Below are 144179 nucleotides of genomic sequence, written 5' to 3'. Positions count from 1 at the left end.
TTAGACTACAGGTAGACACGGAGTGCACAAGATTTAGACTACAGGTAGACACGGAGTGCACAAGATTTAGACTACAGGTAGACACGGAGTGCACTACGTGTGAACACGGTGTCCACTACAGGTGGACATGGTGTCCAGGTACATTCAGACTTAGACAGACAAGGTGATGTGTTATAGTTAGGGATCGGGGAAGAATACGTTCTTCAATTTAAAATAATACATAGTTATAATTTTTTAGTGTTTCTTTTTTTAAATTACAACATCTACAATTTAATGTACAGTATATATAACTATATAATACGATATTTTTTCAGTATACATGAATAAAACCTTTTCACTGCAAAAGTAATAAAGATTAATTTGTATTCATTAAGTATATGTCTATTTAATGTTATATCAGTAGTTTCCATTTCATATCTTAAATTTTCTATATTACGTTTTCAAAAGTCAATGTTTTATGGGTAAATTGCATTAAATTTTACATGAAATAGTAAATATAAGTCAAAAACAACTTTGAATTGCGGCAAAAACTAGAACGAATATTCGTACCCGGCCTACTAAGACGACACCATTTTCTGTCTAAAAGTCTTTTGAGCTACAATTTTGCAGCTACGGCAAAAACCAGTCCTATTGTGCTTTTGAGACACTTGTTCTTTTATAATTTAAGCTATTAGTAATACAATCATATACCGGGTAATACATAGCTTTTAAATAAAAAGATTTGGTCCCTATCAATCGGTTTTCTAGCGACACCCTTGTAGATCGTCTTTCATAAAATATACACTTTTATAATATTTTTCTTTGCTATATCAAGTTCTAAAAGTATTGTACGTAAAAATAGCTTAAGTACATATTCTTTATTAAAAACTGAACGTCTTTAAAAGATCATGCAGAATAAATCCACTTCAAACTTTATGACGTAGCTACATGTATAGTCTACCTACAAGTACCCAATTCAGTTTGTTTTGATTCTTAATTACCGGTAAACACAATATGTTTATGATCCCAACCCCGCAAGTTATCTTGACCGTATATTGCGTCATGGTCCAATAATTATAACTTGTCAAACATACAGGTAAGCCACAGTATCCAGCTATACAGGTACCTCAAGGTGACCATCGATAGATGGCCAGAGGGCAGAATCGTTGTCTTCTGTGTTTGCACGGCTTTATGAGAATGGAGGCAGTATCTTTATATAATATGTGATTTTAGAATTGTTTCAATGGAAGTTTGTTAAGACAAACAAATACACTTTACCTTTTAAAAATCATATAGGTTTGTGAGTTTGAAACACAAAAGTACCATTCTTATTAGATACATGTACATGTTTGTTGTAGAGCCTGGGTAAACATGTACACCATTTCCCGGGGGAGGGGGGGGGGGGGGTAGATTGGGTTGAGGTAAAAAAAACTAGCTGGCAAAACATATATTAAGTGATGCTGAATACACCTCAATTATTGTCATGACAGGCAGCCGTGAAGTGGAGCTGACGGGAGCTGTACAATGCGTAAATCAAGCATGTCTGTCACAACCTTGAATTTACCAATAATACATGTATATATTATAATCAAAATTAATTTAGATTAGGTACTTATTCAACATTGTAATATGGTATTTTATATACATAGTCATGATAATCAGGTTTCTGATATATGTAAAAAGCCAGTGTAAAAAAATTAAATTAATGAAAAGATATTGGATGAAATATGATTTTCCAATAATTTTGAAATAAATGTTTTAGTTAATTATACACTTGGTATTTTGATTATTTTTTATTTTAATATATAAAGCTTCATTATCAAATAAATTAAAATGCACTACCAGTTAAAATACATATCCCTATTGACTACCATTGTTGTATAACTGTTCGTATTTGTGTGATGAGTACAATGTATATGTAGAGAGGCTGCCGCCTAAGTACAGCATGCTATAAATGGACCTCCTGGGGTTGGGATAAGGGGTTCATTCCAGTCTAGCCAACTTTTTAAGTGAACATCATTCCAGTCTGGCCAACTTTCCTGTTTTCACACCTTGGTCAGACTTGGTCATACCTGAGTGACCATCAGGTAATTAATTATGTTCAAGTTAAAAGTAGTCACTTACCTATATTTATTTTAATATTTGATTCTACTGTTCACAATTCTATATTTACATAATGTACTTATTTTTATCTTTTTACAACTTATTGGAATGAGGAAACAAACATAATGCATGTATATACATATACAGCAATAATGACGCGTCGCAAGATACTGGTGATACTTAATATTATAATATACCTTTCAGCGTAGCTAAACTACAAGTTTCTTCATCTTAATTGATACAAGATGGAACACTTTTCCTCTTTTTCTATTCGACTCTTTTACGACAGAAAAAAAACCCACTGGATTTCTGGTATCCTGAGATTGAAATTGCTTTGATCAGTTTTGAAAATATACTTAATATGAAATTGTTTCATATCAAATGAAACGTTACCTATTCTTTGTAAATTCAATTAAACTCTGGGTATACCATATGTATTGTGTGCATAAATGAGAAAATAATTGAATGCACAACTTTCAAATGTTGAAATCGTAAAAAGTAATGTCTCAAAAATGGGTATGTATATCAATTACATGTATAATGGACCTTTAATTTGACAATGTTCGCAGGACAACACCCTGATGGACTAAATGATTGAACAGTGATATTCTGATGGAAATGTTTGATATTCATGGGAGAATTGGCGAATGTTACTTTGGTAAATTTTATGGGGTGCTGAAATGAGTTCATCTTCAAACGAATTGACCGAACTGATTCTAATGAGCAGTTCATATTCAATTTGTTTCAAAGGGAACTCAATTCATCACCCCATGAAATCGACCAAAGCAAGATTCAATCCTTATATTTCAATTCAATCGTATTTAATTGACAGATTAGAATATTTCTGTATAATGATTAATGTTTCTATCTATATCTCACTCAGACACACTAAATGTGTGACAAGAGGTCCAATGTATAATACTGTTGGTAACGGTTTTTGTTTAACTTCGTTCTTTAAATAGTTAATATGTGGTACACAAATTTTCTGATAAAAATTATTTTTGATCAACATGATCCATTTGAATAGCATTTGTTCTGTTTCATGAAGTTAATACTACAGTTTATGCATGTACAATTTATTTCATATTACAAACCAACATAAACCAAAAGTGTATCATTCTTAATCAAATATCGACATCTAATGAATATCTACTAGGATATGGTTTTCCCTTTCCCTGGAATTTACCTGTGCTGTCAGTGTTGTGCTAGTAGAACCTGTGTTGTTTTAGTAAAACACACCTATTCCACCCTGGCCAACCTTTTACCCTACCTGTTTCTCACCTAAAATCCCAAAAGTTGGCTAGACTGGAAGACACCGGGATAAGGTACTTCATGTATACAGGTGTTGTTAGTCTGTGATACACTTGACTGAACATATTGAAGGGTGCCCAAAGAAGGCCCCAGGCCCCTGGCCCCACTCTGACCAATGTTAGGTAATTTAGATTATCATATCCGTGTGGTTGATGGAACAGTATGAAGTCCAAGTGACCATGGCAACTGCAGTCCTAGCCTAGGGGTCTACCTTTCGAGCAGGCATATTTGTACAATATACTATGTATACATGTATGGATCACACATTGTAAAGAAGGTCAGAATAGGATATTGTCAAATTATCAGAGTTTCTAGAATTAAAATAATTGTGACAAATTCAGAATCTAATCAACAACTATGAATCTACAGTTTAAATGGGTAGAAGTTGGATTTATTTTGATTGTCTGTTTAATTTATTATCAGGCATGTGACCTACATTTTTCCGATCGGTACTTTGAACAGTGTTGATACTAAATTTTTGCTTTCTATAAGCCAGTGCTTACAGGTTCCTCAATCGGTTGACACAATAAAATGTAATTTCTAATGCCGATTTTTAACGTCTATGGACGAATGCCGATTTTTAACGTCTATGGACGATTTCACATATTTTCAATGCTTTGCAACGCGCCAGGTTCTATGTAGCAAATGTATACGTATTATACATTTGACAGGATTAAAACTATTTCGCGCACCTTGCCGTTTAGAAAACTATATTCAATGCATACATAGTTAAACATCTTATGAAGAATTTAATTTGTTTATGTTTATCATGATGTCCTTGCTTTAATTATGCCCATCAATATATCCTTTTTAATCAAAATATTTTGCCGATCAAAATATCTCTTGGGCGACGATTTGCTAACACTGAAAATCTTACTCCCTGCAAGGTTCATCAATTTATGCGTTCGAAAAAGAATTTCATCTTTAAACTACATATCACTAGCTAAGAAAAATAGTTTTTACTGGGAAAATGCGGACTTGAACTATCCATTGATGAGACATAACCAGTACGTGGTTTACCGTGGTTTACCGTACGCAGTTAATTTGCTTTTATAACTTCTAATAAACGTCCTTATTTATAAATTAAATTGTATGATAATATATATTGATACATTTTACTTTATATGTATCTATTCAAATAAACATTATCAAATAAACATTACAGTACGAATGATTTCCAGTAATTAACGGCAATTTTATGTTGCAATAAATATTATGTTTCTGATCGCAATAAATATTTCTATCTGTCAAAGTCCATATAGACTGCAGAATAAATACATATTTTCTCATATCTCTGTGGCACATCATCTAGTCTGTCTGTGGTCTTGATGTAGTGGACATTTTACCTGGACACGATGTCCACCTGTAGTGGACACCGTGTTCACACGTAGTGCACTCCGTGTCTACCTGTAGTCTAAATCTTGTGCACTCCGTGTCTACCTGTAGTCTAAACCTCGTGCACTCCGTGTCTACCTGTAGTCTAAACCTCGTGCACTCCGTGTCTACCTGTAGTCTAAACCTCGTGCACTCCGTGTCCACTCGTAGTTCACACCGTGTGCACAATGTGTAACCTTTAGTCTACTACCAACTGTAGGTCAAAGAAAGAACATGTACCTGTTGAATGAGCGGGCCCATAAATAAGGATTCAAACGCAACATGAAACTTTACAGAGGCAGGACACGGCAAAGGCGCAGCCGATGGTATTGGAGGATTAATCAAACGAACGGCTGATAAAGCTGTCGCATGTGGACGAGACGCGAGCAACCTAGAAGAGATGAGGCGTGAATTAGATGCTGCTTATACATGCGTGACCCTGCACATCATATCAGCAAATGAAATATCGACGATTGAGGCTAGCGTTCCACCTGCGTCTAAAATACAACCATTTCCTGTGTTATGTATGACACTAAATACATGTAGTTATGAGATAAGGGGGATAACTCCTATAGCTTTTTTTATCAATACATCCTATGAAGGTCATATCATTGATTTAGGTTATAGAACTTTCTAGAATTTAATCATGTATAAACAAATATGTTTGTAAACATGTTGATTTTAAGTAGAGATCTAGAATGATCTATTTCCAGAAAGTTATGTGTGTGTTTACTTGTTTACTGTTTTTGGTTAGATATTTCTAGAAGTAGAAGGTTCTCCAATATTCTTGAATTAGGGTTAAGCTATATATACTCCAGCTGCCCAAGGCTAATCAGAACTGTAATGAGACCTGTAATAAGACATATCAAGAATTGTACAGCGCCATATAAGATTCTATTGGGAGAGCTATTGTGACTTTATCTGTGGATTATTACAACACTTTGTGTGGATTTTTTCATATTGCCTGGAACTTTACAAATCATCGGTGGACATTCAATTTCCTTGTGGATTTGTGATTATTGTTAATTTGAAACCTGGAAGGATCAAGGATTATACCAGGACATTCGCATACAGATAAGTAACACTTTAAATCATCGTACTAGTCTTGTACCACCACCAATTACTTTAGATATTGTAAACCATCTCTGTATAATATTGTATATATAATTAAATTGTGTTTTGAATTTAGCTGCTGGTTTCTCCTTTCTGTTATTCGTTCATGTAACAGAATTGGGGGCTCGTCCGGGATCGATATTCAATTTGTGAAATCTAACTTTGAAAAATTAATTAAGAAATTTTCAAAATTTGTGTTCAAACTTTGAGTTTACATTTGAAACCAACAGCTAGATAAACATGACTACTATGCAGGTAGAACAGTTTGTTAAAGCGCCATCCCTGGATGTTCTTTTGCAAGTTAGTAAGAAGGATTTACTGTTATTGGGTAAACATTTAGGCCTTACTATCAAAACTAATTTGAGGAAAGCTGAAATTAGGAATGTAATTATAAGATATTTTGTTGACAATGGCAAATTTGACTCTAGTGCGTTAGATAGTATAGAGGAAACAGTCAGCTCAGAAATTCAAATTAGACAAATGGAACTTGAACATGAAATGAAACTAAGACAAATGGAAATAGAAAAAGAGTTAAGAGAAAAAGAAATTGAAAGAGAATTAAAAGAAAAAGAGATTGAGAGAGATCAGATGTTAGAGCTAGAGAAGCAGAAAATTCAAGCTGAAACAGAACTTAGAATGAAAGAATTAGAGCTAGCTTCTCAAGACAGTTCAAGTAATCTAACTTTTAGGGGTTTACAAGGAAACAGAGGTTTTGATGTCAGTAGAAACATTAGGTTAGTTCCTCCTTTTCAAGAGAAAGAAGTTGACAAGTATTTTCTGCATTTTGAGAAAATAGCTGACAGTATGAAATGGCCTGAAGATAAGCTTACAATGCTTCTTCAGAGTGTCTTGATTGGTAAAGCTAGAGACATTTATTCTTCTTTATCTGTAGATGAGATTTCAAATTACCAAGTAGTCAAGAAAGCTATTTTGAAAGCTTATGAGTTAGTTCCTGAGGCTTACCGCCAGAAATTTCGAAACTCGAGAAAGAGAGATGAACAAACTCATGTAGAATTTGCCAGAGAAAAGGAACAATTATTTAATAGGTGGTGTGATTCTAAAGAAATTGATGACGATTTCGGTAAATTGAGGCAATTATTGTTGATAGAGGAGTTTAAACGTTGTGTCCACACAAACATAAAAAACTCATTTAGATGAGAGAAAAGTTGAAACACTTAGTGAAGCAGCTACAATGGCTGATGATTACGCTCTCACCCACAAAGGCTCATTTGTTAAAAACAGTTCTCAAGACAAAAACAGTACCACAGGTACTAGTAAATTTGGTCAGCCTAGGAACCCAACCTTTAGTGGCCCTTCCAACGACAAACCTAAATTAGGTGATAAAACTAAGTCTGCTTCTAAAACAGATGATAGGGTAGGTGTGGGGTCTCCTTCTGGTCCTGTTTGTAATTACTGCAAGAAAGTAGGGCATGTTATGTCTGAATGTTATTCTCTCCAGCGTAAGGAGCAAAGGCGTAAACAGTCAGTTCCTTCTGTGTTAGCTATGTCAAAGCCTAGTCAGAAACTTAGTGATATTGTGGAAGATTCTAAAGTGTCTGTTGAGATTAAGAGCTCAGAGTCTGATAGTGTCTTGGAGAAGTACTCTCCCTTCATTTCTGAAGGTTTTGTTTCACTTACTAGTGATATTACCAACTTGAAACCTGTGAAGATTTTGCGAGATACTGGGGCTTCTCATTCTTTGATATTAGATGGCGTAGTGCCTTTGTCTGAGGAGACCTCATCTGGTAGTAGTGTTTTGCTTCAAGGTGTAGAGTTAGGTTTTGTTAATGTGCCTCTCCATTGTGTTTATTTAAAGTCAGATTTGGTTACTGGGCCTGTCACCATTGGTGTTAGACCGGAACTTCCCATAGAGGGCGTGTCGCTCATTTTAGGCAATGACTTGGCTGGAGAGAAAGTTAGGGTAGATCCCTTAGTGTCCAGTATTCCAGATAAAACAGATGATGCTGAGTCTATTCAACAGGAATTTCCTGGTATTTTCCCTTCTTGTGCTGTAACTCGTTCAATGAGTAAGAAGGTTTCTGATGTTGCAGTAGTTGAGGATCATTATAGTCCAGGGTTAGGTGACACTTTCTTGGCTCATGATATAGAGGATGTCGGGAGCAAGTGTGATCTTTTGAGCAATCCTGTAGACTTTGATAGTGATAGAGTTGTTCCTAACAAGGGTACTTCTTTGTCTGACATGATGAGCAAATCATCTTTGTCTAGAGAGGAGCTTATAGTAGAACAGGAAAAAGATCCTGAAATCTCCTTACTGTGTGATCGGGCTTTGAGTGAGGAAGAGGCGGAGAAAGTCCCGGTTTGTTACTTCCGTAGGTCAGGTGTGTTGATGCGCAAGTGGCGCCCCCCTGATGTGTCTCCCGAGGAAGACTGGAAGGTTGTCAATCAAATAGTTGTCCCACCGAGGTATAGGCAAGATATTCTAAGTTTGTCTCATGACGTACCTATGGCAGGGCATCTAGGTGTGACCAAGACTTATAACAGGATCTTAGATCACTTCTTTTGGCCCAAGTTGAAACGGGATGTGGCTGATTTTTGTAGGTCTTGTCATACTTGTCAGGTGGTAGGGAAACCTAATCAGAAAATCCCTGTTGCACCTTTGCACCCCATTCCAGCATTTGAGGAACCATTTAGTAGAGTCATTATAGACTGTGTAGGTCCTCTACCCAAAACTAAGTCTGGGAATGAGTATCTTTTAACTATTATGTGTGCTTCCACACGCTTTCCTGAAGCCATTCCACTCAGGAATATTAAAGCCCCTAACATAGTCAAGGCTTTGGTTAAATTCTTTACATTGGTTGGTCTTCCAAAAGCTGTCCAATCGGACCAAGGCTCGAATTTCATGTCTGGTATTTTTCAACAAGTCATGTACCAGCTCCAGATCAAGCAGTATAAGTCTAGCGCTTATCATCCAGAGTCTCAGGGTGCTTTAGAACGTTTTCATCAGACATTGAAGAATATGATGAGATCTTATTGTTTTGAAAACAAAAGAGATTGGGACGAAGGTATACACATGTTGTTGTTTGGTGTTAGAGAATCTGTACAAGAATCTCTTGGCTTCAGTCCCTTTGAACTTGTGTTTGGACATACTGTACGTGGTCCTTTGAAAATTTTGAAAGACAAAATTTTGGACGAAGATTCTAAAGTTAATCTCTTAGAGTATGTGTCTAACTTTAAGCAAAGGTTGACAAGGGCATGTGAACTGGCAAAAGAAAATTTGGCCGTTACTCAAACCAAAATGAAAACATGGTATGATAAAGATGCCCGTGCAAGAAGTTTTGATCCAGGTGACAAAATTTTGGCTCTATTACCAATACCGGGTCAGCCTTTGCAAGCTAGATATTTTGGACCTTATGTGTTGTTGAGAAAAAGGTCGATGATGTTAACTACATTGTACAAACTCCAGGGAGGCGCAAGAAAACTCAATTATGTCATGTTAATATGCTTAAGAAATATGTAGATAGAGAAGAGAGCAAGACCTCTCAACCTATTGCTACTTTGGCCTCTGTACCATCACAAAGTGAAAGTACAGCTGATATTTGTAAATTAGACATAGATGGTGGTGTACAAGATGTAGGTTTAGACTGTGGTGTTAAGTTACGGAATTCAGATGTGCTCGCGAACTTGGACAAGAAACTATGTCATCTATCGGAAAAAGAACGCAATGAACTTAAAGATTTGATACTTGAGTATAAACATTTGTTTCCGGATACACCAGGCAAAACAGATGCTATCTATCACGACGTGGATGTAGGCGATGCGCCACCTGTCAAGCAACATCCTTACCGTGTCAATCCTTTGAAAGAAGAACACTTAAAGAAAGAAATTCAATACATGTTGGACAATGATATTATTGAACCAAGCAAAAGTGAATGGAGCTCTCCATGTGTTCTGGTGCCAAAGCCAGACAAGACATACCGGTTCTGTACTGACTTCAGAAAAGTAAACTCTGTCAGTAAAAACAGACTCTTATCCAATTCCAAGGATTGACTCGTGTATTGACAAAGTTGGCAAAGCCAAGTACGTAAGCAAGTTTGACCTGTTGAAAGGATATTGGCAGGTGCCATTAACAGAAAGAGCTAAAGAAGTGTCGGCATTTGTAACCTCGCAAGGTTTGTACCAGTACAAAGTTATGCCATTTGGTATGAAGAATGCCCCGGCAACATTTCAACGTCTTCTTAACAGCGTGATATCAGACCTGGAAGGCTGTGATGGATACATTGATGACGTCATCAACTACCACGACACGTGGGAAGACCATCTACGCGGGATTCGTGAATTCTTCGAAAGACTCACTACCATGAAATTGACTGTAAACTTATTGAAATGTGAATTTTGTCATGCAACTGTTGAATTTTTAGGCCATGTTGTAGGACAGGGGCAGGTTAAACCTGTTCAGGCCAAAGTAGAATCAATTATAGATTTTCCAGCTCCTGGAGGCAAGAGAGAGCTGATGAGGTTTCTTGGTATGGCTGGATACTACAGAAAATTTTGTCAAAATTTCTCTGTTATAGCAGCTCCACTTACTGCTTTGTTAAAGAAAAATGTCAAATTTTTCTGGTCAGACGAATGTAAGTCTGCCTTTGAGAAATTGAAAGCCATACTATCAAACTCACCAGTTCTGACTGCTCCAGATTTTAATAAACAGTTTAAACTGTTTGTTGACGCCAGCGATGTAGGTGTTGGTGCTGTTTTGATGCAAGAAGGTACTGAACAAATTGACCATCCAATTTGTTATTTCTCGAAAAAGTTTGACAAACACCAGAGAAATTATTCCACCATTGAGAAAGAATGTTTAGCATTGATTTTGGCCTTAAACCAATTTGATGTGTATCTATGCACTACAGTTGTGCCTGTGTTGGTCTTCACCGACCCCAACCCTTTGACATTCATTGGGAAAATGAAAAACAAAAATCAAAGAATTCTCAGGTGGAGTTTGACTTTGCAAGAGTACAATCTTGACATCAAACATATCAAAGGGAAAGACAATATTCTAGCTGATGCTTTATCAAGGATTTAAATATTACTTGATATGTCAAGAAAGTTTCCTTTTCAAGAAAACTTTCTTTTCTTTAAGGAGGGGTGTGTTATGTATGACACTAAATACATGTAGTTATGAGATAAGGGAGATAACTCCTATAGCTTTTTTTATCAATACATCCTATGAAGGTCATATCATTGATTTAGGTTATAGAACTTTCTAGAATTTAATCATGTATAAACAAATATGTTTGTAAACATGTTGATTTTAAGTAGAGATCTAGAATGATCTATTTCCAGAAAGTTATGTGTGTTTACTTGTTTACTGTTTTTGGTTAGATATTTCTAGAAGTAGAAGGTTCTCCAATATTCTTGAATTAGGGTTAAGCTATATATACTCCAGCTGTCCAAGGCTAATCAGAACTGTAATGAGACCTGTAATAAGACATATCAAGAATTGTACAGCGCCATATAAGATTCTATTGGGAGAGCTATTGTGACTTTATCTGTGGATTATTACAACACTTTGTGTGGATTTTTTCATATTGCCTGGAACTTTACAAATCATCGGTGGACATTCAATTTCCTTGTGGATTTGTGATTATTGTTAATTTGAAACCTGGAAGGATCAAGGATTATACCAGGACATTCGCATACAGATAAGTAACTTTAAATCATCGTACTAGTCTTGTACCACCACCAATTACTTTAGATATTGTAAACCATCTCTGTATAATATTGTATATATAATTAAATTGTGTTTTGAATTTAGCTGCTGGTTTCTCCTTTCTGTTATTCGTTCATGTAACACCTGGTATTATGAAAGTACACCAAGCATTCAGCACTGTATCGGCGAGAATTTTAGTGTCGCGGGAACTATCTTGTTTTTGTGCAAAACCGAATGTTTGTAACTGTTTCAACAACACACACACTGATATAACAATCGAAGAGTGCAATCAACAAGCACTGTGAAGACAACATGTGGATGACGTTGATGGACGTTTCCAGAACGAAACTTCGCTCGATACTGTCGAACGCACACCCCACCTCCATAAGAGTGGACAGATACCAACTAGTTATGGCGACTGTAGCTCACAGGAAGAAGCAAATTTGACATCGCTCGCAACATGTCCTGAACCTATTGATGAAGACACTGCTGATGTCGACATGATTAGGCATTTGATTGTTGTTTCTAATGACGAAAAACCTTATCCCGGCAAAAAGTTAACAGTGATTCACTTGGTATAAAAGTGCTACACAGGATCAGGAATAATCGATTCTTTTGGCCTTTAATTCCCGATATTATCTGGTACTCGTATTCCAACGTTATCACGCTCATTCCAGAGCCCAAGCTTCTAACAAAAAGACACCTTGAAATTAGACATGATATTTGGAATGAGATAATGAACAAATAAATATGAGTAAACTAAACGAACGTTTATATTTTTCCTTATCCTATGCAAACCTTTATTGTTACATAGTATTGAAAAGTTTCCAAATTGATTGTTTACTGTTAGTGTTGAAATATTTCGTATATTCTAGAATAGAAGTATTCTTGTGTCGTCTTCGTTACAAGGTTTTTATGGATACCAAAATTAAAGACGGGTCTTGATCATACAGAACAGACGATGATTCATGTGCTGTATAATATTTGAAAAATCTGTAAGATAATGCCTTTATCATCAAAAGACAATAGTTATTATATCTGAGATGTTGCTGTGTCTTCACCGTTAATGATATAATTATCTTTTCAAACGATCTCGAAAATTTGTAATGAATTTTGTAAATAGTATTTTAACTTTTATTTTTGAAGGTCTATATGCTGCAAGTGTGTTTATTCAGACATGTTTTATTGAACTTTGCTTAACGGAAGTCTTTACCGTTATAACGAGTGTCTTTACCGTTACCGGATATTTTGTTAGCTATCGGATTAATGTATGTTGAACCTAATTCACATGATTATTTTCCCATTGAATAATCACTAGTATCTTTATATGATAGTGACTATCATATTATCGTGGAGCACCAGCTGTTACCAGTTGATAGAAAAATAATGTCTTTACCGTTACGGACTGTTTTGTCTTTACTGTTGCACTGATGTATCTAGGTATGCATGTATTGGAGGAGTTTTCAATTTTAATGAACATATGTATAATAACTATTGTACGAAGTACATTTATGGATTATTCTGAATTATAAATGTGTTCAATTCATGCATACATTAATAATCATCCTCATGCAGAAACTATAGTAGAAATCCTTACAAACAGTGTCTGTACCGTTACAGAATTGTCTCTGCCGTTACACTAGTTATTTAATGATTACTAATAAGCTGATTAAAACATGATAATGCTTTTAACACTTTCTTGCATGTTTTTGGTATAAATATGTTAAATGTTGAAGGCAAAATCATGTTTCATAATGTTTATCCCAATGAAATAAAAATAGTTCTGATGATTCAAAAGTGTATTTGTTTCTCTTAAATATACTTTCCGATACTATTTTTAGACGTAATGGTAAGGACACCGTTACGTAATTTAAGGACAATGACGTCATCATTGTGACGTCATATGACGTTAGGGAGCTAGGACCATCAATGCTACAAGACAGAACAAAGTCATCACTAAATTATAGTTAAGCATTGCGCGCTTCATGTTTAATTTGCATCTGTTCAGTTGGCATATATATTGGCTATGAATGCCAACTGAAAGACGTCCGATGCTTATATTTACATTTGGTTACAGTTTAATGATGAAATCACAAGGAATTTTGCATCTATAATGAAATATTTAGATTTTGCCACAGCGACTTCAGTTACTCTAGTTATAATCGTGATCTATATTATAAGCCAATAAATGCAGTCTAGACGTGGTGTAGTAATATCTACATAAAAGGATGCGAGTTTTGTTTACCGATTCCATGTTAGTCCGCGCGGGAAAATTGACATTGTAGTTTGAATGAACCAGTTTTGGTTATGAAAATTATAAAGAAAATCATTAAAATGTCTGGATAATTGAAAGTAAACTGAATAGATATTAAAAACCATTGAAATTTTGTTATCTTTTCAATTTCTTATAGGGACTATTTTTTTATCACATTTAACTTGGCTGTTGAGGTTAAATGGGCTGAAGCGGGAAATTCAAATGTTCACTTGCATTTAAATTATGTTTTACTTTGAACTAGAAAGTAAAATGAAAACATAACAATTAAAGGATTGTTAGATTGCATTTATTGGAGATATAAATGCAAACTTGATGGCAGATAAATAGAATATATTCTATTTACCTGCCACCCAGATTACATTTATATCTCCAATAAATGCAATCTAACAATCCTTTAATTGTTAAATAATCATTCGTTATAGTCATGAATGGCACGACAATTGTGACGTCAGAATGATAATGACGTCATCATAAGCGCTTGAAATTCATTGTCTATATGACTGCCCACTGCGTTTGGAAAGGTTACATAGTTGGACTGCAGTGAAAATGTAAATATTTAGCAATAAACAGTTATCAAATTGTAGTATACAGTCAATATAATACACTTTGGGTGACAGATAATTAATCATGTCGCCCGTTAATCATGTCGCCCTAACGGGCGACATTCAATTTATCTGTCTATATACTACAATTTGGTAATTGTTTATCGCTTATATTTACATTCAACTATTTTTTTGAAGAAACGTCGCTAATAATGTGTTTAAATTTGGCGCTCGTCACATCGCTGACGTCAGTAGGTACAAACACCGGAACAGCGGTCCTCATGTTATCATAAATAAACTAATCAAAAATACATTTTATACCACATCAAATTTTATTTTAGCAATTGTACGTAAAATCTACAAAATTATATACACTTCCAAAATATTTAGACATTATATCTCTTGATGTGAGTGTGAAGATCGCGCAATGTAGATACCCTTCAATAATAGTGATGCGGTTCCGAATCAGCGCTTGGGGAAGGACGCTGCTGAGGTGATTAAGCTGATGATGGAATTCTATTCCGCGAGAGATAAGAGAACAAAGTTATTATTTAAACCACACATTTTGACGTAGGATAATGGGATTTTTTGTGCCACTAGAAAGGTATTTTAACCTGACTTTTCTATGATAGTTTTATAGGATTGAGTGTGCCTGGTCATCTTTTTAAACTCTGTAGATACAGAAGGCTTAACACAGATCTGTTTTATAAGTCTGCCAGACATCTTTTTTTTTTAATTTTTTATTTTCGAACATTTTACACAGTATATATAAATGGACACTAACACACAAACACTTGCATATGCACTCATTCACAATACTTAAAAACATCAAATTGTACGTTATGAGACATCCATAAAAACATATATTTACCATTAATAGCAAACCATAACGCACATATATGCATGCTCTCACTCTCTCTCTCTCTCTCACACATACACACACACACACTCACATACATACAGACAGACAGACAGACAAGACAGACAGATGGACAGACATACTAAAGAAGAAAGATAAGAAGGAAGAAGAAAGAAGAGGGAGGAGGTACCGTTACACATACACACTATATTATAGTTTAAATATATTATATTGAATAAAAAAATAAATAAATTGTTCTGAAGAATCGTGCTGATCGGCTATATAAACCGGTTAACCCTAACCAAAGATAAAAAGAAAATTAAAGTAAGTTAGCAGTAGTAAAATACTAAGTGAAAGACTAGGGTAAAGGTATATACTTAAAGGTCTAATAAAGGTTTCCATTTCCTCCAGCCTATTTCAAATTGCCTTTTAATATGGTCACTTTGACTAAAAAACATATATTTTTGAACTAAAAAATTATCCTTAATTACATTAATAAGAGCATTGATATTTAAAGAGTTGCTAAGACATCTGGTTTTATAAATGTAATGTTTCATAATTATCAAAATTTCATTGTCAACAGAGCTACAATTTTGTAAAAACTATTCCAAAAAGAAATGAATCTTTATTATACGCAAAAGGAATAAACAATAAATCTAATAAAGTTTCAAAATTTTGAAGCAGAGTTTGCACCTCTTTGCATTCCTTTAGGCAATGTATAATTGTCTCCCTTTCTGTATTACATAAAGTACACATTGGACTAGGATTTATTCCTATCTTATGAAGGAAGGTATTAGTAACTAATATATGATGAACAATTCTGACTTGAAACCATATCAATTTGGAATTTTTTGTTACCTTAAATGGAAGAGTATATATTTTTAACCACATTTCTGTATCAAAGTTAAAGCTCAAATTCCATTTTCTAGTACCTGTTGGAGTTGTAGATGGAGTTATGATAAACCTATAGAAGTCTTTCACACCCTTTTTGCTTTTAAAGAAAATTTCTAATAATTGTGGTATAAAAGGGTATGAAAGTTTCTCTGGTTTTATTTCGAGATTTCTTAAATAGCGCTTTATTGACAATATTAGTCCATGGTATTGTAAAAAATTAGTATCTATTCCAAATTTTTGTATAAATTCGTCAAAAGAAAGAAAAGTAAAATTGTCAGAATTTTTCATCAAATCATTTAAAATTAAAATACCTGACCTAAACCAATTGGGGTAAAAAACAAATTTATTATCAATTTTAATATCATTGTTGTACCAGAGAGGTGTTTTGAGGATACACTCTTGTCTATTTAGCCTCATATCTTCAGAATAATTTAATTTATCCCATGCTTTAAAGACATCTTTCCAAAATTGATTACGACATCTGGATATACACAATTTTACATAATCCTTCCCACAATTATATATATCTTATTTAAATCTAGAGTTGACTTGAGGATCAGATACCATTTGCCTGAAGACGAAAATAATCTTCTAACCCATCCTAACTTTAATGAATGGATGAAAGCATACAAGTCAATCATCTTAAGCCCACCATCTGCATATTTTTGAATCATAACATCTGATTTGATCTTATGGCATTTACCATTCCACAAAAAATCAAGTAATAAAGAATTTATTGTAGCTAAATATTTTTCTGGTGGTTTTGGTAGGGTTATAAATAGATAGTTATTTTGCGAGATCAATAAAGATTTAATAACATTGATTTTCCCAATTGGAGTCAAGCTCCTCCTCTTCCAAACAGTAAGAAGTGACTTGAGTTTTACAATTTTTTTGTCAAAATACATTTTTGGTATCTGATCTAAATCAACTGAAAATTCAACCCCCAAAAATGTAAATCTGGTTTTCCCCCACTATAAATTCAAATCTGGCCTATATGTTACATTACTGTATTTATAGCTCCCTAACCATATAACTTGTGTTTTACTAGTATTAATATTTAAACCTGAAATTTTTGCATAGTTATTCAACTCAGATATAGACTCATTAAGAGACCTCTCTGACCCATCTAGTATCAAACCAGTGTCATCTGCATATTTCACGTTCAAAATTGGTACATTATCTACATCAATGCCTTTAATATAATTATTATTTCTAATTCTTGCAGCTAGAACTTCTGCACATATAATAAAAATGTAGGGAGCTATTGGATCTCCTTGACGACAACCTCTTTCTATACTGATACGTTCCGATAAATTTCCCCCTTGATTAATTGAAGAATATACATTATTGTTAAATAGTTTTAACCACTTTCTTATTTCTGGTCCAAAGTTAAAATAGTTAAAAACTTTATCAATAAATCTCCATGAAACGGAGTCAAATGCCTTTTCGAAATCTACTAACATCAACATAACTGGAATATTTAAATCTTCAACATATTGCATTACATCATACACTGTGCGGATATTTTCACCTATATACCTACCAGATAAAAAGCCAGTCTGATCTTCATTGATAATTTTATCTAAAACTGTTTTGATTCTTTGTGAAATTACCCCTGAAGCAATTTTATATGTAATATTTAAGAGTGTAATTGGCCTCCAGTTTTTTAAGAAGTGGCGTGGCTTATCTCCCTTGGGAATACACACAATAATTCCATGTCTTTGGGTAACTGAACATTGACCTACTAAAAAACCATGATTTAAAGAGCGCACAACAAAACTACCTAAATTCCTCCAAAAAACTTTAAAAAATTCTGAAGTGAAACCATCTGACCCTGGACTCTTATTATTTTTCATACCTCTTAGAACTTTTCCTGCTTCCTCAAACGTTATCTTACCCTCTAAGCTATCTGACTCAGTATTACTTAATTTTGGAATATTACAATTTTCTAAATGTACTTCTAAGTCAACGTTATCAGTCTCCCTAAACTTATAAAGATTTTCATAAAATAATCTTACTTCAGACAGGACTTCCTCTTGTTTAGTTATAATATCTCCGTTATCTTTTTGTATTTTAGGTATGATCTTAGAAGTGAAATTTCTGTTTTCTAAATTTAAAAAATATGATGTTGGTTTCTCCCCCTCCTCAATCCATTTTGCCCTTGATCTAATTAGACTGCCCTTAACTTTTTTAACACGTACAGCTTCCAACTCCTTTCTTAATCTATCTAATTGTTCATGGTCAGGATCAGTTTTCGCCTCTAATAATTCAATTGAAGTCTCAAGATTATCCTCAAGTACACTAGCTTGTTTTTTCCTAAAAGATGAATATGATATATTTTCAATAGAATTAAAATTATACACAGGTAAACAGTACTGCAGCTTGACCTCCTCAATACAAGTTTTAATCATTTCCAGATATTCAGATTCAAATAATAAAGAGTTGTTAAATTTCCAAAGTCCCTTCCCTTTTTTAAATTCATTCAAAGTCAAAGATAATGTTGGAATAGAATGGTCAGATCTATAACCCGGTTCAATTCTGGACCTATTAACACTAGAAAGAAGAGTTTCGGATATTAAAAAGAAGTCCAGTCTTGCTTGTTTTATAGGATTTACTTTTCTCCAGGTAAAGCGCCTAGTATCTGGATGGTGCTCCCTAAAAATGTCAATTAAACTATAATTTTGAATGATTTCCAAGACTTTATTTCTGGCTGCAGGATTATTCACATGTCTATAATTATTATCATAGTCTAAATTTGGTTCTACAACTAAGTTGAAGTCTCCACATATAATAATATTATCATTCCCAAAGCCATTGACCGTGTCTATAACTAAGTCATAAAAGCTTGGTGTGTCCTGGTTTGGTCCATATAAAGAGATAAGTGTTGTTCTGGACCAATCAATAACTATATCAAGAGCAAGAAAATTACCACTCGAGTCCCTTTTTTCTTTATAAACTTTAAATTCAAAGTTATTATTCAAAAGGATTGCCACGCCACGTGCATTAGATTTAAAAGAACTAAAATATGTGTGATACCCCCATTCGTTTTTAATAATTTGTTCCTGTTCAGGAGAAAAATGAGTGTCCTGTAAACAATATATACTATATTGTTTATCTCTTAAATAAGAAAATACGTCTTTCCTTTTGACCCTGTCACCCAACCCCTGACAGTTCGCTGATAGCACCGTGATGTCATTGGTGTTCATGATATCATATGTGTAACCAGATGACTTGGCACCTCCCAACAAAGAGAAAGTAGAACATAAAGAAAGAAAAAAGAGTAAAGGAGAAGAAGAAGGTAAAACATACAAACCATGGTCAGAGAATAGTGACTCACTATCCACTACACACCTGCTCACAACCAAAACACACCGACCGTCCACTACACACCTGCTCACAACCAAAACACACCGGCCGTCGACTACACGTGTGCCAAACCGGAAATAACAGAGTGGAGATAAAACGAAGTAATAGGAAGAAACCCGGAGCTCGGGAATCCGGAAAGAAAAAGTTAGCAACACACCAACACATATTTTAAACACATATTTTACACAAGATTTTGTTTTGTTTGTTTTTGAAATTAATCAATTACATACTTCCACGATATAAAATTTCAATAATAAGTGGTAGACATCAAGGTTTGTCAACGTAAGAAAAGTAAATGTAAAAAAAGAAAAAACCACAAAAAAAATAACACACAAAACACAGAAAGAAGAATGAAAAAAAATAAAAAATAAAAAAAAAAAAAAAAAAAAACCGAGAAAAAAACTAGAAACAGTTATAAGGTTCTTTTTGTTTTACATAAATGAATAGATTTCCCATTCATGCCTAAGCATATACATATTACGTTACACTGTTCATATACTGTATGGTATAAATTTACTATTTAGTGTTCGTTACATGTACTTTAATAATTAACGCAGGACCCAGGCACGCTCACAGTTCAAATAATTTGTTAAAGATATATATACATTTTATTGATATGAACATGTAAACCGTAAACACCGTAAAGCATAACGTGTATACATATATGTGTACAACCACATATCGCTACCGTGTCCCACCAATGAAAGTGGAAGCAGTGACCATAGCATGCCTGTGTGTGCGTGTGTATTAATTAGTGCGCACAGGCGCATATGAAATAAACTATTTTAATCACAACCCACACTTTATATAAAAAGAAAAGTTAAATGAAGTCTTCACCGGCATTTTGCCCTGTATACGTCCTTCCTCTCGACACGTGTAATATTGTGACACAGTACCACAAATATGCAGAGAAAGGAATGTATACAGAGTCAAACCCTGTGGTTGTATACGAATGTTCTTTTCAAAGGAACTCGCATGCATGTGTGTGCGTGTGTATCTGCGCGCGCAGGCGCATATAAAATACACTATTTAATCACAACCCACACTTTATGATAGCACGAAACAATTCTGTTAAGTGATATTTTCACGTTTATTACAGAGTACATTGTTAAAAAAAAAAAAAAAAATATTGTATATTACATTGTACTGTATTGTACACAGATCACCGGCGCTTGGCTCTGTACACATCCTTCCTCCCCATATGTGTAATACTGTGACACAGTACCACACATATGCAAAGAGAAAAAGGTCCACAGAGCCAAGCCCCTGTGGTATTATATGAAAGTTCATTGCATATGAATTATTACGTTCATTACATATAAAAATTCAGTTAAGTGATATTTCCACGTTTACTACAGAGTGCGTTGTACCAAAAATATTGTACATATGTATATGACACTGTACTGTATTGTACACAGTTGTATCACCGGCGCTTGGCTCTGTACACATCTTTCCTCCCCATATGTGTAATACTGTGACACAGTACCACACATATGGAAAGAGAAAAAGGTCTACAGATCTAGAGCCAAACCCCTGTGGTTGTATATGAAAGTTCATTACATATAGCAACTTATATTAATATTATACTAATTTGCAAAAAAACGATTAAGATGTATGCTATAAGGCTACTTTCATACAACACTTGAGTTCATAGAGTCAAAAGTACTTTTACAGCGGGATATATACATAATTCACACCATGTATTATTTCACATAAGAGAAGTACATTTTCGTAGGACTATGCACATTCATGGAATATACAAGAAGCAGTTCAATTATAGAACTATTTGGAATTTCATAGGATGTACGGGTTTCAGATCAACAGTTTTATGCACAATACCCAAACATAAGAGCATATTTCATGGAATATATAAGCCTAGTGTGAATTGAGACTAATTTGTACACCAAACCCCAATGAATTTGCAATGTAAATGCAATATACTTAGAAACAATTGCACAATATATATTGATAAATATTATACTTTCACTGATATGGTGAAGTTTAGTATGACTCACTGAGATGATATAGTATCAATTGGCTATTTAAATTATCATATGCAGTACGGTTTTATGCGTTGCATTACAGGAAAGGAAATGAAATTAATGTGAAGTATGTAAACAAACACATCACAGACAAAAAGAAGATGGGAAAAAGTAATGTTTCAGTTCCTGGTGTACATGCCATACTCACGTATGATGAGCGCATTAGTCTTTATCACTCACGCTAATTAATTAGCGAAATTCGCGTCATTCAGCAGGTACGCGCTTGTTAAGATAGTGTCATCAGAAATTCTTCGCTTTTTTCCCGTTTCTCAGCTTAACAAACAGCTTGCCTTCAATCGACCAGGAGTTCTCAACACAGTCTAGCTCGTACGCGCGCTTCAGAATTTGTTGGTTTTCCTGGGTCAAGTCTTCAAATATATATATCTTCTTACCCTTGAGCTCTTTCCTGGCCTTCATAACTTCGAATTTTTTCATTCTGCGCACAAATTTGCAAATAGTGGAACGAGGTCCAAGTCGATGGGCAATGTCGATATCAGTTACTTTGACATCGACTTTAAGATTATCCCTGAAAAATTTGGCACATTTTTCAACGCAAACCTCAGCCGTCTCAGTGCGATCACTGTTTAGTCCGACAATTCGAATCGAATTTTTCCGCCCTTGTTGTTCCAGTGCATTATCCCGTCGTGCCATATGAACTATTCTCTCTTCAGCTATCTGTACACTTGTCTCTAACTGACCAACTGTTTCTCGTAATCTCTCGTTCTCATTTTCCAGGTCAAAAAATTTTCCTTCAAGTCTCTCAATCATCTCTTTGTTTTCTTGTCTGATTTCATCTCTCAATTTGTCCATATGAAAAATCATATCATCTTTTGTCATGAGAGTTAATAATACCTGGTTAATATGGTCGAGTTTATCATCGGTACTGTCCATTTGACTAACTGACACTCCGCTACCTCTACGATCAGATTTCGTCTTATTACTGGTACTAGTACTCCTACCGGTCGGCATTTTCTAGATTTACTAGTCCGTACAGTGAATAATAGTATCGTGTCAAATAAATGCCAGCAACGAAATCGGGCAACACGTACCTGTACGTAGTATCTCAAGAACAGGTGTGTGCGCGTGGATAGTGTTCACTATGGTGGTCACTGAAGCATGACAAACTTCTCACATCACACAGGAGATATTCTCAAATATCTCGAGAAATAGTCACTTTTTCCAAAATCCAATAAGTTACGAATGTTCCATAATGTCACAAAATTGTGGTTCGTCAAAGTAATTCCAAAAGACTCTGTCTAACTGAGTTTAAAACCACATTTTGTAGAGACAGAAATACTTCACGACCTTCACGGCTTTCACAGTGCCACCGGAAGATCAGTCCAGTCTGCCAAGACATACACAATCACGATAACCACCCACTGAATGTTAATAATAATAGTTAGTTGTGATAAAGTTGGTTTCTCATTAGCACTATTCGATCTTTTTCTGTCGTCCTTCACTTCGCCCGAGTTTCTCCGCCATGTCGTTACGCGGTGATTCAGGTTGGGGAAATCTGCCATATTCGCGGCATGGTGACTTGGTATGAATCTAATGTGGGGCTTATTCCCCTTTTAATCATCGAATTCGATTAACGTAATCGTACTGATACGTGATGTTCAGTTTTGCTTTTCGCATCGGAAGATCTCACATAAGCTATGTATTACAGACGCTCCGGAATATATAGTGCTGAGTACATTGTTTAATGCTGTGTAAATCTAAAACGATGTGATTGTTCTTAAATTACGTTGAACATTCCATTGGTTTAAGCTGAGTTTATCTCGAAATTACACGGCGTAATTCTACTTCAAAAGCTTACCAGGTACCTTGATAAACTTATAAGCCCCATGCTGTATCCAATCAAAGTGATTTTAATTTCCTTCTGTGATCCAAACACAGTAGCAGACGACGTTCTAAGACGCCGGACGACGTTTTTATGACGTTAGAATTTATTTATTTTTGTATTTGGAAAGCGTCCACATATTACTATTAATTACTGCAATATTAAATGTTCTCGTCATAATTTTCATCAAAAACGAAAACCGCACAATGATCCTGACCTCACACTCAATGGAATTAAAATTCCAGTAGTTGAACAAACTAAATTTCTTGGACTAACATTTGATTCGATACTGTCCTTTGTTCCACATATCAAACATCTGAAGGATAAGTGCTCGAAGGCGCTGAACATTCTACGAGTTATTTCCCATTCTGATTGGGGTGCAGACCGTGAAATGCTTCTACGTATCTATCGGGCACTTATTAGATCAAAACTTGACTACGGCTCTATTGTCTATGGATCGGCTCGCAGCTCCTATCTACAGATGCTTGACCCTATACAGAATCAGGGACTGCGTCTCGCACTTGGAGCTTTTCGAACAACACCTGTGAAGAGTCTCAATGTGGAAGCTAATGAGCCATCTCTAGACGATCGACGAAAGAAATTATCCTTACAGTATGCTGCTCAACTGAAATCCAACCCCAAAAATCCCGCATTTAACCTTGTATTCAATCCACAACATCAAGAAATATTTACACAAAATCAAAAGCTCATACCAACATTTGGCATCAGAATTTCAAAATTGTTGCTGGAACTAAATATAAATTTCGACACCATTGACGAGTACACCATATCGGATGTACCACCATGGCTCATTCAAACACCTGATATCAATTTATCTCTACATGAGAGGGCAAAATCCAGTGCATTACCCGAAGAACACAAATCCTCCTTTCGGGAGTGCATTGGGGCTTTCCCTGACCATGTTCAGATCTACACTGACGGATCAAAAGATGGTGATAATGTTGCGGCAGCATGCTGTACATCTAATCACTGCTCCTCTATCCGACTCCCGGATGTTGCCTCCATTTTCTCTGCGGAATCTTGTGCTATCGGTCTGGCTCTTGACCATATCGAAGAACACCGCATTGAAAAGGCAATTATCTGTTCCGACTCTCTTTCGGTTCTTCAGGCTTTGAAATCAAGAAACCCTAGAAACACATTAATCCAAAATCTTTTGATCCGAACATTTCGATTGTCTTCTAAAACTCAAATTACTTATCTCTGGATTCCCAGTCATGTGGGTATAAAGGGGAATGAACAGGCTGATAAAGCAGCTAAGACTGCTCTTCGCCTAGCACAAACAGATTTGAAACTACCATACACCGACATCAAACCTTTAATTCACTCAGCCATCAAACACCATTGGCAACAAAGGTGGTCTACCGAAACAAACAACAAACTGTTTAAAATTCAACCTACACTTAATCCTAAACTGTCCAGTCGGAGAGACCGCAGAGAGGAAGTTGTTCTCTCTCGGCTCCGAACTGGACACACATATTTTACACATTCCTATCTATTGAGAGGGGAGGATCCTCCCACATGCCATGCATGTGATTCTCCTCTCACAGTGGAGCATATCTTAGTGCACTGTATTGATTTTATAAGCACATACGAGATAAGCACTACGATGTCTCCGACATGTACACTTTGTTTCATGCCGTGAGACATAATCGTATTTTTAATTATCTCAGAAAATCGGTATTTTAGATAAAATATGAACGTTTTTCTCATCATATCATCGTATCAACTCAACATTTCATCGTTTCATCAACATTTTACATGAGTTTTCTCGTGTGTTTTAGCCAAAACTATTTTATCCCATGCAAACCTTTTTTTTTATCAAATAAACGTTTTACAATCTGTGTTTTAATCCTTACTTGCCTTTTCTATACCCTGATCTTTTATCCTGATAATAAATGCATGACTTGTAGTTTGGCCCTAAATGACCCTGAGTTGTCGATTAATTGTCTTGAAAAAGTACATGTTAAACAAACAACATCAATCTTGATTTACTCTATTTATTTGATTACATAAGATGCCAACACTTTCCCAACAGAATCTAAAGTTCAATTATTTCAAATAATCAAATACTATTTGTTAGCAAATGTTTATGGTTTGTTACGACAATTTCACACGGTGTCATTTAAATTTCATGAGAGGGGTTTACTTCGGTCAAGTACGTTACCGACATTGCATACGTTATGGGTATATCTATATCGACAGAAATTCTTTAATTTTGTAAAAACATTCGAAATTAGCTTAAACATAGAAATTGTCTCGAAGTCTGTTTTGTCAAAATGTTTTTCATTTTACGATGTTCAAATTCGTTTTTTGGGATGTTCACCCAGTGTACAATGTCTAACGCCCTACCCGCTTGGACCAACATTGTACTCAATCTGTAAATGTACATTAACAATATCATATATTTGTATTTTGAATTGAAAACCTGCAGTATTATGTGACACGGTGAAATTCATGAAAAATCTTTATTTGTCATTATGAAAAATAATTATCACTTACATAGTTAGCGTGATGTAATTACAAAATAAAAAATGTTTATAACGAGTGCACGGTAAGGATGATAGGGGCAGTAGGTAGGGCTGTACTTATATACCATCAGATGACCAAGTGACACGTGGAGCTAATTAATTGAAAATATCTATTTACAGTATCGCGGTGAATGTCGTTATTTAATCATGTACTTGAAATAACATAGAATTACTCGATAAAATAACGACAATCCCACCAGTTTAAAACATAACAATTATACAGGAAAGCATTGTGGCAAAGCTACTAATTTGGTCCTTACTATAAATGTCATTCTTGTTAATCACGGAAGTGTCTTACTTTCACTGACGTCCACTTCTTGTGGATATAGTGTTGCAACTAAAACAGGATTATCAAAAACAAACGTATTATTAGGCCAACATGACATTCTTGCATCTGCGAGTACTAGAGTTATCTCTCTTTGAACTACAACACGAACACTATCATGCTAAGCAAAACGATTGTACTGTTAGATACGAACAAACCGAGAAACCAAAACTGCTGGAAAACCGTAATTATAGTCAGTTTCATAATATTTTTTACCTGTGCTTACCTGTATTCATTTACCTGTAGTTTGTCAAAAGTGGGGAAATCGAGAGATATCAATATATACAGTACAGTACTATATATATATTTTATGCATTTCAATTTCAACATTGAGATAAGAATAATGAACAAAAGTGTCTCCAAGCTTTAGGAGACGTGCAACAGGAAGAGCAAATTGTTTTTCACTAACTGTTTCAATTTCAAGAATTAGTAAAAATCATAAAAACCTTTACGTCTGTCGTTATTAGGAGAACCCAATCAAGACAATTATGCTTGTAATGTTGGCATGTGTACTTATGTAGCTATATAGAGAATATATCACAAGAAACCGTTCAATTTAATAGGATGATACATGTAACAATACACATGTAGATATGCATGTATCTAATTAATTATATCTGATCATATACAGTTCTACTCCATATACAAAATGTGCATTGTATATCAAACTTTACTGATGTCCCGACATTCCAATTCTACAGTAACAAGAAAGTCAAACATACATGTACTGTATATATTTGTATGTTAGACATTGAGAAAATCCAGCTATTTTTCATCTAGGATATTTTGGCAATTTTTTGGAAACATCCAGATGGTCGCTAAAATATCCTCTATGAAATAATTGCTAAGTATGAGATATTAATAAATTAAATATACTCTTTATTCAGAATGTATTATTTGGATTAATTGAGATATCTTTTGTTTTAATACAGTAACCTGCAAAACTTAGTAAATTTGCATAATTTGATAATATATGTAATATATATACCAATGCGCATCACTTTTATCACATTTTAAAAAACCTAAGCATTTCTACAGGATATAGACTTTTGCAGACTGCAAATTGTTTGAGAGAATGCGAATGTTATACTATAACTGAAGAACAATAAAAATTGTTCAAAGTTTTGCTGATTTTGAAATTTCGTTAACTTATAGTTATACAGTAAACCTCTGGATAGTGTGAACACGCAATTTTCCCAGAAATACAGTTATTTATAGCTAGTGATGACTTTTTATACTATATACTTCTTTGAAAAGTTCGCACCTGTCCAATGATGAACGTAAAAGTAATACTTTTGTCGGCAAATCGGCACAATGGGGCCCTAAAAATGACGATATATTGCAGTGTATTTCAGTAAAGTTATCAAAAAGGTGATTTCTAATGAAAAGAGGCTATATATATATATTAAAAAAATGTATGATACACATTACCATAAACTATTTTTCTAGGTAGCATTTATGTGTATATGTAGATGAAGTTTAATGTAGTTGTATGTATGTATATATCATATTTTTTTCAAAAAGATAAAAAGAACTTTTGAAGTTAGTACCAAATATTAATTCTATGTTTGATGTGTTCAATTAACATAAAAATATCAAGAACATAATTAGATTACAAAAAGAGTAACATATTAATAGATGTTTCCATGTAATAAAATGTTCATGCATGTACATGTTATACATATATGATACCCTTATGGAATAAGTACAGTAGCACATGTGAAATTCACAGGTAAAACATAGGTAAATCCTGGTTTACTTCTCTGAAATAGACTATAACCCTTATAGCTAGATTGTTCAACTGTGTTATAAAAAACGAATATATTCCAAAAGATTGGAAAAAAGGTATTATTATAACATTGTACAAAGGTCAAGGTAAAAAGAAAGATGACCCAAATAGTTACAGGGGAATCACATTGCTACCTGTATTTTTCAAATTGTTTGAAATTATTCTATCGGAAAGAATTAAAACAGTTCTTAATTCTAACTTGTTTCCGAATCAACAGCAGTCTGCTTATCATAAGAACTTGTGTAGTTTATGTACGTCATTTAGTTTACAAGAGTGCATTAATCACAATATCGAATATAGTTCAAATGTTCATGTTGCATTTTTAGATAGTAATAAAGCATTTGACACCGTGTGGCATGCTGGATTACTATACAAACTTTATGAATTGGGTCTTAATTCAAAAATGTGGATTTTACTAAAATGTATGTATACAAATGTTGAAAGTTGTGTTTTATATAATGGGTTAAAGTCTCCCATGCTCAAAATGGAACGTGGAATATTACAGGGAGGGGCATTGTCTGCCAAAATGTATTTAGTTTTTATTAATGATTTATTAAATAAAATAGAGAATTCTGGTCTAGGTGCAGTGATTGTAGATTTGAATGTTAATGTTCCCACACAAGCAGATGATGTCTGTTTAGTTAGCACCAGTTTTAAAAGCCTTCAGAAAATGATTTTAATCTGTGAAGATTATAGTAGAAAATGGCGTTTTTCATTTCATTTTCTGCCGTAAAAAGCAAAATTGTAACTTTTACAAATCAAAGGATAAGAACTTGTACTGTGTATAATAATGCTTATCTTTATAATTGTATTATGCCACAGACTGAAGAAATTACACATGTTGGTATATTATTAAATTCCAAACAAAATTATTTTGATAGAACATCGAATGCTTGTAAAAAATTAAGGTCAGGTACAATGTCCATTGTCCGCTCTGGTGCTCATCCATGTGCCCTTAACCCCTTAACTGTAGCAAAAATTATCAAAATTAAGGTTTATTATCCATCTGCTTTATACGGTTGCGAGCTTTGGCAACTCACAAGAACGGAAATTACAATGTTAGAGAGAGCACAACACTTTATTGTTAAATCGATACAGGGACCTCTATTGAAGCGTATATAGATTTAATAAAGAAAATGTGTGTTATTTTCAAGTTCAGTTCGGACCGTTGGTAATTATATATAAATTGCAGGACACAAAACGAAGAATTCAAGTGGTATTTGCTTTTCTCTGGTATTGTATTTTTTTTTTCATATATCAAACATATGTGGCACATTACATAGAAATAAAATGAAAGTTCACTCGTATTGGTAATCCAACGTAGATACTGAATTATTTGTCCGTAGATGGCGATCCACCTATAAAAGTTCCGAATTTGAATAATGTTCACACACACAGTTCACTATCTGGTAATCCAAGAAATATCCGTAGTGACCGCCTTGAAGGTTGGGAATCCAACTGATGTTCATAAATCAGGCATGGGTTATTATAAATAAAATGACCATTGTCCAATAGGTATACCCGGATGTAATCAAGATTAATAGCAAAAAGATATTATCACAATTAAACGACTTGACAATATATCGACAGTTTGATATAAAATATATCTACTTAAGCTTATCAATGACACCATTGCCTCAAGGAAGATTATAAACACTTTGACATGTGAATACTATATGTAATTGGTGGTCACTCCACAAAAATAAGACCACAATGCCTTAGGGTAGATTTTAAAACTGATCAACACATCTATAGGTAAAATATACAATTATATAACAACAAAGAACATCTCAAATTTCTCTATGACAACTTCCTTCTCGCTCAGGAAGACTCTGTCCCAGAGTCTAAATTATTTGTCAAACAAGTTAGTGTTGATAATCTAAATACACCTAGGCTTTTCTCAACTGTATAACGTTCATTCAATAGATTGTCCATCAAATTAACACACATGTAATAAAAGTGGATACTGTTGTTTTCAAGAGACTGTTATTGGTTTTCATTGACTCCTTCAAATCTAGAAGTATACATAATTAGCTTAAGCTTCAGCATGGGTTAGCAAAAACTGCTAAAAACTTAATAGTAACCAAATTGGTTTCCAAAATTTCCTCGTCTTCGATTTGGCCGAAATGGTTGGTTATGATTGGGAGGTGCGTAATTTTGACAATTTTGTCGAGACGTTTGAGAATTTACAAGCAAATTTTCTCTTTCGAAATTCTGAATCGTGCTTTCAAGATTAGCGATTGTTTCCTTATATTTTGTGATGTCTTTTTCAAGACGAGCTATTTGACCAGATTTATCATCGTTTCTTTTTTCAAAAAATGCATTCTCCCGTTTTAAACGCTCATGTTCACTCTGATACAAATTAAACGTTTCTGCAAAGCTGACTCTTAACTCATTAGTATAAGTTTGATTCTCGTTTAGTTCTAATTTCAAGCGTTCATTTTCAGCTTCAAGATTTTCTTTGGTGCTTTTGAGCTCTTTAATTTCCAGCTCGTTTTCATTTGTGCCAATTTTGCTTTTGATCTGTGGTACAATTTGTACTTGAATTTGATTTCTTTTGTTTATTTTTGTGAATTCTGAGTCAGAAAGGTCCGAAAATGGAAATTCACATACTATTGATTTTCGCGAGATGAACTCTGACATGCGTTTTGCGTCCCTGCTTTTATGAAATTTACTTTTTGATTTATGATTTTGGCTTGATTGGTCCGAAATTGGGCACTTTGAAAAACAAGCCCGTGAAAAATGTCCTAATTTGCCACATTTGAAACATTGGGCTGATTTTGCCTGACAAGAGATATTAACGTGCTCTTGAAAACTATGGAATAACCCACTTACCACATCTAAAACACTGATTCCGAGGCGACGATTTTGGACTGTTAGATGACATAGGGGGTCCCTGGTGCCTTGTAGCCGTTGTTTGACAGGCTTCGTCAGTAGAACGTGTCCATCTTCGGTTGTAAGGTAGATTTGGTAGAAACGTTGTTCGTGTCGTTGTGGGGAATGCTCTTTGGTACGACATTTCGTTTCGGTATGTGGTATCCATTGTTGAATGCGGAGCAGATTTGTGGCAACAGTACTTGTCTTGGTGCTCCAAGGTTGGGGTCTCGCTGAGGTTCCCGGGGATCTTGTGCGTAACTTGGCTTACCTGTGGCAAGTTACTCCGAATTCTCTCACCAATTTTAATAAGGAAATTTGTGTGTTATTTTCAAGTTCAGTTCGGACCGTTGGTAATTATATAAATTGCAGGACACAAAACGAATGATTCAAGTGGAATTTGCTTTTCTCTTGTATTGTATTTCTTTTTCATATATCAAACATATGTGGCACATTACATAGAAATAAAATGAAAGTTCACTCGTATTGGTAATCCAACGTAGATACTGAATTATTTGTCCGTAGATGGCGATCCACCTTATAAAAGTTCAGAATTTGAATAATGTTCACACACACAGTTCACTATCTGGTAATCCAAGAAATATCCGTAGTGACCGCCTTGAAGGTTGGGAATCCAACTGATGTTCATAAATCAGGCATGGGTTATTATAATAAAATGACCATTGTCCAATAGGTATACCCGGATGTAATCAAGATTAATAGCAAAAAGATATTATCACAATTAAACGACTTGACAATATATCGACAGTTTGATATAAAATATATCTACTTAAGCTTATCAATGACACCATTGCCTCAAGGAAGATTATAAACACTTTGACATGTGAATACTATATGTAATTGGTGGTCACTCCACAAAAATAAGACCACAATGCCTTAGGGTAGATTTTAAACTGATCAACACATCTATTGGTAAAATATACAATTATATAACAACAAAGAACATCTCAAATTTCTCTATGACATAGACACCAGAAAATTGTTATTTTTCGGAAGATTATGTAGAATGAAACCAACATCTCTTGTTTTTAAAGTTTTTACTACTAGACTCCTTCTTTTTTTCGTCTAGGTAGAACATACCAAAAGGGATTTATTCCTGACATAGTAGAAATATTGAACAAGTACTCATTATATAAAGAGTTAAAAACATTTTTTGAAACCGGAACTTTTAGAAAGAATGTTGTTTGGAAAAAAATAGTTTACAATGCTGTTATAAAATTTGAGGAGCATAATTTTAATGAACATATGAAAATTAATACAGACTTTAGAAGATTTCGTGAATTACATAACGAACTTAAACCTTATATTTTATGGAAGCTAGCGCTTTTGTTCCCTCAATACAGAGAAATAATACATAATATAATGAAAATAGTTATAACTATACGTAGTTTGAATACGATGGAATTATGTCATAAATGTGGGTTTCTGTACACGGACCCTATGACACATTTAGTTCTACAATGTTCATATACCTCTGAGTTGAGAGACCAACTTTGGTGTTGCATAATTAATATCAGTGATATATTGTTTAGTGTATATTTACACTCGCTTACAGATGTACAGATGTTTCATATATTGATTGGAGGGAATGTTTCCTTCACTATTAGTGAAAAAGAACTGAATGATTTCAGAATAAAATCTGTTGTCTATGTGTACAAGATGTGTAAATCATATTATGCTTAATCATGTATTAATTGAAAAAAGAGGAGTTGATATATTTATACACTTTAATGTGAATTACATGCTGTATCCTTAAAATTATAGAATAGATGTGCGAGCCCGTAACGCCTCGCTGGTACTTGTAGGGCTCTGCCCACCCCTACTGTTAGTTGTATGATTTTGTTATAAATTTCATATAACAAAAGAATAATGGGTAATGAATAATAATTAAGATAATAAAAAGCATCGGGTTGCACACTTTGTTATGCCATCCTATATTTAACGTATAAATGAATATTTATAAGATATTTTGTATATACTAGTACTTATACTTGTACTTATATTATTGAACAAATAACTATTTATTAATGTAATGTTTACTTTGTATTACTCTTATATTTAAAAAATGCTTTGCATATTTGTGTTTATTATTCATGCTTTTGTAATCTTCAAATTTGGAGGCAATAAAGAGAATAATAACCCTTGTCATAACATTCTGCTAATTATCAGATTATAATCAAAGTACTGAAAGTACTGAAGGAGGCGTAGCTCAGATTCTAGACAGGGTAATGATATATTGAAATATTAAAGATATATCATAAAAAGAGTAATAGTACATGTTCAGATTATTTTCAAATCAATATGGATTGAAATAACAGATTGAAAATTCTATGCTTTCGCAGAATGACTGTTGTTTATTATAGAATAATGTGGATCAAATATTTGCAAATTGGTTAAATCATGGAAATGTTTAATCTTATAAAGTTGTTAAAAACAAATGCTCCAAAGATCTTGAAAATATTCTATGCGAAATAAATATGAACAATGAATAATGATATATAGAATAAAAAATGATGCAAGACTAATATATATTCCTTTTGAAAGTTTGTGTTGGTTTTTACATGTTTTGAAATTTCAATCATGGTTTGAACTTTCTACCATCTGGGCAAAGTGTATGAAAGTGTGGTAGTTATGCTCCTGCTGAGCTCAGCATATACTGGCAGTAGAACGACTGGCTGACCCATTGTCAGTTTAATGTGACCAGGTGTGTTGGGATGCTTGGGTGTCTTCAGCGGCATGTTTCAGTGATATCATAATACATGTAGCACAATGAAAGGGCAAGAGTTCCACTATACAAGAAGACCCAACAAATACAGCGCAGTCTGTGCATGCTACACACAACATACATTGGAGGCCGTCCATGCCATTAATGAACCCAACAATCAAATATTGCCAAATCCAGTGTCAATCTGTCAATGTTAACAACAGTGTAAGGTGAAGTTGAAATCAATGTCCAATTTCCTCTCAAGGGATATTCCATTAAAACATCTAACCCAACTCAGGATATTATAAACATTGATACCCCTGATTTCAATTTCAGAAGTTAAAGGCCCACTACCTTTCCGGGGCAAAATATAAAGGTTTCTTAAAAATATTAATAACAAAAGAAAATACATATCGATGGCATAAGATGAGGTTACAACATCAAACATATGCAAGATTTCCTGTCTAATGTACGATAACAGTGGAGATTCATTTCGCTGTTTTGCCGTCTGACGCAGTGATAGTCAATTACCGCGCGGCAATTAGAACGACGGCGGGAAACATAAAACGACCCGCGTTATGAAAATTAACATTTTATTTTATTCTAATTAAACAGTTCTGAAGGTGATGATAAGTGTGCTAGTAAACGTATAGTTAATAACTTCTGCAACTCTACAAAATTATTGATATCGTTTTACATTCCTATTTTAAAAATTAAAAGCCGTTTCGGAAAGGTAGTGGCCCTTTAATACTGGATTGGAATATTACATTTTGTTGCAATGAAAGTACTAGTTAAAGGAATTGTGCAGTCAAAAAATATAATTTCAGTTTATGCTGGAAATGGCTTTATTAGCACGTGTAGAAACCTCTCCGTGCCGCGCGCGACCGGAATAACTTGTAAACCGTCGATATCGAGGTCCAAACTTCTGACCGCCCGATTATGCATATTTTCTAGCTCTAAACCGTGTGACATCATAATAGTCCGTGGCTTATAGCTGTACTATAACTGATGTGCTATCACTTACATCGACGGTCACAGGAAAAGCCGATCAACGATTTTTTATGATTACTTTTGAGTGAAGTTACACTGTTGCATATGTGTTTGTATTTGCTATTTACTGAATAAAAATATATTGAGAATGAAAACAAAATTTAGTTACTATGTAGAAAATGTACTTTACATAACCTAGTACCAGCTGTACTCATCGGTAGACAATGTGACAATACAAAATAAATGTAGCAGCAAATAGCCTGAGAATTCCAGAGGTATTCTCACCGCAAACTTTATTCCGCTCTTGATTAATGTCATAGCATAGCGATATGATCATGGTAAAACACCGGTGTATCCGTGTGAATGTTTTCACTACTTATTCACAGGTTATTGACACCGATCGGCAAATCCTTATTTCTGACATACCACATACGATAATCAAAACTATAAATTAGATGTTATAAATCAAATACCAAATATGGAATATGATTAAATAAACTACGTGGAATGATAATTGCCCGTGTATTATTGCCGATGTATTTGTCTGCTCCTGTTTAATTGCTCCTGTATTTATACCAGATAAAAGTATCATTCGTCGGTGGTTAGCACCTTTAACAAGATATTTCTTTAATTTGTATTACATACAAATGTAAATGTAAGCATCTGCATAACCAGGGCGGATTAATATGATATTTCTCCCATACCTGACATGGTTATCCCGCAGTTGCTAGGGAATAATAGCAGGTTGCATGGGTCTGTCAAGTTGATAGAAATATCTCAACCCGAGTGACAGATCTCGGCCCGAAGCTTGCCGAGGGTTGATGGTCAGATTTTTTCACGAGGGTTGAGATATTTCTGTCCACCTGGCTGGCCCATGTAAGATTCTTTTCCTCCCATACCGTAACGAGAAATTGTGAAAATTCAGTCGACATAAACATCGCTGTGCGTACAAAAGGTCTCCCCTTGTATTAATGGCGTCACTGTCAAGCGCGTGTGAGTTGTTTTTTTCAGTACCCTGGTAAAAGTTAAACGGTTGTTAGGGAAAAGATCACTCTGTCTTTTACCGGGGTAGGGAAAAGACAGCTCCAACGCGCTAGACAATGACATGACGTCGAGATAACATTGTCCTCTTGACATACTCAGATTCTATTATTCTCCCATACTTCACAGGGATATCCCGTTGTGGCTTGGGAAAAGATAAATCTATCTTACACAGGGGGGTGTAAGACAGCTCACACGCGCTAGACAATAACGTGACGTCATCAATACATGCGGCGTAACTGCGGCGTGCATTGTAAATGACGTCATTAATATTGACGCATAACGACGTTCTTGCGATAAAGGTGCGATGACAAAGCTGAAAACCTCGTGAAAGATTTTGGCCATCAACCTTCGGCAAGCCTCGGGTTGACAAGCCAAAATCTTTCACTCGGGTTGAGATGTCTCTGTCCACTTGACAGACCCATGTAAGATTCCATTAAACCCTACCTTGAGGGTAAGACAGGGACACCTACCCGAAGAGGAGATTCAAAACTGTCTAACCCATGTGGCTTGCCGAGTAGACTGTCGTGAATCTCCTCCGAAGGTATATATTTCCCTGTCCTACTCTCTAGGAAGGAAATGATCCTTTGTCAGCCGACATTCTTGCGGCATGCCGTTGTCGATGATGCTTAATGGACAATTAAGTCTAAAAGTAAGCTTGAAATGTGAATATATACGTTTATCAAAAACAGAAACCAGTTCTAATGGAAGTTGGAGTAGTTGACATCACCACTGTAATGAAGCCAGCAATGTCCACTGTGGTCACAGTGTGTGAAATGTTCAAACTTGCTCGCTGTCCGTCATTTAGTTTGTAATCCGACGTCTTGCATGCTAAAACCTGGTGACTTCTGTCTTCTACTATTCACATTGTCATTACGGCAGCTTGATTAATATTTTAGATGCCTGACCATATCTTGAATAAATTTCAACTCATATATTGCTGTTTATTGCATTTATTATACTTATATGATGCTGACACAAGTATGGGTATAGCGTATATTTTGTATTTGTAATTATATTGCTAAACGATTCCACCGATATCAATTGGAACAGTTAAAAATATCTCAGAATTTGTTGATATTTTAGTTTTTGTTATAGGAAATGTAGAACGATAATAACATGTGATATAATAGCCTTACTAAATTGTCAAAACAGCGAGACGTAACATCCCCGATTTTTTTTTAATATGCGGCACTTTACGTTTACTTAATAAGTTAATTAGTATCAAATTGAAGATACCTTCATTGTTGTTAGATAATACTGATGGGTATCTTTGTAGATAATCGTCATTGGAAGGAACCAGAGAATGAACTTCGCATTGTTTTGATTGGTAAAACTGGATCCGGGAAAAGTGCAACAGGCAATACTATACTTGGTAAAGAAGCTTTTAAGTCGTCTTCGGCTATGGCGTCTGTCACTCAGAAATGCACGTCAGGACAAGGGAAACGCTTTGGAAAGGACATTGTAATCGTGGATACTCCAGGACTATTTGACACTAATTTGACCAATGCGGATGTGACGAAGGAAATAGTAAAATGTATCGGCATGACGTCACCAGGTCCTCATGCCATCGTACTCGTTTTGGCCGTAGGGAGGTACACTAAGGAAGAGCAGGACACTGTCCAACATTTTGCTGATATTTTTGGAGAGGATATGTTCAAGCATATGTTAGTGTTGTTTACGCGAAGGGATGACTTAGATAGACAAAACTCAACTCTACAGAGCTGTCTACAGGGTGCTGGACCGGGATTAAAAGAAATCTTACGCAAATGTAACCAGAGGTGTTTAGCTTTCGACAACTCACAGGCCATAGATTCATACGAAAGCGATGCAGGAAACTTCATTCAAATGGTTTGTGAAATAATATCAGGAAATGGTGGTAAATATTACTCAAATGAAATGTTCATAGAGGCAGAAAAACATTATCAAAGAAGATTGAAGGAAATAGAACGTAAGAAGCAGGAAGAAAAGGACCGGGAACTACACCTCGCTACTAAAAAACTACATTTCAAGTACTCTCAGATGATGGAAGAACAGTTAAAAGAACATTATGAAAGAGAGCAGAAGAAGCAGGCACAAATAGATCATATCAAACAGCGCGAAAGAGATGCAATCATTGCAAAGGAAGAAACCGCAAGGCAATTGCAACAAAAGGAACGCGAATTAACGGAGCAGATGAGACAGATACAAAAAGAACAACGTGAAAATGAGGAAAGAAAACAAAGAAAACATCACCTACAACAGCAGGAACTAGACGGGAAACTATCGAACTTACAAAAACAGTTACAAGAAGAACAGGTACGAAGGGACAAATTCGCCTATGAAAAGAAATGTGAACATTTAAAAGAACAATATCGTGCTTTAGAAGCAGAACAAAGGCGTCAAAGAGAAGAAAATCAGGCCATTAAACGACAGCAGGAACAAAATCAATGAGAACACAGACAGGAACTCAGACGTGCCGAACAAAGACGCGAGGAGGAACATAAAATGTTCATAGAAAATGAAAGACGATGCAGAGAAGATTACAGGCGGGAGGTTCGACATGTTAAGGAACAAATTGAAAATAAATGTCAACAACAGAAGGAGAACAGTCGCTCACAAGTACGAACTGAGATTGAAGAAGAAAAAGAGGAAGGCATTTTAGATAACATAACTGCCGGATTCAAAAAAATTGGTAAAGGTGTTTTTAATGCTGGTAAATCATTTTTGAAATGGTTTTTAAAATGAAATTTCGAAAAACACTTTCAATTTTTGTGTTTTGGCAAAATGGATAAACACAACACTTTTAAAACTATCTGCATTACTAAACATATCGACTATACATCTACCATCGTATTGTACTCTTTTCCTCTGTAATTAGCACATATCACATATGTGAACTAACCCTGTTTTAGGGTTTATGTTGACAAAAACCTCAAAGGCATATATTGTGGAAAATTAAGCTTTAAAGACATGCCAACGAATTAATCAATACAAACCTTAATGCATAGAAGGTTGGAAAAATCTTCTCTCAAAAATACACTGAGCATAGAAACAACTAACAATATAACAAGAGGCCCAGAGGGCCTGTATCGCTCACCTGGTTTGTAATGAATAGGAATTTTTTGAATACAAGTTCATTGTTTCTTTTCTGAATTCCCCTATTGGGCCCCACTCTTTCTGCTCCAGGTGGTCAAAGCAAAAATTTATACAAATTCTGTTAACCCCAAGGATGTTTCTGGGCCAAATTTGGTTACAAGCCATGCAGAACTCTAGGACAAGTAACGATTTATAGGATTTACCTCTATTTCCCATATTGGGCCCCACCCCTCTTGCCCCCAAGAAATCAGAGCCAAAATTTATACAAGTTCTGTTCCCCTTCCCCCAAGGATGTTTCTGGTCGAATTTGGTTACAATCAATGCAGAACTCTAGGACAAGTAGCGATTTATAGGATTTACCTCTATTTACCCTATTAGGCCCCACTGCTCTTGCCCCCATGGGGTCAGAGCCAAAATTTATACAAGTTCTGTACCCCTTCTTCCCCCAAGGATGTTTTTGGCCAAATTTGGTTACAATCCATGCAGAACTCTGGGATAAGTAGCGTTTTATAGGATTTACCTCTATTTCCCCTATTGGGCCCTGCCCCTCCTGCCCCCAGGGGGTCAGAGCCAAATTTATACAAGTTCTGTACCCCTTGCCCCAAGGATGTTTGTGGCCAAATTTGGTTACAATCCATGCAGAACTCTGGGACAGGTAGCGATTTAAAGGATTTATCTCTATTTACCCTATTGGGCCCCGCCCCTCCTGCCCCCGGGGGATCATAGCCAAAATTTATACAAGTTCTGTTTCCCTTCCCCCAAGGATGTTTGTGGCCAAATTTGGTTACAATCCATGCAGAACTCTAGGACAAGTAGCGTTTTATAGGATTTACCTTTATTTGCCCTATTGGGTTACGCCCCTCCTGCCCCCGGGGGATCATAGCCAAAATTTATACAAGTTCTGTTTCCCTTCCCCCAAGGATGTTTGTGGCCAAATTTGGTTACAATCCATGCAGAACTCTAGGACAAGTAGCGTTTTATAGGATTTACCTTTATTTGCCCTATTGGGTTACGCCCTTCCTGCCCCCGGGGGGTCAGAGCCAAAATTTATACAAGTTCTGTTTCCCTAACCCAAAGGATGTTTGTGGCCAAATTTGGTTACAATCCATGCAGATCTCTAGGAAAAGTAGCGTTTTATAGGATTTACCTTTATTTTCCCTATTGGGCCCCGCCCCTCCTGCCCCTGGGCGGTCAGAGCCAATATTTATACAAGTTCTGTTCCCCTTTACCCAAGGATGTTTGTGGCCAAATTTGGTTACAATCCATGCAGAACTCTATGACTAGTAGCGATTTAAAGGAAATGTTGACGGACGGACGACGGACGGACGGACGACGGACGCCGCGCCATGACATAAGCTCACCGGCTCTTCGGGCCAGGTGAGCTAAAAACCAGAAAAATCGTCTTGGAAAATATGCCAACATTTCCATTTTTAGAAAACAAACATATAAAAACAAGCCAACAAAAAGAGGCCCAAGGGCCTTAACATCATCTGACTTCCTTGGCAAAAGTCATATAGGAAATTGATTAGATATGGTGTCATTGTAGCCATCTTCGATTTGGTATCAACCAGAGTTGTAACAACAATTTGTCAAGATTATATCAGGATCATTTCAGGCAAGTTTCACTCAAAATGCACCTGAATAATGCACCTGAATAATTTTAGAAGAAGTTAAAATGTGTTTTCATGATGGCGGCGGCCAACTTGGATAGCTGATCGACCCGAAAAATAACAGCACCTGGCAGGAGATATGCGAACTTGAATTGTTGTGAAGACTTGGATATAGGAATGTAGCGGATTGGACTGGGTCGATCATCGGTTACCAGATTCATGTAGAGCAGTCGGTAGAGCTTCAGATTAGTATTCGGACGTCCGGAGTTTAAATTCCGGTTGTGCGTCCAATTTTTTCCTTTGTTGTTATACAGTATTGTGTGAAGAAAATCTAATTAGATTTATGTGTACGGCAATGGACATTACTAATATCTTAATTAGAGGCTATATGTACCGACATATAATATAAAGAACGTGTTGTGTTAACAAATTTTATAAAAAGTTAAATCAAATGGAATATGAGAATTGTTTCTGTAACATATACAGCTGATAACATTCTTTAATGTGCACGAATAAAGTTATCAAATGAGAAATGATTTTCTCCTTTTTCACACTGCAGTATAATGCATTCATGTGATCCTGAGTGATGGAACGACGTAAACGTGAGAGATTAATATTTATTTTAATCATATAACTATTAGCACTGGCAATCAGTGAAAATTCAATTTATGAGCCATGGGGAGGTACAAGCAATCAAACAAACATGTTTTTAAAATCATATTCTAAGTGAGGTATCGGTGTTGCTATTAGACCGAGGTTGACAATTCCGTCACATGACAACCAAATTTGGTATATAGCTTCATATCAATGATATCTCAGATGAGTTCGATAATGGTCAAAATCCGTCAATATTTGCAAGAGTTACGAGACTTTAAAATTGTCAAAACAGATAACATTATGGTTTCCGCTCGATAACTGAAATATTTTTCATCAAATTTCAACCAAATTTTATAAAATGTTTTATATCAATGAAATCTCGGTTGAGTTCAATAATGGCAAAATCCGTCAATATTTGTAATCGTCAAAACAGATAAATCCATGGTTTCCGCTCGATTACTTTAGTATTTATTGTCCGATTTCAACCAAATTATGTATATTGCATTATATCAATAAGATCTCAGATGAGTTTAATACTTCTTAAAATCCACCAATATTTGCAAGAGTTACGGGACCTTAAAAAGGTCAAAACATGGCTTCCGCTTGACAACTTTAGTATTTCTTGTCCGATTTCAACCAAATTTCGTGTATTGCGTCATATCAATGGGATCTTAAATGGGTTTGATACTCAAAATCCATCAATATTTGCAAGAGTTACAGGACTTGATTACTTCACCTTAATATTAACATTATTTAAATTTTCAACTGTAAATAACTATTTTTTGTAATACTGTGCAGGCCACACATCCACTTCCATGGAATTCTTGTTTTATTATGTCTAGACATTTATTAAAGTTACAGTATATATGCCGTAACTGAGCGAAAATTTTTGCAAGCAAATTTTTCTTCATTTATCTATTGAAAACCATAAAGTTTGATGTATTAAGCAGTGAAAATCATTCAACTGGCTTCAGATACCTTATAAACGTTAGTTACAACACAGAAATTATGTAGTGTAAAATTGTTGTTTTTTACGCCTTATGTATGAATAAATAGAAACTTTCCTGCAGAAATTACTAATAACACTATAAGAAAGTGAATTAAAATTGTAGACCACAAATTGACTTCATGATCTGACCGTAGGTACTCATTTCGCTTCACTATAGATTGAAAGTACTGTAATTTTCAAGATGTTGGTAACTTTTGGTGATGAATAACATATTAAAAGCTTATCTTGATTCGTGAGCATGATAAATACAAATCATATTTAGGAGGTGTACCATTTTGGGTACTAAAACCTACTGAAACACAGGGCTGGACCGGGCATGCTTCGAGGGCTCTCTATTTTTTAATATATGCTCTGCTGACAAGTAAACAAATCATGAAATTAAAACAAACGGGAGGCATCTATGTGTGGAATGTTAAAAGTACAAGAGGTCATTTGGCCTTAACGACCAACTGAAATCATATACAAAAAAAAACCATATAAACAAAACATATTGGTCAAGTCAGTCAGTCAGTCAATCAATTAAAAAAATAACTTTGAATTGAAGAGTATCTGGTTCCATCAAATTTGTGAATTCAGATGCAGGTTTTTGAAATTTTAGCCATTTTGAATCCTTTTGGCCCCGACCCTCTGGTCACTGGGTGTCGGCAAGGACCTATATGGATATGACGTTAAAATTCAATTTCAGGTTAATAATTATAACCCAGTTTGACTAATATTAGTATGAAAAGTAAGTAAACAATTTTCATAAATATGTTTTTCCTATATAAACTATAGAAAACCATTTTCAGGCGCATTGGACATCAAATCTATGTACAATTGTATCTAAATGAAACAATTGTAGTCATATATAAACTATACAAAAGCGCATGGAACGCAATACTTTATGGTTGCTGACTGAACACCAAACTCCGAATGGTAAATTGGGGACAGTTTTTTTATTTCGTTTGTTGCATTCTTATTTACAGAAATTCAAACCTTGATTTAACTTCATCTACCAGAATCCATTAAGATATAAAATAATATATTTCACAAATCCAGCCATATTCAGAATCGTACATTGATTGACCTCAATCGTAATGACTGATGGAAGGGAAGGAAAACTAATTCTAGTGTGCTTGCAAAATTGACATATGTGTCTACATAGGGACACATATATGACTTTAGTGGCGCTAGTTTGGATAACCTTCACCATATCAACCACTTACACTGTATTTAGTGACTGATGTTCTTAAGACTATCCCATGTTCCATGCGTGACGTCATTTGACAAACCAATTACCAGTTGTTACCCCAACACTGTATTTAGGGAACTCTTTCCTGTTCTATACAAATGTATGTTATGACGTTGGTAACCATTTTCAATATTGGCAGTAAGACGATGAATGAAACAACATCATTTTGAATGTTTGTTAAGTTAGACTGCATTCATTGATTTACTTCTACATTATTCAATATCATGTTTCATGATCATAAGCTTTACTGATTTATGACAGGTCTGTTCAATTGACCTTTTAGGTTGTGGTGTGAGTACCGACTGGCATTATCATTATGAGGTAAACGCCACTTTAAGATTAGGAAAGGTTTTATTGGGTACCAAAAATACACATTTTGACCTGTTTCACAAATATTACTGGTTTTTGAAATCCCATTATGCTTTCACCAAACTTTGCTAAAATATACATTGACATCCCTTATGAAAGGTTCTTCATTTGGTTTCTTTCCAATGAAGATAATTACGCAATAATCAATCAGTAAAGGATTCTTAAAATAGAACGGGTTGATTTGCATAGTTAAAAATACCTCGTTTATACCTACATGTATATGTTCGATACCCGGATGGTAAAACGAGCATGGCCGAGAGAGAGGGCAGTTTCGACCAAACGGTGAGTAATACAATGTTATATAATTGTCTTAGTATATTTTTGTTTTAGAAAATCTCAGAAATAAACAGACATAAAAAAGATGTAATATAAAAAATCATATGAACTGATATGGTATGTTTTTTGCGGCTTCATTTTCAAAATATAGTCAAATATGTTCTATTTTACACTGGATGAAACGGGGGGTGGGGTATTGATTTGTTTGTTTGTTTGATTAATTAACGTCCTATTAACAGCTATGGTCATGTAAGGACGGCCTCCCATGTATGCGGTGTGTTGCGTGTATGTTGTGCGAGGTGCGTGTTTCGGGAGACTGCGGTATATTCATGTTGTGTCTTCTTGTATAGTGGAACTGTTGCCCTTTTTATAGTGCTATATCACTGAAGCATGCCGCTGAAGACACCAAGCAACACACCCCACCCGGTCACATTATACTGACAACGGGTGAACCAGTCGTCCCACTCCCTTTTTGCTGAGCGCTAAGCAGGAGCAGAAACTACCACTTTTACAGACTTTGGTGTGTCTCGGCCAGGGGACAGAACCCAGAGCCTTCCTCACAGGGGCGAACGCTCAACTCAAGGCCAAAAGTGAGGCGGTGCCAAGGGAGGCATTAGGAAGGATAAAGTCAGTTAGGAAGAATAGAAAAGATAAGATCCTAAATTTAGTCGCCTTTTACGATCATGCAATAGGGGCAGCAGGTACAATTCTAACGCCCTACCTGCAGGGCACTAGTGGGGTATTGAAATTAAATAGTTCGGCCTATTCATTGATGTGTTAGCATTCGTAAAAATACAAAAAAAATGTATTTTGTTCTATCGTTTGGTATTTAGGACAAAAATCAACTGGATTGTGACTACATTCACCACAAAATTACAGAAAACATAATTTTCTATCTTCGGTAAGCAAATTTGCAAATATGGTATATTTAAACCTGAAATATCTCAAAAAGTATTTTAAGAACACCGATTTTTATTTTCATATTTGCATTCTGCATAAAAAATGTAGGAAAATAAGACCTGTTAGAAATAAATGACATGTATTTTCCAAAATGTATGGAACTACCTTAAGGATGAAACGAAACTCGGTTTTGAATACCAATAATTTAATTGATGTAGTTGATATTGAGAAAAGACAGAAGAAATCTGCAATGTTTTCACATGTATAAGGTGTATTAATTATAAAATTTAAAGAAACATGGGAGGGAACTCTGTCTAACCTCGTCAGGCTGTATTTGGGTAAAGCTACCGTTGCATGTAACAGTAGCCAATCGTCCGATATCGATATTCATGCGTAACATATTCAATACACAAAAAATAACAAACGAAACAATATTCCATTTTAGCGGCAAATCTTCTCGCATGAAGTTTTCTGCTCAAGAATCAAAATGAAACCATAAAACAGGGTAATTTAAACAAACAAACAAATAAAGAAATCAATCGCATCATAATAGCATCATCATATTTGTTTCTTAATTCCCATTGTTTATGGTGCGGTCTATTGTCCAGGTGCTTGTCTTCTAAGTTTACATACCTCAAAGGTCATTAAGAAGAGTGTTATGTAACGCTACATCTTGTATAGAAGCAAAAGCTATTTTGAAAACGCATTCTGAATTGTTAAGAAAAAAATCAATCTATAGTACTGCACAATACATAAAAGTCATATTTTTTTATTGCTGACTAGGCAAAGTCATCACAATCAAAATAAGTATGTAAATAATATCAAAAAAATATATTTAAGCTTAGTCAGAGGCATTCTGGAGTATCCATTTGTTTATAAAAACTATTAGCTGACCACTTTCGTTTTCGTCGCGGCCAATGCCAGTGTATGATACGGATTCCAGGTAGATATATTTTACTGGGAAAACTCACTTTAACCGACCTTCAGTCATAGTGTCATAACGTAACACTTAGTTACCGGTAATGTTGTATATTGTATCAGTCCCTGGTAATATTGTATCAGTTCCCGGAATTGATCTGTGACGCGGTTATAAATATAGCTTGCATGTGTTCAGAAATATTTACTACTTGGGCTTTGCCACTTGTTTGGGAATGAACAAAGCATTAATACGTTGGTGAGTATAGATGTATTCTTAGTTAGAGCTTTAGTCGTTTTGAACTTATGAAATATATGGTAGAAGATCTTATTAGAACAAGTGTTGAAATATCATTTCATACATTGTATTATTTTCATTTCAAAAATATATGAAAACATAATTATAGATCTTAAAAAAATATTACATAATGACGATGATACATTGTATCTAAAGAATCAACTATTTTTGGTTTGCTTCCCTTTGGTTCAGAATGCAAAATGTTTCACGACAATTACAATTTTAATGTATCATTGTGTTATAGTTAGTTTATATCAATATATTACGGAAAATATAGGATCCTAGATCGAACATTTTAATAATTTATTCTTTGAACGTTCTTTAGATGAATACCCTTATCAGAAACAGTACACTCTTCGATATACAATAATTACTATCTTTGTAAATAGATCTAAAAATTCGTTGTTTTACTGGTATGTTATAGATAGTATGACACGGATTTAACTTCCTTTAACTACAATTTAAATGAGTTATTTTGATTCACACTATTGCATTTAGATTGTATCAATCCATCTGCGTTTTTATTTGATATTTTATGTAACTTACAGACACGGCACATGTATTTCTTTCGTCACAAACAAGCTCACACGTGTATTTTTTACATTTCTTTCACGTTCGCTTTCCTAATGGTGTTCTTTAATTATTGTAAAATAGTTCTAGTTTGTATATGAGTAAGCGATTTGATTGTTTCGTTATATAGTGACTATAACATAAGATATTCAGTTACTGTTTCTTTAGATGATTTGACTATTATTTTATACGAGGTGAATGTTTCAGTAGAGAAACGACTTCATCATTATACAAGCGACTTGGTCAATATTCGAAGTGATTGCATCATTATGATGTGACTCTTTTATACTAGGTGATTATAACATTATACGAAGTAACTTTCACATTATACGAAGTGACTACATCACTGCACGAAAGAACTTTATTTTCCTCGATGATTTGGTTATTGCACTTCATTGATTAAAACTGCTACTTTTGAATTATGTAAACAAAGGTATATGTAACTTCAAAAGCAATCTCACAGCCGTATTGATTCATGAAAATCGTAATTTACCTTAATGTATTGATCTTATTTATTTCAGATACATTGTAACAAGATGGCATACGCAGATAAGTTAAATATTGAGAAAGCCATGAAAATCGTTTCGTGTGACCGGTCTATACGGAAAGGCATCACGTGTTCTAGTTACCAGGATTGTGTTGCTGTTTGTAAGTACGCTTTACATTGTGGCTCAACCTGTCCAACACCTTGTGCTATTATGTGTTTTCTTATGTTTTAGATAGCATGTTAGAATTGTACGTGCTACCTTCATTGAATGTTCAGAGAAAGAACTAAAATTGAGATTTCATTTTTTACGTCTTCATAATTTTAATTCTTCATTGTAACGTCTCCCTTGTCTCACTATAAGCTTTGAATGTGGCCGTCTACACTGGGAGGAAGGCTCTTTCTGCTTAGCATCCAGCAAAAAAGCTCTTGGTTATGTCATCTAGTCAAGACACATCATAGTCTATAAAAGTGGTGGTTTCTAATCCTGCTTAGCGTTCAGCATAACGACGACCGATTTGTTCTTTGTTATGATACTAGGACCGGTTTCAATGTGAGGTTTTATTTGATGTTTATTGTGGTTGGAAACTTCACTCGGATAGCACACTAAAAGGTCAAGGGTCACAGTCTCACAACACGAATTACCACAGCCTCCCAAAACACACAGACACCATTACGAACAACGCATTGCTTATCGCATACATGTACAGGGGATGACGTCCATATTTGATCCTAGCTGTTAGTAAGACGTACGCGTTACGTCTAGCAAACCAAACCAAATTCCACATATAATCCCGTCCGGTTGTTACGTGTTTTTGTAATTTTATTTGCATGATAAATATTATACTCAACTTGTCATCACTAATTGTAATCTGTATTTAAACGGCTACTTTAACGTAAACAGCTATCTGTTATAATCATATAATTCAGAAGTATAAAACTATGGTTTTGTGATGAATAATGTCTTAAAATACTTGACTTATGCTTATGCTTTACAACACCTTTGCCTTTCAACTCTCTATGACTATCACCTATATGTTAATATAATTAACAGAATAATGACTCAAATATATATTATATATAATGTTGTATGACCTATGTAGCTGTAAGGAAAACAAAATAAAAAAAGAACATTTTTGTAATTATTAAACTTTTATTATGAAGCAGGTACTTTGACCTCAATTTCTAAAACAAATTATATGGATATTGATATTAACTATGGAATGCTATATTCTTACTACAGGTAAGGGGAGACTAAACATTCAAGAGGAAATCATCACCCTGGTATTAGAAGAGGATGGAACAGAAGTTGACAGCCAAAGCTACTGGTCTTCACTCCAGCCACAAACTGTCCTGATGGTACTGAGACCAGGCGATGTGTGGCAGCCACCTACCCCTGTCCCTGGTAATATCACGACTTTTTAAAACATTTTTCAAGGCGTTTAGTGTAGAATATACTCTAAGTAATACGATTTTCTAACTCATTGTGTGTCATTGTGATGAAGCCAAACAAGGGCTATACATCAATGGTGAAAATATCTTTTGGATTTGTTACGCTTCTTCTTAACAATAATTCGTGGCATTTTGTAAGCGCTATAAGGACATACTATTTGGGTATAAATTGTGTCACCATATTTAAACACCATGGCCTGATATAAGGTCTGTAGCTAATTCTATGATTAATAACTTTCATGTTGGTGAACAAGAATGACCTTCACTTTCATTCAATGTCATAAGAGTACATATTGCTGACTAGATGGAATAGTAAGATGTACGCATGTTGTGTTTCCGAGTTAGGAATGGAGGATTCACAGATTCCAAGACCAGAGAAAACTCAAGAAACTAGATTATGTGACCGACCTGTGAGACAAAAGACCACTAGTTCCAGCTTCGGAGAGAATGTTGGTGTTTGTAAGTATATTACTTATGCTACATATCAGCCATTCATCATATATATGAAATACATGTTTGTTTTTGTCCGTCAAATTGTCTACATATAATCCCCTCTGTCTAGGTATTTGAGTTAACACGTCACTTTGTCTAACCTCAATATCATAGCAAACGGAGATATCGTTAAGAAATATAACTCAATCAAAATGTAAAGTAATATGTTGACTACTGATATGATTCTGCTGAACTATAATACAGTGTATACAGCGTGCGATTGACGCGGAATGCAGTGATTTCCGTGTACACAGTGTTTATATGTCGCGTAATATTTACGCTTTCTATATGACCTTGATTGAAATAACAATTATATCAAGCTTGGCTTCAATTAAAAAAAATATTATGATAGTTTTATAGTCTGATATTATTTCTTACTGACCTAATACTGCTAATAAAAGAGGCTTTATCCTGCTGTAGAGTATTATAATAGCATTATTTAAGACAGTAATTTAATGTTTTGGGTATTTTTGAAGCGTGTACGCTAGAGATATATAAATCAAATCTGTTAAAGATGCTTCATCGCGGACGATACCCATCATTTAAATAATAACTAGTTAATAATCGTGTTTATATGTGTATAACTACACAAAAAAAACCATATAAAATAAATTTTTTTGCTTTCGGAATATGCACAATGAGTACTTTATTCTATGTAGATCATAGAGCTATGAACTTTGTCCGGATGCAATTATTTCTTTTTTAATATTTCTATCTTGATGTAAAATAAGACACTCAAACTTTTCAATGGTTATAATATTTTAAATTAGTAAATTTTGTAACTGAAGAACATACTAGTTCGCCTGCTCTTGTTTTTCAAGAAAAAAACTACTATTTGTCAGCTGTGGAGCATCTTAAAAAATATATATAATTTCTTAGCTACATTGTCAAATTTCCAATTTTCATATATCATTTAACAAGACGCATTGTAGCATTTGGGAATCGTTCTAAACATGAAGTTGGTGCCTAAAATTGGCAACTGTACATAGTCATTGAAAGTCATTATTAAAATTAGACATGCGTAATATGAGACTATTGCACTTTATGTAAACGCCGATTTCTTAGTAACATAAAAGGTCAATGTCATTCAAATCAGTGATCATTGAGGGTCAAATATGACCAGTAAACCTTTAGATTATATCTGAAATGTTATTTAAATGTTTACAATGTTTGATTCTTTAAATTCTTATTTTCAGATAAACCTCATCCGAATGCAGAAGAGAATGAGATCCGAATAGTTTTGATTGGTAAAACAGGAGTTGGTAAAAGTGCAACAGGCAACACGGTACTCGGGATAGAGGCGTTCGCGTCAAAACACTCTGTGCACTCAGTCACAAAGAACTGTAGATTGAAACAGAGATATCGCTTTGGGAAAGAGGTAATCGTTGTGGATTCCCCTGGCCTCTTCGATACCAAGATTAGCAATAAGGAGGTGGCGAAGGAAATCACCAAATGTATTGGATTGACGGCTCCAGGACCGCATGCAATAGTACTCGTCCTAAACGTCGGGAGGTTTACTCAAGAAGAGCAGGATACGGTGAAAGCCTTCTCTGAGATATTTGGTGAGGGAATGTACAACCACATGATAGTGCTGTTTACTCACAGGGATGATTTAGATAGGGACGATATAACCATACAAGAATTTCTGGAGGAAGCTTCCCCTCCGTTAAAGGCAGTCCTAGGGAAATGTAATCACAGGTACATTGCGTTTGACAACACCCAGTCCTTCGACATGCGCGATGAAGATGCAAAACTGCTTATTGAAGAAGTTGAAAAAACAACTGCAGCAAATGGAGGAAAATTTTATTCAAATGAGATGTTCGAGGAGGCAGAAGAGGCATACAAGCAAAGACTGGAAGATGCTAAGCGGAAAAAGGAAAAGGAAACTAAGGCCCTGGAAGAAATTGCTGACTTACAGGAGCAGTTGAGGAAACGAGAGATGCTAGAGAGGGAGTACCAAATGGAAATACAAGTACTCCGCTCAAAAGTACGCAAGGAAATTGAGGATGAAAATGACCGAGGCTTCCTTGTCACAATATTTAGAAAAGTTTCGGGGGTAGTAGAAAATTTTATTTCAAAACTGTTTTGAAGATAATTTAATATTTGGTAACCAATACGCGTTCACCTGAAATACACATTTGTCTTTGTATCATCTAATGAAGGACATCAGTATACTATGATACAAGTAACATACATTTAACGTGTTCTGGCAGACGTAGTGATTTATATATAACGTTACAGTGTATTTCCAGTGTGTGTCGCGATATAGACTTCGCAACAATGACTATTGGGATAGTATACCTGCAGTGTTCAATCTACGATTATTTTTCGTGGGTCCTTTTCAATGGTTTTTGTGAAAACAATGGGTCCCACAGTGTTATAGATACCCATTCCCAGAAATTTCATGGGTCCTTTTAAAATTCTGTGAGTCCAGGACTCGGGATGCGCATGTAGATTGATCACTGTACCTGTGCTATATTCGAAAACAATTACAATGACTTTAAATATATTTGATCAATTACACAAAATCCTGTGATGTTTAGAGATTATTTCGGAGGATGTTGCTAAAACTAACCACTATCTGCATTTATTTTATGTGTTAACAAATTTGTATGGCGGACATGTATGGATATAAAAAGTGACTTTATCGAATTTTTCCAGTTTACCAGTGACTTTGGATATAGCCGTCTGATTGAACTGCGACTAGTCACTAGAGAAACTTTGTCATACAACTTCAAAAATGACACTCTCTTTATTAGATTTATACAAAAATAAATAAAAAATAACTGGATAAGTAATCAGACGGATGTATATTGATCGTGCAAAAACTATTGCAATTTTTATGACATTTCAAAATTTTATAAGATTAGAAAATTGCTTGTCAGTTAATTTTCTTAAAAACATTATATATTTTAATTCTTATTTAAACGTTGATCTGGGTTTTATTAGCAAAACCTTAATTTTGTATTAAATGCTCCATGGTATTTAACGATGGAATAAAATTGATGACCCTCCAAACTTGTTAATGTTTCATTTTTTACATTAATTGTGTATAGCTCACACATTTTGCAATCAAGTGTTATTTCATAACCCATTAAACCCGATCAATAGTGTCACAAATACCTAAATGAAACTTAAATAACATACACACATATATGGGATAAAGAAGTAATTCCAATCGTGTGGACAAAAACAATTATCAAGACATACAAAACGAATACGATTACATAATATGATAGGAACAGTAACACACACATAACTATAATGGCCCTGCAGGTAGGACGTTAAATTTGTACCTTCTGCCCCTATTGCAGATCGTAAAAGGCGACTAAATTAAGGTTCTTGTCTATTCTTTTTTTCTTTTACTTTCTTCTTCCTAACGTCTCCTTTGACACCACCTCACTTTTAGACTTTGGTTGAGCGCTCGCCTCTGTGAGGTTAGCTCTGGGTTCTGTTCCGTGGCCGAGATACACCAAAGTCTATAAAAGTGGTAATTTCTGCGCCTGCTTAGCGCCAAGCATACCTAGAGTGGGCTGACTATAGACAGACAGACAGACAGACCGGATGGGGTATGTGTCTGGGTGTTTTCGGCGGCATGCTACAGAAAAGGTGTCAGTCTGTTTGTTTATAAAGAAAAGATGGATATATTGGCCTATGAGTAAACTCGCCCACAGTGGGGCTCTCGCGATTGGTAAGGACGTCCTTTATCAAATGGGTTTGAGAACCAAAATGCAACCAGGCAAACTCGAGTGAACAAAGAAAAATATTTGTAAATATAAAAAAGCGAAGTGATATACAATATGATTTCATGGAAGCAATCATAAAATATGCAATCAAGTGAAAAAAATACTGAGTAAGACAACTCGTCCCAAGTACAGTCCTCCCAGATGACCTGGCTCCGTGATATTGCTCCCAAAGGGCAGCACAGCACCAGCATTTCAATGTCAAACAGACGATATCAAAAACCAAACAACAACCGAACAGTGGTGAAAAAAACTCCACTAATAGCCTTATACAAGAGTTCATATTAGATGTAGAATCGCTCAATTATGCAGTTAAGTGACCAGAACCCTTCACTTGAGCGACGTTTTGTCTCAGTCCAAGTGGGATACTGATCAATGGCAATCACCTGCATGTCCCTCCAACTCGACAGATTGAAATGTTCAGCCGTTGATCCTGATGTTGAGCGGACAGGTGGTTTTTCCAACATATCGCATATTGCATTTTGTCAATCTGATTAAAATACAGATCCTCATAACAACTCCGTTTAATAAAGGACCTGAATTTTAATCAGATTGATTTTTTTGCACGATTAGAGATAAACAACACTTCTTGACTTGCATGTAAATTATTGTTGGATTTTATAAACTATATTGTCTATTCCGCATTTAAACGTATTTGTTGATTCTGTGAATGGACACAGCTTGCATTCTTTGTGCTACACGCATTGAATGAGGGACAGACGGAGCTTGCTGCTCACCACGAGATCCCTTATATTTTTCGATTCACTATAGGCAAGTAAGACCTTGTCAATTTATCTATCTATCGCAGTTGATTTGTGTCCCCTAGACAAAATGTTAGTAAAGATATCTCACATCATAAATTTACGCAGTAAAATGTGGATGTACCTAGTTCAGATATCATACACTATATATAACGTAATAAAATGTGGATGAATCTAGTTCAAACATCTCACATTATATATATCGCACTAAAATGTGGAGATATCTAGTGCAGATAAACATACATTTTATATATCGCATTAAAATGTGGAGGTGACTATTTCAGTTTACAAGCATTATAGATATCGCACTAAAATGTGGATGTATTTAGTTCAGATATCGTACATTACAAACAACGCACTAAATGTACATTATAGATAACACACTAACATGTGGAGGAATCTAAATTAGACATCACACATTATAGATTTACGCACTAAAATGTGGAAGTATCTAGTTCAGACATAACACATTATAGATTTACGCACTAAAATGTGGAAGTATCTAGTTCAGATATCACACATTATTGATTTACGCACTAGAATGTGGAAGTATCTAAATCAGACATAACACATTACTGATTTACGCACTAGAATGTGGAAGTATCTAGTTCAGATATCACACATTATAGATTTACGCACTAGAATGTGGAAGTATCTAGTTCAGATATCACACATTATTGATTTACGCACTAGAATGTGGAAGTACCTAGTTCAGATATCACACATTATTGATTTACGCACTAGAATGTGGAAGTTTCTAGTTCAGATATCACACATTATAGATTTACGCACTAGAATGTGGAAGTATCTAGTGCAGATAAACATACATTTTATATATCGCATTAAAATGTGGAGGTGACTATTTCAGTTTACAAGCATTATAGATATCGCACTAAAATGTGGATGTATTTAGTTCAGATATCGTACATTATAAACAACGCACTAAATGTACATTATAGATATCACACTAACATGTGGATGAATCTAAATTAGACATCACACATTATTGATTTACGCACTAGAATGTGGAAGTATCTAGTTCAGATATCACACATTATAGATTTACGCACTAAAATGTGGAAGTATCTAGTTCAGATATCACACATTATTGATTTACGCACTAGAATGTGGAAGTATCTAGTTCAGATATCACACATTATTGATTTACGCACTAGAATGTGGAAGTATCTAGTTCAGACATAACACATTATAGATTTACGCACTAAAATGTGGAAGTATCTAGTTCAGACATAACACATTATAGATTTACGCACTAGAATGTGGAAGTATCTAGTTCAGATATCACACATTATTGATTTACGCACTAGAATGTGGAAGTATCTAGTTCAGATATCACACATTATTGATTTACGCACTAGAATGTGGAAGTATCTAGTGCAGATAAACATACATTTTATATATCGCATTAAAATGTGGAGGTGACTATTTCAGTTTACAAGCATTATAGATATCGCACTAAAATGTGGATGTATTTAGTTCAGATATCGTACATTACAAACAACGCACTAAATGTACATTATAGATATCACATTAACATGTGGATGAATCTAAATTAGACATCACACATTATAGATTTACGCACTAGAATGTGGAAGTATCTAGTTCAGATATCACACATTATAGATTTACGCACTAAAATGTGGAAGTATCTAGTTCAGACATAACACATTATAGATTTACGCACTAGAATGTGGAAGTATCTAGTTCAGATATCACACATTATTGATTTACGCACTAGAATGTGGAAGTATCTAGTTCAGATATCACACATTATTGATTTACGCACTAGAATGTGGAAGTATCTAGTTCAGATATCACACATTATAGATTTACGCACTAGAATGTGGAAGTATCTAGTTCAGATATCACACATTATAGATTTACGCACTAGAATGTGGAAGTATCTAGTTCAGATATCACACAATATTGATTTACGCACTAGAATGTGGAAGTACGCACTAGAATGTGGAAGTATTAGTTCAATAGTTTACGAATATCTAGTTCAGATATCACACATTATTGATTTACGCACTAGAATGTGAAGTATCTAGTTCAGATATCACACATTATATACGCACTAATGTGGAAGTATCTAGTTCAGATATCACACATTATTGATTTACGCACTAGAATGTGGAAGTATCTAGTTCAGATATCACACATTATTGATTTACGCACTAGAATGTGGAAGTATCTAGTTCAGATATCACACATTATTGATTTACGCACTAGAATGTGGAAGTATCTAGTTCAGTTCAGATATCACACATTATATAGATTTACGCACTAGAATGTTCAGATATCACACATTATAGATTTACGCACTAGAATGTGGAAGTATCTAGTTCAGATATCACACATTATAGATTTACGCACTAGAATGTGGAAGTATCTAGTTCAGATATCACACATTATAGATTTACGCACTAGAATGTGGAAGTATCTAGTTCAGATATCACACATTATAGATTTACGCACTAGAATGTGGAAGTATCTAGTTCAGATATCACACATTATAGATTTACGCACTAGAATGTGGAAGTATCTAGTTCAGATATCACACATTATAGATTTACGCACTAGAATGTGGAAGTATCTAGTTCAGATATCACACATTATAGATTTACGCACTAGAATGTGGAAGTATCTAGTTCAGATATCACACATTATTGATTTACGCACTAGAATGTGGAAGTATCTAGTTCAGATATCACACATTATATATTTACGCACTAGAATGTGGAAGTATCTAGTTCAGATATCACACATTATTGATTTACGCACTAGAATGTGGAAGTATCTAGTTCAGATATCACACATTATAGATTTACGCACTAGAATGTGGAAGTATCTAGTTCAGATATCACACATTATAGATTTACGCATTAGAATGTGGAAGTATCTAGTTCAGACATAACACATTATAGATTTATGCACTAGAATGTGGAAGTATCTAGTTCAGATATCACACATTATAGATTTACGCACTAGAATGTGGAAGTATCTAGTTCAGATATCTTACATTATAGAATTACGCACTAGAATGTGGAAGTATCTAGTTCAGATATCACACATTATAGATTTACGCACTAGAATGTGGAAGTATCTAGTTCAGATATCACACATTATAGATTTACGCACTAGAATGTGGAAGTATCTAGTTCAGATATCACACATTATAGATTTACGCACTAGAATGTGGAAGTATCTAGTTCAGATATCACACATTTATAGATTTACGCATTAGAATGTGGAAGTATCTAGTTCAGACATAACACATTATAGATTTATGCACTAGAATGTGGAAGTATCTAGTTCAGATATCACACATTATAGATTTACGCACTAGAATGTGGAAGTATCTAGTTCAGATATCTTACATTATAGAATTACGCACTAGAATGTGGAAGTATCTAGTTCAGATATCACACATTATAGATTTACGCACTAGAATGTGGAAGTATCTAGTTCAGATATCACACATTATAGATTTACGCACTAGAATGTGGAAGTATCTAGTTCAGATATCACACATTATTGATTTACGCACATCTATACCTTTTGATATATATATTTTTTACAAATTAAAAACAATAAAGTGTAATATTTTGTTTGGTTAGGATTTGAAACTTATGCCTTTGAATATCATTTTCTCTGTATAAAGTCAACGTTTTAAATGTCGTTAATTCCCCAATGACGTAATTTTACCACGGACCGAAACCAGGACATGCAGCTTTTGAGACATTCGACATCAAAACAACCATAAATGGCAATATTTAAACTTCTTGAAAATCAGAGGTCATGTATGTTCTTATACAATCTCCTTAAAAAAAGAAGAAAACGTGTTACAGAATTTCTGAGTATAGATGTTTTTCTGAGAATAATTTCTACCCTATCATGTGTTTACTCGCCAGTTAGACATAACTCCCCGGAAACATTATATATATATTCCTTGAATCGATGACGTAAGAGATGCGTGTTTATAAGTATAATTACACTGGCGCTTACAGACATCGGTCGTCGGTAATAAAATCCTGAAATAACAAAATCATCAGGGACAGCAACGTAAAGTGCGCTTGTGTATCAGTGTATGTAAAGTTCTGAGTTTATCGTGGGCGATGGTTGCTTTATATATGTTGTATCATAGATGTGTCATATTTCTTTCATCTCGTCCGTGAGGTATACCCCTAAGAGGTGAACTCACTAGTAAGAACCTATGTTCGTATCCAATAAGAACATGGGCCCTTAATAACTCACGTGATAGCCTTTTTTCCAGTCAATGTTGTATAATGTAGAAAAACAGATAACTTATACGATAATTAAACATTGTACAGTATACATGTGAACCGGCTATCCTTTTGAAAAGAAATTACAAGCACACATATTAATAAGTGGTTCAAAATGCTATAACTTAACATGTACATCAACAAAACATATTGAAATGTAAAAGTTTTGGGTGTTCAGCTTAAACGTATATACCTCGTATAGTGATTTTTTAGGTTCGCTGACTCTGTACATGTGGTTCTGTCACGAGGTCGAATGCTGGCTACAGATCAATGAAACGACAACACCGTAGGTAACATTCAACATTTTATTATTATGAAGTAGATGAATGAATGAATCACAGAATTTACAACGGAAGGGCTGATGAAATCCTTAATGTAGACTTAGCAGACCTACATTACACGTACGCCGTGCATAACAACCAACCGGCCAGACCCTGTAATTTATCACATAAAAATACCCTGACTACGAAAGTAGTCAGAACAAACACCTACAGTAGGAGAAAACCACTCAGTCCCCAATAGTACTATACTTATCTACTATATACTGTCAATTTGGATGATGAAATGTAAAAATAACTTGATCCAAAATGTCAGCCAATCAGAATCGTCGCAAGCTCCAACCCGAAGGGATTCCCCAAAGGGAATATCCCGGATTAAAAAAATGGAGCCGACGATTACAAAACAAATACAAAAGAATTTCAAAAATATGCTCAATGTTAGTATTTAAAAATACATATCGTTATATCCTGAAGAACTCGTAAACTTAGATGTAACCATTCCATAACCAATCATATCACAAAGGAGATTAACACTAATTCTGTATTGAATATATTCAGTTGTCGATATAAAATACCTAACAAAATGTTGAATAATATATTAGGTAGTAATTTTGCCCGGTGTCAATCTGATAAAGACACTTTAGTGAACGTAGATGTTTGGTGATTTATTTTCTTTCCTTGAAATCTAGGTATTGTTCAGAACCTAACAATGACAGCTAATAATAATTCAACATAAATATTAATGTCAGTTTAAACACGAATATTGCAAGAAATTTCACCCAAAACGAAGTCTGATTGAAAGGTGCCTAGCAGTTAACGTTACGAAACATGTGCCAAGCAGTTAAGACGCGTGTGCCCACCAGTAAAAAAGCTTGTGCCTAACAGTAAAGACACATTTACATACCAGTAAAGACGCATGTACATTGCAGTAAAGACAGATGTGCCTACTAGTAACGACACATGTGCCTAGCAGTTAAGACACATGTACCTAGCAGTTGAGACACATGTGCCTAGCAGTTAAGACACATGTGCCTAGCAGTTAATATATAAGGCACAATTGCAGTTAAGACGCGTGTGCCTACTAGTAACGACACATGTGCCTAGCAGTTAAGACACATGTACCTAGCAGTTAAGACACATGTGCCTAGCAGTTAAGACACATTTGCATACCAGTAAAGACGCATGTTCATTGCAGTTAAGACACATGTACCTAATAGTAACGACACATGTACCTAGCGGTTAAGATACATGTGCCTAGCTGTTAAGAAATATGTGCCTAGCAGTTAAGACACATGTGCCTAGCTGTTAAGACACGTGTGCCTAACAAGGTGCTAACTGATGACCGAACTTAGTAATCAGCAATAATGAATTTGATTATCAATGTAATAAATAATAAATTTATAAATGTTTTAATGCACGAGGTTTATAATGAATGGTGAATTAAATGACCAATATGAAGTTATACTGATGAAGAAATCATGAAGGTGCTAAAAGATATTAAATGATGGCTAAATTTGAATTCAGAAATGATGAAGATGATAACAAAATGAATGTAATGATTAATGCAATGACGGATGTTATGTTGATGATGGCATGTCCTGCTGGCGCCCAACTATGGGATTTGATTTAAAACTAAATTTATTTATAAAGCCATGGCCAATTTATTTCAAATCCTTGTACTAAAATGATAAAATTCAAAAACTAAGATTGGCGATATACTTGCATCGATAACATGTATCATGCAATTGTTTTCGCACAATCTGCTTTTTTAAATACGTGGTACAGAGTTTCCAAGTATAGATATTTTACTCGGAATAATTGCCACCCTATCACGTGTTTACTCGACAGGCAGATAAAACTCTCCGAAAACATAAAATCGATGATGTAAGAGATGCGTGTTTATAAGTATCAATACACAGGCGCTAACAGACATTGGTCGTCGGTAATGGATTCTGGGAATAACAATACGGACATCAATGATGCGCTTGTGTATAAGTGTATGTATAGTTTTGAGTTTAACGTGGTCGATGATTGTGTAGAATGGAATTTCACTCCAAAGTTTGACTTAAAAGTGGACTGGCCTGATTGTTAGTGCGGGCTGTTTACATGATTTCACTAGAAAATGTACCACCTATGATATCTGTGATCGCAAAGTTCACAAAGGAATGTGGTAACGGTAAATGCCATCCCATTTGGGGCAGTTGCCAGGTACTGACAGCTTGTCGGTGGTTTTCTCCGGGTACATAGTTTCCTCCACCAATATACCCAAACGTCCTTACATGACCCTGACTGTTATTAGGACATTAAACTAATAAAGCCCAATTTCAAGAGTGTGGTAACAGTAAAGACACGTGTGTCTGATAGTAAAGACACATGTGTCTAACAGTAAAGACACATGTGCCTAACAGTAAAGACAGGTGCGTCTGACAGCAAAGACACACTTTCCTTACAGTAATGACACATGTGTCTGACAGTAAATGCACGTACATAACAGTAAAGACACATGTGCCTAACAGTAAAGACACAATTGCCTAACAGTACAGACACACGTGTCACATAGAATATTGAATACCTTTTAGATGATGATACGTTTAGCGACTATTCCACTGAAGGGTTACGACGAACGTTAGATAAATACATGTATATTATGTAGGTGTTATCAGTTGATGCGTCCATTACCCCATGCCAATCAAAGGCTGTTACATGCGTTCTGTCTAAACGGACGTATATAGTAGTCTTTCGATAAGAATTCCTATTTAGCATATTACTTTCATTTTCCTTTCATTGTAATAATCGACATAAATACACTCCGCTTATTTCAACGAAAACAACACTAATTTCCAAGAATCACTAGATATTTTTGCTTTAAATTCTTTACTCTCAAATGCAGTTTCATTTTACCAGATATTCCCAAAGTTGGGTGAGTATATTTACTGTAGACGGTATAAATGTTGTGTTGCATTCTTGTATGTATTAATGCTCGTCTTTCTAATGTTTATTTTAAAAGTATTGTTTTCCTTGTCAATGACGGTTATTCTGATAAACATTTAATAAACAATTAAGCTATATTTGTTTCTGATATCTGTAAAAATATCTCTATACTAAATGCATGTAATAAAATATAAAGATATTTGAAATATTATAATGTTTTTAGTTGATAATACGTTATTATATTATCATGAAATGAAGTTTAATGATTTAGCGCTCTTATAATAACTAACTGAACACACATCCCTCCTATAGTAACGACAACTGGTTAACCTAACACGGACCTCCAAAGATGATTAGAGTTACGGCAATGCCACCATGGACAACAAAGGGCGCTCTAACAAAATACTTTGAAAATGAACGGAAAAGTGGAGGTGGCAACATCGAAAAGATGGATTTTTATGGAAATCAGGCTGTTATAACGTTTGAAAACCCTGAAGGTAGGCGGCGTTATTAGTTAAAATAAAGTCTTAGCTGTGATGCATATGAATAATCATGTTAGTGAAATGAAGACGTTGCCAATCCAAATTAGAAATACAAAATATCACCTCATCACTTACAGATGTAAAACTCAGTCAAAACCCAAAACGTACATGCCTGGATCTAAAGAGGTTCTCAAGCAGTTGACTGTTGTATTTGTAACATGTTTATCCAACTCGAATTTTCGAACGACGTAAGCTTTAGCATATGTCATTTTAAGATTTGAAAATCAATTTGCAAGTTATATGTATAAATAACAGTCACGCGTTGGAGAACATCGATATTGATCTGTCATTTCTAGTCGCATTCTAACTGATACATATTGAATCATGATATCTTTCCGTCGTAAGATAGAATACCCTAAAACAGAAGTAATAGTCTGTTCTTTCTACTGTTTGTAAGCAGCAAATTGTAATAAATGCATTGTAACAGACAGTGCTATATAAAATGTAGTCCACATTTGAAAACCAATCGCAATCATGCGAGGTTAAAATGACCAATGAAATCCTGGCCCTGACACCAGACTTAGACATTATGACAGATAGATGTCTGGTTTAGGGCCAGAGCGCAGTAGTACTCGAAAACATGGAATAAGCCGACACCGTTTGGTATCGGGCCAGGTCATCTCCGATTCAGACTGACCACCGAAAGCACCACTAACCTTAGTCTATTCAACAAATGAATATTATATCTACCCAAATATAGCAATCCGACGAGATTAAAGGTGATTTTCATACTACTAGAAAATGGCGACGACGACGAGGGAAATTTAAAGTTGCGGAAAAGAAACTACTGTGTTGATACAATAGAACGTGCATGCGTGATGAAATGGATGGCTATGAGTAGATAAATTATTCATTTGTTGAAAAGACCAAGGTAAGTGGCGATTCTCGGTGGTAATATTTTGTAAGTAGTCTGAATCGGAGATGACCTGGCCCGATACCAAATGGTGTCGGCTTATTCCATGTTTTCGAGTACTACTGCGCTCTGGCCCTAAACCAGACATCTATATGTCATAATATCCAAGTCTGGTATCAGGGCCAGAAATTCTCAGGCTAATGCGAGGTTAAAATGACCAATGAAATTCTATAATTACTAATGGTAAAACGTGTCTTTGTATAAATGTAGTAAATGTTCTTGTTTTAGTGATCGAAACAGTGCTGGCCAGAGGTCATCGTTTACAAGGAGCTGATTTGGAAGTTAAGGAATTTACCCAATCATCGCCAACAATACCGCTTCCGATGTCTACTTTATCCCAAGCAAAAGGTAATGGAAGACCTTACTTTGTAACGGGGCCCAGTTTCATCGATATTCCTTAGAATTAAGGAATCCCCTTAGTTAAAATTCTCCATAGGAAAGCATAACAAAATTTAAGAATGGCTCCTGTATATACTAATTATATAATAGTATTATTATTATTACAAGCTTATAGTGAATTTTTCCTTAACTTTTGTTAATGTTTTCCTATGGGGAAATTTACGTTAAGGAATTCCTTAGAGTTAAGGAATGTTCATGAAACTGGGCCCTGATAACGGGGTGAATCATGTTCGCTTTATCATTACCATCATAATCTCACTCTGTACACTCATCACACATTATTGTCACTTAATCATTTTGGACTGTACACTCATGACACATTATTGTCATTATCATTTTGGACTGTACACTCATGACACATTATTGTCACTATTTTGGACTGTACATCATGACACATTATTGTCACTTAATCATTTGGACTGTACACTCATGACACATTATTGTCACTTAATCATTTTGGACTGTACACTCATGACACATTATTGTCACTTAATCATTTTGGACTGTACACTCATGACACATTATTGTCACTTAATCATTTTGGACTGTAAAGACTATCACTATCATTTTGACGTACACTCTGACACATTATTGTCACTTAATCATTTTGGACTGTACACTCATGACACATTATTGTCACTTAATCATTTTGGACTGTACACTCATGACACATTATTGTCACTTAATCATTTTGGACTGTACACTCATGACACATTATTGTCACTTAATCATTTTGGACTGTACACTCATGACACATTATTGTCACTTAATCATTTGGACTGTACACTCATGACACATTATTGTCACTTAATCATTTGGACTGTACACTCATGACACATTATTGTCACTTAATCATTTTGGACTGTACACTCATCACACATTATTGTCACTTAATCATTTTGGACTGTACACTCATGACACATTATTGTCACTTAATCATTTTGGACTGACACTCATGACACATTATTGTCACTTAATCATTTTGGACTGTACACTCATGACACATTATTGTCACTTACATTTGGACTGTACACTCATGACACATTTGTCACTTAATCATTTGACTGTACACTCATGACACATTATTGTCACTTATCATTTTGACTGTACACTCATGACACATTATTGTCACTTAATCAATTTGGACTGTACACTCATGACACATTATTGTCACTTAATCAATTTGGACACCTTCGGCGACAGCTAATAGCTGTTGTAAAAAAACGTCATTTCTAATATAGGAAAAATGATTTAAACAGTTCAACGTTTTGGTACATGTTTCATCAATTTTATTTATTACGTCTAATTACATTATCTTCAAATCAAAGATTCGGACTTAATATGTGTAGCATTACATGGTTCAAAATCCCTGGGTGAAATTACGGAATGTTATCTCGATATTTATGAGGGAAAAAACATGCTGTCACCTTTTATGATGAAACACATAAGAAGTTCAATGCAATGAAAAGGCAGATGTTCAAAACATTTCTATCAGATATCAACTGAACACCAGTAATAACAAATATCACCAACACACGCACAGTTGTGATTATAATCTGTTATGCTTTACATTTAAGTTCTTGGGGAAATTGTTACACCTTACAGTTCTTTGTAACATCAACTCTGTAGAAATAAATAAACTGAAAAAGTTCAGTATAATTAGTGTAATGTTAATAAATACGTTAATTAGTTTAAGCCATTTTCTATTTGACGACAAATGGGAATAGATAAGTTAAGCCTAAAAATTTGTGGGTTATTGATTTCGTAATTTTGAAGAAAAAAAATCAATTCCTTACAAACACAAAAGAAGATTCTCCTTACATTATGTCCAGAAAAAAACTATATAGAGGTTATCATCTGTTCCTTGATGAATAACAGTTATGTTTCATTGAGTGGAAATTTTAACGAAGCATGGAATACAAGCGCTATTCATCAATAATCTGAATATAATCTGCCATGATACCTGCTTACTTTAATTATTCCTCGTTTACTAATTTCGTTTCAAACATAGGGCGCATATTATGAAGAAAATTAGGATGTTTTTAACAAATGCAACATATTTGCGATCGAACAAGTAAAATGAAAAATTAAGTAAGCTATATATCCCAATAAAACCTTAGATATCACAGTAAAAATATAATAAATATGTGTTTGGAATATAAGTAAACTATGCTTGATCTTACAGAAATACAGCATCTTCGTTGTCTTCAATATACAACGTTTATCAAACCAACAGAGATAGACTAAACTTTTTTTTAAATAATTCAAAATTTGCTTTATTGTCAATTAGCTTTCTGTTTAATTTAGCAGATCAACATACCATGCTTGGATCGGCGAAAGAAGTCCGACTTGTATTAATTGGGAAAACTGGTTCTGGAAAAAGTGCTACAGGGAACACTATACTCGGAAGGAAGGCCTTCTCATCGAAACTGTCTATGGGGTCAATCACCAAGAAGTGCTGCTTCAAAAGAGCACAGCGCTTTGGGAAGGATATCATTGTTGTGGACACCCCGGGTTTATTTGATACCAGCATCAGCAATGAGGAGACAATGAAGGAAGCTACGAAATGTATCGAGCTGTGTTTGCCGGGGCCGCATGCCATTATACTGGTAATATCTTTTGGGAGGTTTACTAAAGAAGAGCAGGATACAGTTACGTCTTTTTCTGAGATATTTGGGCAAGGCATGTTCAATCATATGATAGTGGTGTTCACCCGTGGGGATGATTTAAAAAGGACGGGAACTACTCTACAGGAATGTGTGGAAGACACACCGGAGCTGAAGGACATCCTTGAGAAATGCGGACACAGATGCCTTGCATTTGACAACACCCAGTCGGATGAATTCCGAGAAAAAGATGCAATGAATTTGATAAAAGAAGTCGAAAAAATTATATCGGCACACGAAGGAAATTATTATACAAATGATATGTTAGTACAGGCAGAAAAAGAGTATCAACGACGAATCAAAGAAGTTGTGGACGAAAAGAATCGTGAAATAGAAAAAGCCACCAGAGAAATAGCACATTTACGTCAGCAAAATGAAATGCTAGAAGAACTTGAGAAAAGGTATCGGGCAAAGTTATATTCACTTCGTGAACAAAACCGAAGAGAAATTGAGGAAGAAAAAAGGCAGGCATATCGGAGTAAATCTGGTAGCTCGTGTAATATACAATAGGTCTTATATAGGAATTATATCCCAGATACATGAGTGTGTCTAGACAGCCCAGTATATCATATGAAGACAACCAATCGTAAAAGACAAATTTCACAAAGAAAAGTGTATTGTATTCATTACTACGCGATCGTAGGAAATCTTGTAGATCTTTAGGACAACATGTGCTATTATATTTGATAGAAAGTGGACGTAATGAAACTTATTTTGGCCGTTGTCTTGAATTATATCCCAGATACATGAGTGTGTCTAGACAGCCCAGTATATCATATGAAGACAACCAATCGTATTGTGTATTGTATTTATTACTACACGATCTTAAACTTTTCATATAACGATTTTATCGTGAGCCTTCCTGTGTGAGATACCAGTAGAAATAAATATCATGTTCAACAAAATGTGTTTGTTTCAAGAATTGGACTGCATTATATATTTATTTAATGTCGCGGTATTGCAAGTTACATTCGAAATGATTTTGTATGTAGGAAATGACGCACATCAAGATCGTTGCCAAAGTAATCAAGAAGTACTTTTTTGTTTTTGAATATGTGTTTAGCTACGTTATGTTTAAATGAGCAAATCTTACCTGATACATTTGGAACACTAGTCAATGGAATGCAACAGATCAGCTCTGTATTCAAGTATAAATAAATCGTCTACTTCTGATGACAGTATGTAAAGGGAACCCAAGAAAGTGGGGTAATGCTGACACATTAGATTGATACCTTGATGAATCTACGTTTTATTCAAAAATAAATAATCAGTATATAAAATACATTTCCTTTCTCTTATTGTACGTACTCTGTCTCACTAAAAGTTCCAAGAGAGACCAACATCTTCATTATCTAAAATATCTCAAACGACAGCTATCATTTCCCTGCAGGGCGATTATCAAAAGTCAGCGTCCAATGCCACTGACAGTCTAAATCCGTGGATATCATATATTTACATTGTTGCGTCACCGATAGCAGTTTTTAACCTAAATTTCATCATTTAGATAATACAGACATATGTTAACATGGCCTTTGGATTAGGTCATTTGTATATATATAAAAACACTTATGCGGCCACATAATTATGTGATTTCCGCCGTTAACATTAAACACTCAATGACGAAAAGGAAGTATTTCATTCAGAATCTTACAGGCCACATTAATGAGAGGTTTGATCTCTGTGACCTTAAACGTAGGCTAACTTCTCACCCTAGCATGCTACAAATACAAGCTCTACTAGTTATTAATAAGTCAAATTCATCTTTTTAATTTGTATTTATTTATTTCTTTATCAACTTATTTACAAGCACACATTTATTAGTCCCCTGCAGTATATGAGAAAATAAGCTTGGGATTAAATTTGGGGTCGAATGATCAACTACAAAGGTCAATGTTACTAAAAATAGATTTTCCACACAAATTTTAGCTTCCAGATTATAACTTAAGAACGCATTAACGAAATTTGTTCAAACTTCATACAATTGTAACATAGCAGAAACATGCTTCGGATTGGATTTGTGGTCAAAAGGCCAATTGCCTAGGTCCCGCTACTAAAAATAGATTGTTTCACATAATATTATTTCCAGACGATAACTTGAAAAAAAACCATCAACGGATTTTGATCAAATATCACACAAAAGAAGCATATGAGAAAATACAGCTTGGGATTGGATTTGTGGTCAAAAGGCCAAATGCATAGGTCACGCTACTAAAAATAGATTGTTTCACAAATTTTAGTTTCCGAATGATAACTTGAGTATACATCAACGGAATTTGTTCAAACTGCACACAATGCTAACATTGGAGATAAAATAGCTCGAGATTGAATTTGGGGTCAAAAGGTCAACTAGGAAGGTCACTGTTACTAAAGATTAGTTTGTTTCACAAATTTTCGTTTCCGGACAATAACCTGAAAACACATAAAAAAATCTGTTCAAACTCCATACAATGATAGCATAACTAAGCAATGACAACTTACTATAGGCTAGAAAATGTAATTGACGGCATGGGACGTGTGTTACTTGAAACACTTACTGTAAGATTGTTTCCCTAGCAGTTTTGGAGATCTACCAGGTTTGGGAGCCCTGGGGTCAGCCCATACATACCATATACAATGAATTGCACCACGGCGGAAACAGAGAAGGTTCGCTGCGAATGAAGTTCCGCGGCGGGAGATTGTAACACCGTTCCGAAAGTTTCTTTGATGTGGTTACAGACCCCGTAACAGGTAACCTTCACCTCGTCACCGACATTCTATCGAGAATTGAAAGCCACTCCCAATTACAACTGCAAATCCATGGCGCCTTTTGATTGGTCAGTCATATTTTAAACTTGTGCTGCTGAACCTTTGATTGACATGAAGCTCACTTGAATATTGTAACATTTTAAAAATCAAAATCGCTTGCATGTACATGCATGTGCCGTACAAGTACAATTCGATATATTAAAACCTCGGCAAAGTTAAGGTATGAATATTCACATTCAAAAATTGAACTATTGATATATCACCAATGATTTATAAGTGAGACTACATCCTTGATAATCACATATTTTAAGACTCTTTCATATGTCTATAACTGTATATGAAGGATAGGGATATTCTACACGAGGATCACAACATGTAAAAGCCGAGGCTTGCCGAGGCTCGTACCGTGACGTTTTATTGCATTTTACCATTATGAATTTCCACCATCTTGAAATAAATTCGAAAAAAACCGCGACTGCCAAGTCAATTCTACATATATGAAAATTGCGTGATATTTTCAACACAAATTCCGTTGTTGTATCATTTACTTATAAAGTAAACCCAGCCAAGTTTCTGAAAACAAAAGTTTGGATTTTACCGGGAAAATAGTAGTGAAAATGTATGTATTACCTGTATATTTCAAGTTCATTTATGAATATTCATAAGCCATATATGTATCAACAAAACCTATTTACAATGTGTTACATAAGGTCATCATGTAAAAAACAAGCGAAGAAAGAATAACGAAAAATAAGTAAATTCTCGACAGAGATAACTGATGCTACATGATGACATTATCGAATACATATGATGGTATCCATTTATCAATTTAGTTACATGTACATACATGTAGTTACATATGCATGTGCATATATGGTATGCATGTTACGTACAATGTACATTTAACTGAGTATTTTAATAAGTCCACCAAACAATATTTACGGAGGTACAATGTAATTAAGAATTACATAGAGGGTACATCCCTATTTTTTAAAATATAAAAAAATCGATTTATATAGTAATATTTCGGTATGAAGGTTTGTCGCAAAGCTAGTATTGGCTCTTTTTACAAATATAAAAATAGTGAGGCTCGTATCCAGCACAATCAATAAAAAAGGGACATAATATGTCCAAGCGTTTTGGTTCCCCGTTTTTGAAGGGTACATTCCCGGAACATCGATGATCGGAGTCTATGGTATGCAGGTACATGCAGCTACTGTACGTATGGATGTTATTTGACTTAACAGTACACAACCTTTTTCAATGCAGAAAATACAGAAGTAAACATGCTTATGAGCAGAAATTTCAATGTAGTATTTAAGTACATCTGATTGTGTGTCAACTGATTTTAAATAAAGAGTATATACTGCTGCTGTCGGACACCTTCACCAGATAAACGACCAATCAGAATGCACGGGGAGGGCTTTCAACTAAAACCACAAACAAACCATTACTTGTACTTTGTTCACGGTTACTTCAAAGGAACGTGGCGATCAGTAGAAAGATCGAAAGGAAGGCAGTGCGTTTCCGCCGTGGTGCAATTCATTGTATAGACTCATGCGGTCACATTAAACATTTACTCATCACTTTTAACTGATTCATTTATAATTTTGCATATCTTACATTCACTTTCACGCAATATCTAATAATTTTAATTGGCGCTTTTCCATATATTTGACATACAATGTGCTTTATTTTATAGCAACAATACATAGGCCCAGAAGCAACACGAAGCGCTATCTTGTGTCACTAACTTCAATATAGGTAGTCGAACGAAATCAGTACATAATGCAATATTACATATCTTGTTTATTAAACTGTTTTCATAAGGAGTTTCAAAGTAATGGACAATTGAAGCAAGATAATTTGTAATAACTGTATAAATAGATATCAAAGGGCTTAAAGTAGGTTTACATAAAGACATCTGTCCACTCATACCATACTTTAAATATAAACACTACAGTCTTGCCTAGTTTATGTGGACCAATTTCTCAATTATGTATTGTTTCTAAATATTGTAATAGTTTGCAAGAATGATTGAATACTTCACTGATTCTGTATCGTTAGCTATCCACTGATAGTCCAGACAAAACATTTGTAACATCAAGCGTAAACCTTTCGATAGTTAATGCGGTATCCAATGCGTTAGTTTACTCCTTTTTCTTCTATTTCTGATAATTCCAAAAACATGTTAACCAGGAAAATTACATCAAATTTTGTGATTTTATTGTCTTTTCTAGTTCTATAACGCATTTTAATATGGTATAAATCTGTCCTTACATGACCCCGGCTGTTAATAGGACGTAAATTAATCAAATAAAGCACTGCAGCTGAATTTAGAGGACCAGAGATTTAGCATCTGTTATATTGTTTCAGTTTTGTATTACAGTTACAATTAGTTTACTTGTGCTTTTCTAACCTGGTAACTTTTAACATCAACTTTTTAAGACTATTAATTATTTCAAGTTCTTTTATTAAGTCCGTCTGTTTGCTAAATTAGTTTTTGTAAACTGTGAATATCTCTTTTTCAAAAATTCTTCTTGCTCTATTAGAAATGTTTCGTCATTTCTTTGACGTTTGTAGTTGCGTTATATAATTATCAAACTCAAAGCTATTAAATTATTCTTATATTCACTTTGTCCTTGAAAGGATACTATCTTTTGTAACTCACGTTGTTTTTATCACAATTTTAGACTATTGGACTCATGTAACAATTCATGAAGGTCAAGGTCGTATATTTTAACGTATTATACCTTAGATGGGAATTCTGCATTCTGATTGGTTGACAGACGTTTGACATTTCACACTGTCACCACACGGCAGTGAGCATTAGAAAAATAAGAGACATTAAACCCCTGATGACGGGTGATAAACATACATTGCAGGTAGTATTTATATTATGATAGCTCTTTATCCCAGCATGCTACATGTATATATTAGCAACAAGTCATTTATTTTATTATTATTGATTTTTTTTATTTTTTTTTTATTTTTTTTTATTTTCGATACTCTGATCTGGATGAAAGTCGAGTTCTTCATTTGAATAAGTGTTGTACGACCTAATACCAGGTTGTTATTGCAAAATATCATTTTAACACACTATAATGTCAGTACATTTCGGTTATTGAGAAAACGTCGTTTGAATGGAAATTAAGTGGCTTTCGATGACAGGCGAAGTATACTGACAGCCGGTGTACAGATCACCCTGACCCTCTATATCAGATATCCTACTCTTTTCAGAATATATAATTATTTCAAAACAGATGTTACTATCCAGTAGCACAGTGTTCAGGAACAAAACAGAGTGACCGCAATTAACATTACTTCACATATTAGATAATGTATATATGTATGTCTTATTTGCATAGGCCCTGTAACACTTACATATCCAAAGCTTTGTAATTCATGTAAACAAGAGGAACAAATATCCTGTGGACTCAAGCATACATCTTTTATGCTGCCAATTAATAATAATTTTTTCACCTTCATCTTTTTTTTTGAAATCTATCTTACTAACAAATCATGAGATTTAAGGTATTCACACTTGTTTCCATAATTATTTCTCCGTAGTTATGATTAATGGAGTGGACAGATAAAAGTTGCCTTATACATATCAGAGAGAGAATGAGGGACACGATAGTATCATTTGTAAAATCATTTATTAAAGCACCCAGGCAAGATCTTCCCAAACCTACACATAAAACGATTAGGCCGCCGAATGGGAAATGTCACAATCAATAAAGGAAGAAATTCCGGACTCGAACAGATATTCCCTGTTACATGACAATCGGTGTATTTTCTATACTCTAAACAATGTATGGATACATTTAAAAACAAATCGTTTATTCATATAGGGATTGGATTTCGCTTTTATGGTAACCATGCTTGTATGGAGCAATTCCTCTAAGAATAACGCGCCCCATATTGAATATATTCTTAGAGGAATTGCTCCATACAAGCATGGTTAACATAAAAACGAAATTCAATCTCTATATTTACACTCACACGACTTTTTATTTATATTTTATGCAATAAAATCGTCATTTGAAAGTGACGTAATTATTCAATAAAAGTCGGTCAAAAGTGGGAGGAGCTTACTCAATTGAACAGCGAATGATGACGCTGCACGTAAGGTAGAATTATTCATCCGCGACGACAAAAAAGTTCAATATTTTAGTGTAAAATAAACATGACAAACAAAGTAAATTTCAGAGATAATTTTATTTAATCAGATCAGAACTTTAAGTAGGTATTAAATTTTGCAAAAAGTTCATATATAGCGTAATAATATAAAGTATTTGTTCTCGGCCACATGTGTGAACTCGGTGACCGGTATTGTGCAGCGAGGCGAGGCTGACGCACGGTTACACAGTGGAGTTTTCCGAAGTTGTCAAAACACAAGTGTTCAAGTAGCTAAATTTGTTTGAGATTGTCGTCTGACTTGACGATATTACATCCTTCGGAGCAATGTGATATATAATCTACGCTTTTATCCATCGCCATCTAGGCTATAGATGGAACAACTTCACTTGTGTTCGATGGATACAATGTATTTGTGGTGACGCGTAACTGTCAACACGTGGATTACTAACAGTGCATGTTTTTATAATACACATGATTAAATTCTCAAAGAACAAAGACAAGAGGATATGTTTATAACTGACCTCTATCAGAAGGTTTCACGCCCGTCCACCCCAAAGACTCGATCGTAGGACGTACACAGATACAGAGGTAATGTTTACATTTGACACCCATCATTTTTAACAAAAATGAAAGCACGTCGTCCTGGTCGGGATATTTTTCCGTTTCTTTATTCAATTGTTAATTTAAAAATTGTTTGAATCATATATAAATATAAAACATGTATTTATTGTTTACATTTTTCCAAAATTCTATGAAAAACAACAATATACACGTAATGTTGCATCAAAATGTAAACAAAGCCATGTGTTTGTTTAAAAAAAGTAGTCCTTTTACGTTGCATAGAACATTTTCTTACGCAAGTTCAAAGTTCAATGATACCATGCAGTTATGGTAAACAAAATCGTCTAGTATTAGCGTATAGTGACCAAGCATAGCAAGTGTAAATATAGTTCCATGTGTCCATTCTTCAAGTCAACCAAACAGTTTATAGAAATGTAAATTTCAGTGGGAAACTCTTTTATTTCAAATATTCGTTTTTTCGAGAATGAGGCCATTCGATGAAATGATTTATACGACTGTCATCATATTTCAAATAGTTATAGAGTAATACCATTGTACGTCCCTGATCAACGCGGAGGACCTTTACATTGTTTGACTCCTAATGTTACTATATCTTTGTAAGCTTCTGAAATAATTAATTATTTTTGTATTCAGTTTTAAAGACTATCTGGAGTTAATACTAATAGTTCAACTAGCTAATAAACTTATATGCCTTAATAATACAGATCTTAGTAAAGTTATGATATAGAAATAATTATTAATATGAGCATGCCGATAGTCTTACTTTATGTGGATCGGGTCTGAATACTGAGCCGGTGACACCGCTTTGTAGTGTCAAGTTTCCCCGCATTCCTCGCTAATGAATCAGGTTAATGCTATAAAAATCTGTTTAATTTGAGCATAGCATGATATCGTTTAACGTTAGCAATGAATTGTTTACTGTATGTTATACAAACGTTCAAGTCGTTGACGGAAGTCTTTTATTAAACCTTAGGGTGTTGGACTTGTATAATAAAGCGTCTATGTATAGTAACACTACTAACAGTTTCCCATAATTACTCGCTAATTTACCAGGATATTAATTGTTACCACTAATTGTTTCAGCTTAAACTAAGCAACAAAATTCTCTATGTTTTTAATTAACAAATTCCTATATTAACCCAAACATGAAATTGATGACGAAAGACAAAATTTGTAAAAAAAAAAATGCGACCCATTACTATATGTATATATACCTCTCTCGGACTACGTCCAGCGAAATACAAACTCTGTATAACTAATACAAAAATTTTAACTATCAAGGTTAATACATAGCTTATCGTACGACGCACTTTTTTATAAACAAGCTACAGACATTCCAAGTATATTTTATAAACATTTTACGGGGAATACTAGCATCTTGCAGTCCATGTGTCTACGCGCCAGACAGGCATTTCATTACTCTCCGAAAATATCACACGAGTTCCTAGAATCGATGACGTAAGAGATGTGTGTAAGCGCGTGTGTTAATAGATTAAATTCTGTATACATACCATGAAAAAATCTGTCGTCGGTTAGTAATTAAATCAGAAAAGAAGAAATAAAAAAACTGTGTACCTAATGGCTATATCAATGCATGTATAGTTTAAAATTAGATTGTAAACCATTCCAAATACCATCTCCCTGAGTAAACATAGCAGTGAGAAAAAATCATTATAAAGTCAGCATAAAATATTGAGCCCTGCAGGTAGGGCGTTAGAATTGTACCTGCTGCCCCTATTGCATGATCGTAAAAGGCGACTAAATTTAGGATCTTATCTTTTCTCTTCTTCCTAACTGACTTTATCTTTCCTAATGCCTCCCTTGGCACCGCCTCACTTTTGGCCTTGAGTTGAACGTTCGCCCCTGTGAGGAAGGCTCTGGGTTCTGTCCCCTGGCCGAGACACACCAAAGTCTATAAAAGTGGTAGTTTCTGCTCCTGCTTGGCGCTCAGCATACAGGGAGTGGGACGACTGGTTCGCCCGATGTCAGTTTAATGTGACCGGGTGGGGTGTGTTGCTTGGTGTCTTCGGCGGCATGCTTCAGTGATATAGCACTAAAAAAGGGCAACAGTTCCACTATACAAGAAGACACAACATGTATATACCGCAGTCTCCAAAAAACACACACCCCGCACAACATACATGCAACACACCGCATACATGGGAGGCCGTCCTTACATGACCATAGCTGTTAATAGGACGTAAATTAATCAAACAAACAAAGAAATTTAACGGTATTTCAGGTAATATAATTTTGTATATCTCTGCTCTGAGATTTAACAATTGTTCATGCCAAATAAGGATTGGGATTAGTATTGTGCAGTTATAAAGCTCCATCAAAGGACCAAACTCTTGATTTTATTACAGTTACTCAAAAGCTTATAATTTCAGGTAGGAGTGATATTGGTGATGATGATGTTTTTTTGTTTGGCCCATCAAACCGTTCTCACTCCAAATACAACCTGATATTTACTGATCACATACTTTCTTCCTCTTTGCCTTCCTATTTGTATAATCTAATAGTGCAATATTTAAACCAGGCAATTCAAGGCTGGTACATGTCTTGTGCTTCCACGAACTAGAGTCTTTTGAATGCTGCAGGATCTTTAATTGTTTTTCCCTTCCAAACGGCACTTTCACTTTCGTTTTGTTAATATGACTTTCCAGTGTTTTTGGTTTTTTGTGGATGATAAGACAAGTATTCCGAATTTCTCGGAAATATTAATCACTTAGTCATAGCTCTACAGCATGCCGCGCAGTATTTATAATTATACACTGATGTAACTGTTCTGGTTATCTAACTTAAGGTATAAATATCTTTCCAGGAATGACACAAGGTTTTGCTATAAATACTTCAATTTCCATCATTTATTTTCACATCACCTGGAATTCGCAGACCGTTTTGGAGGGAGTAGATTTCCAATAGACAGGGTACAGGGCTTGTCGTATTTTTGTAAGTATGCATGTTTGTTTGGTTGCTTGTATATATCCTTTTGTACTTTTGTGTATCACTGCCGATATTTTGTTTGACGTACGCGATTCACGAAAGGCTGTTAATGCGTTTGGCGAATAAAGCAAACCCATTATTTATTACTATTTACTTATTACAAATAATTTAGTCCTCAAAAAAGACCGAATAGTTTGATTTTGTATATTCACTTGGTTGCAAAGACACGGGCGGTATGTTACAGCAACTTTCCGCAAGCTCTCTCTTACCAGCAAAGCCTTTATGTAGGAGTCAATCACCCATGCATTGAAAAACGATGGGGTCAATAAAATAGTGATGGTGTGACATAAACAAGGAAGGAACTTAAATATATTCAGTTGCGAGTAAATACCAAATGGGTTTTTTTCTGCGTTTTTTTTTTAGTCACTTGAATTAATTTGAGGATATGATTTGGTGAATGTCAGGTACGTCAACCTATTAACGCAAGCAGATATCGCATGTTTCATATAGTAGACATAAAACACAATTAAGTGTCCTACATACATGTATATATTACCGTTAAAATTCACCAAAGTCAATGTATATAAGGCATCTTTAATGACATTTACTTATTTTGAGATCAAAGTCTGTAAAACATTACCTTTTTCTCAGATATTGCTAATAAACAAACTTTTAATAGCACCTATCCATCTGCCAATAATCCTCATAACAAAGGTAAACACAGTTTGAGGTATTCTTATAACAGAGGTAAACACAGTTTGAGGTATTCGTATAACAGAGGTAAACACAGTTTGAGGTATTCTTATAACAGAGGTAAACACAGTTTGAGGTATTCTTATAACAGAGGTAAACACAGTTTGAGGTATTCTTATAACAGAGGTAAACACAGTTTGAGGTATTCTTATAACAGAGGTAAACACAGTTTGAGGTATTCTTATAACAGAGGTAAACACAGTTTGAGGTATTCTTATAACAGAGGTAAACACAGTTTGAGGTATTCTTATAACAGAGGTAAACACAGTTTGAGGTATTCTTATAACAGAGGTTAACACAGTTTGAGGTATTCGTATAACAGAGGTAAACACAGTTTGAGGTATTCTTATAACAGAGGTAAACACAGTTTGAGGTATTCTTATAACAGAGGTAAACACAGTTTGAGGTATTCTTATAACAGAGGTAAACACAGTTTGAGGTATTCTTATAACAGAGGTAAACACAGTTTGAGGTATTCTTATAACAGAGGTTAACACAGTTTGAGGTATTCTTATAACAGAGGTAAACACAGTTTGAGGTATTCTTATAACAGAGGTAAACACAGTTTGAGGTATTCTTATAACAGAGGTTAACACAGTTTGGGGTATTCGTATAACAGAGGTAAACACAGTTTGAGGTATTCTTATAACAGAGGTAAACACAGTTTGAGGTATTCTTATAACAGAGGTAAACACAGTTTGAGGTATTTTATAACAGAGGTAAACACAGTTTGAGGTATTCTTATAACAGAGGTAAACACAGTTTGAGGTATTCTTATAACAGAGGTAAACACAGTTTGAGGTATTCTTATAACAGAGGTTAACACAGTTTGAGGTATTCGTATAACAGAGGTAAACACAGTTTGAGGTATTCTTATAACAGAGGTAAACACAGTTTGAGGTATTCTTATAACAGAGGTAAAAACAGTTTGAGGTATTTTATAACAGAGGTAAACACAGTTTGAGGTATTCTTATATTAAAGGTTAACACTGTTTGAGGTATTCTTATAACAGAGGTAAACACAGTTTGAGGTATTCGTATAACAGAGGTAAAAACAGTTTGAGGTATTCTTATAACAGAGGTAACCACAGTTTGAGGTATTCTTATAACAGAGGTAAACACAGTTTGAGGTATTCTTATAACAGAGGTAAAAACAGTTTTAGGTATTTTATAACAGAGGTAAACACAGTTTGAGGTATTCTTATAACAGAGGTAAACACAGTTTGAGGTATTCGTATAACAGAGGTAAACACAGTTTGAGGTATTCTTATAACAAAGGTAAATATAGTTTGAGGTATTCCTATAACAGTGGTAAACACAGTTTGAGGTATTCTTATAACAGAGGTAAACACAATTTGAGGTATTCTTATAACAGAGGTAAAGACAGTCTGAGGTATTCTTAAAACAGAGGTAAACACAGTTTGAGATATTCTCATAACAGAGGTAAACACAGTTTGAGGTATTCTTATAACAGAAGTAAAAACAGTTAGATGTATTCTTATAACAGAGGTAAACACAGTTTGAGATATTCCTATAACAGAGGTAAACACATTTTGAGATATTCTTATAACAGAGGTAAACACAGTTTGAGTTATTCGTATAACAGAGGTAAACACAATTTGAGATATTCGTATAACAGAGGTAAACATAGTTTGAGATATTCGTATAACAGAGGTAAACACAGTTTGGGGTATTCTTATAACAGAGGTTAACACAGTTTGAGGTATTCTTATAACAGAGGTAAACACAGTTTGAGGTATTCTTATAACAGAGGTAAACACAGTTTGAGGTATTCTTATAACAGAGGTTAACACAGTTTGAGGTATTCTTATAACAGAGGTTAACACAGTTTGAGGTATTCGTATAACAGAGGTACACACAGTTTGAGGTATTCTTATAACAGAGGTAAACACAGTTTGATGTATTCTTATAACAGAGGTAAATACAGTTTGAGATATTCCTATAACAGAGGTAAACACAGTTTGAGATATTCTTATAACAGAGGTGAACACAGTTTGAGTTATTCGTATAACAGAGGTAAACACAGTTTGAGATATTCTTATAACAGAGGTAAACATAGTTTGAGGTATTCGTATAACAGAGGTAAACACAGTTTGGGGTATTCTTATAACAGAGGTAAATACAGTTTGAGATATTCTTATAACAGAGGTAAACATAGTTTGAGGTATTCGTATAACAGAGGTAAACACAGTTTGGGGTATTCTTATAACAGAGGTAAATACAGTTTGAGATATTCTTATAACAGAGGTAAACATAGTTTGAGGTATTCGTATAACAGAGGTAAACACAGTTTGGGGTATTCTTATAACAGAGGTAAATACAGTTTGAGATATTCCTATAACAGAGGTAAACACAGTTTGAGGTATTCTTATAACAGAGGTAAACACAGTTTGAGGTATTCTTATAACAGAGGTAAACACAGTTTGAGGTATTCGACATCTAGTAAAGAGACGCGTATAAATCATATATATAGCTATAATTAATAGTTTCCATTTGCTTCTAATTTCCTGATACAAATTATCTTGATGATATTTTTGTAATTTAAATCCCATTACATATACACAATTTTATTATTAATATCAAAATAATGACTCCAATTACAGCAAGACAGAAACTGAAGAGGAACAAGGATGATAAAGGTCAAAGGATACTCACACCAAACAACAGAGGAGACCCTTACATTATTTTTTGAAAATGAGCGAAAGAGTGGAGGTGGCGACATAAAGAATGTGGACGTTCATAGTGATTGGGCTGTTATAACATTTGAGAACCCTGCAGGTAGGTATCAGGACTAACATTTCAGGACTAACATTTCAGAACCCCGCAGGTAGGTATCAGGACTAACATTTCAGAACCCTGCAGGTAGGTATCAGGACTAACATTTCAGAACCCTGCAGGTAGGTATCAGGACTAACATTTCAGAACCCTGCAGGTAGGTATCAGGACTAACATTCAGAACCTTTAAGGATGGTATTATGAGAACGGGGCTGGTATGGTATTTTAAAACCCTGAAGTGTGTATCAATAAAGTTAGGCTGTTATGATATAACCTTGAATGTAGGTATCATGTTGTAGGTGGCTGTCGGCCAGAGTACAATGTATTACAAAGTGTGGGGACAGTTTAAACAGTAAACAGGGGCATTGTCAATGTCAGTGTCTGGAAATAGCAGTGTTAATTTATGTGATGTGTATTTTGTACACGGGTTTCTAATACGTTAAAAATGACATTGGAAGTATTTTCTTTGTTATGTAATATAATATTCCAGTATCACTATGCACATGGTAAAAGTACGATGGTCGATATCAGCCGTCACGTTACTTGCAATTAAGTATGACAGGTTATTCACATAATATGTGAATAACTTGACAAAGTGAAAAAAGAACGTGTCAGGTTACACACGAGTGATGTGAGTAAGCTGACATAAATAAACTTATATGACATGTTACTCACTTGTGATGCGAGTAGGAAGACACAGCTGCACACTATGGGGTAGGGAACATGGAAACCAATTAATATTTTACTCTAGAGTTTTAAACATAAATAAACTCCACGAAATGTAATATTCTTTTATCGCAATTCGGTTGGCTTAAAAATTGATGCACATATAATATCTGAGATTCTGAAGGGATTCGTACATATACCTAACAACAATTATTCAAAGATTTTAGGTTTTAGTCTCTTTTGTGGATATGAAACAAGTGCTACACAGTGTTATACTATTAGTTATATAGTCAGTTACTGACCCCCTATAAAGGCATAGAGGGTCAGTAAGATTTATAGGGGGCGATGGCGTAGCTCGAGCCTCCTATACCTCTCACTGACCCTCTATGCCTTTATAGGGGGTCAGTAACTGACTATATAAAGAATTTATCGCATCGAGGGCCATTTATTTGTTTCATTACATCTATGTTTCTTATTTGTTTTCTCAAGAATCTGAAATCAAACATGAATCCTGCTGGCGAAGTATACAAACAATACAAATAACCTAAATATTTGTTTTTGTATATCTTTCCGGAATCTGCAAATAACCGTATATAGAACCCGAAGAACAATACTGAATGATTCATAAATCAACAATATTTCGACATTGCTAGTGCACAGTAGGCCTACCTCAATGCGACATCAGAGTCAGACTGGTTGTATATTGAAAACATCACAAACAAAAGTGACACAAACATCCATCCAACATTTATAGCGCTGACTCCATAATCATATCTGCATTCTCGCTGAGATAATCACTTAAAGTAATGCCGATAAATTAATTGTAGAGTGAGGGTTGATAGATATATAGATAACAACCCCTCCATTTGTTTATGATCGCAGTCAAGAAAACGCTTGAATTCTTACGTTTGACTTTCACTGCGTCATCAACTTTCTCGTATCTAAAACATGCATTTCATTTAATTTGAAGTATTAAAACGATTTTAAATTAATTTTACATAAAAAAATAATAAGTAAAATATATTTTTACGGTAATGAAATGGTATATTTAGTTGAAGAGAATGTGTTAAAATTTTGAAGCGAGGGCGACAGCGGCCATATTGCACCATAATAAAATTTACTGACCCCATATAAAGTGTTAGGGGGTCACCACGTGACAGCTCTCCCCCAATTATTTGGGGACATATCTGTTCGAGGTGCGATAAAAATGTTTATTGGTTTGTAAGTAACCTGTCCCCTAATCTGCGGCTGTGAGTAACATGTCATGTGAGTTTACCTATGTCAGGTTACTTGCATCTTATGCGAGTAACCTGTAATACATAGATGCGAGTGATACGACGGCTGATGTCGGCAATCGCACTAAGAGAAAAATCATTTACATAACATGATAACTCACTGACTAATGTCGTTATCCGTATGTATCTTATCATAGCTGTCAGGTCACGTTATTTTATCTCTCCTGGTAATATCCTCTAATTGTCATATTTCCAATTTAGCACAAAAATCGTACTAACCCTTTTTTAGCTTAATCAAATTAAACGTGTATCCTTTTGTTAAACTGATATATTATAACGTCTTTGTGCATTTTAAATGGGTTATTTGTTTCATAATTTATCTCTCCTGGTAATATCCTCTAATTGTCATATTTCCAATTTAGCACAAAAATCGTACTAACCCTTTTTTAGCTTAATCAAATGAAACGTGTATCCTTTTGTTAAACTGATATATTATAACGTCTTTGTGCATTTTAAATGGGTAATTTGTTTCATTATTTTGTTCAATTTCTATTTTTAGTGGTTGACCGTGTACTTCGGAAATCCCCATTATCACTGGGTAAGAAAGAGATAACGGCTGAACGATTCACTCCTGACATGAAGAATGGAGAGTCATTGGGAATGATAAAAGTGTCCGGTTTATCTCCTCAGATTACCGAAGAGACACTGACATTATATTTTGAAAATAGAAGAAAGAGTGGAGGTGGCGACATTGATGAAGTGGACTATAAAGGAGATTGGGCTATTATAACATTTGAAAACCCCGCAGGTAAGATTTATGTGAACGACGAGGAATACACATTATATATCTACAATTACATTAACTTTGATTATTTCTGGGGTTTTTTTCTATTACATAATTAACATTGTTTAATGTTATTCACTTAAACATGTGTAATTTGAATATCCTGTTTTGAAGTAGTGGTAGATCCGGCCACACATCTGATCCCAGTACGCGTTTCATAAATACTCACGTTTCACATAGTCGGACTCTCTATACTTCACGATCTGAATAGCTTTTTATTGTTTTTAGTGACGAAGGCAGTACTGGGCAAAAGTCATCGACTACATGGTACTGATTTGGAAGTCGAGTCCTACTCTCCGTCATCGCAACCAAAACCGCGCCAGTTGTCGACTTTGTCTGGAGCAAAAGGTAATTATTGTACGTAACACCAGTATTGTAGATATTATCACGTTATGATCACTATTGTTGTAAGGCCTCTAAATTAGTCAACGGGTCATGGCTGTTATTTTTTAAATGATATATTCAGAAGAGAATATAGATTCAGCCTCAAGATAATTAAAAACTCATTTACAGTTAATTTTGCGATTTCTATTTCATACCCCTACTTCGTAGAGATAAACAATTGCGGATGTGAAAATTGAAATGATATATACTGCTTGATGAAATATTCATTATTGGAATTAAATTTTTATTCCCACATTCACGAACGATAATCGCACCAAAAGTATGTTGGTTAACAGTATACGATTATATTAAAGAAAGGTTTCTCATAAAATGATGATTATTCCGTCTTTGCATATTACAGTATTAGCTCCTTTGCGGGTGGGTATCGATTGTTACGTCATTATTTTGTGAGTGCAATGCACGTCGTTTTCTCCGAAACGTATGACGTTACGCTTGCAAACAGATGACGTCACAATCGATACCTACCTGCAAGTGCAGATAACTCTGTAATATGCAAATTCGGAATAGCCCGTGGTAAGATTTTAACAAATCAAATTATTTAAGCTTGAGGTCAGTAGTTGTAATCGATTTCAGCAGTTGTTGATGCGGTTAGCCAATAAAAATACAAATGTATTAACTAGAAATTGTCATTTCACCAACAAGGTCATTTCGGTAATTCATATTAACAAACTTGGTAGCCCTTTATCGCATGCTACAGGTACAGTTTCTTCGAGTCTCTATGCCTTTCAGAACTTGACAAGAAGTAGATTAAACATTTTAGGATTTTTGGCCCCTGTACCTTAAATGATAGGCAAGGTCAATAGTATTAACAAACTTGATTGCCATTCATGTCAGTATTCTTCATGCCTAATATTAGGTCTCTTGAACTTCAAGAACTTCACAAAAAGTCATTTAAATAGTTTACGATTTCTGTGACCTTGAATGAAGGTCAAGGTTATTCATTTAAACAAAGATGGTAGCCATTTATGTAAGCATGCTATCGATCTAATATTAGATCTCTGGGCATTCTAGAATTTGAGAAGAAGAGTTTGTATTTTTTCTTTCGAAAAAATGCACTTTTTAACTTTCCCCTTATTTAACACGGGAAGTGACCTTTTACAGAAATGTTACGTGAGTTTTTTAACGAAGTTGCTGTAACCTATGTGATAAAGAAATTTGACATGCATTTTGATAGATTGTTTTTATGACTTTATGCCATAAGTTTCCCCACCTTAATGTATACATTTCCAACAGTAATTGATTTCAATATAACAGCATGTTTTAAGCGGGGTAATCTATTATTCAATGCAATAGTATTCAGCTGTAGGCGGAAAAGATCTTCAATTGGTGAAAGAAATTGCATTTACATGTATAAAGACAACTTTAATATAATGATTATATTTGCAGATAAACAAAATCCGAACGACACAGACAATGAGGTGAGGATTGTTATGATTGGGAAAACCGGTACTGGTAAAAGTGCGACAGGTAACACCATACTCGGAAAGAAATTATTTACCTCGAAACTGTCAGGTAAATCAGTTACAAAGAGATGCTGTTTGAGGCAATCTGAACGCTTTGGGCAGTTCATAGCAGTCGCTGATACCCCGGGATTATTTGATACCGGTATCAGCAATGATGAAATGAAAAAAGAAATTGTTAAATGCATCGGATTGACGGCACCAGGACCACATGCATTTTTACTCGTCTTGGCTGTAGGGAGATTTACCCAAGAAGAGCAGGATACGGTTACAGCCTTCTCTGAGATATTCGGGGAAGGTATGTATGATCGTCTTATAGTCCTCTTTACACGGAAGGATGATTTGGACAGGATGGAAACCACCCTAGAGGGCTATGTAGAGGAAGCAACCGAACCTCTGAGGAAAATCCTTAAAAAATGTAGTCACAGGTACCTTGCGTTTGACAACACCCAGCCAGCTGATAAGCTTGAAAAAGATGCAATGGAATTGATTAATATCATTAACAGCATCACCGTAGCAAACGGCGGTCAGTGCTACACCAATGCGATGGTTGAAGAGGCAGAAAAGCAAATTCAACTGAAACGTTACCAAATGGAACGAGAAAAGGAGGAAGAAATTAAAAAAGCCGCGGAGCTTAAGCAGATGGAAAAACTAAAAGAAATCGAGGAAAGGTATCGGAAAATGGAAGAAAACTTCCGCGCGACTACACGAAAGGAAATTGAGGAGGACGGATCTTTCTTGGGAAATCTAACTGAAGGATTAAGTAAAATAGGCAAGAGTCTTCTATCGCCGTTCACAACGATAGGGGGTTGGTTTTCTTAATCAGATAATCAAAGACGAGGTATAAGTTTGAAAGAAATTCTAGTCACCGTTTGAATACACAATGGATTTTCTCGATTCGTACCAACACATGGATGTCACCTTATATACACGGATATTGAAAAAACAAGGTACTTTAACAAATTGTACATTAGATATCATTTATCCAACAAAACCAAACATGCCTGTAATGGAATATATGTAAAATAAATATCTATGAAACCTTCGAGAATAATAACCGATTAAAGATGTAAAAAAATGTCTCTTGAAAGTTAATTCAGTATAAAAATGTTATCGTACTACAATAAGACTCATATGTGGATATGAAAGATAGGGATGCTCTACGTGAGGGTCACAACATGTTTTAAACCAAGAGGCTTGCCTAGATTTTTATAACATTTTGTGATCCCACATACGGAAGAGTATTTTTCTCATATATCGACCTTTTATTGCAATTTTACTTTAACTATGATTTTCTGTCAATTTGAAATCAATTCTAAAAACTGCGAGTGCATGTCAATTCAATGTAAATCCCTTGTTTGTATCTTTTAAATAAATCCAGCCTACTTTCTGAAACAAAATGTTTAAATTGTACCGAAAAAGTAGTAATTTTGTTGACGCTGGAACGTCAAGAGGCTTTATTGCCTGTGCAGCTATGTAATACAGCCCTAGGCAACATGAGTGTATATTGCCCTGGACCTGCCAGCATATGCGAGAAAATGATTATGTAATGAAACGGTATACTTACAATGACATTTGTTTCTTATAAATTGCACTGGAAAAGTATAATCATATAAATTAAAAGTATAATCATATAGAGTATGTAATAAAATGACGATACTGCTGGATAATGTAAAAAAAGAATCATACATTGGTAAAAGAGAATAAAAAAACCATACTAATCAAATCAAATAAAGATGAAATCAAATAATATACCCATAAATGAAAACGATACAATGACTAATGAAATGAATAGAAAGAAATTCATATAGAATATTTGAACCATACGAGACAGCTATGGCGTTCCATAATATTAATAATCTGTAATATTCTATAATAAGTAATCGTTTTGTTGTGTGAAATATCATCAATTTCAAAATTGAAATAGGTTTGGCGCATATCGTCCCGTTTTGACCTAAAGGTGATTATTTTCATAATCCAGATATAAATGTAAAAAAAAAGATATTTCTGAATACATAGCCTTATCATATAACACATAAATGAACATATTTACCTCTTCTGCATAAAAACTTACGTTGTAATCTGTTTATTGATAACAAGTATTTAGTGAACAAGTAAATTTGTATTTTCTATTATTTAGTAATGTTAGCTTGTCATACCATTCATTTACACGTGCCACTGTATACTAGATGTTTGTTCTATCATGATAGGACTGTTATAGGCCTAGTCTGCAGTCCAATTACTGTTGTCATATCAGTGTACGCATAAGACAATAAAATTGTCTGCTAATTATTTTGTATAATTCTATTTCTGTTGATCCTTAAAATATGAATATGAACAATAAACTGCTTTCTTTAGATTCATTCGTGAGTTCTTTTTTGTATTAAAGGATTCAGATTCAATGCATGTGCATCATGAAGCGCTGTTAAACCAATAAAAGACTGCAACCGAAACTATTTTATACAAAATATTCCTTAATTACACATCGACCCTAAAAACAGAGTCATTACAAACATCAACAACGATTCTTTCATTGAAACAGAAAATAACAAATGAAAGCTTTGCGTACTTAAATGGTGATATTAATACATATATAGTTTAAAGTAGGATTGTCTTGTAAGTTTGAACTAATATGATTAACCTTTCACAATACCATTGCCATGAGTCAACATAGCCACATGTAGAAGAAAAAAATGATTGTTTATTATGAAGGCAGCATGTACATAATGTAATTATAAATTAAAATAGGACATTTAACCTGTCATTTTTCATGCCAAATAAGGACTATTATTATTGGGTCATAAAGCTTTATCAAAACGCCAAAATCTTGATTCCATCACAGGGACCTGGCACGAACATTTTTAACAAATAGTGTTCATTTATATATATTATAGTATCAAGGGTATGACCTCGGCGGTCGAGAAAAATGGACCAATTTTTTCAAACCCTGATTATTTTAATAAATGGGTTATATACAACATTGACGAATATCTTACCGTAAAGAGAAGTAATTTATCTTTCCATTGAATGCTTGAGGAACAAAATTGGCCAAGTATTGACGAAGTTATGGCTTGATGAATCGGCAAATTTACGAAAAATATGCTAAATAGACATTTCCCTGTCCGGTCGAAATGTCGTCTCGGCTTTAATGGGTACCTCAAAAACCAAGCCAAAAGCACAAAATCACGCAAAAGTCTACCAGCATCTCCCAAAATGACTTTAGCGGGACAAAATTCCGAAAGAGTTCATTTATGGTTTTTCATAATCTATAGGTATCGTAGTATCTCAGAAAAAAAATCCCCATCTCTAGGTGTTGGGGGAAAAATTCCTTGGGGTTTGAATTAGGGTGGTCAGATTGGTAAAACGATTCATTTTAGTTTACTCCTACTAGCGATTTATATCAAATAATTACAACATTATGTTCAAAACCTCAATATTTAGTTTGAAAACACACTACAGTATCTGAACAATATTTGCTAAGTCCCCCATGAATTCACACAGCCCCCTCCAGCCTCCCCCTCACCCGGGAACCAGTACCCCCCCTCCCCCCGCTCTTTGATTTTTTTTAAAACAATTTTTTGGATGTGCGTGTCATAATTTAAAATATAATTACTAAAATCTACATTGATTAACAGAAACATTGTAATTGCTTAAAATTATGCCCAACTAACTGCACGTGCAGATTTTTCATCGAAATGACCGAGATCTAGGGACTGGGAAGCGATAGGTTTCGGCCTCAATTCAAACCTTACTTTCCAGTGTAATACTAAATATGGAGTATGTTTCTGTGTGTGGTATATCACAACATTGGTTTTATTTGTGGTGAAAAGCATTGTTTATAATGAAGAATTGTATTCAATAGCAGGTATAATACTTGGTCGAAATGACCAGAATTAGCAAAATCTGGTCGGGTGAATGTACATTACTCGTGAGTTCTTCGATTTCTCCTACAAAGCGCGGAGCAAACGCACATAAAGTTATCAAGCGATATTTTCTTGCAAAATTTCACTAATTGTTTTGTCTCATTACTTTATTGTCATTCTTGTTTGTTATTGTACAAGTGTAATCTCCAGTCAAACGTTTTAGACATTCATAGTATGGAAGGGGGTAATCCGGAAAGTTTGACATGTATTATTTGCCGAGAGAATCATTGAACAATGATAGGGCAAAATTGTACAGCAAAGGTATCGATAGCTTGATACAGGCATCCCAGATCTGTGGTGACGATACACTATTATACGATTTGCAGCATGCCGTACCTGGAACCACAATGTCCACCCCTGAATGCCGCAAAGAATACACTGACAAGAGAAAACTTTGTGATTTAAAGAAACAGAGTGCCTCTTGTAAAGCAGTGCAAAGCGGTTACGCTCGGGCGATGATTTATTCATGTGGAGACAGAATTGCTTCCTATGTGGACATGTTGCATTTGATGATCGTCATCCAAATCGTACAGAAATGTTTGAGGTTCGAACACTCAAATTTAGAGATAGAATTCTGGCATTATGCGAGGAGAAGGAGCACCCATGGAACGATGCCGTTCGAAAACCGGATCCATGGATGCCACGATCTCGTGGCTGTGGAAGCCCGATACCATAGTCGTTGTCTAGTCTCCTTTTCACGTGATTCCCAAGAGTCTTGTTCTGGACCCAGCCAATGCTGGGAGGCCCGAAGGACAGCAAGAAGTATGAGCATTTTTTGAGTCTGTGTCATTGGCTAGAGACTGAAGGTGATATAGATTTGTACACAATCGACGATCTTCTAACAACCATGGGTCAATTAGCATGGAGAAAACGATATTTACTCTGCCAGTCCCTGAGACGAGAATTGGGTAAAACCATTATGGTGAACACGTTTTCTTCGCACACGTTGGGGGAACACGTCAGGAATGTTGTTTGTTTTAGAGACATGGCAGGCTTCATCATAAGTGAGAGATGGTACGACGAACGACTTAAAAATAAAGAACAAGAGTACCAACGTATTGTAACCACTGCTGCAAAGTTGATCCGAGAAGAGATACGGGCACATGACTATACCAAAGATGAATATCCAAACGCAGAGGATATCCACAGCATTGAGAAAGCACGGTCGTTTTTGACGCCATGTCTCTTGACATTTCATAGATACTTTGATGAGCAATGACCTAAAGCGTGTTTGGGGGATAGGGCATGTCATCGCTCAGGGTGTCAGACCGAAATTCAGTAATGTCACCCATTCTTTTTTGGACTAGGAGTGGAAATGGGATCTTGTTTTTGGATCTGAATGGCTCATTGATCAATTGAGCCCCCCCCTCACTAGGATTTTCATCGTCCTACACGGAATTTTCTTTATTCAAGCATTCTATCATACAGGATAAAACTGCTTCAAGTCTAGAATCTCAATCTGATTTCTGTTCAGTATGCTGCTGACAATGCAGATGTGAACATTGCCACAATATAATGGGTCAGGTACCTTTCATGGCATGGGGGTTATTCGGTGGGAAAAGCGCGTATCCAGCCTGCCCAGAAGTCATGTAAAACGGGCAACTAGGAATGAATGTGGATGATTTGGTGCATGACAGGGGTATCAGGATTATCCCTTATATTCAGTCTACACTTCCAGGATTAGCGTCGCATCGATTCAGTCCAATGATTACTTCTCTTCGACCATATGTAATTCCCTGGTCTTCATACTACTCCAATGTCTTATGGAAGTCAGCTCTGATGGTACAGAAAAATCTTGCAACCCAACACCTGATTGGACAAACTGGTCCGGTTTCATGCAAATGGCATTCAGGAATGGCGATGAAGTGAAGGTTGATGTGGTCACAATCTTGCCGCTCATCGATCTAAATCAAAGTGACTACAGCTGTTTGTTTTTCAGTGATTGATTTTGTCGATAGCGAGTGAAACGCATGGGTCTGCAAGAGACAACACTAACCTTCGACCAACCTCTCTTTATAAAAGCCGTTGACATTGTACTGTCGAAAAGAATAAAGTCAGTGGTAATCAGACTTGGTGGCTTCCACACTCTTATGAGTGCAGTCGGGGAGCGCATTTCAGTTGATGAAAGGTTTCTGGTATCGAAGAAGCATTGGCACAGGTATACGGCCCAAACGCAATCGTTTCATATAAATGAGCGGCAAGGCAATAACGCGCGCGGTACGTGCAATTCATTTACTTGATGCTGCGCTAACATCTAAACTCTTAGAACGTGTTTTTCCCAGTTGAAAATCAAAGTCGCGAGCACGGAACAACAGAAGACCGAATGTCTCCTGAAGAAATTACAGACCTTCAAAGGTTGCTAGAGAACATCACCTCTTCTGAATGTGATGAAAATATCTTAGGATCTCAAACGATTTTATCTTGGCATGAGCGTACAAAATCATGGGAGGGGCATCTGAATTGCCAGTACAAAATCTGCTGAACCTGTTTGCGGCCACTGTGACATATACAAACGCCAAAAGTCCTCCCGGCTACTACGTCAGATGATGCGTGCTCCCTGACGAAACATCCCGTTTGCTATATCAGTTTTTCACCGATAAAGGGACGTCATGCTGTACCGCGAGCCAGCATCCACTAAATGGACTGTTGTCTTTATTCGAACAAGTCCGTTAGGTGTTTCCCTAATAAGCATAGGTGTGTCGTCTCCCTGGACGTGGCGATGAACCGAAAGCGAAAAGACCATCAATGGTCTATACAATGCACAAGAGGCAGGGAGCCACGAGGCAATGACTACCTCACCAAGCAACATCCGAAGAAACGTCCGAAGCATAATTATGAGCAAATCACTTCAACAACCGTGACGCCATCGACCTTTCGAAATAACCTCTCTTGGTTTGATTGTGGCGGGGGGGCGGGGGTGGGGGGGGGGGGGGGGGATCCCAGGGGTATTTGGGGGGGGGGGGGGGGAGGGGGGGGGTGAAGATTATGATGAGCTTTGGGGCGTTTTAAAGTTCGGTATGGGTTTTGGAAGGATTGATGTTGGGGTATGGGAGTTTTTGGTGGGAATAGTAGCTGAAAAGGTTGGTGCCAGCATACAGGCCTCACTATATGGAGTTACATGAATGCGAAGATAAAAAACCGTTTGATCACGAGCCATTATCTGCATCTAAAAGCATTATCTCTCCAACCAAATTGAACGATATTAATGGAGACAATGTGTCTCGATAAGACCCCAGGCTTTTTAGGAATTATGCAAAGTAGCACTGAATTCCACCATCCCACTTCAAAGATGTATTCATGAGGAAGCGCAGACAAAGCATATCAATTGCATTTCGCATGAACTTGATCCGCAACCCATTGACCGTAGTGTATAGTATCTACACCGTGAACGATGAGAAAGGGCCTTACTTACGGGGAAATCCCATGATAGCAAGACGCCTCTGAAGTTCATTAAAATGCTTGTGACAGGCATTACAGCAAGCGTAATCATTCGTATACATATCAGTAAAGGTTAAACAATGATCGTAAAGCATACAGGAAAAGCTTGTGAGCACATCACACCAGCACAGAAAAAATATCTGTTTATCCATGCTTGGTCAAAAAAATGGTACTCTGCAACCAACACCTTATTGGACAAACTGGTCCCAAAAGCATTCATGAATGGCGATGAAGTGAAGGTTGATGTGGTCACAGATCTTTCCGTCTCAGGACTAAAGCTGTTTGTTTTTAGTGATTGATTTTAGTCTAACCTTCTGACCATCCTCTCTTTAATAAAAGCCGTTGACATTGTGTCCAGTGGGAAAACAGACTTGATTCGTGGAGCATAAACTCCATTTAAACATCGTGTAGCTCATTTACTTTAACCGTCACCGCCATTGTTCACTTTTCTCTCGGAACGCTTCTTGACTTTACATATCATAACTACATTATGCAAATTATGTCATGTTGTGCTTGTGTGTTAACAAGAGAAGCGTTCCGAAAAACAAATGAACATGGCGGTGACGGTTAAAATTTTGAAGTTGTGATTTGCATGTCGAAAATTTATTTAAGAATAAATTGGTATAAATATGAACATATTTATCCATGTTTGACGGAAAACGGGTGACTTTTGTAGAGGCAGGTGTACCTCTTCCAAGCGAGCCGTTGGTTCCCTTGTCCTTTTATATAGTATATAGTACACATGTATACACAGCAGACTTTCTCACAACCTACGTTACAAGTCCCTGTGTATATAGTACACATGTATACACAGCAGACTTTCTCACAACCTACGTTACAAGTCCCTGTGGGTGTCAGTAGGCGTTTTGGCGGTGCGGAAGCTGCGTGGGCGCGGTTTGGAGCAGGACGCATGGGTGCGTAAATTCTTCGATAATTTGTTTACACTTTTACCACACCAAATCTAAAATGTTCAATATGTGTAAACTTATCAATTTAATATTGTTGGATGTACAAATTACCCAGCAACAAATATTTGATATTACGTCCGATCAGGTATCTATAAAAACCAACTACTGGGGAGTTAACATGATGAGAAGATTCAGAGTCAACCCTTTCTTTGGTTTAGCATCTTTAAGTTATGAAAATACGATGGGATATATATTATCTTTGTCTCTGATATGACTTATTTATTTAGATTTGTTATCTTTGTAAACTAAATGGAAATCGCATATCTGCATCCATAAAGATGACATTAATACCATGATTAATTTTACAGATAAACAAATTACGAACGACACATACAATGAGCTGAGGATTGTTATGATTGCAAAAAAGGTACAGGTAAAAGTGCGACAGGTAACACAATTCTCGGTAGGACGGCATTTACCTCGAAAATGTCAGGTAAATCAGTTACAAAGAGATGTTGTTTGAGGCAATCTGAACGCTTTGGGCAGGTCGCAACCAGGACCACATGCATTTTTACTCGTCTTGGTTATAGGAAGGTTTACCCAAGAAGAGCAGGATACGGTTAAAGCCTTCTCTGAGATATTCGGGGAAGGTATGTATGATCGTCTGATAGTCCTCTTTACACGGAAGGATGATTTGGACAGGATGGGAACCACACTAGAGGCCTATTTAGAGGAAGCAACCGGACATCTGAGGAAAATCCCTGAAAAATGTAGCAATAGATACATTGCGTTTGACAACACCCAGCCGGCTGACACACTTGGAAAAGATGCAATGGAATTGATCGACACCATTTACGACATCACCGCAGATAATGGCGGACAGTGTTACACAAATGAGATGGTTAAAGAGTAAGAAAACCAAATTCAACTAAAACGTGAGCGAATCCAGATAAGCACAATAAAAGAAATCGAGGAAAGGTATAGGGAAATGGAAGAAAACTTCCGGGGAGGTTTGAGAAGGACGGATCTTTCTTTATTTAACCTAAGGATTAGCTAAGATAGGCAAGGGTCTCATATCACCATTCACGAAAATACGGAGTTGGTTTTCCTAATGAAATATTCAAAGACGATGAACAAGTTTGAAAGACATTTTACAATGACATTTATCGGATCAACATAGTGTATAGCTGTCACCTTATATATTACTATAGTAAATTGTATGTAAATTATCAAAACTTCAAGATACATAACGTAGTTTAAAATGTTATACAACATTTGTCTTGAAATGTACACGTAGGATTAGAGTATAAGTATAGAGTACCAATGAGTGTATGTGAGAGATTATCGTTAGTGAAATGGGAAGGTACGGACACATTATATAAATACTACCTGCATTAGAGGGTGACAGTTCTTAGTGTCACACCGAGGATACCACTGTCACCCTCTAATGCAGGTAGTATTTATTTTATTATACCAAAAGTCTAGAAACAAAACTAGTTTTCAAGTATTTGCAATTTGTTGAAATATTTTAACTGATTTTAGCAAAAGTCGAACAGTCAACGTCGGCAGTAGAATAGCATATCAGCTTCTACTCAGTAGCGCTAACTATCATTGCATTATAAAAAAGAATACTCACACTAATTATTTAGTGAAAATTCTTGTTGTCTTGTCTTCCAACGTTAGCATACAGGCGGTCACGTGGGGATATGATTGAAATGTACAAAATACTTTCTGGAAAATACGATAAAGAAGTCGCAGATTTGTTTTCAATCAACCAGGGATCAAGTACCCGCGGACATGATTTGAAAGTGTACAAAGAGCATTCAAGGCTGTGCGTGAGAAAACACTCGTTTACCCAGAGAGTCGTGAATACTTGGAACAGTCTCCCATCAAATGTTGTTCAGTCTAGGACAGTTAAGCAATTTGAATATGAACTCGATTCACATTGGAAAAATCAGCCACTAAAGTATTTATACACTGAAAAAATAAATCCGTGAATTTCTAAGAGCTGACTATTATAGGATTATAAAAAATCCTGTACATGTTAACATGTATGTTGTCAGAATAAATCTATGTATCTATGTATCTATGTAATTATACCCTCAGATGTAACATTCTTATACAAGTAGTACATGTAGTAGTGAAGATTCTAATAACCAATGGTAGGAATCTAGGAAAACCTCACCTGAATGCCATAAGAAATGAAAAAAAAATCGAAATTGTTTTATAGATTCAATGAAATTTCAGAAGAATTATTATTATTACAAGCTAACCGATACTTACATTATATATATAATTGGCTCTTAGGTAAAATATGTGTTTTCGTTTAAAAATCACATACAGTGTATATAACAATAATGACAATAAAAAAGCTAACCGAATTTTATAACATATATATAATATATATGATTCATTTTTCACAAAAAAATAATACGGGCAGCCACTTGAAACGTCATGATATATACACGTGCATATCAAAAGGTCTCCAATACTTTAAAATGACATACGTATCAAATTACTAGTAAACGTTTCTGTCATAATTTGCGTGCCCCTGTGTTTTGGCTGAGGTGATCAAGATTGCATTTTACGGCCTCGGAATAGCAGTTGAGACTGCTTGTTTTACACATGTTCATAGAAATTTAACTGTCGAAAACAGATATATCTAGATTTAATATCCCATGAAAAGTTACATAATATCAAAAGACCACGATCGAGAGCATCGTGACTAGCGATAGGCCAAGGTCGTCTCCTTGCAGGCGGTGTATGGGATTTGCAAATTATTTAGTCTTGATGAAATAAATGGTTATTCTAGGTACTGGTGTATGTAAATAATGAATGTACTTGCAATATTTCCAACGTTGGACATTTTTATTTTGCTATAATTAATATCGATGCTGCTATCGTTTTTGCGATGAGATGAGATGAGGAGGTTTTGCAGAGTTATCTCTGTTTTCCCTGTCGACACCAAAATAAAACTTGTATTGTAAGATAGTGACCAGGCATTCTGTTTATCCTGTAACTTTTTTATTATACATACAGAAGATGGTATTCAAAACGAAAGCAAATTATCTGTTATTTACACGATTTCGCTTAAAGCGGAACGCTTCTTTGATGATCAATAAAAGTTGCATTCACTAAACCGAATGAGTGTGTACTCCTTTTTACTACCGTGGGAAATATGTAAGCGACGTCATTCCGATAATTGTGACGTCACTGTTTGGCGGGACTGACTGCCGTTTCATTCACTCCTACTTAAAGTGACGTCACTGGAATGTTGGGGATCAAGTCAACAAATTTAGAAATTGAATCAAACGAAAGAAATTGAACATTTATTTACTGACATCGTAAAATTTTCCTATTGCAACTATTACAGGAAATTCTTATTATCCGATATCGGGTTTTGTGCCCGACTAATGTCGATATTAGAGCTGAAAATGCATTGTTTCTTGATATTATTTCCGCTCCTTTTGTTGATTTTAAATTCGTAAAATGAACTTAACCCGCGAAGGGCGTCAGAACGCTTGTTTTCAACGTGAATAAACACCGTAGTGATAAAGACCTTCCAAGTGAAAATTTGCATCAGGGAAATTGGGACACAAAAAGACGATTTTCTCCAAAAGTAAGTAAGTTACACTACTTTAATTTTGCTGGAACACTTAAAAAATCGTTCTGATTTCAGAACAATTGGAATTATGAAGATATCTCTTACAGTATTTTTATTATTATTATTATATATAATGTAAGTTAATAATTATAAAATCGAAGATGGCTTCCCATCAACCATCTTAATTCTAGATAAGTTACCAAATGTAATATGTATAACTACATGTAGGCACGAAGAAGAACCTACAGATAATTGAAATTGGAGAGAAATCCCAACAGTATTTTCTAAGAAGTACAATGTAGTGACTGAAAACATTTTTTAAAATCCAAGATTGCTGCCTCTCAGTCATTTTGTTGACCAATAATAATACAGTGTAATTAGTCTCAAAATACAATAGGCATAACAAGGCACCAAGAGGAACCTACATACGGAAACTAATCTCCAGTACTTTGTGAGAACTAACAACGGACGGAGGGATGGACGGACCAAAGGGCGATTTGAAAAGCTCACCATCTAACTGATGATGGTGGGCTAAAATCTAAATCTTTATTTGGAGTAAACCCAATGGAAAAACAATAATTAGATGTCATTATTTGTCTCACCTTTCCCATTTTTTCCAAATAAATCATGACAAACACTCCTCTTTAACATTGACCGTATGTAATTTTGTTCTGATGCAAAATGTATACAAGTGTCAGTAGGTGGATTTAGATAACTTTTTCAAAAGGTAGACATTTAATCCACAACCCCACTTCTCCAGAACCAATAGCAAATTTCCTACAGTAATAATCTGAGTTATTTATGTTGGGTGCACCTATATGCATGTCTATAGTGAAACCATCATCATGACAAACCAAAAGTAAAGTCATCAGCTTTGTACCATCCTCGATACTCCAGGGGTTTCGATCACTTACGATCTCTACACCCCTGGACTATCTCATAGTGAAATTGAAGGCAGCTCAGCGGAAAACATTTGACCAATCACAGACCAGCAAAGATTTCCTTTAAAGACTACAGAGAGAGCGACGCCCAACTTCAAAGCCACACAGTCAACCACAGTGTACCGTTATACGGCTCTTTTGATGTACATCAAAGAACTAAATCATCTGTTCTGTTCTGTTGCCTCCAGTTTTACGATGATATAGTCCAGGGGTGTAGAGATCGTAAGTGAGGATGGCTTTGTAAATGTTTGTGAAGTAATCTGCTGTATTAAAAAATTACAAATATTTTGTACTTCACATTACATAATATTTGGTATTTATGCAAAGCTTACCTCTATGCAACCAGGGAGATTAAGAAATGTAATATGAGATATGTTTGGGGAGAATGAAAAATAAGCACAAATATGCAGGAACCCATTTTTGGGTCGTTCTGACCCGAAGGGATGACCTACTGTTTTCATGCATCGTCAGTCGTCGTGCGCCGTCAAGGTCAAATAGGCTAAAATATTTAAACGACTTCTTGTGAATAACTAAGAGGCCTAGAGACCTGATATTGGGCCTGTGGCATGCTGGGATGAAGGTTTACTAAATTTGTTCAAATGAAGGACCTTGACCTTCATTCAAGGTCACGGGGTCAAATAGGCTTAAACCTTTAAACTACTTCTTCTCAAGAACCAAAATGTCCAGGGTACTCATATTCGGCCTACGGCATGCTGGGATGAAGGACTACCAAGTTTGTTCAAATGAAGGACATTGACTTTCATCCAAGGTCACAGGGGTCAAACAGGCATAAACACTTTAACAACTTCTTGTAAATAAATAAAACGTCTAGAGAACTGATAGTGGGTCTGTGTCATACTGGGATGACGGTCTACCAAGTTTGTTCAAATGAAAGACATTGACCTTCATTCAAGGCCACAGGGTCAAAAAGTCTAAAATCTTTAAACAACTTCTTGTGAATAAATTAGAGGCCTAGAGACCTGATATTGGGCCTGTGGCATGCTGGGATGAAGGTATACTAAATTTGTTCAAATGAAGGACCTTGACCTTCATTCAAGGTCATAGGGGTCAAATATGCAAAGTCTTTAAATGACTTCTTATGAATAACTTAGAGGCCTAGAGACCTGATATTGGGTCTGTGACATGCTGGAATGAATGGCTACAAAAATTGTTCGAGTGAATGACCTTGACTTTCATTCAAGGTCACAGTGGTCATATAGGCTAAAATCTTTAAATGACTTCTTGTAAATAACTAAGAGTCCTAGAGACTGGATATTGGATTTGTAGCATGGTGGGGATCAAGGGACCTTCATTCATCAAACGTCAGAACCTGAACTTTTTCTAATAAAAGAGTTCTTTTGTAATTATTTGCCACTACTATATTCTTTGCGGTGTTGTATTGTGCCAATAGTCAGATGACCGTTAAGGCCAATGGGCCTCTTCTTAATCAATAAGACAAGAATTCATAAACTGCAAAATTTTACAACAGCTATTTTAATCCTTCAACATAATATAACAAAATCTGTTTATAATGTAATAATAAAATATTATATTTAAGTAACAGACATCTCATGGCAAACAAAATAATCAGATATGTTTGTAAGGAAATATATCTCTTCATCAAATAATCACCAGGTATTCTTGTTGGGGTAAATGAGAGAAAAATAACATTTCAATATATCTGAAGGATGTAGATATATTCTACCCTCTGTAACAAAATGTAAAACCTTCAGCAAGCCTTGGGTTTTTCTATATTTTGTGACACTCGGGTCGAATATCACCATCTTTTGTACATCCCCATACAATGAACAGGTGTGAAAGAGTCTTATATTTGTTTAAGGCTATGCATCATGATCAGTTTTGTTTATATCACAGGAATGAAACTCAACTTTGAATAGTTTGGGAATGTTACTACCTGCGAAATTGATAACATTTTATACTAAATAAACTGTTTTCCTTTCTACTGGTACATGTAAGCTTGTACAACTTTTTTTGTGGTGACTGAATTCCGCCTTCTTCTGCCTAATAATTTTATTTCACTGCAATTCATTTTCACAATTTAGTGTCATACAAGTTCTACTTAACCTGTGATTGAAACCATTTTGTGGTGATGATTTTTTCTTGAGTTATCTGAGAAATAAAGGAAATTTATTCACACCAGAAAATGATGTTGATTTACATCATTAGGTGCATCAATATATGGTGATGATGCTTACATCTAGAATGCCATTATACAATTCTCAGAAAGTTCTCTTTTTGTATGAATTAAATAATAAATAACTGAATATCAGATCAGACTTTAATTCAATTCTGCATACAGAGATTCCATTGTAGAGTTTGTAATCAATGAGGTTATTATTTTTTTTTTTGATGTTACATTGTATATTTAATGTTCCACTGACACATTAGTCCTTGTCATTATTAAATCTTTCCGTGCTTTGTATTCTTTCTGGATTTCCTACCAGAAGTAATTATTAATATCTAGTGTCGACTATAGTCGATAATGGGGAAAAGGGAGGGTAAAATCATATCATGTTGAATATAGTCGGCAACAGTACTGATAGAGTTAACTTTAGACCATTAGCACAATCACAAACAGCTCAGCAAATCTGTTTGAATAATAGTTTATAAAAAAAACAACATCAAAATCTATTTCCAGTTTCTTTAAGAAATAAAATTACCACACGTCAATCAGACTAGGTCACAGCTGTGAGATAGGTCAAATACAGAAACTATCAGGACAGTTCCTGTCAACTCGTCAATCAGACTAGGTCACTGCTGTTAGATAGGTCAAATACAGAAACTATCAGGACAGTTCCTGTCAACTCGTCAATCAGACTAGGTCACAGCTGTGAGATAGGTCAAATACAGAAACTATCAGGACAGTTCCTGTCAACTCATCTCTGACGATTTCTGCTGAGACGACATGTATGCTTGGACAGATCTCCACAAGGCTGTTATATTGCCAGAGCCAAACCCTGTAGCTCCTGAACGATGAATTACCTCCAGGAAAAAGGTGTTTCGGTCAAAAAAGGGTTTGGTGAATTTCTGCATCAAATACCTGCAACCAAGTGTACAAAACGTATAACCTTTTAGTCTTGGTACAGTGAAACATTTCCCTGCTTTTCAAACTTTTTCAAACACACTATATATAAAATTTGAGACAGATCACTATAGTACTTTCTAAGAAATATTGATAACAAACTTTAACTATCAAAATCCAAGATGGCCACATGTTGGCCATCTTGTTCACCGATCGGTCCCAAAATGCAATATGCACAACTAGGGTCCTAGGGGAACCTATATATGAAATTTGAGAAAGATCCCTTCAGCACTTTTTGAGAAATAGTGGTAACAAACTTCAACTATCAAAATCCAAGATGGCCGACTGTCGGCCATCTTGTTGACCGATCGGTCCCAAAATACATAATGCACAACAAGGGTCCTAGGGAACCTACATATGAAATTTGAGACACATCCCTTCAGCATTTTTTGAGAAATAGCGGTAACAAACTTTAACTATCAAAATCCAAGATGGCCGCCTGTCGGCCATCTTGTTCACCGATTGGTCCCAAAATGCAATATGCACAACTAAGGTCCTAGGGGAACCTGTATATGAAATTTGAGAAAGATCCCTTCTGCACTTTTTGAGAGATAGCAGTAACAAACTTTAACTATCAAAATCCAAGATGGCCGACTGTCGGCTATCTTGTTCACCGATTGGTCCCACAATGCAATATACAAAACAAGGACCCTAAGGGAACCTCAATATAAAATTTGAGAAAGATCCCTTCTAAACATTTTGAGAAATAGCGGTAACAAACTTTAAGTATCAAAATCCAAGATGGCCACCTGTCGGCCATCTTGTTCACTGATTGGTCCCAAAATGCAATATGCACAACTAGGGTCCTAGGGGAACCTGTATATGCAATTTGAGAAAGATCCCTTCTGCACTTTTTGAGAAATAGCAGTAACAAACTTTAACTATCAAAATCCAAGATGACCGACTGTCGACCATCTTGTTGACCGATTGGTCCCAAAATGCAATATGCAAAACAAGGACCCTAGGGGAACCTATATAAAAAATTTGAGAAAGATCCCTTCTGCACTTTTTGAGAAATAGTGGTAACAAACTTCAACTATCAAAATCCAAGATGGCCGACTGTCGGCCATCTTGTCGACCGATCGGTCCCAAAATGCAATATGCACAACTAGGGTCCTAGGGGAACCTACATATGAAATTTGAGAAAGGTCCTATCAGCACTTTCTGAGGAATAGCGGTAACAAGAATTGTTAACGGATGGACGGATGGACGACGGACCACGGACAAAAGGTGATTTGAATAGCCCACCATCTGATGATGGTGGGCTAAAAAGAGAGAATGGCTTGCTGTTTTCTTCACATGGTAAGCTGTAATTTACAAAGTAAGTAAAAGAGAGTCTTAATAAATAAAAGTACCATTATGAATGTTTCAAAGAATTATCTAAAATATTTCAACTGAAGTATAACTCGTTAGTTTAGACATGTCTTTCACTCTGAAATGATGTCCAGAACCGTAGTCTGAGATTGAAATCCTGACTTTTTTTTTTTTTCGTAGAAAAGTGGGGAAAAAAATAGGGTCAGGGGTAAAAAATTTCTGAGAAATAGCAGTAACTATCAAAATCCAGGATGGCGGCCTTGCAGCCATCTTGTTGACCTATCAGTTACAAAATGCAATATACACAACTATGGCCCTAGGGGAACCTACATATGAAATTTGAGACAGATCCCTTCAGGACTTTTTGAGAAATGGCAGTAACAATCGTTAATTATCTAAATCCAAGATTGCGGGCTGTCGGCCATGCATCTTGTTGACCGATCAGTCCCAAAATGCAATATGCACAACTACATTTGTAGGGCCTAATTTGGGTAACATATGTATGAAATTTGAGAATGATCCCTTCAATACTATCTGAGAAATAGTGATAAGGTTATTCAAATTTGATTTCTTGTTCTTCGGATTTTGGAATTTTAAAATAGGAGCGAGCGAGCGAAACTTTTTTAATTCTACAAATATTTTGAAAGCGGAAAAAATTGGAGCGATCAAATATTTTCACAGGTTTTTTTTTTAGGCTTTTATGTTTATTTCGTGAAATATCACTTAATAACAGAGTTTTTATGTTAAAATATGAGTTTTGCTGTTTTCTTCAGTGTTTTCAACATTCGTAACTGTATCAAAAAATGTAAAAAAAAAACCACCAGGAAGTCTAATATTAAGGTATTTGTGCGGCTATCAAAAATATGCTATTACACAAAATGCTTTCAATGCATGGTATATTTCAATTTTAAGACAAATCATGACAATTTTAACATTGAATGGCAATGTTCAATATTAAAAGAAAATGGTCAAGAAAGTTTTACTTATTGTCAATAATTTCAATAATTAAATTGCTGTTAACAGAGCTATCAGCAAAAAACCAACAAACTAATAGAATTACTGTCGTGTCGGTCTAACCGTTGACAAAATAAATGATGTATTACCTCTGTATGTTGAGCGACAGTATTATCAACTGGTCGAGAGTGGTTCTGTCAATTGTCTGGAGGGGCGGAGTTTAGATACAATTGTAGCCTATCTGACGTCAGGCAATAGAACGAGTGGGCGGAGTTTATCTGACAATGTTCTAAAGTTTTAAAGGCAATATGGCTGAGCCTGATAAGAAAAACGTGTGTGGGAGATCTTATGCTAACGGTTGTACTTACGGACGGTAAACTTCTTAAATACTTGATCTTCATTACAAACTAAAGGATTATCTTTAAAAAAAAACTGATGTTACGAGAGGAGGTTGTCACAACATTATAAAGAATGTGACTGCACAGGGGACATTTGACCCAGTCACCTGTCACCATCAGAACCCAAGCAAAATTACCAACGAAGTCTTAAGTTTTTATAGAATAAACAGTCATAAAATAATGACCCGTTTATTGGAGGGAATGTCCGTACACCATCAGCGATTTTAGAATTTAGAGGCAATTTGTTGCATTTCCACGTAGAAGTCCTAACGATAACAACGTTAGATCTACGAGCGTACGATGTTTGTCCTGAATGTTTGAAAAAACGGCACATTCTGTAAGAAATCCATTAACAGCCGATAAATCTGGAGTAAATTAAAATTACTTTAGACGGCATTGATATTTAAGAAGTTGATTGATAAAGAAACAAACTAAGTAAACTTATTGCGAGGCGGGCCTCACGGCAGCTATTACGTTGTTCTCAAAGTAACGTTTGTGACGCACATTCCCTACCATGAATTATGCTAGCGATGACGTGAAAAGTTATCCAGTCTATCCCGACTGAAAAACGGACAGCAGCTCATGAAAACCGTGTTATCGCATTTAATGCCAGAGCTTTCTTTCTTTGAAGAAATGTCTGTTGTAAAAACTGCGGGTAATAGAAAGTATGGACACATCCTGCAGTTCTTATGAATACGGTAATACCTGATGAGTTCAGGATAGATCTAGTTCTTAAGGGATTAGTTAATGGAAAATATTTTTTAAACCAATTTATTTACAGTCAGTGGTTGATTTGATAGTATAAACCCCGTTGGATTTCAACCAAAGGACTACTCAAACTTTATTTCTCGATAATTTGATGATGTCCCCGCGCAATTTGGGAGCCGCGCGGATGAATTTATGATGTCCCAAATCAGAACTTTTGGTGTTTTCTTTAACCGATCGTTCGTTCGATGAACATGTACATGTAATCATACATAGGTTGGAACACATATTACATGTATGTGTGTAAATACAAATGTAGAAAAAGTTACATTGTTTATGTTACATACCGTACCTATTTGAGCAATTGCTTCAGTGCGTATGATAAATAAACATGTTGTACAATGTAATGTTTTGCATTCCGATGGAGCTCGCTCAATGTTTACATGTTGTGTGTCTGTGAGTCTGTGTTGTTCTCTACATACATGTTGCCTAGATCTACATTATATTCGTATTTTTAACATCTTTGGTTGTCGCGAATGGATAAGATTGTCCGAACAAACATCACAGTTTCTTTTTTTTTTATTTATTTGAGTTGGATTAAGTGTAACCAAAAACGCACCTAGCACGACAAGGCATTTTTGTTCACTCCTCGTGCGAGACAGACAGTCTCTGTTACGTATCTTGAATCTACTGTGATATCGGCGAGAGTAGGACTTACATACAAAATATACGTTACTTTGGGGTGTTCTCGTAATACTAATGAATCGGAATCCTTCATTTGTATGCTTTACAATACTGTAATAGACACCTACTAATATTTATTGAAGTGTTTAAATCATACATATAAATATAGCATAACATTTTGAGAGCGGTACCATGTAAACGTTATTTACAGTAGTGGGCCTACCTTTTGTGTTTGTTCATGTCTCCCTCGATACGAAGTCCGATACATTGAATATCTCTAAAATCCGGAAATAATGACATGGAACTATGTAAAACCAATATAACCTCATTCGACATGTTCATTGTTTCTTAGTTGTCAAGTAATATTGTATGGAACTGACTATTTTTTGTTGAGCATGTTACTTACATGTACTTAGCTGCTCATACTTAAATGAGATAATGTTTATACATGTAACTTTAAAAAGTATAAACACAAAGATATATTTTAAATTCATTATTTTATGATTTTCTCATGCAATGCTTTGGGTAAAACAAATGCAAACACACATATAACCTATCAAAACAAAAATGAAGGCAAATGTAGTTACACTAAGTTTGGATCCCAGTAAAGTGTGTAATTTACTACGGATACTTGACCGAATAGCAGACAAATAGGAGCGGGAAATCCCACGAACAAGAAATCAAATTGAAATGGCCTAACAAACTTCAACAACCAAAATACAAGATGTCGGCCAGTCGGCAATCTTGTTGACTGATCGGTCCCAAAATGCAGTATGCACAGCTACGGCCCTAAGGAAACCTACATGTGAAATTTGAGAGAGATCCCTTCAACTATCAAAATCCAAGATGGCTGCCCTGGCGGACGGACCACAGACGAAAAGCGATTTGAATAACCCACAATCTGATGCTGGTGGGCTAAAAAGTATATCTGTTATTTACAGAGGGAATTAGAGTTAGACATGGCTGACCTTTTCTTATCGTTACTTTCCTTCCCTGATAGACTCCCGGTTGTCTCCCCTTCTCTGTCTACCTCCATGTCCACCAGTATACCATTCCTCTCCAGGATTGCCACACACTGACCTATCTGCTCAATATCCTCTAGCTTACCTATCTGTTAAAACACAATAGACACTTGCTTAAAGTGAACAGTCGGGCAAGAATGGCTTAAGTTGGTAAAAATGGTGTGAATGTATCCAGAATTATTTCTTATGAAATAGAAAAATAAAATCTCTCGTCAAAATCTGTCTGCGTACGAAGAAATTAATTTAAAGTATGGGAATTCTAAAACGTCCTCCCGGCTCACTATGTCTGTGGTTACATTTCCACGCAGCCTTGCTTTCAATGCTTTCAACTTTTCTTTACTTTAATGGTCAGAACTGGGAAACTAAGCAGAACTTGACCGTCCTATTAATACGTGAGAACTTTTGGAAGGCTAATGAACGCATTTAGACTAGTTTTCTTTGCCCGACTATTCACTTTAAAATCCTACATAGACACAGTAAATTCAATCTAAATACAAAAACATAACATCATATGTATAACTTAATGATGTTGCTTTTACATCCACTTCATCTTCACACCAGCCAAATGTATTAGTAGAAACTTCAGCTCAAGTTTCATATTTAGGGAAGATAATCTAGAACTATGTTATCAATAACTCACCATCTGGTGGCAAATCTACAGTAAAGGTAAATAATAGAGGTATTGCATGACATTAAAAAAAAAATAAAGTCTTGTCTCACTGTCAGCAAAATAATATTGGAAATAAGACATAGGCTGACCATTCACTCTTATGTTATCAGAGTACAGTAAAGAATTCAAAGGTTTTTCTTGACACAACTCAAAGTTATATCTAAAGTCAGAGAGTGCAGTGTCATCTGTCCTGACTGTTGAACATATTTCTGAGCCAAAAAGTTACAAAAAATTATGAAATAAACCACCAGTTGGAGATATTGACCTCTGTGTAGTAAGTGTATGGAGGCTCAGCAAAGTCCACACCCCTGGACATCAGAGTGGACACTGTAGTTACTATGTCTGGGGTATGGAGCCCGATGTGCTGGATTCCTGGTCCGCCATGCTCTCTCAGGAAAGTTGCCACCTGGTTAGGACCTGTAGCCACAATGGAAAGGAATATTTTACATGTATATAAGATAAACCTTTTCAGTTTTAAGTGTTTCCAAAACAATCGAGATATACGGTAAGAAGCTCATCAAATCTAAAACAAGCGAGGAGATGTGTAGCCTAGCTGGGATAAGAACCTTACAGTATAAAGTGAACTAATGGTCTATGCTAAACATAGACAAATCATTCCATTCCTGCTAAGATGAGCAGCTTTAGATCTTCTAGGTAAGAAATTGTTACAATGTTAAACATCAATACACAATTATTCAGTGCTCCAGTTAAGATGCGTACACGGGTAAAATACCCATGAGTGCTTATATCCAGAAATAAATTTAGAAGAAATTTAGAAAAATCAGATTAATTCCAGCGATTTTTTAGAGTCTGCATCAACTGCGCTCTTGATTCGGATAGTTATTTGCTAGCTTATGATCGATAACATTACACTATAATTGCATAACTTTTATCAAAATACATATATCTCTGTTACGTTTTTTTAAAAAATTATGATACTTATTACTAATTGCATAGTTTCATTTCTATAAGCATGCAAAACTGATAAAATGTTCTTTTTCCCTACAATCATTTAAAATATGTAAAATATATTTGATTTCTTAATGATTATCATGCATTTACTTCATGAGCATATTTTATGGTGGCTTAAATCAAAATGTAAACAAAATGTGTGTTTAATTAGGATCCCGTACCTTGATCTGGTAATGCCTCTGCTATCACAAACTTGATCGTGTTGACGCCGTCAGACTGACTGGGCGTAGTGATCCCCGTTTCAGCACAGTGCCAGTACTCCATTGCCTTCAGGCGAAGTCCAATGTCTGTTGTATTGATCACAAAGCCATCATCAGCATCTTCATCACTGTAATGAACATTGGGAAACATCTTGACACATTATTATTGAAGGTGGGTTAAAGAGCATACGGCTTTAAACTTGCCTCACTGACAACCTATGTATATAGGCCACCTGCTTTATAGAAACACTTTCTCAGGGCCCCAAATGGTCAATCTTAATACTGTTTGACTTAATTGTGTATAAAAAATTAAAAATCACTCGGTTATATAAAAAAACCCAAACATTTTTCTTGGTTCCTTGGGTAGTCTATAAAGATAGGTATAACTATTGTACATTAGTAGAGAGTAGAGAGCACAGCTTTTTGGCCCGTTCGCAAAGCAAACTCTTGTTATACAAGACCGTATTCAAAGTTACACTTTCGCAGGATTACAAACGAAATACTGTGAAAAATTCATAATATCAATGAAAGATAAACCTTCCGATGTAAATGTTAAGTGAATCTTATATTTACATTCTGTCCTAACTCTGAACTTAGAGGTTGTTAAATTATCCGACACTATCTCTTCGGAATTTTCGCCTGGCAACGAGAATGACATTGTGATATTGTTTGTAGCTGCAATCATGTATTTTTTGCTTAAAGTGAATGGAGAAGTTATAGTTTTTTTACTTGTTATATATTCAATGCTAGGAATTCAGCAAGACTATGATATAAAATAATTTCTGGCAGTAAGTCAATGCACACAATAAGCTATAATAACAAAACACTTCAATAAGAGATGAATCATCCGATTGGTCAGGGGAGATAACTCCTTTGTCGTTAGAAATCCTTAACACTTAAATATTTCCATTTTGGTAACAGTGCATAAAAACAACCCACAAACAAAAGAATTAATTAACTGTTGCATTCTCAGATAGGCTTTGCCTAAAATGATATTTAGGTATGGTAATAATAATCAAAGGTATTTTTAAATTAGGGTTTTATATGAACTTACTAGCAGTACTGATGACCGCAGCACTAGTTCACCTTAAACCTAACACAAGACTGTATTGGAGACTGTACATGTATATTGTCTGAGTTGTAAATTTGGGTTCATCCAGGATGTTTTACAGCTATCAGAATTAACTCTGATGGCTGAATTGCATGACATGTACATGAGAGCATAATTTAGTAAAGTACATATTCCTTGTGTGATTAAAAATTTGAATAGTTGACAGACTCATTACAATTAAACAACATGTACATCCTTCATGCAGTCTAGAGATTTAAATTTTTAAAATATATCTGTTTCTTTTCATTTTTCACAGTTTTTAACAAGTTAACATGTTTTGGTTAGCACAAATATCCTAAACATCCTTATTTTGTTTCCACATGATTTGATGAAGATATTGATAAACCACTCCGTGATGCAGAATCAGATACACGTATAATTCATATCACAACATCACAAAATAAGATTAAATAATTATCAACCTGTTCATTAGAAATCTTTTCAATCCGAGACACCCTTCGTACCACTGTAATACAGAGGACGATGTGCCGACTTCACATGCAAATGTCACATGATCAAAATGCGTTAAATTCACTGGATCATGCGCAGCTTTTTCCACACCCTCGTCATTCTGTGGGATCACATTGAAATGAGGCAGGAAATGTCCATTGTATCTATCACAATTAAGCAAAGTGTGTATCACATTCCCAACACAAGATTTTACTATTGCTACATCTACTTCTCCAAAATTATCTATAATTGTTGTTTCTGGTTTTATGATTTTCGCCCCTCTTGTATTCAACCGTTGTAGACAGGAATTGACATTTTTGACCTTCAAAGCAACATTATACACAGTGTCAATTCCAACACAAGTTTTAAAGGATGCAGAATCTTTCAAACGGTTTCCTTTGTAATCTAATTCTGTTGACACCAAATAAAAATCGTCTTCGTCCATAAAATCCAGGTACTCTGATCCCATTTGTCTCGCATGATGTAACACTTTGGATTCTGTCACCATAAAAATAATGTCGCTTGATTTGAGCACCCACTGGTTAGCGAGTGAACATGATCTTTTCGCAAACAAAGTAAACCCGAATTTCGTAACAAATTCTCGTGTAACAGCTTCCCCATCTCTAGCAAGAATTTCAATGTGATGAACACAGCCTGTCTCCATTACGAAACATAAAAATGCTGTCTGCTTTTTCGTTACCGGTACGGAAGTAGCACTTCAGCTACAGGAAGTGGAACTCTTCTGTCTTCAAGCTTTGGTAAGGTGTCATGGCAAGATTTCATGTTATCGATACGGATCATGTATGTATTTTTAAACTCGATTCTTTTTAACTGTTAGACATCGTAATGTCACGATCCTGTGTCAATATACTGTATACATTTTGCTACAAGATAACTTGTAACATATGCTAGTTTTACAATATACAATTATAAAGATATTTGTTGATCGGACTCCAATGTGCCCGGAACATTATCCGTATTTTGCACTGTACCTACAGTATAATCATAACAATGTCGACAAACTGAAAGTAAAGACGCTTGGCCTAATAACATACTAACTGCATGCATGCAGCTTGCGTGTACGACTCCTGACGTTCTTACTGAAATAGGCCTAATGGGTTTAGTGTAGACTACCTAGTGAAAGGGAGTTATTCAATAGATAGTTTGAACATCAAGTTCAACACATGTACAGCTGTTTGCATGCATGTACGATCACTGATATCACGGATACACTTACAAGTACATCATGACCTTACTGTCTATAGAGTTACCAGTACATTTTGTATATAGCCATTGTGCTGTTCTTATTAACAAACTGATACAGAAAGACTCTACCTCAAAAGGTAAGATTTTTATCTGCTAGCTTAAAAAAAAGAACAATAAAAAATTTCATTCCCTCAGACCATTGCACCCGTTATTGGCGGAGTTCACGAAAGTCAACGAAGAAGAAGAAGAAAAGAAGACACTGTACTATCCAAAACTGGAACTCTCTTCCGTCAGATCTTGTAATCTCAAAGTCGCTTGACTCCTTCAAAACTCGTCTTTCATCTCTAATTTAATTATTTTCTTCTCTTCCCCTGTTCATAGCTATATAGCCACACCTTCAACAATATCGACATGATCTTCAATGTGATGAAGTAGATCGATTATTAGGTAAATGTAGACATGTAGAGATCTGGTTATAATGCTGCTACAGTGTAGAGATCTGATTATAATCCTGCTACAGTGTAGAGGTCTGGTTATAATCCTGCTACAGTGTAGAGGTCTGGTTATAATCCTGCTACAGTGTAGAGATCTGCGGTTATAATCCTGCTACAGCATAGATGTCTGGTTATAATCCTGCTACAGTGTAGAGATCTGGTTCAAATCCTACAAGTGTTTAGAGATCTGGTTCAAAACCTGCCAGTGTTTTAGAGATCTAGCTCAAATCCAGCCAATGTTTCAGGGCATCCATTAACCCGAGAGCTCGGGTCATTAACACAGCAAAATTGATTTTGACGCACAATCTTTGCATGCCGTGCGTCAATTTGACGCATCACATTTTTACTACCACTGCCCATCAGACTTGTGTATGTGTGTATTATGTGATGCCCAGCCGTCAATAAAGTGTATATTAGCAAGGGTCAGTGACACTAATTGGCAGAACACCCCACGCAAATTAACAGATTCACTAAACTGTGACATAATCCGACCGTAATCTGCTAATTGGAGCACAGGTAAGAAGAAGTCACACCTGTACCGACCTATCCGCCTCCAGTCCGCTAAAACTGCACATTCTTATCAGCAATCACATTTTAATCAAAGCTATAATAGATTTCTATTGCAATAAATTAATGTTATATAACTTATAAGCAGGTATACAACAGAGATGAGATCGTAGATAGGCCTAGTTTGATGTATGCTGCAGTAGCCATTTTGTTGTTAACCTGAATAACCTTACAAGTACATTACCAACAAACCATCAGCGTTGGAGTGTGAGAGGCGTAAATCGTTCCTGTTACAGTTTCTAATTTGTTTTTGGCGGCAAATATGAAAAGTGGTTTGAGGTGGAAAGGAAACACAATATAAATAAAAACATTGTCTTTATTTTTAAAAGATCGTTTTAGAAATACAGCTGAATTAATGACATTTTGATTTCAAACAAAAAGTAGCAGTCATAACTATGATTTATAAAACAGCATATTTTTTTTCATATTTTTTTAATAAAATAATGTTATTGATTAAATAATATATTTGTGATCAGAAGCTAAAAAATGTCCTTTAAATTTTACAGATTTAGATAATCAAATGCAATTTAAAAAATTAAAATATTTACATGGATACTGAAGTTAAATCAATATTTTATATAATAATCATTAGGGCCTATCATTTTTTTTTTAATTTTCTTTACTTACTCTATAGAAACATAATAAGTCATAAAAAAATAAACATTATCAATGTTATTGGTTATAAAATTTAATATTTAAATATATATGAATTTTTACGCGATTAATAATTGACTCTTATTTTGACCCTCAGGAATTTGATTTGACCCTAAGGTCACTGACTGTTGAGATTTTGATCTTACTGGCCATGGATGCCCTGATGTTTTGAGATCTGGTTCAAAACCTACCAATGTTTAGAGATATGGTTCAAACTTTGCCAGTGTTTAGAGATTTGGTTCTAATCCTACTAATGTTTTGAGATTTGGTTCAAATCCTACTAATGTTTTGAGATTTTGTTCAAATCCTGCTAGTGTTTAGATATTTGGTTCAAATCCTGCTACAGATTAGAGATCTGGTTCAAGTTCTAACAATGTTTTTAAATCTGGTTCAATCCTTGTTAGTGTTTAGAGATCTGGTTCAAATCAAGCAACAGTTTAGAGATTTGGTTCAAATCCTGCCAGTGTTTAGAGATTTGGTTCAAATCCTGCCAGTGTTTAGAGATTTGGCTCAAAACCTGCCAGTGTTCAGAGGTTTGGTTCAAAACCTGCCAGTGTTTAGAGATCTGGTTCAAATCCTGCCAGTGTTTAGATATCTGGTTCAAATCCTTCCAGTGTTTAGAGATTTGGTTCAAATCCTGCCAGTGTTTAGAGATATGGTTCAAAACCTGCCAGTGTTTAGAGATCTGGTTCAAATCCTGCCAGTGTTTTAGAGATTTGGTTCAAAACCTACCAATGTTTTGAGATTTGGTTCAAACCCTGCCAGTGTTTAGAGATCTGGTTCAAATCCTGCAACAGTTTAAATATCTGATCAAACCCTGCTAGTGTTAAGAGATCTGGTTCAAACCCTGTCAGTGTTTAGAGATCTGGTTCAAATCCTGCCAATGTTTTGAGATATGGTTCAAAACCTATAGCTAATAGCCATTTCAGATCTAGTTCAAATCCAGCAAGATTTTTGAGATCTGATTCAGACATTCTATACCACATGTAGCTAGTTCAAATCAGTCAATGTTCCAACTCTAGTCTGTACCAGGTCTCATCAGTCAGTATTCCAGTTTCAGTCTGTACCAGGCCTAATCAGTCAGCGGTCCAACTCTAGTCTGCACCAGTCCTATTCAGTCAGTGTTCCAATTCAAGTCTGTACTAGTCCTAATCAGTCAGTGTTCCAACTCTAGTCTGTACTAGTCCTAATCAGTCAGTGTTCCAACTCTAGTCTGTACTATAGTCCTAATCAGTCAGTGTTCCAACTCTAGTCTGTACTATAGTCCTAATCAGTCAGTGTTCCAACTCTAGTCTGTACTAGTCCTAATCAGTCAGTGTTCCAACTCTTCTAATTTGTACTAGTCCTAATCAGTCAGTGTTCCAACTCTAGACTGTACTAGTCCTAATCAGTCAGTGTTCCAACTCTAGTCTGTACTATAGTCCTAATCAGTCAGTGTTCCAACTATAGTCTGTACTAGTCCTAATCAGTCAGTGTTCCAACTCTAGTCTGTACTAGTCCTAATCAGTCAGTGTTCCAACTCTAGTCTGTACTAGTCCTAATCAGTCAGTGTTCCAACTCTAGTCTGCACCCGTCTTAATCAGTCAGTGTTCCAAATCTAATCTGTACTATAGTCCTAATCAGTCAGTGTTCCAACTCTAGTCTGTACTATAGTCCTAATCAGTCAGTGTTCCAACTCTAGTCTGTACTATAGTCCTAATCAGTCAGTGTTCCAACTCTAGTCTGTACCAGTCCTAATCAGTCAGTGTTCCAACTGTAGTTTGTAGTAGTCCTTATCAGTCAGTGTTCCAACTCTAGTCTGTACTAGTCCTAATCAGTCAGTGTTCCAACTCTAGTCTGTACCAGTCCTAATCAGTCAGTGTTCCAACTCTAGTCTGTACTAGTCCTAATCAGTCAGTGTTCCAACTCTAGTCTGTACCAGTCCTAATCAGTCAGTGTTCCAAGTCAGTGTTCCAACTCTAGTCTGCACCAGTCCTAATCAGTCAGTGTTCCAAATCTAATCTGTACTATAGTCCTAATCAGTCAGTGTTCCAACTCTAGTCTGTACTATAGTTCCTAATCAGTCAGTGTTCCAACTCTAGTCTGTACTAGTCCTAATCAGTCAGTGTTCCAACTCTAGTCTGTACTAGTCCTAATCAGTCAGTGTTCCAACTCTAGTCTGTACCAGTCCTAATCAGTCAGTGTTCCAACTCTAGTCTGTACTAGTCCTAATCAGTCAGTGTTCCAACTCTAGTTTGTAGTAGTCCTAATCAGTCAGTGTTCCAACTCTAGTCTGCACCAGTCCTAATCAGTCAGTGTTCCAACTCTAGTCTGTACTAGTCCTAATCAGTCAGTGTTCCAACTCTAGTCTGTACTAGTCCTAATCAGTCAGTGTTCCAACTCTAGTCTGTACTAGTCCTAATCAGTCAGTGTTCCAACTCTAGTCTGTACTATAGTCCTAATCAGTCAGTGTTCCAACTCTAGTCTGTACTAGTCCTAATCAGTCAGTGTTCCAACTCTAGTCTGTACTAGTCCTAATCAGTCAGTGTTCCAACTCTAGTCTGTACTAGTCCTAATCAGTCAGTGTTCCAACTCTAGTATGTACTAGTCCAAATCAGTCAGTGTTCCAACTCTAGTCTGTACTAGTCCTAATCAGTCAGTGTTCCAACTCTAGTCTGTACTAGTCCTAATCAGTCAGTGTTCCAACTATAGTCTGTACTAGTCCTAATCAGTCAGTGTTCCAACTCTAGTCTGTACTAGTCCTAATCAGTCAGTGTTCCAACTCTAGTCTGTACTAGTCCTAATCAGTCAGTGTTCCAACTCTAGTCTGTACTAGTCCTAATCAGTCAGTGTTCCAACTCTAGACTGTACTAGTCCTAATCAGTCAGTGTTCCAACTCTAGTCTGTACTAGTCCTAATCAGTCAGTGTTCCAACTCTAGTCTGTACTAGTCCTAATCAGTCAGTGTTCCAACTCTAGTCTGTACTAGTCCTTATCAGTCAGTGTTCCAACTCTAGTCTGTACTATAGTCCTAATCAGTCAGTGTTCCAACTCTAGTCTGTACTATAGTCCTAATCAGTCAGTGTTCCAACTCTAGTCTGTACTAGTCCTAATCAGTCAGTGTTCCAACTCTAGTCTGTACTAGTCCTAATCAGTCAGTGTTCCAACTCTAGTCTGTACTAGTCCTAATCAGTCAGTGTTCCAACTCTAGTCTGTACTAGTCCTAATCAGTCATGTGTTCCAACTCTAGTCTGTACCAGTCCTAATCAGTCAGTGTTCCAACTCTAGTCTGTACTTATAGGTAGTTCTTATCAGTCAGTGTTCCAACTCTAGTCTGTACTAGTCCTAATCAGTCAGTGTTCCAACTCTAGTCTGTACTAGTCCTAATCAGTCAGTGTTCCAACTCTAGTCTGTACTAGTCCTAATCAGTCAGTGTTCCAACTCTAGTCTGTATCTACTCCGAATCAGTCAGTGTTCCATTTCTAGTATTTACTAGTCCAAATCAGTCAGTGTTCCAACTCTAGTCTGTACTACTCCTAATCAGTCAGTGTTCCATTTCTAGTATGTACTAGTCCAAATCAGTCAGTGTTCCATTTCTAGTATGTACTATTCCAAATCAGTCAGTGTTCCAACTCTAGTCTGCACCCGTTCTAATCAGTCAGTGTTCCAACTCTAGTCTGTACTAGGTCCTAATCAGTCAGTGTTCCAACTCTAGTCTGTACCAGTCCTTATCAGTCCGTGTTCCAACTATAGTCTGTACTTATAGGTAGTTCTTATCAGTCAGTGTTCCAACTCTAGTCTGTACTAGTCCTAATCAGTCAGTGTTCCAACTCTAGTCTGTACCAGTCCTTATCAGTCTGTTCCAACTCTAGTCTGTACTTATAGGTAGTCCTAATCAGTCAGTGTTCCAATCTAGTCTGTACTAGTCCTAATCGGTCAGTGTTCCAGCTCTAGTCCGTACTATAGTAGTCCTAATCAGTCAGTGTTCCAATTCTAGTCTGTACTAGTCCTAATCAGTCAGTGTTCCAAGTCTAGTCTTTACCAGTCCTTATCAGTCAGTGTTCCAACTCTAGTCTGTACTTATAGGTAGTCCTAATCAGTCAGTGTTCCAATTCTAGTCTGTACTAGTCCTAATCGATTAGTGTTCCAACTCTAGTCTGTACTAGTTCTTATCAGTCAGTGTTCCAACTCTTGTCTGTACTAGTCCTAATCAGTCAGTGTTCCAACTCTAGTCTGTACTATAGTCCTAATCAGTCAGTGTTCCAACTCTTAGTCTGTACTATAGTCCTAATCAGTCAGTGTTCCAACTCTAGTCTGTACTAGTCCTAATCAGTCAGTGTTCCAACTCTAGTCTGTACTAGTCCTAATCAGTCAGTGTTCCAACTCTAGTCTGTACTAGTCCTAATCAGTCAGTGTTCCAACTCTAGTCTGTACTATAGGTAGTCCTAATCAGTCAGTGTTCCAATTCTTCTAGTATTTACTAGTCCAAATCAGTCAGTGTTCCAACTCTAGTCTGTACTACTCCTAATCAGTCAGTGTTCCAACTCTAGTCTGTACTAGTCCTTATCAGTCAGTGTTCCAACTCTAGTCTGTACTAGTCCTAATCAGTCAGTGTTCCAACTCTAGTCTGTACTAGTCCTAATCAGTCAGTGTTCCAACTCTAGTCTGTACCAGTCCTAATCAGTCAGTGTTCCAACTCTAGTCTGTACTAGTCCTAATCAGTCAGTGTTCCAACTCTAGTCTGTACTAGTCCTAATCAGTCAGTGTTCCAACTCTAGTCTGTACTAGTCCTAATCAGTCAGTGTTCCAACTCTAGTCTGTACTAGTCCTAATCAGTCAGTGTTCCAACTCTAGTCTGTACTTATAGGTAGTCCTAATCAGTCAGTGTTCCAATTCTAGTCTGTACTAGTCCTAATCGGTCAGTGTTCCAACTCTAGTCTGTACTAGTCCTAATCAGTCAGTGTTCCAACTCTAGTCTGTACTAGTCCTAATCAGTCAGTGTTCCAACTCTAGTCTGTACTACTCCTAATCAGTCAGTGTTCCATTTCTAGTATGTACTAGTCCAAATCAGTCAGTGTTCCATTTCTAGTATGTACTATTCCAAATCAGTCAGTGTTCCAACTCTAGTATGTACTAGTCCTTATCAGTCAGTGTTCCATTTCTAGTATGTACTAGTCCAAATCAGTCAGTGTTCCAACTCTAGTCTGTACTAGTTCTTATCAGTCAGTGTTCCAACTCTAGTCTGTACTAGTCCTAATCAGTCAGTGTTCCAACTCTAGTCTGTACCAGTCCTTATCAGTCCGTGTTCCAACTATAGTCTGTACTTATAGGTAGTTCTTATCAGTCAGTGTTCCAACTCTAGTCTGTACTAGTCCTAATCAGTCAGTGTTCCAACTCTAGTCTGTACTAGTCCTAATCAGTCAGTGTTCCAACTCTAGTCTGTACTTATAGGTAGTCCTAATCAGTCAGTGTTCCAATTCTAGTCTGTACTAGTCCTAATCGATCAGTGTTCCAACTCTAGTCTGTACTAGTTCTTATCAGTCAGTGTTCCAACTCTAGTCTGTACTAGTCCTAATCAGTCAGTGTTCCAAGTCTAGTCTTTACCAGTCCTTATCAGTCTGTTCCAACTCTAGTCTGTACTTATAGGTAGTCCTAATCAGTCAGTGTTCCAATCTAGTCTATACTAGTCCTAATCGATTAGTGTTCCAACTCTAGTCTGTACTAGTTCTTATCAGTCAGTGTTCCAACTCTAGTCTGTACTAGTCCTAATCAGTCAGTGTTCCAACTCTAGTATGTACTAGTCCTTATCAGTCAGTGTTCCAACTCTAGTCTGTACTAGTCCTAATCAGTCAGTGTTCCAACTCTAGTATGTACTAGTCCTTATCAGTCAGTGTTCCAACTCTAGTCTGTACTAGTCCTAATCCGTCAGTGTTCCAACTTTTGTATGTTCTAGTCCTTATCAGTCAGTGTTCGAATCTAGTCTGGTCACTATATTTTATGAATTGCTAAATTCTTATTACCTAACATACAAATTAGTATTTATTATATTATAAGCCCATTAATCCTCATCCACTAGCTGTCTTTGGAGGTCGTTACACAAATGTTGATGTTACAGTTATCTCCTTTTACACAGATAAGAAATAACTATAAGAATACCTAAGTGTTCAAATAGAATAATTCTTCCATATATGGTTGTGACCTAGTTACAATATGAATGTGATGTAGATAAGATAAATATAGATAACAAATAGTGAATATATATCAAGTTTTACCTTTTCTCAACTGTGAAGAAAGAAAAACTCTGTACATTGAGTGATAGGTGGTTAAGTTTTTTGTTGAATGATTGAAACCTGTTTACCGACCTGTAAAATTTGTGTTAGCCAGATTATATGTAGACACCAGTGATCACCTGAGTGCTGATGCTCTCACATACTCCACACTAATTACACAAAGAGGCTGGGATAAGGTTACTATAGATATGTTAGGCCATCTGACCACGTTTTTAAATTTCGTTTACACTTCAACAATAAAAAAGAATATTAGTGGTAAAAAGATGACTATATATTAAAGAGGAATGTTGTGGAGGGATAGTTAATCGTTCATGTTTTTTTTTCCTACTACAGATGGATACAGTTATATATGAACCTGTAGACACAAAGATGGAGACACCACACCATGTCAATGTGAGTATAAACAAAATATTATAGTGTGTCTCCCAGATAAAGTGAGAATTTTAATTTACAATCACTGAATTAGTTTAATTTATTAATATAACAATTATAAAATTGTCTTTATTTATAACTCAAACCAAACAAAATTACTTCCTAATGTACATAAGTTACAATTAATTGTATTTCAAAATTGTTCTAATTGTTCAGTTTTAAGGAAAAAATCCTTTACAGTGAATCCAATTTATGTAACTTAAAAAAGAAAAGACATAGACATAGCAAAAATAAATGCTCTAATTCAGAAACCATTCTTAATGCATATGATAATTGATATTGAGTCATCACACCATATGTATGATTTAATCGTAATTCACATGCATGTTTTAGATAATATTATGCCTTGTTAGCCGTTGTAAATGCTATAGATTGCAGCTGTATATTAGATTGTAGGATAAATATGTTTTGAATCTCACGTCTACCGTCAGCTACTGTATCAGATGACAGAAGCGTCTGCATACCTATATAGTAACAAGGCAGGTTTTAAACCTTTATCACTGCAGATCTTAAAGAAGTAAGTCCAGCTATAAGTTTGTTCTGGGTCGGGTCGGTGAGTTAATGTCACACAGCCATTAGTTATTAACATACTAGCTGTTAGGTTTGTTTGTTTGTTTGTTTGTTTGTTTGTTTGTTTGATAGCTGCTATGCAATCAGAGTGTTGGGTAGCATATTTTCAGAGAATCAGGTCGACTTGATAGTGTGCCAATGCACGTATCGCTGGAAACAAATAGGTAAAACAGAATGTATTCACATATAAGTAGTGAAATACAGGAATGATGTGTGTGATAATTGATGAAACGGTAGGTTATTACTGTCTGACAATTTTTAAAACTTTGTATGTACAATGTCCTGTACCAGTTGGACCAGATTCTTCTGTCACCATCATTGACAATTTTAGACGATGCAGATGTCAGCATTTGTGTGTACAATATGATATTTAGGTACACAAATCGCCACTCAGGTGGGAAGCTATAAGTTATTACTGTAACACAGATGTTATGGTAGATAGGTTTGGGTTAGATAGGGATTATATTACACTAGTCTAACTGGGTTATACCTGTATAGATATTCATCTGTTGTACAGCACCACGACTTTGTTGTACTTACTCATGTAAGGTTTAAAGGATTTGTGCAGTCAAAAATTATAATTTTAGTTTATGCTGGAAATGGCTTTATTAGACCATGTAGAAACCTCTCCGTGCCGCGCGCTACCGGAATAACCTGTAAACCGCCGATATCGAGGTCAAATTTTCTGACCACCCGATTATGCATATTTTCTAGCTCTAAACCGTGTGACGTCACAATAGTCCGTGGCTTATAGCTGTACTATAACTGATGTGCTATCACTTACATCGACGGTCACAGGAAAAGCCAATCAAAGATTTTTTATGATTACTTTTGAGTGAAGTTTATCGTACAATAACTTTGGCTCGAATATAAATAACTAAAAGAGTGAAATTCGATGTTTCAAATACACTAATTTTATTATGCTCTAATAGCAGGTATCTTCGTGTTATTGTGAAAGAAAATCCACACAGAAATAAAAGTTTCAGATTTTTTGTCGAGGAGTTCAGCAACGAATAAGCTTAAATTAGATAATATTTTCCTGTAGGCTGTATCTTTGATACATTGTGAATTGCAAAGTTTGTGACTGTAAAATGAAATTTTACGTAACAATTTAAGAAATCCTTGATTAAAGCATCAAGGATATGATGCTTGACATACGTACACATCGATGATTGATCATTACAAACATTGTGTTTTGTGTTGCTAACCGAATAAATCGAGATACATTTATTACAATACCGTAAAAAGTTTCAACATATGGTAGAAAGAATTTACTTTTGATATTGTAAAAGATCAAATAATTGAGATATTAGGCGAAACAAACTATTTTTCAGACCGTGCGGTCGCTTTTAATTTTTATTCGATATACGAGTAGATACAACGATATTATAGATATATAATTAGCCATGCCTTTGGTTTGATGATTATGTAATACCTTGACCAGTATGTTGTTTACCTGTACACAACGCCATTCATCGAACTCACCTGTAATTACCTGGCCGCGGGCAATTTGCAATTAAGTGGACCATATCGGGTATTTGCTATTATCTTACTGTCAATCAGGTTAGGACAACCGTTAATTGGATTGTGATTTGAATTATGGAAACCCCGTACATCTATGCTCTAGGTTTTTTATTGTCACCTCCATTTTTAAAATGATGTAAAAGCAAATGGAAGTGAAATATACCTGATCATACCTAGGAATATATATATTACAAACACATATATATATGTCGTATACAGGTAAAACAAAAATAGACTTATTCAGAAACAAAAATGGTTCTAAGAACTATTTCAACTAAAGGTTTAACCTTAAAAATTATTCCAGTCTAGTACTGTAATTACGGAATCGTGGTATATACCAATCTTCCGTAATTTCTAAGGTATCATTTCATTGTATTATTTAAAATTCTGAGCATGTATTTTCACCGTTTCGAATCTAAATGTACATGTATAGTCATACAAGAAGGGTTACAACATTATCACACTAAATATGCTTATTTAAATATCACTTAGTATATTTTTAAAAAGGTACAAGATATTATATCTTTTTATAATGCCTGTATACAAGTAATTTCCATTTTTAATTTGAACACTTAAAATTCATGTGGTTATTTTTTGGATTACGATAAATGTTCATATATCATACTATTAAATCACGGTATGATATACAAAACAGTCGACAATGAATATACTATTTTAAGGATTTAGTATAATTTTGAAATAATGAATTTAAATCTACACTTAAACTGATTTAGGAACATATATCAGAAATACAATTGATGTATTTCTGCTTTTTAGTTAACGTTATTGATAAATTTTCAAAGGCAACAATATAGATATACATATTATTTTCGGTATAAGTTCGGTACTGTTACTCCAATATCACATAACTGAAAACCACATTTTATTTTTACTCAAAAACTGTGCCGTGTTTGCATCGTTACAGCAGAAGTTTGAAATAAAAACATGGATTCTAGATATATTCATACTAAATTTTGGGATTTTACTCGTAAAAAGATAGTGCTACATTATACTGTTTTTTTTATTACACTGAAATTTACATCCTATGCTATCTAAATCTAAGTCCAGATCCGAACATCTTTTTGATATCGCTATCAAATTGGACTGATTATCTAATCTAAAGTTAAATATATGCTTGTCTGAATTTTTTAAGTGGTGTAAATGGAATGTTTTGAAACTGAAAATATCTACATCATAAAGCTAGAATAACCATTTACTCGAAAAACTCAAATTGTAGATCTAACGTATACGTATATGTGCTATATACATGTATGTACTAGGCTTACCTTGTGTAGCCGCGGACTACTCTGACATCACAAGACCACGTGACCACCTAGCTCATTATCTCTGAACCGTAGTTGATGCTACCCGTAAATCACGACCAAAACCAACCGATAGCGCTAAAAGATAGGCGATTCGTTGGGTGGGACTTAAATTTTCATTCATCCAAAGCGATATCCTGACGTATTATCAAAAAAAAATTTTGGCTGCACAAATCCTTTAAGATACAATTTTGTTAAGTTATTACCCACTGTGGGTACCCATACACCAGATGTTGGTATCGACGAGGCGGTGACCGGTCACAACAAGGGGAAGTTTTGCAATATTTTCACAGTTTTAATGTAATTAATGTATCTGTAACTATTGGTCAGTTCAAGCTTATTATATATCGCGTCCGTATGCGATCTGTCAACCCCCAGCGTCATATATTTATGGAGGAATAGACAGGAATCAAGGGTCACCTGGAAGGGGGTACCGCAATGAAAACGACTGTGAACTATTGTTCGTGATATTGAATTACTAGATTGTTCTAGGTTACCATTTTCGGGTTGTATAGACGGGTTATGATAGGAAAGTTTATGTTTAGGCCAATTTCATACTGTCGTGGCAATGGATGTTTCAACAAGAGGACTCAAAATTTAGCTTGTGTACAGGGACTTGCTAAACTGGTGTACGGGGACTTGGTTTATGTGATAAAAATCACTACTGCACAGAACTTTCATTAAAATGAACTTAAAATCCTATTAAATTCTCAATAATCATTGTTTTTTCATTAAAACTGCTCATTAAATCATGTTTTTCTTAATTTAATGAGCTGCAGTTATTCCATTAAAAATCATTAAAACTAATTTTAATGCTCATTAAGAACAACTTATTTCTCATTAAAATAAGTTTTCAAGGCCATGAAAATTATGCTTCAAAGAGTTCAACAATTTGATGATCATTACTTTTTGTAGTATTTGAATTTCAAGATCATTAATTTGCATTTTAATTATCATTAACGATTTTTTGATGATAATTAAAATATTTGATGTAAGTTAATGACCATGATGATCATCATTTAGAAATGCAAAACAATCACATTTATCAAAATTTCTAATTTATCTCACTTTAAAGACAATGTAAATGCAGCATGAAATTTAATGACCATTAGCTTTGGATGAAAATCTACCTAGTATAATTATTGGCCATTATTTCTCTACGTGTGTCATGAAATATATATTTGATACCATTAAATATTTTTTAATGGCCATTAATCAAAATAGGAAGTCATGTGACTTCAATTTTCCCGCCAAAACAGACAAAATCCAAAATGGCTGCAGTGTCTGTTGAAGTGTTGGAGGGGAAAATTCATTCTGCTTAAAATGTAAGTTTTGAGAACTGTTGAAAAGATGATCTCATTCCTGAATATCTTAAGGTACAGATGAACACTTTAAGTAGATTTTAAATTTGTTTACAATTCTTTATCAACATAAAACAGGGCACACAAATATAATTTCTAAGGTGTTCCTAAAATGCATGTGGTTTTTATTTTATGTGTTTGTCAAAGAAAAATATTGAATTCTTGTCATAATGTTTTATAACTATTAGTTTATTTGAGGCAAATATTAATTATTTTGTTTATAATGAAAGTAACAGCTGCAAAACTGGTATCTCTAAGATGTTTTAATCACCTATTATATATGATAATATTTATGGCCATTACAGTAATTGCCATTAATGGAAACAAGGAATATTAATGCCCATGATAATCTGAATTTGATATTTGATTGTCATTACAAGGTTATTGTGTTATAGCCCTCAAACTAGATATTGAGCACCATTATTTTGCAATGCTTATAAAATGATGGTAATTAATCAATTAAATATTGATAAAAAAATTATGGAATTTGATCGTTAATATGCACCCACTAATTGGTACAATGTTAACTGGTATAAATTTAATGGGTTTTTAATGGGCAGTTGATGGTCACATGTACCATTAATGATATGATATGAATATATATATGCATTTTTAGCTCACCATCAGCAGATGGTGGGCTATTTTTCAACAACAATTGATTAATGAGGAAAATTTAAGGTTGTATTCTTCTGAGGTTTCAGTCCCGTTGAAGTCTCGTTTCGACATAGATCAAAGAAGTTATGAGATTTTAAGATAAAATCTATCAATATCTTTAGCAAGTTGCCAGTTGCAAATTCTGTCAAAAAATTACATTTCTATTTTTAGTAGATTTTTTTATACGGGGACTTTAAGAAATGATCCATTTGGCGGCCATTTTGAAATTGTGTCTTTTTTCGCTTCAAAAGCGCCACAGTTTTACCATTTTTTACTGAAATTGTTTTTACGTAAATCATCACTGCGCCAGTATTTTTAGCTGTATCGAACTAATTTTTGCTGTAAATCGTTACTGGGTTCGTGGTAATTAAAATATTGAGCATTAATGTGTGAAATGATACACTTTTGTCACTTTATTTTGACATTTAATGGTAATTTGGGCACTTTTATTTTTTACTCCAAAATACTGAAAAATAACAAATATTCAAATGGGGCAAAAAAGTAAGCACACGGACCCCTTATTTTTCTGCCTGATTTAGAAAGAACAACCCTTTCTCTGTTGATATGCAAAATATGAACAAAAGTTTAATACCAGAACTTTTTCTATAAAGGGTTAAATTTGGCAAAAATGGCTAAAAATGGTGCATTTTTTAGCTCAAAATTAAGGGGTAGGGGTAGCATATGTTGTTATTCTGAGAAAAAATATTAGCCTTATTAATCAAAACTGGTATGTTTTTAAAGAAGACTACTGGAAAATAAATTCTACAAACATCCATACATATCAAACACCTCGATAGGAAATTATGACTTTAATCTCATGTGTATATGGTCAAAAACCGCAAAATTCCAATAAAATCCAATATTTTGTCAACTAGGTATCTTTGAGTGACAATATCTCAAAAACGAGCACACGGACATATGTTTTTTCTTCCATTTTCGTTTATAACATGAACTCCTATTTCCAAAAATCTATATGAGAAAAAAAGTTTAATACAAGAAAATTTTGACTTCTCAGAGGAGTACATCCTTAAGGTGTACATAGCTATTAAAAATTTCAATTTGTTTTTCATTACCATTAATCATTTTAATGTTCTTAATCATGCACTGATTTCATTAACTTTAATGATTTTAATTATTGTTTAACGAGTAATTAAGACAATCAAAAGAAAATTAAAAATTATCAATTTTTGAATTCATTTTTAATTAGTTTTAAAATATCATCAATCTAATTATTAAAACTTCATTAAGTTATTATTCGTTAATATGATATTTTAATAGCATTAAAGATGATCTTTTGTGAAAAGATTAAGAAACAATTAATGTTCTTATTCATGCATGTTTTTCATGGAATTTTAATGAGATTTTAATGCAAGAAAATTAATGGTATTTTCATGACAATTTAATAGCCATTCTATACAGTAGTGAATGGTGTACGGGGGCTTGGCATCATTAAAATGACAATCTTTACAATAAATTTAAAACAGATAGTGTCTAGTCGTCCAAAAAAACAGATGTAAAGCTTTCTTCCGACGTCTATGTCTTCGTAGATCTCATGTTAATATGTCAATGGAATAGTAGGCCTACCAGACGAAGATGATGGATGTTGGTTGGTCTGTAGATTCTGTATACAATATCAGTTTGTTTGTTTGCTGGCAATTTTGTTAAATTCTTTAACGGAAGGGATCATTTTGAGGAACGGGACGTACTTGTATTACACAACCATATAGCGCCGATTTCGATAAGAAATATAATTTCATCTGGTAAGATTCAAGTAATTTTACTTTTGAACTGTAAACCATGGCTACGAATACATATAATTTGTCATAGCGTTGTTTTGACATCGCGTTTGTACAAGAAAAACTCCAATCAGGTATTTTCCACAATGCTCCAAACACAATGAAGGTGAGTAGTATATTTTAGCATAGTTAATTGTAATATTTAACGATACTTACGGTGCAATGTTTGACGGAAAGTCTGTGACCCTCAGCAGCTGCAAAATTCGTCATTACAGATTTAAATATTGACGATGTATTTTACAATGCGGTCGTGCTTAATGACAAACCGATGAACTCTATAATTCGAGAATACAGCACGGAACTACAGTTTAATACACACCTGTCCAGATGTCACAGTTTACTGATATGGTTCCGTTTCTTACATTTTCCGTTTTAATTTTGCATCCTAGCCTTATTTGTTAGATTTATTGTTTATTATTTGCAGTTATTTATTTTTTATCTAAAGATAATGTTTTAATACTTTAATACTTTTAGTTGCCCAAACTCAAAATTAATTGAAAAGAACAGAATTTGCCTGAAATGATCAAAATCAAAATGATTAATAATTCTACATTGGGTATCGTTTCAATCAGTAATTTAATAATTGTATAGAACGCTATATATATTGCTATCTAGAAAGGAATATTTGGCTTAAAAAGCTGCGTTTCGCAATTCATCAACCAATTCGTCAAACAATCGTCATCCAAGCTGCCGTACAATCAACATCCAAACCACATACACTTGATTTTTAACATTCAAGCAAGCGCCCGTACACAATGTGGTTTTCACTGATTCATTTCGTAATCTTCACGACTTCAAAATTAGCAATCAGGGCGTGAGTTGCCCTCATATGTTGTGAATTAGCCATAGTAAATGAATTCCGTTAACAGGAAAGCATTAAATATCCATATCACCGATTTATTTTGAACCGCCTTTTTCACTGCGGTACCCCTCTGCATTTGACCCTGGATTCCTGTCTATTCCTCAATAAATATATGGCACTGGGGACTGACAGACCTCATACGGACGCGATATATAATAAGATTGAACTGGACAATAGTTATAGATACATTAATTTTAATACATTAAAACTGTGAAAAATATTGCAAAACTTCCCCTTGTTGTGACCGGTCACCGCCTCGTCGATACCAATATCTGGTGTACATGTACGGGTACCCACAGTGTTACCTATTTATCGGTAGTTCAAGGGGAGATAATTTTGTTTAGTTGTTACCTATTTATCAGTAGTTCAAGGGGAGATAATTTTGTTTTTTATTGGGAGTTCAAGGGGATACAATTTTTAGGTCACCTGACCATAGGTCATGGTGACCTATTGCGATATCCTTTTGTCTGTCGTCGTCCGTCGTCCGTCATGCGTTAACTTTTTGTTGTGAACACAATAACTTGAGTAAATGTGAACCGAGATTGATGAAACTTTGTATGTAGCTTAATATTAACAAGATCTCGGACGAGTTCAAGTTTCAGAGTTGCTGGGTCAAGTTCAAGGTCACTGCTACTATTTTTAGAAAATCCTTATCAGCACTCTAGCGGCTTCATTCATTGAGTGATTTTGATCACACTTCACACATAGACAAAGGATCATAATATCTCGGACAAGTTTGGGTGTGAAGATTGCCAGACTAAGGTCAAGGTCACTGTTACTATTTTTAGATAATTTCTTTATCAGCACTCTAGCGGCTTCATTCCTTGAGTGATTTTGATCAAACTGCACACAAATACAAAGGACTGAAAAATTTTGAGTTTCAAGGTTGCAGGGTCAAGGTCAAGTTCACCATTACTATTTTTAGAAAATCCTTTTCAGTGCTCTAGCGGCTTCATTCGTTGAGTGATTTTGATCAAACTTCACACAAATTTAAAGGACCATAATATTTTTGACAAGATACAGTTTCAGGATTGCCAGGTCAAGATCAAGGTCACTGTTACTATTTTTAGGTCACCTGACCATACGTCATAGTGACCTACTGCAATAGCCTATTGTCCATTGTGCGTTAACTTTACTTTGTGAACATGATGACTTGAGTAAATGTTAACCGAGGTTGATGAAACTTTGTATGTAGCCTTATATCAACAAGATTTCGTACGAGTTCAAAAATGGGAATTATTCGACAGTAACGTACAAGTTATTGCCCTTTGTTCTAATTTTATCATTGTGCTTGTGAACAAGATAGCTTAATAAGGTAAATGTGAACTGATTTTGATGAAACTCTGTATATAGCCTTATATCAACAAGGTCCAGTGTAGTATAATACATATAAATGATAAGAATTTTAGAGTTTGAAATTTGGACTAATATATAATTATCTACATATATCTTTCGAGTACGGGGTATGTTACACTATGTAGGTCAAGCACATGCATGTGTTTCATATTTACAATAGTATATGTACATGCATGTAAAGTCGATTAGAAACCAACCTCTGTTAGGGTCATTGTATTGCTACTAATTACATAGCCATGTTATTAATTGTGTTACATGATAAGTTCTAATGAGTAAACATGTTTCCCTATGTAATACAGCAACTACGGTGGTATGAACTGTTCCAGGTATTAATTGGCTTTCATACCCAAATATTGACATATGTTATCCTGATGTACTGCTATATTAACTTGCCCAATAATCTCTGTACAGAGTCGATTCCTAAGACTCCAATAAACGTATCGTACCATTCACTGAATCTGCGTTGGAGTTCTACATCTATACACACCACAACAACCTACGAAACTACACGAAGATTATAAACATCATACTAGGATGAGTTTGAAATAATGCTATTATTGGACCTTGTGTTATAACGATATTGTGGTGCTTTATCAGAATTGTGAATTTTATAACCCTTGGCCTCTTAGTTTGCCCCTGGGGAGGAGGCTAAGTTTGCTATAGTTTATATTGAATTCTTCTTGGGTATATTTTGTTTATTTTCTACTGTCAGAAATTGTTCAAACTTTTGCTTCACATTATAACCACAAGAGGGCATTTTGCTATTATATCATTTTGACCCTGTCTCATCCCCAAAGGCTGAGGGGTGGAGCCCAGTGGGGTCTAAATGGCTTAAATTTTCAGGTGACCGTTAAGGCCTATGGGCCTTTTGTACCAGCTACCTGATTTATTGGGCATTGAAGGGGAGACAATTTTGTTTACTTGTCACCTCATGTTTATTGGGTGTTCAAGTGGAGTCAATTTTTTTTTTACTTCATATTAATTGGGAGGTCAAGGGCAGATAGTTTTGTTTACTTGTCACCTCATATTTATTGGGAGGTCAAGGGGAGACAATTTTGTTAGTTTACCACATATTCATTAGGAGTTCAAATGGAGACAATTTTGTTAGTCTACCTGAGTTATTTATTAGGAGGTCAAAGGGAGATAATTTTGTTTATCCATCTCATTTTTAAGGGAAGTGGACTGATCACAAAAACCTCATAAAAATCATATGTCACCAGTTTAATTTTACTTCCAGGGTTGCTTAAATATATGTGCTAATGACTTAATATTCCGGATAATCAGGTCACCTGACCATAGGTCATTGTGACCATGGTGGTCTTTTGTCGTGCTTCATCTGTCATCCGATGTGGGTTTTTTTGTTTGTTTGTTTGATTAATTAATGTCCAATTAACAGCTATGGTCATGTAAAGACGGCCCCCCATGTATGCTGTCTTCTTGTATAGTAGAACTGATGCCCTTTTTATGGTGCTATATCACTGAAGCATGCCGCCGAAGACACCAAGCAACATACCCCACCCGATCACTTTATACTGACAACGGGCAAACCAGTCGTCCAACTGTGGGTAAATCCGTCGTCCGAAGTGCGAAGTGAAATGTGAAACGTCTGTTAACATTTCCTTGTGAACGTGATAACTTGAGTAAATACTCACCGAGCTTAATGAAACTTTATATGTAGACTAACATTGGAAAGATCTGGGACGAGTTCAAAATTCGGCTTGATTCAAGAACAAGTATTGCCCTTTGCACTAATGTTTATTATTGGACTTTATGAATATGATAATTTGAATAAATATGTACTAAGCTTCATGAAACTTTATATTTAGACTAAATTTTGTATGTACTGTAGACTTATTAGATCTATGTTCCTGATTTGTGAACAAAGGACGTCAGTTGGCTAGTAAATTACATTACTAATTTGTATCTAATATCAGGTGACCGTTAAGGCCCATGGGCCTTTTGTTTTTGTTGTAATGTTACAGGACACTTAGGGAATGTATTGTATTCTAATATATGTACATATATGTAAGTAAATTGTGTCACAAATACAAGTAAATATTTGACTTATTCATTTACAGTTGCTCATTCTAACATTGTCCTCAGCGTCCAACAACAGAATGATGGAATTGATCCACGTCAGCTGATGGTATCATTCTCTTATTCTGTGTTACAATTTGAGCTGACAGCTGCAGGCTTACACATGTAATACAGTTATGTTATCTGTATAAAACTGACATAATTCCTCATGATTATATCCTTTGTATTTTAAATCAACAATGTTCTATTATTTTTTGTGTAAAAAGCAAATGGATATATAAAGGTCAGCTAAAAGTGAACAATATATATATAAACACCAAAATATTTGTTTCTAATATATACTAATATTTTCAGATGTAATTATTAAAGATGCTCAGAGCATAAACAACACTCATCATTTTTCAGATATAATTATCAAAGATGCTCAGAGCATAAACAACACTCATCATTTTTCAGATGTAATTATCAAAGATGCTCAGAGTATAAACAACACTCATCACTTTCAGATGTAATTATTGAAGATGCTCAGAGCATGAACAACACTCATCATTTTTCAGATGTAATTATTGAAGATGCTCAGAGCATGAACAACACTCATCATTTTTTGATGTAATTATCAAGATGCTCAGAGCATAAACAATACTCATCATTTTTCAGATGTAATTATCAAAGATGCTCAGAGCATGAACAACACTCATCATTTTTCAGATGTAATTATTGAAGATGCTCAGAGCATGAACAACACTCATCATTTTTCAGATGTAATTATCAAAGATGCTCAGAGCATAAACAACACTCATCATTTTTCAGATGTAATTATCAAAGATGCTCAGAGCATGAACAACACTCATCATTTTTCAGATGTAATTATTGAAGATGCTCAGAGCATAAACAACACTCATCCTTTTGAGACTTTAATGTCTGATCAGTCCAACTTAATTGTCTGAACAGTCTTACCTTATTTTCCAATTTTACTGTCTGACCAGCCCAACTTTACTGTCTGATCAGTCCAACTTTATTGTCCAACTTTACTGTCTGACCAGTCCAACTTTACTGTCTGACCAGTCCAACTTTACTGTCTGACCAGTCCAACTTGTTTGACCAGTCCAACTTTACTGTCTGACCAGTCCAACTTTATTGACTGACCAGTCCAACTTTACTGTCTGACCAGTCAAACTGTATTGTCTGACCAGTCTAACTGTATTGTCTGACCAGTCCAACTTTACTTTCTGACCAGTCCAACTTTACTGTCTGACCAGTCAAACTTTACTGTCTGACCAGTCCAACTTTACTTTCTGATCAGTCCGACTTTATTGTCCAACTTTATTGACTGACCAGTCCAACTTTACTGTCTGACCAGTCCAACTTTACTGTTTGACCAGTCCAACTTTACTGTCTGACCAGTCAAACTTTACTGTCTGACCAGTCCAACTTTACTGGCTGAACAGTCTAACTGTATTGTCTGACCAGTCCAACTTTACTGTCTGACCGGTCCAACTTTACTGTCTGACCAGTCCAACTTTACTGTCTGATTAGTCCAACTTTACTGTCTGACCAGTCTAACTGTATTGTCTGACCAGTCCAACTTTACTGTCTGATCAGTCCAACTTTACTGTCTGACCAGTCCAACTTTACTGTCTGACCAGTCCAACTTTACTGTCTGACCAGTCTAACTGTATTGTCTGACCAGTCCAACTTTACTTTCTGACCAGTCCAACTTTACTGTCTGATCAGTCCAACTTTACTGTCTGACCAGTCCAACTTTACTGTCTGACCAGTCCAACTTTATTGACTGATCAGTCCAACTTTACTGTCTGACTAGTCCAACTGTATTGTCTGACCAGTCTAACTGTATTGTCTGACCAGTCCAACTTTACTGTCTGACCAGTCCAACTGTATTGTCTGACCAGTCTAACTATATTGTCTGACCAGTCCAACTTTACTGTCTGACCAGTCCAACTGTATTGTCTGACCAGTCTAACTTGATGATTGTCTGACCAATCCAACCTTATTGTCTGATCAGTCCAACTTTACTGTCTGACCAGTCCAACTTTACTGTCTGACCAGTCTAGGACCTAATTAATCCTTATTTCTTTTTACACAGGTAGTTGGCATGGCACAAGAACACAAACCATACCAGAAGACTGCCCCAAAGTTTACAGAACTCAATGACTTGGCAGTAGAGACGGTAATGATATCAAAATCATTTCTTAATTAAACTAATATTCTCATCACCATTTGTCCATCATTAATTGTACATCAGGTGTCTGAAAAGAATATATATTTTAGATTTCTTTCATAAAAATAATATGGCCCCCCACTATAATGGTCCTCGCTGACCCAAAACTGATCCTTTCTGGTTAAAAGGGGTCAAGATGACTAGAATTTCAAAAACCGTCTTCTGAATGTACACAGATGTAATGGAATCAAATGTCAAATAGATAAATCATTTACTTTATGTATGTTTTTTTTTTCATTTTTTAGATCTTTTGTCACATTGGAGCCTTTTTGGCACTACTTTTAGATTATATATGCTCACATTGTGTAATAAGGCCTGATTGATTAATGAGCCTAATATTGCAATGGACTATGTAATAGTGTAGTGTTTATGTATCTTTGTATCATTCTGTATCACAACTCATGGGCCTCGTGTTATCTTTTATAGTATAATATGCTTCATTTATTAAATCATCTACAAAATGTAGAGAAATATTGTCAAGAACAGGTTGATGAAGATCATATATCTTTTTCATTTTTTAGGTTGGAGGTAAAATCTGTTTTTCCACTGATGATTATTTTGCTGTGGCAGACAATCTGTTAAAGGTATGTAATGGTGCAGCCCAGGGGAGATAATTTTAGTACAACTCATAAATAATAAACTCCATGGGAAATAACTCTAGGTGTACAACTCATAAATAATAAAGTTCAGGAGAGATATAAGTTGAGGTATACAACTCATAAATAATAAAGTCAAAGGGAGATAAGTCGAGGTATACAACTCATAAAAAATAAAGTTAAAGGGAGATAAGTCGAGGTATACAACTCATAAATATTAAAGTCGGGGGAAGATTACTCTAGATATACACCTCATAAATTATAAAGTTCAGGGAAGATAAGTTGAGGTATACAACTCATAAATAATAAAGTCCAGGGAAGATAAGTCGAGGTATACAACTGATAAATAATAAAGTCCAGGGGAGATAAGTCGAGGTTTGCAACTCATAAATAACAAAGTTCAGGGGAGAAGAGTTGAGGTATACAACTCATAAATAATAAAGTCCAGGGGAGATTAATTAGGTATACAACTCATAAAAAATAAAGTCCAGGGGAGATAAGTCAAGATATACAACTCATAAATAATAAAGTTCAGGGGAGATAAGTCGAGGTATACAACTCATAAATAATAAAGTCAAAGGGAGATAAGTCGAGGTATACAACTCATAAATAATAAAGTCCAGGGGAGATAAGTCGAGGTATACAACTCATAAATAATAAAGTCTGGTGGATATAACTGGGTACACAAATCCTAAAGACAGTTTAGTCTTCCTCCTTCTGAATCTGTAATGTTTAATTTAATGTAATTTGTACAGACACACGTTACCTGAACCATAATATAGATATTACTTCTTTGATCCGGTCATGTATTTACTAAACTTGTGTTTCTGTAAACCATTCCTTAGACTTTATTGTATGCTACTCATAATAGATGTCAGTGATATATCAGATTTTTTACCCTTTCTAATTTTTGCCTTTTGTCCATTATCTGTTCAGGCCTGTCCAGGTCTTCTGTCTGTCCATCTGTCCATTAACAATTCTTATTATTGCTACTTCTCAGAAAGTTCTAAAAGGATCTTTCTCAAGTTCCATATATATAAGGTTTCTCTTGGACCTTATAATTATGAGCATATTGCCTTTATGGGGCGTTCCATCAACAAGATGACTGACAAGTGGCCATCTTGGAATTGTTACCACTATTTCTTAGCTAGAACTTAAAGATGCTCCACCGCCGACAAATAGTATTTTTTCACTATCAAAAACAGGAGCAGACGATTTAGCATTTTTCTTCAGTTACAAAAATTACTTACTTTACACCATTACCACCATTGAAAAGTTTGAGCTTCTAATTCTACGTCAAGTTACAAATATAGAAAATAATTAATTGCATCCCGAAAAAATTTATACGCACTACATCCTATATGGAATGAAGTACTGATTGCGCATGCACCAAAGCCAAAATGAAAAAGTATATATTATTTTTTGTGTTAATTAGACTTACATACACACAATTGAACACCAATTATTGTTCAAATAATGAATATCATTTATGCTCTGTCGGCGGTGGAGCATCTTTAAGCGATCTATCTTAAATTCCATTTTGTTCCCCTTCTAATTCCACCTTGCTTTGTGGTGCATATTGCAACTTAGGAACAACTAAACAACAAAATCAATGGCCAGAAGGCAGCCATCTGGAACTTTTATAAAAAGAAAACAACATGCTAAATGCTTCAAATTGAAGATCAAAAGTGACTGTTACTGCTAGGCAGCTTTATGTGAGACATACATGTAGATCTTTGTTGGGCACCAAGATTCCTCTATCCATTGTCAGACCTACATGTAGATCTTTGATGGTCACTAAGATTCCTCTATCCATTGTCAGACATACATGTAGATCTTTGTTGGGCACTAAAATCCCTCTATCCATTGTCAGACTTACATATAGATCTTTGTTGGGCACTAAGATCCCTCTATCCATTGTCAGACATACATGTAGATCTTTGATGGTCACTAAGATCCCTCTATCCATTGTCAGACATACATGTAGATCTTTGTTGGGCACTAAGATCCCTCTATCCATTGTCAGACTTACATATAGATCTTTGTTGGGCACTAAGATCCCTCTATCCATTGTCAGACTTACATATAGATCTTTGTTGGGCACTAAGATCCTTCTATCCATTGTCAGACATACATGTAGATCTTTGTTGGGCACTAAGATTCCTCTATCCATTGTCAGACATACATGTAGATCTTTGTTGAGCACTAAGATCCCTCTATCCATTGTCAGACTTACCTATAGATCTTTGTTGGGCACTAAAATCCCTCTATCCATTATCAGACAAATATGTAGATTTTAGATGGGCATTAAAATCCTTCTATCCATTATCAGACAAATATATAGATTTTTGGTGGGTACTAACATCCCTTTATCACTCGTCAGACATACATGTAGATCTTTGTTGTTCACTAAGATCCCTCTATCATTCGTCAGACTTACATGTAGATCTTTGGTTGCATGTAGATCTTTGGTTGGTACTAAGATCCCTCTATTCGTTGTCAAACATACATGTAGATCTTTGATTTGCACTATGATCCCTCTATCCATTGTCTGACCTATTTGTTGGGCACTAAGATCTCTCTATCCATTGTTAGACATACATGTAGATCTTTGGTGGGCCCTCAGATGCCTCTATCCATTGACAGACATACATGTAGATCTTTGGCGGGTGCTAAGAAAAGATCCCTCTATCCATTGTCATACCTACATGTAGATCTTTGATGGGCACTAAGATCCCTCTATACATTGTCAGACTTACATGCAGATCTTTGATGGGCACTAAGATCCCTCTATCCATTGTCAGACTTACATACAGATCTTTGTTGGGCACTAAGATCCCTCTATCCATTGTCAGACTTACATACAGATCTTTGTTGGGCACTAAGATCCCTCTATCCATTGTCAGACATACATGTAGATCTTTGTTGGGCACTAAGATCCCTCTATCTATTGTCAGACATACATGCAGATCTTTGATGGGCACTAAGATCCCTCTATCCATTGTCAGACTTACATATAGATCTTTGATGGGCACTAAGATCCCTCTATCCATTGTCAGACTTACATACAGATCTTTGTTGGGCACTAAGATCCCTCTATCCATTGTCAGACATACATGTAGGTCTTTGATGGACATTAAGATCCCTCTATCCATTGTCAGACATACATGTAGATCTTTGATTTGCACTATGATCCCTCTATCCATTGTCTGACCTATTTGTTGGGCACTTAGATCCTCTATCCATTGTCAGACATACATGTAGATCTTAGGTGGGCATTAAAATCTCTCTATCCATTGTTAGACATACATGTAGATCTTTGGTGGGCTCACAGATGCCTCTATCCATTGACAGACATACATGTAGATCTTTGGCGGGTGCTTAGAAAAGATCCCTCTTTCCATTGTCAGACTTACATACAGATCTTTGTTGGGCACTAAGATCCCTCTATCCATTGTCAGACTTACATACAGATCTTTGTTGGGCACTAAGATCCCTCTATCCATTGTCAGACATACATGTAGATCTTTGTTGGGCACTAAGATCCCTCTATCTATTGTCAGACATACATGCAGATCTTTGATGGGCACTAAGATCCCTCTATCCATTGTCAGACTTACATATAGATCTTTGATGGGCACTAAGATCCCTCTATCCATTGTTAGACTTACATACAGATCTTTGTTGGGCACTAAGATCCCTCTATCCATTGTCAGACTTACATACAGATCTTTGTTGGGCACTAAGATCCCTCTATCCATTGTCAGACATACATGTAGGTCTTTGATGGACATTAAGATCCCTCTATCCATTGTCAGACATACATGTAGATCTTTGATTTGCACTATGATCCCTCTATCCATTGTCTGACCTATTTGTTGGGCACTTAGATCCTCTATCCATTGTCAGACATACATGTAGATCTTAGGTGGGCATTAAAATCTCTCTATCCATTGTTAGACATACATGTAGATCTTTGGTGGGCTCACAGATGCCTCTATCCATTGACAGACATACATGTAGATCTTTGGCGGGTGCTTAGAAAAGATCCCTCTTTCCATTGTCAGACCTACATGTAGATCTTTGATGGTCACTAAGATATCTCTATCCATTGTCAGACCTTCATGTAGATCTTTGATGGTCACTAAGATCCCTCTTTACATTTTCAGACCTACATGTAGATCTTTGATGGGCACTAAGATCCCTCTATCCATTGTCAGACATACATGTAGATCTTTGATGGTCACTAAGATCCCTCTATCCATTGTCAGACATACATGTAGATCTTTGATGGTCACTAAGATCCCTCTATCCATTGTCAGACCTACATGTAGATCTTTGATGGTCACTAAGATCCCTCTATACATTGTCAGAAATACATGTAGATCTTTGATGGGCACTATAATTATATATATATAAGATTCCTTTATCCATTGTCAGACATATAGACATGTAGATCTATGGTTGGCACTAAGATTCCTCTATCATTGAAGACTACATGTAGGTATGTGGTGGGTGCTATTCTATCCATAAGACATATATACGTGTAGATATTTTATGGGCACTAAGATCCCTCTATCCACTGTCCGACATATATTTAGATCTTTGGTGGGTGCTAAGATTTGTTTTTCCATTGTCAGGCATACATGTAGATCTTTGGTGGGTATTAAAATTCTTTTGGTATTTTACTGCAGCCTACAGCTCCAGTATCTCTCTGGTATCTCTTGTTATATTGTTTTACACGATTTTATTTGTACTGCAGCCTACAGCTCCAGTATCTCTCTGGTATCTCATGTTATATTTTTTTGCACGATTTTATTTTACTGCAGCCTACAGCTCCAGTATCTCTCTGGTAACTCTTGTTATATTGTTTTACACAATTTTATTTTACTGCAGCCTACAGCCCCAGTATCTCTCTGGTATCTCTTGTTAGATTGTTTTACACGATTTTATTTTACTGCAGCCTACAGCCCCAGTATCTCTCTGGTATCTCTTGTTATATTGTTTTACACGATTTTATTTTACTGCAGCCTACAGCCCCAATGTTTAAGGAAGGTTTATTCACAGAGTTTGGAAAATGGATGGATGGCTGGGAGACACGGAGGAAGAGGATGGCTGGTCACGACTGGTGTATCATACAGCTAGGTAGATATATAATTATATACAGTACCTTTTACTTGACAGGTAATTGAGTCATCAGAGATTGGTCATTGATAGTCAGAAATAAGCATATACACTGGTCACAATTGCATGTCAACAACAATTTAATTATTATTTTCCAGCATTGAAAATATGAGTTTGGTTTTCAGTCATATTAAAATTTGTATTTTATAAAGTGAATATATTATTGTAAAATCCTGAAGGGAATTTGGAAGTGTATATTGGGCCTAGCACATATATCGAATTTTTAGATAGCAATCTACATGTAGGGCAAAAGGTACAGTATATTATATTATTAGTTATAATTTACCAATTTAGATATCATACATGTTTTAAAAACAATATACAATAACATATACAGTAAAAAACCAAAATATGGAGCATTCATTAAGACAGTAATGTGAATTAGGGATTAAGAACTGATCATATTTATAATACTACATCTCACTACAGGAAGAGAAAAGCTATTAGGTAAGGTGAAGCACCTCGTCAGCCAATAAATTGTCTGGACTCTACACTGAAGCTGAGTGGTATAGTGTACAGTGTGTCCACATTCTATAAAATTGTAATGTTTAGACTCACATGTGTTTCTAGAAACAGGTTTTAAGCAGTCAGAAAGAGGCAAAGAATTAAGGGCATTTTTGATTTCATACCTTTTTTAACTACTCTGAATGATATAGATACATGTAGTTCCAAAAAATTCAAAACTCTATCTTTTTTTTTCCTTAACTTTACAATGCCTCAATTAATAATAGGACTTAATTAATGACCAATTCAAAAAGATAGTAAATTTTTTTCTGTTTTTGTTTATACAGAGGTGTTCGCCATAAGGCGGGGTTCACTACATGTAGTTATCACAACTGCTCCAAGTTTTAAAGAGAGTTTTTTAGAAATTATTAGGTGATTGCTGTTCCAGAAAATGTGGTTAGCAATAACCAATAAAAGTAATTTCTGAAACCTTCTACTGTGATGCTATTGTGATTTGATGTACTTGCATGAATTGGTAAATACCAGTCTGTTTCCATATTAATAATGTCATATATTTTCTTGCTTTTCTTTTAGTTGTACATCTTGCCAATGGTCTGTTTTTCGTTACGTTCCAGGTGTACCGGGCTGTATATATGGAGTGGATTTTGACACATCCTATTTCACGGGGAATTACACTCCCAGGGTCTCAATACAAGGGGCTAACCTTGACCAAGGTCAGTCAAACATTGTTGTCTTGTAAATGATGTTACTTCTCTATACAAGGGGCTAACCTTGACCAAGGTCAGTCAGACATTGTTGTCTTGTAAATGATGTTACTTCTCTATACAAGGGGCTAACCTTGACCAAGGTCAGTCAGACATTGTTGTCTTGTAAATGATGTTACTTCTCTATACAAGGGGCTAACCTTGACCAAGGTCAGTCAGACATTGTTGTCTTGTAAATGATGTTACTTCTCTATACAAGGGGCTAACCTTGACCAAGGTCAGTCAGACATTGTTGTCTTGTAAATGATGTTACTTCTCTATACAAGGGGCTAACCTTGACCAAGGTCAGTCAGACATTGTTGTCTTGTAAATGATGTTACTTCTCTATACAAGGGGCTAACCTTGACCAAGGTCAGTCAGACATTGTTGTCTTGTAAATGATGTTACTTCTCTATACAAGGGGCTAACCTTGACCAAGGTCAGTCAGACATTGTTGTCTTGTAAATGATGTTACTTCTCTATACAAGGGGCTAACCTTGACCAAGGTCAGTCAGACATTGTTGTCTTGTAAATGATGTTACTTCTCTATACAAGGGGCTAACCTTGGACCAAGGTCAGTCAGACATTGTTGTCTTGTAAATGATGTTACTTCTCTATATACAAGGGGCTAACCTTGACCAAGGTCAGTCAGACATTGTTGTCTTGTAAATGATGTTACTTCTCTATACAAGGGGCTAACCTTGACCAAGGTCAGTCAGAAACATTGTTGTCTTGTAAATGATGTTACTTCTCTATACAAGGAGGCTAACCTTGACCAAGGTCAGTCAAACATTGTTGTCTTGTAAATGATGTTACTTCCAAGGTCAGTCATACATTGTTGTCTTGTAAATGTGTTACTTCTTATCAGGGGCTAACATTGACCAAGGTCAGTCAGGTCATTGTTGTCTTGTAAATGATGTTACTTCTCATACAAGGGCTAACCTGACCAAGGTTCAGTCAGACATTGTTGTCTTGTAAATGATGTTACTTCTATATACAAGGGGCTAACCTTGACCAAGGTCAGTCAACTCTATCAATACAAGGGGCTAACCTTGACCAAGGTCAGTCAGACATTTTGTCTTGTAAATGATGTTACTTCTCTATACAAGGGCTAACCTTGACCAAGGTCAGTCAGACATTGTTTCTTGTAAATGATGTTACTTCTCTATACAAGGGGCTAACCATTGACCAAGGTCAGTCAGACATTGTTGTCTTGTAAAATGATGTTACTTCTCTATACAAGGGGCTAACCTTGACCAAGGTCAGTCAGACATTGTTGTCTTGTAAATGATGTTACTTCTCTATACAAGGGGCTAACCTTGACCAAGGTCAGTCAGACGTTCTATTGTTGTTCTTGTTAAATGATGTTACTTCTCTATACAAGGGGCTAACCTTGACCAAGGTCAGTCCAGACATTGTTGTCTTGTAAATGATGTTACTTCTCTATACAAGGGGCTAACCTTGACCAAGGTCAGTCAGACATTGTTGTCTTAGTCAGCAATTGTTGACTTGTAAATGATGTTACTTCTCTAATACAAGGGGCTAACCTTGACCAAGGTCAGTCAGACATTGTTATCTTGTAAATGTTATGTTACTCTCTATACACGAGGCTACCTGACTAGGTGTTACTTCTCTCACAATACAAGGGCTACCGTGAAAAAATCTCAATACAAGGGGCTTGGTTTGATCAAATTCAGATTTAATGTACTTCACTATACTCCTACCAATGGATTCCAAATGACCACTTCTCTAGGATTCCACAGAATTTACAGAATTTAACCTGTTCTGTAAAGACCACCTAAGGGGCAGACAGAATATTATCTTTAAAATAACCAGGTGGTCTTCATATTCAGTTTAATTGTTTGAAAATTGGTCATTTGGGGCCCTAGAGAAGTGGTTTAATTTAGCAGGTGGTCTTTATACGTAGATGCTCCTTAGGACAGGTTTTACTGTATATACATTGTATAAACATGTTTATGTAATCCACAGGTAATGTGGGACAGGAATATTTTTATATATTATCTTTAAATAACCAGGTGGTCTTCATATTCAGTTTTTTAATTGTTTGAAAATTGGTCATTTGGGGGCCCCTAGAGAAGTGTGTTTAATTTAGCAGGTGGTCTTTATACGTAGATGCTCCTATAGGAAAGGTTTTACTGTATATACATTGTATAAACATGTTTATGTAATCCACAGGTAATGTGGGACAGGAATATTTTTACATAATAATGTATAATGGTGAGGCGATAGGGTCTTTAGATCAGATTGACTGTTTTTAGGTCTTCCTGACAGACTTAGTGAAATGGGAACAGAGGCCACCATACAGGAAATTACAGAAACTGCTAAACTTAAATCAGAGGTAAGATTCTCTACAGACAGCATGGAGTTTGTTATACAAACTTTATATTTTATTTATTTCGTACATAATGTTCTGGTGTAAAAATTTCTGTATTAAATTTTGTTCATTAGAACACTGTTTAATTTGAAATTATACATGAATTTTTTTATCCCTACTAAATTTTTAACTCCTTCTTTATTACCCCACCATCCAGGAGCGTTCAGAAAGAGATCACCGACAGAAAGCAATCTTCATTTTTGATTACTGAATATGCATGATTATCTGATTTTTCAGAAAATACTTAAAGGATATATCTTGAATTTTGTAGGTTCTCCTCGAGCCCTGTAATGCATATTGCACTTCAGGTCAATCAAACAACAAAATGGCTGACTGGAGGCCATCTTGAATTTTAATATTATGTTTGTTAAAACTGTTTCTTTGAAGCACTCAATAATTCATCTTTCTGAAATATCATATGTTGGTGGTTACCTTGATTTGCTAATTGGGACAGAAAACAACATATATAGCGAGCACAGATTGCTATCTCATTCTATAACATAGCCAGCACAGATTGCTTTCTCCCTCTACATCACTATATATATAATTCAGCATGGAAAACAATTTCCTTTTATTGAAAAAAAAATCTATCATTTGTGTGCATCAAGGTAACTCATCAAATTCTTATGCATGAAATTCCTCAATTATTGTAGAAACATAAATATCATGTACAAATCATAGTGTATTTATAAGGGAAGCAACTCCTGTATCTCTACATCTGTTTGGAGCTTGTAAGAGTTACCTCCCATCCAACAAATGTTTTGCTTACAATTTGATGAGGATTAATATTTAGATTGTTGGTATGTTTCAGAAATTTCTCAATACAGATGTGATCAGCTTTTCTGTTTTCTTCGATTTTTTTAGGTCACCTGGCCCCGATTTCTCGAAACAAACTTAATTAAAAAACTGACTTAAGTCAAAAATTTTCATATAAGTTACATAAAGAGAAAAACATGAAGTTTTGACTTAAGTCTGCACTTTTGTTTTCTAGAAATTGAGGCCTCGAGACTTGGTGGTTTGTCCGTAAAAAAATTTACATTTTCGACTTCTATTTTTCCAAAACTGCTGAAGCAATTTTAATGAAATTTTGTTACAAATCTTCTAAGGCATCATGGCCAGTCAAAATTGTATTGTAATTTATTTTGTCTTATTATTTGTAACATGGTCCCATTTCACCCCCTAAAATTTTAACCATTGTAGCAGTGGAAGGGGAAAATCAAAGGGAAAAAGAGAGAAAAAACAAAATACAAACCAGTTTCTCTTAAATAACATTGTTTGGTGACCTTTTGACGTTTAATTAGTGTTATCATTTTAGCGTGTAAACTCGAATATCTTCAGCTTTCAAACTGTTGACAGCGCCAGTTTGCATAGAATTTGTGCGATGCATCCATATTCTTTATATACGCATGTCAAAATTTAAATTTGACGATATATTCACGTGTGGACATATTCGAGAAAATGTAAATAAGAAACATTAAGCGAATGTTTTACACGCCGAGAAAAATTTCACTACACAGTAATTGAAAGCATGGCGGTAATTATATGGTAAAGAATACAAACAGTTACCTTCATTGGTATCTTCCATTTTTTTACGCTGATAGGTATGGCTTGTATCTGGAATAAACGTGTGACAGCAATTCACGGTATATATGGCGTGCTTGTATATTTTTTTGTTATTGTATCCCCCTCCCTTTAAAAAAAGAAAATAATTGTTATAATCTGGCTATCAAGAGTGTTAAAGGTGCATTATCAAAAATATCTTAAATTACGTAACATGCAACTTTGACTTGCTGTTTTATCATAGACTCGTAATTACTTGTTGTACTAGAACATTTAATGACATTACAGGCATATCATGAATTTGTTTTAATATTTTGAGATTTCATTGTAAACCATTTACTTTATATTTAAAATAACTGCACACTGCAAAACATCTAGTTCCCATAATTTGTGTATAAAAACCTTCTGTGTTGTTTCTATTGATATTCCAAATTAGTGTTTTAAATTATATATATAATCATTCTAATTTAAGAGACATATGTAAGTTATGGAAGGTTCGTATGGGTTTTACCATAATATAATCATTCTATTTATAAGATACACATATGTAAGTTATGTAAGGTTCGTATGGGTTTTACCATAATATAATCATTTTATTTATAAGATACACATATGTAAGTTATGTAATATTAGTACTGTTACATATATTCCCATGTTGATTAAGAATGATTGCCAGCTGAATTGACTATTCCTATAATATTTATCACTACATGCATAAATATTTTAAAAACATTTACAAATTTACAGAAATTGTTATCATTGTGACTTCATCATCATACGTTTATATGTGCGGGCATAAGCGTCTACATGATGCAATATATTAAATGTTAACGAAAAGAGTTAATATAGATATACATACAAATGTACCATATATACCTAATACCCGATAAGATGTCAGTCCTACTGCACAGCTTTTGAGAATTAAATTTCCTCTGGGAGTGAGCGATCGCTATTTACTTCCGGGAACATTACGTCAGTTAAAATACATGTACACACATATATATATCATCGAATGGGATTTCAATTTACACTTAAGACATTATACATTATGTGACAATCAAATTAATAGATCAATTTTATTTGTTTTATTTGCATTGAATTGTCATTAAGATTTTTTGTGACATTTTTATACGTGGTATTTCTAACATAGTAAAAGAACAGCTATATTTATAACATTACTTCATATCTAATAATAACAAGTGCACTATATACTTTGTAGGACACAGGTGACTTTGTTACCTGTCATGTGTAACCCAAACATAACTATTATTATATACGTAGCACAATCAAACATGTATATAATATAACGTATAAAGCTTTAAATTCGTGGGATCAATATTTCATGGATTCCTATGTAAATCGTTAATAAAATAAAATAATCTATGTTTAATAATCTAAGCTTGATTTTAACATTGATTGAGTATTAACTGTGGATTCTGTGAGGG

General features: G+C 35.2%; 6 protein-coding genes across 11 annotated transcripts; 5 read left to right on the top strand and 1 right to left on the bottom strand.

Annotated features, from left to right (window-relative positions):
* Positions 1 to 36842: 36842 nt before the first annotated feature.
* Positions 36843 to 42582, top strand: LOC138334230 (GTPase IMAP family member 7-like). Its single transcript, XM_069282841.1, has one exon. It carries the CDS (start codon positions 36920 to 36922, stop codon positions 38087 to 38089), a length of 1170 nt encoding a protein of 389 aa, XP_069138942.1. The 5' UTR covers positions 36843 to 36919; the 3' UTR covers positions 38090 to 42582.
* A 1069-nt stretch (positions 42583 to 43651) lies between these two features.
* Positions 43652 to 51955, top strand: LOC138334229 (GTPase IMAP family member 7-like). Of its 2 annotated transcripts, none has more exons than XM_069282839.1 (5): positions 43652 to 43832; positions 47031 to 47157; positions 48237 to 48398; positions 48791 to 48904; positions 50134 to 51955. In XM_069282839.1, the coding sequence occupies exons 1-5, from the start codon at positions 43800 to 43802 to the stop codon at positions 51024 to 51026; spliced, it is 1329 nt and encodes a 442-aa protein (XP_069138940.1). In that variant the 5' UTR covers positions 43652 to 43799; the 3' UTR covers positions 51027 to 51955. The 2 variants fall into 2 exon arrangements, with proteins under 2 accessions (XP_069138940.1, XP_069138941.1); XM_069282840.1 differs by lacking the exon at positions 43652 to 43832 and adding an exon at positions 45550 to 45900.
* Positions 51956 to 59723: 7768 nt separating this feature from the next.
* On the top strand, positions 59724 to 66382 carry LOC138334227 (GTPase IMAP family member 7-like). 3 transcript variants are annotated; one of them, XM_069282837.1, is made up of 4 exons: positions 59724 to 60946; positions 61270 to 61454; positions 62641 to 62760; positions 65122 to 66382. In XM_069282837.1, the coding sequence occupies exons 2-4, from the start codon at positions 61307 to 61309 to the stop codon at positions 65985 to 65987; spliced, it is 1134 nt and encodes a 377-aa protein (XP_069138938.1). In that variant the 5' UTR covers positions 59724 to 60946; positions 61270 to 61306; the 3' UTR covers positions 65988 to 66382. The 3 variants fall into 3 exon arrangements, with proteins under 3 accessions (XP_069138938.1, XP_069138935.1, XP_069138936.1); XM_069282834.1 differs by having other exon boundaries at positions 59725 to 60946; positions 65119 to 66382; XM_069282835.1 differs by lacking the exon at positions 59724 to 60946 and having other exon boundaries at positions 61131 to 61454; positions 65119 to 66382.
* A 9314-nt stretch (positions 66383 to 75696) lies between these two features.
* Positions 75697 to 86415, top strand: LOC138334225 (GTPase IMAP family member 4-like). Of its 3 annotated transcripts, none has more exons than XM_069282830.1 (5): positions 75697 to 75899; positions 79271 to 79445; positions 81903 to 82151; positions 82416 to 82544; positions 83979 to 86415. In XM_069282830.1, exons 2-5 carry the CDS (start codon positions 79298 to 79300, stop codon positions 84872 to 84874), a joined length of 1422 nt encoding a protein of 473 aa, XP_069138931.1. In that variant the 5' UTR covers positions 75697 to 75899; positions 79271 to 79297; the 3' UTR covers positions 84875 to 86415. The 3 variants fall into 3 exon arrangements, with proteins under 3 accessions (XP_069138931.1, XP_069138932.1, XP_069138933.1); XM_069282831.1 differs by having other exon boundaries at positions 75703 to 75899; positions 82416 to 82535; XM_069282832.1 differs by lacking the exons at positions 75697 to 75899; positions 79271 to 79445 and adding an exon at positions 79480 to 79494.
* A 13033-nt stretch (positions 86416 to 99448) lies between these two features.
* LOC138334224 (4-hydroxyphenylpyruvate dioxygenase-like protein) lies at positions 99449 to 109249 on the bottom strand. Its single transcript, XM_069282829.1, has 5 exons — positions 108422 to 109249; positions 106850 to 107016; positions 105982 to 106133; positions 104993 to 105135; positions 99449 to 99927 (listed from the first exon to the last, which is right to left on the bottom strand). The coding sequence occupies exons 1-5, from the start codon at positions 109111 to 109113 to the stop codon at positions 99759 to 99761; spliced, it is 1323 nt and encodes a 440-aa protein (XP_069138930.1). The 5' UTR covers positions 109114 to 109249; the 3' UTR covers positions 99449 to 99758.
* A 224-nt stretch (positions 109250 to 109473) lies between these two features.
* On the top strand, positions 109474 to 141465 carry LOC138335638 (allantoicase-like). The gene is made up of 8 exons (XM_069284801.1): positions 109474 to 109792; positions 117972 to 118031; positions 131657 to 131740; positions 132313 to 132375; positions 137418 to 137532; positions 138651 to 138749; positions 141059 to 141138; positions 141412 to 141465. The coding sequence occupies exons 2-8, from the start codon at positions 117972 to 117974 to the stop codon at positions 141463 to 141465; spliced, it is 555 nt and encodes a 184-aa protein (XP_069140902.1). The 5' UTR covers positions 109474 to 109792.
* Positions 141466 to 144179: the final 2714 nt, after the last annotated feature.

This window comes from Argopecten irradians, chromosome 11 (genome assembly GCF_041381155.1).
Source record: "Argopecten irradians isolate NY chromosome 11, Ai_NY, whole genome shotgun sequence".
NCBI classification, from domain to species: Eukaryota; Metazoa; Mollusca; class Bivalvia; order Pectinida; family Pectinidae; genus Argopecten; species Argopecten irradians.
This window is presented reverse-complemented; position numbering and strand designations above follow the sequence as displayed.

Coding starts and splice junctions, on each gene's coding strand:
- LOC138334230 (XM_069282841.1), top strand. CDS start 36,920: ATGGGTATCTTTGTAGATAATCGTCATTGGAAGGAACCAGAGAATGAA.
- LOC138334229 (XM_069282839.1), top strand. CDS start 43,800: ATGGCCGAGAGAGAGGGCAGTTTCGACCAAACG. Junction 47,158..48,236: donor CCAGGATTGTGTTGCTGTTT/GTAAGTACGCTT, acceptor TTCTTACTACAG/GTAAGGGGAGACTAAACATT. Junction 48,399..48,790: donor GCCACCTACCCCTGTCCCTG/GTAATATCACGA, acceptor TTTCCGAGTTAG/GAATGGAGGATTCACAGATT.
- LOC138334227 (XM_069282834.1), top strand. CDS start 61,307: ATGATTAGAGTTACGGCAATGCCACCATGGACAACAAAGGGCGCTCTA. Junction 61,455..62,640: donor AACGTTTGAAAACCCTGAAG/GTAGGCGGCGTT, acceptor TTCTTGTTTTAG/TGATCGAAACAGTGCTGGCC. Junction 62,761..65,118: donor TACTTTATCCCAAGCAAAAG/GTAATGGAAGAC, acceptor TGTTTAATTTAG/CAGATCAACATACCATGCTT.
- LOC138334225 (XM_069282830.1), top strand. CDS start 79,298: ATGATAAAGGTCAAAGGATACTCACACCAAACAACAGAGGAGACCCTT. Junction 79,446..81,902: donor AACATTTGAGAACCCTGCAG/GTAGGTATCAGG, acceptor TTCTATTTTTAG/TGGTTGACCGTGTACTTCGG. Junction 82,545..83,978: donor TGGAGCAAAAGGTAATTATT/GTACGTAACACC, acceptor TTATATTTGCAG/ATAAACAAAATCCGAACGAC.
- LOC138334224 (XM_069282829.1), bottom strand. CDS start 109,113: ATGGAGACAGGCTGTGTTCATCACATTGAAATTCTTGCTAGAGATGGG. Junction 107,017..108,421: donor AAAAGATTTCTAATGAACAG/GTTGATAATTAT, acceptor TGTTCATTACAG/TGATGAAGATGCTGATGATG. Junction 99,928..104,992: donor GAAAGTAACGATAAGAAAAG/GTCAGCCATGTC, acceptor ACTTGGTTGCAG/GTATTTGATGCAGAAATTCA.
- LOC138335638 (XM_069284801.1), top strand. CDS start 117,972: ATGGATACAGTTATATATGAACCTGTAGACACAAAGATGGAGACACCA. Junction 118,032..131,656: donor AGACACCACACCATGTCAAT/GTGAGTATAAAC, acceptor CTTTTTACACAG/GTAGTTGGCATGGCACAAGA. Junction 141,139..141,411: donor CTGCTAAACTTAAATCAGAG/GTAAGATTCTCT, acceptor CTGATTTTTCAG/AAAATACTTAAAGGATATAT.